This window comes from Notothenia rossii (assembly GCF_949606895.1).
Source record: "Notothenia rossii genome assembly, chromosome: 5".
In the NCBI taxonomy this organism is placed as follows: Eukaryota; Metazoa; Chordata; class Actinopteri; order Perciformes; family Nototheniidae; genus Notothenia; species Notothenia rossii.
This window is the reverse complement of record NC_136903.1, coordinates 23,984,710-24,118,239: the sequence shown is the minus strand read 5'-3', so window position 1 is coordinate 24,118,239 and position 133,530 is coordinate 23,984,710. Positions and strand designations below refer to the sequence as shown.

The 133,530-nt window shown below is 42.2% G+C and overlaps 5 protein-coding genes and 2 long non-coding RNA genes across 14 annotated transcripts; 2 read left to right on the top strand and 5 right to left on the bottom strand.

The window, feature by feature from the left end:
* Positions 1 to 29,611: 29,611 nt before the first annotated feature.
* Positions 29,612 to 31,532, bottom strand: LOC307041470. Its single transcript, XR_013808769.1, has 2 exons — positions 30,934 to 31,532; positions 29,612 to 30,652 (listed from the first exon to the last, which is right to left on the bottom strand). It is a non-coding gene; the product is annotated as an uncharacterized lncRNA (long non-coding RNA).
* A 1,057-nt stretch (positions 31,533 to 32,589) lies between these two features.
* On the top strand, positions 32,590 to 73,558 carry LOC307040599 (general transcription factor II-I repeat domain-containing protein 2A-like). 6 transcript variants are annotated; one of them, XM_079683602.1, is made up of 12 exons: positions 32,590 to 33,084; positions 33,333 to 33,488; positions 33,777 to 33,984; positions 34,073 to 34,199; positions 34,393 to 34,611; positions 35,029 to 35,145; positions 35,272 to 35,347; positions 35,440 to 35,486; positions 59,980 to 65,639; positions 69,602 to 69,670; positions 69,877 to 69,948; positions 70,034 to 73,558. In XM_079683602.1, the coding sequence occupies exons 3-7, from the start codon at positions 33,797 to 33,799 to the stop codon at positions 35,281 to 35,283; spliced, it is 663 nt and encodes a 220-aa protein (XP_079539728.1). In that variant the 5' UTR covers positions 32,590 to 33,084; positions 33,333 to 33,488; positions 33,777 to 33,796; the 3' UTR covers positions 35,284 to 35,347; positions 35,440 to 35,486; positions 59,980 to 65,639; positions 69,602 to 69,670; positions 69,877 to 69,948; positions 70,034 to 73,558. The 6 variants fall into 6 exon arrangements, with proteins under 6 accessions (XP_079539728.1, XP_079539724.1, XP_079539725.1 ...); XM_079683598.1 differs by lacking the exons at positions 69,602 to 69,670; positions 69,877 to 69,948; positions 70,034 to 73,558 and adding an exon at positions 34,848 to 34,938 and having other exon boundaries at positions 34,393 to 34,691; positions 59,980 to 60,889; positions 61,018 to 65,825; XM_079683599.1 differs by lacking the exons at positions 69,602 to 69,670; positions 69,877 to 69,948; positions 70,034 to 73,558 and adding an exon at positions 34,848 to 34,938 and having other exon boundaries at positions 34,086 to 34,199; positions 34,393 to 34,691; positions 59,980 to 65,825.
* On the bottom strand, positions 35,448 to 39,450 carry LOC307040600 (E3 SUMO-protein ligase ZBED1-like). The gene is made up of 2 exons (XM_079683603.1): positions 37,726 to 39,450; positions 35,448 to 37,158 (listed from the first exon to the last, which is right to left on the bottom strand). Exons 1-2 carry the CDS (start codon positions 38,573 to 38,575, stop codon positions 36,206 to 36,208), a joined length of 1,803 nt encoding a protein of 600 aa, XP_079539729.1. The 5' UTR covers positions 38,576 to 39,450; the 3' UTR covers positions 35,448 to 36,205.
* A 3,849-nt stretch (positions 73,559 to 77,407) lies between the features above and the next one.
* Positions 77,408 to 80,068, bottom strand: LOC307040607. Its single transcript, XR_013808535.1, has 2 exons — positions 79,352 to 80,068; positions 77,408 to 78,749 (listed from the first exon to the last, which is right to left on the bottom strand). It is a non-coding gene; the product is annotated as an uncharacterized lncRNA (long non-coding RNA).
* Positions 80,069 to 91,373: 11,305 nt separating this feature from the next.
* slc41a2a (solute carrier family 41 member 2a) lies at positions 91,374 to 101,502 on the bottom strand. Of its 2 annotated transcripts, XM_079683604.1 has the most exons (12): positions 101,376 to 101,502; positions 99,665 to 100,113; positions 99,319 to 99,426; positions 97,836 to 97,907; positions 97,534 to 97,678; positions 96,732 to 96,878; positions 96,524 to 96,602; positions 96,346 to 96,432; positions 96,087 to 96,166; positions 95,082 to 95,213; positions 94,656 to 94,804; positions 91,374 to 94,571 (listed from the first exon to the last, which is right to left on the bottom strand). In XM_079683604.1, the coding sequence occupies exons 2-12, from the start codon at positions 100,028 to 100,030 to the stop codon at positions 94,395 to 94,397; spliced, it is 1,542 nt and encodes a 513-aa protein (XP_079539730.1). In that variant the 5' UTR covers positions 100,031 to 100,113; positions 101,376 to 101,502; the 3' UTR covers positions 91,374 to 94,394. The 2 variants fall into 2 exon arrangements, with proteins under 2 accessions (XP_079539730.1, XP_079539731.1); XM_079683605.1 differs by lacking the exon at positions 96,524 to 96,602 and having other exon boundaries at positions 96,346 to 96,493.
* Positions 101,503 to 101,815: 313 nt separating this feature from the next.
* washc4 (WASH complex subunit 4) lies at positions 101,816 to 117,008 on the top strand. The gene is made up of 33 exons (XM_079683592.1): positions 101,816 to 101,974; positions 102,624 to 102,763; positions 102,870 to 102,923; positions 103,020 to 103,085; positions 104,443 to 104,488; positions 104,596 to 104,663; positions 104,748 to 104,830; positions 105,031 to 105,073; positions 105,164 to 105,267; positions 105,600 to 105,720; positions 105,917 to 106,040; positions 106,127 to 106,254; positions 106,560 to 106,720; positions 106,806 to 106,932; positions 107,197 to 107,322; positions 107,406 to 107,513; positions 107,639 to 107,785; positions 107,866 to 107,945; positions 108,391 to 108,496; positions 108,766 to 108,882; positions 109,885 to 110,053; positions 110,638 to 110,792; positions 110,875 to 110,949; positions 112,192 to 112,296; positions 112,385 to 112,519; positions 112,910 to 113,018; positions 113,118 to 113,184; positions 113,402 to 113,488; positions 113,845 to 113,992; positions 114,427 to 114,523; positions 114,625 to 114,821; positions 115,813 to 115,909; positions 115,981 to 117,008. The coding sequence occupies exons 1-33, from the start codon at positions 101,914 to 101,916 to the stop codon at positions 116,043 to 116,045; spliced, it is 3,516 nt and encodes a 1,171-aa protein (XP_079539718.1). The 5' UTR covers positions 101,816 to 101,913; the 3' UTR covers positions 116,046 to 117,008.
* A 1,015-nt stretch (positions 117,009 to 118,023) lies between these two features.
* On the bottom strand, positions 118,024 to 130,565 carry cnot2 (CCR4-NOT transcription complex, subunit 2). Of its 2 annotated transcripts, none has more exons than XR_013808534.1 (4): positions 120,218 to 130,565; positions 120,024 to 120,124; positions 118,668 to 118,812; positions 118,024 to 118,582 (listed from the first exon to the last, which is right to left on the bottom strand). XR_013808534.1 is itself a non-coding variant. In XM_079683609.1 (4 exons), the coding sequence occupies exons 2-4, from the start codon at positions 120,065 to 120,067 to the stop codon at positions 118,496 to 118,498; spliced, it is 276 nt and encodes a 91-aa protein (XP_079539735.1). In that variant the 5' UTR covers positions 120,068 to 120,124; positions 120,218 to 120,376; the 3' UTR covers positions 118,024 to 118,495. The 2 variants fall into 2 exon arrangements, 1 of the variants encoding a protein (XP_079539735.1); XM_079683609.1 differs by having other exon boundaries at positions 120,218 to 120,376.
* Positions 130,566 to 133,530: the final 2,965 nt, after the last annotated feature.

Genomic DNA, 133,530 nt, shown 5'->3' with positions numbered 1-133,530 from the left:
AAGAGAGTAGGCCTGTTATTCTGAGTGATATTATACACACTGCTCTGCTTTCTGCACGGACCTCACAGCTGTTCCCTCTGGAAATATCGCGACCTATGATCGCGACGCGATGAAAGCAGTTTCTAAAATAATATCCAGGGAATGCATGCAGAGCTGTCATTGGCTGAGATAAGTCCGGCTGTAAGTCACGCCTCCACCGTTCCCGGAAATGCATCCGCGGAGGAGCCGTGGAGGAACCATCAGTGTATCCTCGGTTTATCCTCTCCTCCAGAGAGCCTCCTCGACGCTCGACGCTCGACGCTCGATCCTCGGTCCTCGGTGTGCATTTAGAGAAATGAGATGTCCTTCAAAATGGCGCGCTGAAATTAATTTCCGGGTCACTACCGCAGGACCGAGGAGTCGAGGATTCGAGGAGGGGAAATTTGAGTATCGAGAAACCTCTAATATTCAATCTATACGGCGCTGGGCGGGCCTAATGGAAGTGATTAGGCTTGTTTGAAATGAGCTGCGGCTAGCCTCGAAAGTAGACGAGAATAGCCGATTGCAGCCGGCCGGGGGAGGTCTCAAAAAGCTTGCCTGAAGTCGGACAGCTCAGAGTCGGCTTGACTCAGTTTGCAATGGCGGAAATTGCGTTGGCGTTCTTCGTTGCAGATGAAGTGGACGCAATCAGGGCCGGCCCTAGACATTTTGTTGCCCTAGGCGAGATTATGATGTGGTGCCCCCCCCCCCCCCCCCCCAAGCAATACACAATAGAATATATAAAGAATAAATGAAAAATCTCTGCAAAAAGACCAATACACTACAACAAACTGAAACTTATTGATGTTTTTTTTAACATTTTAAAGTAAAATGCTTCAATCTGGTGCACTTTGAGCAGAATTACTAGAGACTAGATCTAGGGGGTACAACTCTGAAACACCCATATGAAAAAGATCGGTTTACATTTTAATAATCAAATAAGTGAACATAACCAATAACCCATAGCCAATAACAAATAAATGTAATGTATTTTATTTTTGTTGTTCATTCATATCTTATTTTACATAGTTAACATTTATTTATTCATGCATTTCTTTTAATATCTCCAGTTTTAAACGATATTTTTGGTTTACTGTCCTATAGTATACATTGGAATGATTTCAAACCTGTTGTTATTTATACTAATAATTATAAAGGAGTGCTTTGAAAATATTTGTTTACATACATTTTTGGACTTTGGTCCTTTACCTCACTGAGCTGTAGTTATCAGCCTCAATCCAACAACAATCAGCACCAATGCATGCCCTCTCTCTCTCTCTCTCTCTCTCTCTCTCGCTTGCTGTGGGCGCCTGATAATTCAACATCCCCCACTTTCCTTACTTACAGCACCCATCGCACAGGGCAAATTAAACGTGTAACCGGGGTGAAAAGGGTGTTACATTTACTTAATTATGAATGTTGTTACATAGGTCGAAAATTAGGATGAGCACCAACGGTCAAAAATTTTTTTTTCCCTCCCAGAACAGGTAGGTAGGTATAGCCTACAACATTATTTTAGGTTATTGTAGTCAAGAAAGGAACACCCTGGGCTTCCTGCTGCAGCAGATGCAGGTTTGAATCCAGCCTGTGGGTACTGGGTGACACCGGGCCAAAAAAAATCCACACCTATACCAAGTACACAGATCAATAAGTGAGAGCTGCCGGTGACTGTGTTTGGCTTTAGGGCTATTCATATGTATATGTTTAAAAGTCCCCTATTATACTGTCTCAGATACACAAAACATGTCTCTGAAGTGTTTTGCTTGAAATACCAAACACATCATGCATTGTAGCATCCCATAAACCCCTCTGTTTCAGCCCTGTTTCAAAAATGCTGATTCTGTGTCTGTTACTTAGATGAAAATAAGGTGCCACTCCCCACGCCCCTCTGTGAGATATTTGGTTTAAAAATAACACAATGGTGCTCTAGGAGGAGATTCAGGTGATAAGGTGGGAGATGTTACCTTGATTGGTTATTCACTAATGGTTATACAAGCCAAAACATCGTTATGACATCATAAAGTGTCCAAAATCGGATGAGCTCATTTTCAGACAGGTTTTTATATAAACGGATCAGGACAAAAAGTGAGTAAATATTTTTTCCTGAAACTTTCTGAATCTTCACTGGTGGATTTTGGATAATTGTTCCAAGTGGATTTTGCTCAATAGGTCCCCTTTAAATGTATTGAAATATCTTACAACACTGGTGTGGTACTTCTTTTATTTAGTGGAAATGCTGTTAACAGCATTCCAACTAACTGTTCTTCTACGCACGAAAAGTTGATTATTCCGCGGACTTATTTTGCCGCGCTTCTTCTCCCGCATTGAACATCGCAGAAACTCCATTCAAACATCAAAACGTTCAGCTCGGTCGGCAATCGATGGCTATTACTTTTCTCATTCATAACTTTAATAATTCCAGAGATACATCCCATAATTCATCACCTTTTTAACATTTGAACTTTAACATTGCGCAGCTCGTTAAGGCAGAGTGCGTGATGTCAGAGTTAGAGTGGAGGACAGTTTGAAATTTGCCTTCATATTTTTTTTAAAACTGCCATAATTCCCAAACCCTACATTCCTGAGACATAAGTTTTCATGACAAACGTAGGAAAACATCCCATAGCTTGAAAAATGACAAATAATTAAGCAAAAATAATTAAACAAAGTGCCTCTTGAGGGTATGAAGTGACAAAAACGTTCAACATGTCTCCATTAAAGCCCATTGTAATTTCAGGCAGATATATTTCCTCACAGCAGCAGCCGCACACCTTTAGCTAAACTGCCAAAAAGGCCACATTATTAACCAGAAAGTACACAAAAATTACACTTCAGATAGTCAACTTCCTTGACATGCTTCACGTTTTGAAATTTCACAGATATCTGTTACGGTTCTTCCACAAAAAGTTCACGTGTAAGAGGTTTATCTCTCATCCAGAACAATGGAAACCTTTGATCTCTGGACGCCTCATTAGCTCAAATACAAACACCTGTGTAATGGAACACGATGATGTCATCACTCCAACTGACATGGTTCAAAGCTCTTTCTGCATGTCAGTCTTTATGCATGACGTTGTTTTTGATAATGGATCCTGACCACTCACATTTGTACACTGTGAACAAATTATATTATTAAACAAATATATAACATAAATTCAAAAGATATTCTAATTTAGTCTCTTTTCCAGCGCTCTTCATCGGTAACTTTAGCATTTCTGAGTGTCCTTGAACGCATCAATATTAGCAGATGCGTCACACCAAGCCCGGGAGATTTATTCTGCTCTGACTACTGCTAGGTAAGTTCATGTATCCATAAACACCTGAAGTTGAAAGTGTCAAATGAACTCTTTTTAAAAGTACAACACACCGTTTGAGTTTGTTCATAGACTGTTTATTGGCGTGAGAACTGATATTAATTTACACATTAAAGGAAACAGCTTCTTAGCAGCGTATCCAGTCTTAGCCCGTTAGCATTGCGCTAACGGGCTAACAGCTAGCAGCGTTGCGTTAGCCCGTTAGCATTGCGCTAACGCTGCTAGGCTGCTAGCTAAGTTAATCTCTCCCTAAACAGTTGAACTTTAAAGTGTCAAATTAACTCTTTTTCAAAGTATAACACACCGTTTGAGTTTGTTCAGAGACTGTTTACTGGCGTGACAATTGATATTAATTTACACATTAAAGGAAACGGCTTCTTAGCAGCGTATCCAGTCTTAGCCCGTTAGCATTGCACTAACGGGCTAACAGCTAGCAGCGTTGCGTTAGCCCGTTAGCATTGCGCTAACGGGCTAACGCTGCTAGGCTGCTAGCTAACTTAATCTCTCCCTAAACAGTTGAACTTTAAAGTGTCAAATGAACAATAGTTTCTGTATATAGTTGTTTTATCACTTGTTCTTTCACAAAAATTACTTTATATTTGTTCACCTTTTCACTTTGTGGTTTTACAGAATATATTTGTTAGTAATTGATTCAAACAGTTTTATATAGTTTTTTTCATGTAATGATTGACAGATTTTCACTTGTGTTTTTACTGAATATAATTTGTTAGTAATTGATTTGAAACGTTTTATATAGTTTTTTTCCCCCATTTGTTTCTGGTTTTTGAAAATAAAATTTGCCAAATGTTACTATTTCACCAGTTATTTTTGCATTTTCAACTTTTCCTACGAATAACATTCTACATTCAAAGCCTTACATCTTTAACATTATTTATACATTTGGAGTTTCATGCTACTTTTTAACTTAATATTCATTCATATGGAAACCATTCAGTCATCCAAATATTCCTGATTATTCAGTTTCTTCTTACACATTATATTTCAGCATAAAGCATTCCCACTAGCAATTTCTTCAGGAATTGCATTCTCTAGTTGCAGTATGTGATCTTTTTTATCCAGTCGTTGGCAACGATTATGCAGTGTGAAAAGCCCAGAGGAGCCAAACCTCAGCCTGTAGATAGGTTGATGAGGCTCTCGTGGCTCTTCCTCAGGAACTAACACTGGTGGCTTAAGTGTGAGGACTCTTTCGAGTAAATGCATTGATATTTAAATCAACTACATCTAAAGGCCCGGACACACCAAGCCGATTTCGGTCTACTGCTGTTCATTGTTCAAGATTGAAATGTAAATGTGCAAGACGGTTTCTGCCCCTCTAGTCACATGCAGCCTTTCACACGTGATGGTTTCTTGATTCTCGAACTGTTGTGGAGCAGAAGTATAAAGTTGCGGGATTTGTCTGAAGTACCTCAAGATTGTAGTTAAGTACAGTGCTTAAGTAAATGAGCTACAGTTTACCGCTGTTCATTGTTCATTTACCTATTGTGAGTCGCCTCGGATAAAAGCATCCCGAAGTGGAATGTTTGCAAGAAGTAGCCATTATTCAAATAGGTGTTTCTGCCCCTCTATTCACATGTAACCTTTCATACGTGAGGTTGGCTTCATTCTCCCAATATCCTCCATCAGCCTAGAAGTATTTTAATGTTGTAGCTGTTCAAGATGGTCATTTAAAAATGTTTTTAACTAATTGGTTTAACTATAGTTAAACCATTTTTAAAATGTTGACAGACGGGCCGGGCCAGTAGCAGTTCGGTGAACAAATATTTAGCTCTCCACTAGGGATCTAACGATACCAAAGACTCAAAGTACGATAATATCGCGATACAAAATCCACGGAACGATATTTATCGCGATATTGAAAAATGATTTTTTTTTCTTCTTTTTTTTACTTGAATTTGTTTTTCTTTATTAAATAATAAATCTGATTTGTACAGCATTTTAGTAGGATAGTAATATTTTAAAGGGTCAACAATATAATAATCAGACCCTGCAATAGAATAAATCAAGTTTCACTTTAGTTTTTCAAGTAACTCAAATCTTAACTCACTAACTCACTCACTCAGCATCATCAAGGTTATCTTTTAGGAATATGAGCATGTCCACCTTTCCAGGTAGAAGCTGGGATGTTTGGGCATTTACAATATCCCCTGCTGTGGAAAAAACTCTCTTGCTTGGTACTGATGTTGCTGGGACAGAGAGATATGCTTTGGCCATGGGTGACAGCAGTTGGTCAAACTGTGCATTGTCTCTCCACCACTTCAAAAACAATACAGTTTTTGCCAAGAAGGTGAGGCTTATTGACAGGGCGAGATATAAATATACTGTTGGTACTTGTCAATGTCTCTAGGTATGTACATGTAGCCCTGTAAATACAATGTCCTTTTGTGTTATCTGTTCTTTTATGTTCATGTTGTAACCTACAGATGTAGCGATTCATTTCAGAAAGTTTGAAACGTGAGGGCCGTGATTGGTACGTGATCTGCCCTCGCTCATCTGCATGACGGGTGCTATTTTCCCCATAAGGAACAAGTCGCTGCAAATTATCCCGCTTATTACATGGCCACATTCTCAACAAAGTAACGACATGACTCCCAGTATTAATTGAAATGCTTTTATGGATTTAGAAAATGTTTTTATTTTGTTTTAAAAAATAGTTGTATGTATTGATTTAAATTGACATGCATCCGCTAAGAAAAATAGTCCGTTGTTACCGTTTTTTAAACAGTCTGAATGAAACGGCAGCTCTCAGCTGTGTATTTACACAACTAATGGCCCATCAACCACAGCTCTCTCCCCCGCCCCTCCCCCCCTGATCTTCCTTCTCCAGCAGCTAAATTAACTGTAGGTTACTCTGAGACTGAGTGACCATAGACTGTATGTGACTAGCTTACAGTTATTGACGAAACAACACCATAAAAGCTGGTGGGTTGAAAGCAATACGGGAGGTAAAAATAACTAGAATAATTGTGATTCATTTATTGTGGCTTTTATGTTTTTAGGTATAAAATGTTATGTAATTCAGGCTTATAGTTCACCCTTCTCTAAAAGCCTTCAAAAATGACAATATTCATAGTAATTTAATAAATCCTTCCAACACACATTGTAAAAAATAGCCTACTGTAAGTTAAGAAATCATTCCAATATTTACATCTTCTGATGTAACAACAATAACATTATAAATAGTAACATAGCTGAACATGGTATTGCAAATTAAGCTTGGAGTGTTACTCACCTGAGATGTTTTTATTACATGAATTAAGGTGACTGAGGCTTTTTAACATACAGGGATGCAAACTCATCAGGTATGAAAAAGGTGACAAGGATCCGAGCCCCCGGCTCCCCCACCCCACGGAATAACAGAGGATTTTAGCAGTCAGAACAACTAAAGCAGCAGTGTTAATAATAACAGAAACGCCAAAGAGTCACATCTAATAGAAATATATAAAAGCATTTGTTTTAAATTGTGTAGCGGTCAGTTTATAATTTTGACAGCACTGTTGAGCATTTTGAAAATGTATTTTCATGCCTCTGTGCAAGGCTTAAGTCTTTCTATCTTTATAGCCACATGGTGTAAAGTAACTACGTTCATAAACTCAACAAGTACTATACTTGGGCACAATTTTGAGATACTTGTACTTTATTTAAGTATTTCAATGTTTTGCTACTTTGTTCTTCTACTCCACTACAGTTCAGAGGTACATGCTGTACTTTTCCTCCACTCCATGTATGTAATACCTTTAGTTACTTTACAGATCTGGATGAATGATGTGAAATATAATCAAGTGTTAATTCCGACTTTAGTTCCACCTGGAGCAAATCCACAAGCTACCCTGCAGTATACAAAGTCATTCAAACTAGCTGCACCTTTACCAGCTTTGAGAACACTTTCATGATCAATCATTATAAAACATATCATATCTATTATTCTGAAATGGACCAATCTGCACAATGACTACTTCTACTGTTGCTACTTTCACTATATTTTGATGGGAATACTTTTCTACTTTTACTTGAGGAACATTTTGAATGCAGGACTTTTACTGTAACAGAGTATTCCTACACTCTGGTACTTCTACTTTTACTCAAGTACAAGATCTGAGTACATTTACTTTTACTCTAGTAAAAGATCTGAGTACTTCTACTTTTACTCAAGTACAAGATCTGAGTACTTCTCCTTTTACTCAAGTACAAGACCTGACTGCTTCTACTTTTACTCAAGTACAAGACCTGACTGCTTCTACTTTTACTCAAGTACAAGATCTATGTGCTTCTACTTTTACTCAAGTACAAGATCTGAGTACTTCTACTTTTACTCAAGTACAATATATTGTTAGAAATTAAAATCAATGTTTTAATGGGGAAATGTAGTTTAAACATGCCGTCAGTTTTAATGCTCTTTTATACTGAAAAAACAGAAATTCTTGTGCACAAGCAGTTAAGCTTTTATTCTGAAAATCCTTCATCTACGGTTAGCATTTAGCATGTGGCTAATATACGATTTCCTAAAGAGGTGAATTTAGTAGCGAAATGATATGGAGTGGTGCAAACCGAAGCCTACTGATTTAACACTACAACTATAGATGTCGAGATACTAGCATGCTGAATATTAAATGAAGGTACAGTTTATTTGAATACATTATTGTTTACAGACGAGAGTAGCATGTGACAACAACCGGAATGACCGGAAACCAAACGAGCCGAGAAGTATTTTTTAGAGTATTGATTACAGCGTTTAGAATGTGTTAAATGAAAAGTGATGAAAGAGAATATGAGGAGAAAAGGCGTGTTAAGCATATATTGAATGTGAAAAGAACCAATCCTCTGTTTAAATGCAACAACGGACATTGGAGACGAGGCGAGCCGGCAGGCGGGGAGGAACCAGTAGAGGATATCAGCACCGGAGGAGAGATCCACCTCTTCTCTTCCCTAACGAGGAGCGGATCACAGCTGTTTTTCTGACTGAACAATATCAAGCTTGTGACCAACCCGCGCCTTTTTTAATTAAAGTACCCAATTGAACTTTCACAGAGACTCCATTTAGTCTCCTTTTAAAGCTTCTCTCCTGGACGGAGAATAACGAACACAGTTTACAATATATATATATATACTTATACCACCCCTGTTTATAGCCTATGAAAAAAACTATTAGAAATAGAAGGCTAAAGCTAACGTTAGCAGATAGTGACAATGTATGCTAGCTAGCTAGCTCAACGATTCCTTAAATAATATTGCCACAGAAAAACTTTTCAGTTCACATCACGCTCTGCCGCTCCGACAGGGAGCTCTGCTCTGAACACCTGAACAGCCCGTTCTAACAGCTGTTCACCAGCGGTCCAGTCTGTGCCACAGTGACTCCGGACGCACAGTTAATATTAACGAACGCACCCGTAGGTAATGTAGCTGCTGAAGCTAGACCATCATGTCGGAGCAGCAGAGCCTTATTATACATCCACCATGAGCAGAGCCGACAGGCAGGAAGACTCGAGCACACAGCTCGCACTTCATTATAATATATATAAAAAAGAACACCATGATGGCACATAACAGCTCACGGCCGCAGATTACTCCGGGTCCCAGCCCCCCCCATACCCCAAAAATATTTTTATTGCAGATCTACATGAATCACAAAAGCGACCTATTTTGGATTCAAAACGGCGAATTTCGCCGAAAGTTGACAAGTTTGCATCACTGAACATAGACAGAGCACAACTGAAACATAACATCTGAGATGTAACAACATAATACACTTGTGGGGATGCAGCTTGGGATGTGAGGAGTGAGGGACACGGCTTAGAACGGGCGTGTCGCCTGGCAGGACAGGAGAGTGTGTGCACCAGTCTGCCTTGATCTATGAATTCATGTCCGTGACACTCACTGCTGCCCACAGCTGTTTTATAGAAGGAAAACCTCCTTCACTTCATGAAAGTGTTTTAACCACACACACCTCTACACACACATGACGGGTGTTATTTTCCCCATAAGGAACAAGTCGCTGCAAATTATCCCGCTTATTACATGGCCACATTCTCAACAAAGTAACGACATGACTCCCAATATTAATTTAAATGCTTTTATGGATTTAGAAAATGTTTTTATTGATTTAAAAAATAGTTGTATTGATTTAAAAAATAGTTGTATGTATTGATTTAAGTTGACATGCATCCGCTAAGAAAAATCGTCCGTTGTTACTGTTTTTTAAACAGTCTGAATGAAACGGCAGCTCTCAGCTGTGTATTTACACAACTAATGGCCCATCAACCACAGCTCTCTCCCCCCCTCTCCCCCTGATCTTTCTTCTCCAGCAGCTAAATTAACTGTAGGTTACTCTGAGTGACAAGCTTACAGTTAGACACAACACTGTCATTGCAAGTGACCCTCAGTTAGTTGACTTTTATGTTCAACTGCTAAATTAGTTACTGATAAAAAAGGGCTTCTACTGTACCTAATTACCTTAACACTAGAACCGCCAGAGGTTTTTGTATAGTCCTACCTAAACCTGTCAAATCCCGCTATTAGAATGCAATCTTTAACAACATAGGGTGCTACATAACACACTTTCAGGAAAAGTCACGGACTGGGAGACTTTAATATTTTAATGAAAAAAAGTTACATTGCACACACACAACACACATCACACAAATTGACCCGATTGGCGGTTCTAGTGTTAAATAAACTCACTTATCAATGAAACCAGTTCAATACGCATTATTCTTATTCTTATCATTCTTTATGAGCGCTGAAGTAGTCTTAAAATCAGATCTGTTTTTTAAATGAAATCTGACGGCAGGCAGTTAGCTCTGATCACCTATGATAAATGCGCCACACCTAATCTGGCCATTCAGCCACAGAGGTCCCTCTCATAGAGGAATACAGGTACAGGTACAGGTACAGGTACAGCTCGGGGTTTCCACCTTACACAACTATAACTCCCACACACACCTATATATACCAGTGTCTACGTCACAACCTCCTCGCCCTCCCCCGTCCGCTCCCCCAACCACAGGCCCGCACCTAGACCAGCATCCTGTGCAGCTCTGTGATTGGCCAAGAGACGGGGGATGCCTGAGTGACACCCTCGGCCTCCTATACAGGGTCGCTACACTAGGTTTATTGATATATTTTTTATCGATAGTCATTAACTTTTTCTTGGGACAAAATAGACTCTCCATTAGCAAACGTTTACTCTGTGTTAACGTTATTTTGGTGTGTAAAAGTGAGATTACATGTGTAGATGATTAAATCAATCATTTATTCGTCCCACAACGGAGACATTTACAGTGGCTATAGATATGTTTTTGCCATCGATTATTGTATCATACTGTTCTGTAGGCTGTCATAGATTTATTTATACGTGTGCCTGTGATTATTTTACCGTCCTGTACAAATGAGACTTTGTAATCAGACGTAGCCTATGTATATGTGTGTCTGTGATTTTATACTGAATGTAAAGTAACTGGAAATACCTGTGTGTGTGTGTGTGAGAGAGAGAGACTCCTGTCCAACCTCCCAAACTTTCTTTTTATGTGTGCATTGTTATTTGTGCTTGAGCAACATTTTACTTTCAATGCAGTAATTATTGTCCTACATTTTAATTTGTTTTACAGGGAGGTTTCACAGCTGCCCGGGCCTAGTGGCCCACAGACGGCGTTCATCCAGGAGCCAGAACATCCATCTGTGCCGGCCCCCAGGTCAAGATCTACCGTGGCTCAAGGGCCTTCACCAGAGCCATCACCACCAAGGACCAGCAGACTAGCATCACTACAGCTGCCTCCACCTCCATCTGCGGCTGCCACCAGGTCAAGATACACCTCAGCACAAAGGCTCCACCACAGCCATCACCTTCAACCCAGCCAGCAAGGAGGTCTCGTGGAGGTCTCGTATAGCACATGTACACCCCACCTACACAGCAGCCCATGCACCATCACCCCCATCTTCACAGCAGCCAGACCCACTGTCTTGGAAGACATACAAAGAACTTGACACTGTCTTGACATTTAAAATGAAGAGTTGGTTGAAAGTTCTGATGTTCAATATTGTAAATAGTGAGATTTTCCAGTTTCTTATATTTATATAAATAGTTGGTAGAAAAAAACATATTTATAATAAATTGTTGGTTGAAAAAAAAGGCTTGAATGCAATAGAAAGGCAATGAAATCGGGAGTCTCCCGCGAAAATCGGGAGGGTTGACAAGTATGGGCCCCACCACCAGGCACAGGCCACTCAAACCAAGCACAATTGCTGTAACCACACCTCCAGAACCCAACCGACTCATTTATGCTTTAAATAACTCTACCTGTAGGCTTGCATCTATCTTGTAGGCCAATACTAACCGCACAATATTTACTGACATTGAGCTGTGAACATATAACACTGTGCAGACTGCAAATTCTGCTGCAACATTCTGCTGCAGTATAATTCACTATTTGATATAACACTAACATTCCTGACAATAGACCTCAATATCCATCTTTTATGGTGTACATGCCTTTTTAATAACATTTTTGAATGGAACATTCATAAATCAAAATAAATATAACTTAAATATACATGACCACTTAAATTAAAATAAAGTAAACATTAACACCAATATTATCATTTATAAAATGCTATCACACAAAAAACAACATAAGCAGCAGATTTTCTAATTAAATATACATACCAACTACAAAATAAGCGGGTATTAAAGTGTAAATGGACAACAAAACGGAAATGGAAATGAAAAGGCCTGATGGTGGTGCTAAATCAGAGCAAAACTGGGTGACATACTGTCGCTCTCTTGTCTTTCTCTCCTTTTTTTATTTTTCGAAAGCCTGACTTTGTTAGTCGTTGAGCCATCGTACACACGTAAGTAATCACATCCCTGCCTCACATGCTCTCACTCTGCGGCAAACTCTGGGGAAGAGCCGGGACGCTAATACGGAAGTGCCTCAAACTGCAGTTCATCTAGTGGCCAGTAGGAGCAGTCTGCAGACCCCCATGTTAAAATGCCCAACTTTACAGCAGAAATAAACATGGTAACATCGTGGTTCAAAAAAACCTATTCTCTGTATAGTTAGATCCCCCCTTCATGAATATGGATTGGGGGGGTGCATTTTTTCTCAACTCATCTGTTTAATTAATATTAAGCCTTAAAGCTTTTGCATAAATTAGGGCGTGGTCACTTTGATGGACATGTACATGCCTTACTGTCAGCTAACAGCAACTTGTCCACTCTGCTAGGCTACAACCATAGAGGCTACAACGTTAGTTAGTTGTAGTTACTGTACTTGACCCTTTAGCTTTAGCCGTTGAAGGATTATTTGAATTATTTGAAGGATTAAAGTAACGTGTTATGGCAGGAAAGTTAAATCTGGTATATTCATTTTAATGTCACCTTATATATATTCATGTGTGTTAAATTTGAAGGGACAAAGTATATTTTCCCTCCCCAATATATTGAGGTGAAGTCTTTGTGTTTAGAGAAGGATGGGAGCAGGGGACATCCTAATTTGGGGATAGCTCCAAGACTCTGGAATGTTTCCCTCGTAAAAGAAGGGGGTGCGTTACACATGTTTGGGGCAAATATGTGTGTTTTCATTGCAGTAAATATATGTGCTACATGATTACTGTTCAACTATACCTCTGTTCTTATTCTTTCATGTGTGGGTACTAAATGGCTACAAACATTGTGGAGAAATTAGCTTAAACATGTTTTATTACTCTATATGAAATGGAAGCAGTTTTTTATGATAGGGACGAGAGAGCATTTTCAGCATGTCAATTATCAGGGAAATCTACTTGTTTTCAATAGACGTGTGTGGTTAATTACTTTGTATTAATAATAACAGTATGTGTAAAGGAAGCTGGAAATATACAATGTGAAACCTTTTATTTGAAGTAAAGATGTGAACGATAGCTCAAACAAATGGAAAGGCTGTAGGACAAATGAGTGTGTTCTCTATATTAGGCCTGTGTGAAGTTTGACTATTTGAAAAGCATCTCTAATACTGCTTAAGAGCATAGGTAATGTGTTCCTCGTTATTATTGATATGAAAGTGATTTACATGTATTACGTATATTTAGCCAACTATAACAACTATATCTTAAAACATACTTTTAACTTGTGTGTGGTAACCTGAAGGGGGGAAGATGGACTCAGGGACAAAGGGCCATAAAGGGGATGTGTGTGTGCTGGCTACAAGATGTGAAATAAGATAAGGAAACTTGTTGTTGAGAGCAAGTTCGTACCAGACACCAAAAGGTGTCTGGTCTTCGTCAAACTGAAAGAGACTTTTTGTTTCCGGGTTTCTTCTGCTGTGTCGCACTGATTGGGTGCGACAGGCCATGTGTTGGTCTCTGCCAATAAGATGACCTCTGGGGGAAAGCACGCACACACCTCCTCCTGTGTTTTAGTATGAAAGTCTGTGTTTTCCTTTGGTTCGCGCTCTTGTTTTTGACCGGCCGTTCCTGAGACCTGTCTCACACGTGGTAGAACCTGAGCCCGGAGTACTCTGCAGAGTGCTTCGTGATTCCTTTGTATTTGTATTGTTACCTTGTATCATTAAAACAAGATTATTGTTTCACTTGCATTCTGGTGTTTCTTAATCCCTTCCTTTTTACGAATTTACCCAGCTTATCAAACGACACGCGGAGACGAGGTTGGTTTTAAACATCCTCCAAATCTCCAACACCGTGTTCGTGGTGATTGTGCCTTTTAGGGAATATTTTTACAAATACCAGACAATTAAAATGTTGTGCTGTGCGCTTGAATGTACTAACAGAACTTCCAAGAAGTCTAAAATGATAATATTATACATGTCCCGTTCACAGGTGTTTGTGTGCTTGGTAGCTTAGCTTGTTACTTATTAGCCAGCTAAGGACGTAACCCTTTATACATACATATACATTTTAGTTTATGATTCAGCCTTGGGTAAGACTTTTATAGTCTATGGCTATGACGACCATAATGCTAAACGGGAGCAAATGTTAATAGGGGACCCAATTATCCCAGTGGTGGCCGCCGGAGCTAAGGGAGCCGCAGGGGGCTAGTTCCAGCCGGCATCCCGGAGCTAGCCCACTGTGGCTCCGTTAGGTCCGGGCGGTGGAGTCCGTGTTTTCTTAACGTGTGTATGACAAGCATTAAGAATAACAAAATATAGCTAATTCTCTTGCAGATTGTCTCATTTGATTATGAATGTAACGTTTATATAGGGGAACTACACTGTTAGCAGTAACTTGGTATGCATGTATTTCATGTTAGCTTAGCTTCTTAGCCTGAGCTAGCTCTGTTTACTTCCCGTTCGGAGGCAGCAGGTCCCACCTCTTTGCCCTTATTTGGAGCAGGCGGGATTAGACTCTGACGTCGCTGTCAAGCCGTTAGTGGCCGACTCCGCCTACTAAAGGCTTCTCGGCAACTCTGCAGAATCCTATAGGTGACGTCACGGACACTACGTCCATTTATATATACAGTCTATGGGTGCCGCACAGCGTTTGGAGACAGGACCAAACCATTACATGTAAATAGAAGGGGGATTACAGAGGCTTTGGATAATTAACTTTTCGAACAAATAAAGTGAAATGAATCGTAAGTTTAGTGAGTACATTATCAATATAATGTTATATTAATGTTAATTATTGATGATTGATGAAAGGTTACTTAAAGATTTTTCCTTAATGTTCTACCATTTTTGGGGCCCCTGTCAGTCACGGGCCCTTAAAATCGTCCTAACTTTTCACCCCCTTACGGCGCTGCTCAGATATAATACAGTTAAAGTCTTGTTAGTTAATGATTCATATCCTGCAAGACTCCTAGAGAGGCCAGGAGATGATTGAGTCACACACAGTTAAAGAGACAATGGTCCTTCTGATTTATCAATAGATGTATTCATGTGGTTGTGAGCGGACTTCGGGGTGGAAGGAAGTTCAGATAAGGCCTTAGGGGATAAGAACAGTTAACCTTTGTTAGTTAAATAATTCTATGGATGTCATGAGACAAGGACATTTAAACATTTACAAATATAGCTTTCAGAGAGGAAAACATGTGACCTTTGTGTGATAAGCTACAGGGATGGGCAACTTTGATGGTGGTGGGGGCCACATCATTGATGTACTGGCCACCAGGGGGCCGCAGATTCACTTGGAACCCACACACACAAAAATTCCATGTGTTGTATGTCATTATTAACAAATATACTAAGTCTGACATCTTCATTGACATTTTACAATCAAAGGGAACATCCCCCAAAAATGGGAACATCCTCTAATAAGCTCACTAAACAAATATCAGTTCACAGAAATGTTATTTCATTTTTACAAATGACATGTTTGTATTGAACAGGTTATTAAACAGTGGAATAAAACTATTTTTAAACTATTGGAAAGCATGAAAAATGTGTGTGGATTGAGATTAACCATTAAGATGACATACACATGAAGTCATAAACACTAACCCAGACATTAGTTTTCTAACTTGAACCTAAAACACTTGTAGCCTGTCTCTGCATTCCCCTTATTCCACAATAAGGGGAATGTCCACACAGACACCTGTCAGCCCGCACTCTGCTGTTCCTCAGCACCACTCCCCCTCCCTCCTGCTGAAATTATAAATGAAAAGCGTAGTAATCATAGATAACAAGGCAGGGTCTGTGGCAGTTTGTTTTCATCTGATTTCAAATAAACAAAGTATTGGTTTTAAGAATATTAAACTTGTTTCGCCAAATTCAGATGATAAAAACAACTTTTAAGCTTGTAAAGGCATAATTACAAGAGGTGTTTCTTGTGAGGGTTTCCCCGGGAAACAAACACAATACACACAAATACGTCACAGATTATTTCGCGGTATTTGAAATCATGTACGCAGCTCGCGACGTAACTAGGAGTCTAGTGGACGGTATCAGTACTACAAGTAAAACACTTTTTTTTTTTTTTTTTAATTAAGTTGTTTATAAATTAACCTGAGGGCCGCAAAAAGAGGAGGTGGGTGCCGCATGCGGCCCGCGGGCCGCCATTTGCCCATCCTTGAGCTACATGATAAGATGTGTGTTTATTCTGTTAAAGAGTCCTCTGTCTGTAAGATTATACTACTCCAAATCATTGTTGGGGGACTGCCTGAGGGCAGAGGGACACACACACACGCACAGGAGATGGAGCAACAGATGGAATCAACAACTGCTAACTCATTGCCTGGGGTTCCGCCCAGAAGTGAAACCAGCCAATGGAGAACTGCCAACTTACTGGCTAGCTCGCCCAGAAGTGAAATCGCCAATAACAAATAGCTAGGGAGGAGCAACCGACACAACTCCTCCCCACCTGTGTATAAATATCATGATATTCTTATGCTTGATGCCCTTCTGACTGACCGTCTCCGATATCTGTATCGCACGGTAGCATAATTAATCCCAGAGTACTCTGTATTTTGTATTGTTGTCTTTTACCATTAAAGCAGATTATTGTTTAACTTTTATCCTGGTGCTTTGAATTCCTTCTTTTTATGATTTAACCAGCTCATCAAAGGACACCACTCGGTACTCCAACAGTTGCCAAGAGACTCTATCTGAGTATGCGCACCAACCAAAGAGAACCAAGTCCAAACCATGGTATCTCTTCAGCTAGTCCTGACCAATCATAAATGTACGGGCACGAGTACACGAGGTTCGAGGCTCTTTATGGATTTAGTGGTTACAGATTACAGCTTTGCTGCCTGTGATTTCCAATCAATCAATCAATCAATCAATGTTTATTTATATAGCCCAATATCACAAATGTTACATTTGTCTCAGTGGACTTCACAGTTTGTACAGAATATCAGTATGACAATACGACACCCTCTGTCCTTAGACCCTCACATCGTACAAGGAAAAACTTCCAGAGAAAACCCACAGTTTAAAGGGAAAAATGGGAGAAACCTCAGGGAGAGCAACAGAGGAGGGATCCCTCTCCCAGGACGGACAGACGTGCAATAGATGCCGTGTGTAAATTGAAAAGATAATACATTTGCAACATAGGTAGTCCAAATGTTTGGAAATGCTTGTGTGTATAATAGGAAGATGAATCCACGAGTATATCCATCCAGGACTTATGATCCAGGACCACAGCCACGACTCAAGATCCAGGACTCGCAATCCATGACACAAGACCGCAGGATCATCCATGACTCCGGATCCCGGCGTATATAGACACCAAAAAGAAAGAAATTTGGGGAAGCTGGGTTAATCGGAACATGAGAGTACACAGGTATAGACAGAGAGAAGGAAGAAGTAAGATGTCCCCCGACAAACTAAGCCTATATCAGCAAAACTAGGGGCTGAATCTAATCAGCCCTAACTATAAGCTTTATCAAAAAGGAAGGTCTTAAGCGCACTCTTAAAAACGGATAGGGTGTCTGCCGTCCGAACACAAACTGGAAGCTGATTCCACAAAAGTGGAGCTTGATAAGAAAAGGCTCTGGCTCCCATTGTACTTTTAGAGACTCTAGGAACAACCAACAACCCTGCATTCTTGGAACGCAATGCCCTAGTAGGACAATAGGGTATAATGAGTTCTTTAAGGTAAGATGGCGCCTGCCCATTAAGGGCTTTGTAGGCGAGAAGAAGAATTTTAAATTCTATCCTGTGTTCTATAGGGAGCCAGTGTAAGGCAGACAGAACAGGAGTAATGTGGTCCCTTTTCCTAACTCTGGTTAGTACACGAGCTGCAGCATTTTGAATCAGCTGAAGCGACTTGACTGACTTCTTGGTACACCCTGATAATAAGGAGTTACAATAATCCAGTCTTGAAGTAACAAATGCATGGACTAGTTTCTCTGCATCGTTTTGAGGCAAGATATGCCTGATTTTTGCAATGTTACGTAGATGGAAGTAGGTGGTCCTTGAAATTTATTTTATGTGGGTGTTAAAGGATAAATCCTGATCAAATATAACACCAAGATTCCTTACAGTCTCACTGGAGGCCAAATTAATGCCATCCATAGTTAGTATATCTTTAAATAATTTGTTTCGTAGATTCTTCGGGCCAAGTACAATAACTTCAGTTTTGGTCGTGTTTAACATCAAAAAATGTAAGGTCATCCACGTTTTTAAGTCCTTGAGGCAGTCTTGAATTTTATTTAGATTATTAATTTCATCAGGCTTGATTGATAAATATAGTTGAGTATCATCCGCATAACAATGAAAGTTTACAGAATGATTCCTTATAATATTGCCTAACGGAAGCATATATAGGGTGAACAAAATAGGTCCAAAGACGTGATGAGTCCTTGGCCAAGTGATATATATTGTTTGCTCTCTTTACAATAAATAGTTAAACTTAGAAGTTGTCTGTCTTTTCTGGAATTCTGAACCCAACACACTCTTAGCAGGTTTTATGAGGGAAACTGTCAAGAGGCTGAGCAGGGTTGACACAAATGCAGGATGAACACAGTTTGAACAACAAAATACATTTCGTTGTTCAAACTGTGTTCATCCTGCATTTGTGTCAACCCTGTCAAGGTCACGCCCCCCACCTCTGTAAACCAGTTGATCGGGAAACGAGTTAATCCGGAACACCGGTCACTCACCAAGACAGCTGCCCCGTTCTCCACTGGTTCTCCTCACTCCACAGCTCAATTTCTCGCCGATGGCCGTTATTTCTTCTAATCCTTGGCTGCTCCTGGTCTCTTGGACGCCTAGCAGGCTCATAATTATAATCATATGCAGGGTTCGAGTTATAAACTGAGCTCTGTGGGGGTCTTTAAAACTAACGCATGCGTGCGTGCGTGCAATCGCACGTGCAGGCGCGCACGCACACAGTCACAGGCATAGATTTCGCAATAATGTATTGCGCAACTTGGAGGTGCAGACTCCAACTGATGGTATATATTGCACACCCTTGCGAGTATACAATTAGTGTCTGATGTGTTAGGGCTTCAAAGATAATTACAAAATCACAAAAACTCAGGAACTCTGTACTTGTGGAGCGTCACAAACAGCGCCTCCGTTTATTACGTTTTACTCTCTCTACACAACTTCAGGACAGACTGCGCATGCTCAAACACACTCGTATATAATCAATAACAACGTTAGAGCTATACAAATTAAAGAAAATACAAAAATTAGCTCTCACAGATAAAACGAGAGAGAGAGAGACTGACTTTACTGCTAATTATTTGGTCCAACAAACACACGCATACACAAACACACACACACACACACACACACACACACACACACACACACACACACACACACACACACACACACACACACACACACACACACACACATACACACACACACACGCATACCTTACCAAAGACAGCATCCTCCGTAGCAGTAAGGTTAGTTTCACGCTAGCAGGTGTATTTTGGTTGTCAAAAGCTGTTTTTTGTTTCGTTGTGAGAAAACCAAAACTAGCCAGGCTTGTAGACCCCGTCGGCGGCAGTGGCCTTTTTTTGGGCGGCATGGTAATCGTCTGCTAGCCTACGGTACTCGTAGTATGTATGTGTGTATCTTGTCAATATATTTGAATGTCTGTTGATATAAGGGTTCATTCTTCAGGCGCGCGCAGCACGTTCACAGCCTGACAGGCATAGATTGCGCAATATTTTATTGCGCACCTTAGAGGTGAAGTGCAGGCATATTGTCATTCAAGAGAGCATACGATGCGTAGTTCTTTTGGAAAACATTGTTTTGTTTGCCTATTTACCTCGTTAACGTAAATAATACTCATTACATTGAAAAATGCATTATTTGTGATCAAAATAATGTTTGTTGGTAATGTATATTAGCGACCCCCACAGATGTTTGATTTCACTGGGTCCGTGGGAGCTCAGGCCCCTCCTTATGGGAGCTCAGCTCCCATTGGCTCCCATTGGCTCCCACGTAACTCGAACCCTGATCATATGCATTCGAATATATATTTTCAACCTCTTCTGTGTCAAAACTAGCATTGTGATCCAGGTTTATTCATACGTTAGACCGGCTGCTCTCCCCCATGTTACGTCACACGCCGCAGGTCACGTGGGGAGGATTTTTTTATGCGGAAGTAAAAATATCTTACGAAAATGATGCCAGATTTTACTGTAGTTTATATTTCTGTATATTTTTGGGGAAATCTAGTGTATACATCATTTTCCTACACATTTATTCACTGGTGTGTCTAACCTGCAAGTTACTCTTTAATAGGCTACACTAGAAAACAAATTAAAGATGTGCAACAACTGTATCAGTAATTAAAATGATATAACTTAGGTACAGGGTTGGGAGGGCTACTTGCCAACAACGCAAGTAACTTAACGTGAGTATCAAGATATAAAAGAAATGTAACCTGATAACTTTATCTTTCTTTTGGATTTCCTCAATATCAAATGCAATGCAAATTTACAAGAATCAAAAATAACAAAGACACAAGGTAAAAATACAAAAGAAACAGGTTCACAAGTCAAGTGTCCTAAAGGAGTCTAATACCCCTTTCACACCAACGCGGTTCCAGGGCCGGTTCGGAGCTGGAGCTTGAAAAGCACTGTTTTTTCCTGTTCACACCACAAGCTCCGGAATCCGGTTCGTTTCGAGCACCAAAAAGTTGTCCGTCTAGAAAGCAAGCACCGCATACGTCATGCTTACTTCGGAGGGGGGCGAGATTAACCTGAGCTAACAGCTAAAGGTGAGTATGGCAAATAAAAGTTGTAACAAGCAGTAGTTCTGAGCAAAGTGACTAGAACACAACCACACACTTGTAAAAAAAAAAACACACTTTATAAAATCAGGCAACACTAACCAGGCTTCTTGTGATTCTGTTTATTTGTGCCTTACTTTGAACATCCGTTCGCTGTTATTGATCATTGTGGAGAGCAGGCAGACGTTTTGTTTTGTATTATAGCAGCTATTATGGAATCAATACATGGGCTGCACAGGTTGTCATGTCCGACTATTACAAGTAGAATCATAATGAAAAATACGCCGGTAAAATGTGCCTGTAGAAAACGGCTTATGCCACAATAGGATAGCAACAAGTAGTGAAGTTATAGTCAGTTTAGCTTCGATTGCTATGCTAACATCACCCATTGTATACCAGAGAAACTTTCATAACAGCGTTATGATGCCAAACAGCATCAATTCAGACTGACACACATTCAGTTATGGGGAATTGGGGATATGTATCAGCAGGGCCGTGGGAAGTAGGGGTGCTGAGGGTGCTGCAGCACCCCCTGGTGGAGGACAGGGGATCTGCACTTCAACAAGATATAATAAAAAAAATAACTTTTCAGCCTTGATGTAACAACATTCATAATTAAGTAAATGTAACACCCTTTTCACCCCGGTTACACTTTCCATTTGCCCTGTACGATGGGCGCTGTAGTGATGAAAGTGGGGGATGTTGGCTTAGCAGGCGCCCGCAGCTCACAGACAAAGTGAGAGAGATAGAGAGAGGGGATACCACGGGGATACCGTGGTACCGGCGGGGATTGTTGTTAGCTTCTGCTGCGCTAACGGATATAAGAAGCTGTTTCTACAATAATGTGGAGGGAGAGTTCTGTCCTGTCAGACTGAGAGGCTCAGTGAGGTAAAGGACTCTGAGGGTTTGGATAGTTCACTTTAGTCTAAGTTATCTCAGTGAGTCTCAAACGTTTTGATCACAATTTATGTAAACAAATATTTCCAAGGTACACCTTTTATAATTATTAGGATAAATAAAAACAGGTTTGAAATCATTCCAATGTATAGGCTACTATAGGACAGTAAACCAAAAATATCGTTTAAAACTGGAGAGATTTAAAAATATAAAAAAATATAAACACAAATAAAATAAGTTACATTTATTTGTTATTGGCTATGGTAAGTTATTGGAAATGTTCACATACTTATTTGATTAATAAAATGCAAACCGATCTGTTGTACCCTCTAGATCAGTCTAGTAATTGGGCGCTCAAAGTGCACCAGATTGAAGCATTTGACTTTAAAATGTTAAAAAAATCTTCCCGGGGGGGCACCCCCGGACCCACCTAGAGGTTGTGAAGTCCACCCCTCCAATTAAAACATGTTATAATACTAAATACATTTGAAGCCTTGTTATATAAGCTGTCCACCATGTCAATATGTTTCTCTTTTTGTAGTGTATTGGTCTTTTGCAGAGGTTTTTCATTGCCAGCTAAAATCTTGCCTAGGGCAGCACATTGGTCAGAACCAGCCCTGGTGTCATCCCCACAGCACCCCCCATTTGAAACATGTTCCCACGGCTATGTGTATCAGCTGCTTGCGTGACAGTCGGACAGTGAATACTTTACAGCGGCCGCTGCTGTGAGTTAACGGGAGAATAAACTCCTGTGGAAGAGCAGCCAGCACTGCAGCAGTCGGTAAATGCCGCTGTGACACTGTCAGGGTTGGGGAAAAATAGGACCCAAATGCAGATTGAGGAGGGAAGCAGGTTTCAAAATGAAACAAAAGGCGAGCTTTATTTACAATTGGCATCACTAGGGCCAAAAGGGTGGATGGAGGGGGTCTGGAGGACGGATTTGGGCTGAAAGCCCAGGGGCACGGCAGAGGACCAGGAAGGGGTCTCGGGCGGACGGCCTGGGGGCAAGGCAGAGGCCAAACGCAGCACTGAGATCTAATAATACTAACACTGAAGTTCTGCCACTGTCTGTGTTTAAGTGGATGTAATTGAAGACCTTTACAAGAGCAGTCTCAGTGATGTGGTTTGGACGAAATCCTGACTGCAACACATCCAAACAGTTATTTAAATGCAAGAAATTACTCAACTTTTGAAAAACAACTTTTTATAGGATTTTACCTAGAAATGGCAGGTTTGATACAGGCCTGTAATTGTTAATTACTGAAGCGTCTAGATTATGCTTTTTTAAGAGTGGTTTAATGACTGCAGTTTTCAGGGCCTGTGGAAAAACACCTGAGTGAAGAGACTTGTTTACTATATGAAGTAGATCTGAAGCCATGCAAGGAAAAACATTTTTTAAAAACCCTGTTGGAATAATATCAAGGCATAAAGAGGAGGATTTCAGAAGTTGTATAATGTCCTCTCGGTTTTTATCATTAATCTGATGGAATTGTGTCATGGTGTTTGAATTCATTTTAAGTGGACACAGAGACAAAACATTTGCTGTACCTGATGCAGAGGCACTGACTGCTTGTCTGATTTTCTGAATTTTGTCAGTGAAGGAGGCAAATTCATTGTATGTTGTAATAGTTGTATTTTGATAAAAATCTCTGTGTAGATTTTCAAAATATAATGAACGAAGTCATAGAGGGAAAAAAATAGCACAGTATGTGGAAAATATGAAAACAGCACGTTGAAAAAAGTAATGTTATTTTAGAATAATATGGAATAATTCACAGTAAAGCATCTAAAAAAACATTTAAAAAAAGTCAGGTTATTAAAGTCAAAACTGTATTGTTTCACCGAAACAGTGTTAAAATCACAAACTTTCCATTTAGAGTTTGATTCTTTAAGAAACTCAATTCATTACAAATTAATTAATATTTTACCAAGTTGTAAAGTTTTGTATCCATTAAAGCGTATATATAAGAATATCTTTGTAGGAGAAAAAAAGCATAAATCTGCTCATAGTCTTAGTATAGTATTTCATATATATAATTTAAAAAGAGTCACAGTGTAGAATGTTTATTTTAAAAGTACTAAAATAGTATGTCAAAAGTATCTTGAAAAAAGTCCAATTATAGTAATTAGTTAAGAATTATATTATTTAGTTTGTCTGCAATGTCAGTATAGGATTTCTAAAAATATTAAAGAAAGTCATAGTATAGTTTGTCTAAAAGATCTTGAAAAAAAGTCATGACATTGTGTGTTGAAATGGTTTTGAATAAACACATCACGTCAAATTGTATCAAGTGCAACAGACAACTCCAATTACTCCATTTGAACCATATTATAAATAAGAAAATAATGGTCATAGTATATAGCAGGGCTATTTAATAGTGAAGTTAGAAATCACAAACTAGCCTTTTAGAGTCACAGTCTTTAAGAAAATACATATGTTACAAAGTAATTGACAATCTACCAGTTGTACAATGTTCCTACATAAAAGTGTAACAAAAAAAGTATCTTGGTAGCAGAAAAAAATAACTAAAATATGTAAGGTTATCTGAAATAAAACTACATTGTTTAACTGAACAAGTGTTAAAATAAAAAACAGCCATTAAAAGAAACCCAATTCCTTACAAAGTACTTCATATTCTACCAGTTGTTAAGTGTTGCATACATCAAAGTGTATCGTAACCCAAGAAAAGAGAAAAAAACATTGATGTTAACACTGGATTGTTCCACTGAAATAGCATTAAAATCAAAGTGCCTTTAAAGAAAATCTATTCAGACAAAGTATTTTATTTTCTAGTTTTTAAGGTTTTGCATACTTAAAAGTGTATCTTACTGTTCCTCTGTGAGAGAATTACACATAAATCTGCCGTGTTTAATAAAGTGTTAAAAATCACAAACTTGCCTTTTAGAGAAACAGTCTTTATGAAAATCTATTCAGACATTGTACTTCATTTTCTAGTTTTAAGGTTTTGCATACATAAAAGTGTATCTAAAAGTATCTTGGCGAGAGAAAAAAGCCAAAATCCGCCTAGTGTCAGTAAATAAGTGTTAAAATCACAAACTTGCCTTTTACAGTCACAGTCTTTAAGAAAATAAATGTATTACAAAATGATTGACATTCTATCAGTTGTAAAGTTGTACAAACTGTATCTAAAAGTATCTTGGTAGCAGAAAAATCAGTAAAGTCATCAAAAACTACATGGTTTAACTGGATTGTCATACTTAAATCAAAAACTGCCAATAAGAGTCACATTCTTAAATAACATCTATTTAGACAAAGTATTTCATTTTTCTAGTTTGAACTTTTTGCATACATAAACGTATATCTTACATTTCCTTTGTGAGAGAATTACGCAAACATCTGTCATCTCAAAACATTCTATTGCAGTATTTTATCTGTTTTATGTATATATGTTGCACTGTTGGAGTAGCCTGTGACCTACGTTTTTCATTGACATATCTACACTGTAGCTAATGGGCAGATTACGATAAAGCCTTGAAACTTGAAATTATCAAAACTGCATTGTCTCACTGAAGCAGCCCTAAAAATCACAAACTGCCTTTAAAGAAACCCAATTCCTTAAAAAGTACTTAATATTCTATCAAGAAACTGAATTCCTTACAAAGGACACTTCAAAGTGTATCTAAAAATATCTTAGTAACACAATCAAAAGCAAAAAAAGCATTAATGTTAACGAAGCCTCAAATGGCTGACTCCTGAACTCCTTCATTTCCCCCTAACACAGTGGTTCTCAAAGTGGGGGGCAGAGGCATGACAGGGGGGGCGCGAGAGACAAGGAGGAAAAATGGTTAAAATGTTTTTTAAAAAGATTAAAAAATAAATAAATCATAATTTGAACAACAAAGTGGAGGAGAGTCCTCTCCTGTCAGACTGAGAGACTCAGTGAATTAAAGGACTCTCTCAGTGTTATCTCAGTGGGTCTTAAACGTTTTGGTCACCATTAATGTAAACGATTATTTCCGAGGCACACGTTTATATGATCATTATAGTTATAAAAAAATAAGAGAATAAATGAAAAACAGGTATGAATACTATATGACAGTAAAACAAGAATAACAAGAATAAGTTTAAAAGGGTGATTTGTAAAATATCCATAAAGAAAAAGTAAATCTGTTTACAGTTCTGTTTCAAATGGGTGCTGAGAGATGTATCCATAGATCTCTTCATTTTGCTCTCAAAGTTCACCAGATTGATGCATTTAACTTCAATATTTAAAAATAAATCTTCCCGGTGGAGCTTGCCCCAGGACCCCCCTATGTGAGGTCCACACACCACCTATACAAATATCACTTTACCCCTGCTTACACCTATATTCCGTGAGCTGATTATCCAGCCTTCATTGTAACAGTCGCGGGTACGTGGTGCATATGCGTGGGGATTGTTGCAGTAGAAAATTCCACTGTAGCGACCGGTACATTAATGGGAAACCCTAAATGTTTGAGCACCCTCTATGAAACGTCAAGCTACCCCACAGCACCCCCAAAAGAAATCTCTGGCGCCGCCACTGAGCCTGACTATATAGCCGCGTTCACACCGCGTACTTTGCAGTACTTAGTACCGGCACTAATGGCGCATTTCCACCGCAGGCCTCGCTCTGCCTCGCTCGGTTTGGTTATGCCTTATTAGGCCCGGCTCACTTTAATGCTGCGCTTCCATTACAGTTTAGGAGCTGGGGCAGTAACTATAGTAACGCAGTGTAGGCGTAGCCGTGACATCATCTTCAATGAGCACCCGTGAGCACCCCAGTAAAAAACAACATCAGCCGTTATCTGTTTGCACTCAAGCTCCTCATATCTGTTCAGAAACTAGACAAAAGTTAAACAAGTACAAACCACTGACTGTCTGTGTCATGGCGAATACAGTCGCTGGTTTATTTATGTCTGTATAGGCCGTTGTTGTGAGTGTGGACGGTCGGAGCATATATAACGTGAGCTTAGCCAAGCTCCATTTAGAAAACACGTCTGCAGACTTGTCAAAGCATTAATTCATGGTTTTTACTAAACGGTATCATTATGTTGTTACTTCGGCATCATTTTGAAACGTGTATTAAAATTAAATCACGGTAAAATATGTTCATCTTGTTGTAGTTGTAGCCTCCTTGATAGCGATTCTCTCTCTAGTTTAGCAAACTCAGCCCGACTCAGCCCTGTTTGTTGGCCTCGATAGAACCACGATTTAGTCGGGCCAGAAAAAAGGTGAAAAACTAGCCCCGGGCCGGAACTAGGCCAAGTGTAAGCGCAACCAAAAACAGGCCCCGCATGGCTCGGCACGCTTAAAGCGAGCTCCGCGCTGTAGTGTGAATGCGCCATTACACTCTTTATGTCACAAACAAAGATGGTGGATGAGAATAGATCTATAAAACGATAAGCAATGCACCAGAATCAAGGTGAGACTATCCTTTAAAACTCTACGCACATTCGTTTCACCGAAATAAGTAAACGACTGTATTTGAGTGAGTTAAGGCATTAGTTTGCTTCATTAAAGGGTGTTAATTAATAAGTGTTCTACAGTGCCTTTTGTCCGCTTTAAGGTATTATTAAGGTAGGGTTAATGTTGCTCTCAAAGTGCACCAGATTGATGCTTTTAACTTCAATATTTAAAAAGAAATCTTCCCGGGGGAGCATGCCCCCGGACCCCCCTAGAGGGTTCGGTCGACCCCCCACTTGTAAAAAATAGCACTTTACCCCTGCAACCTCCCACCCCCAACAACTCCTGGGCTAAGCCCCGGATCTCCTACAATCCTAAATCTGCCACTGTTAAATATCTTAGGAGTAAGGGAGAATTATTCTCTAACATCATCATGTCAGGTTTTTGGTGGATTTAATCAAGTCTTAGACTGCAGATTATGAATGTCCTCTTGCTATTTTCAGTTGATAAATACTTGTGTAAAATTTGTGAAGACAGGAGGAAAGCTTTCGCGATCACCGCCTCCTCTCCGTTCCTCCAAACCCCGCCCCCTCCCTGAAAATAATGAGTGACAGGCTGATAGTTACCCGGTAGAAACTTTATTATTCACTTAATCACTGATTGAGATATGATAAAGCTAAATTAATCTCATACATTCATGGAATTTATGTAACAATAAGACAGAGAATGTAAGTGTGCACCCACATGCACTATTTTTGTTTTTATAATGCTGTTGTAAATACGTTGTCTGCTGTGTTCAGACTTAAGCAGGGCTGCCAACATTTGAGTTCAGCTTGGAGTGAGATTTTGTGATGCGTTCATGTGTACAGTGTTACAAATGTATTGAACATGTACAAAAGTAGGGTTTCCCATTAATGTACCGGGCACTACAGTGGAATGCGCAAATACACAGACTCTTACAATGAAGGCTCGATAATCAGCTCACAGCATATAAAATGGCATATAGGTGTGAGCAGAGGTAAAGTGCTATTTTACAAGTGGGGGGGTCCTCACCTCCTCTAGGGTGGTCCGGGGGCATGCTCCCCCGGGAAGATTTTTTTTTTTAAATATTGAAGTTAAATGCATCAACCTGGTGCATTTTGAGAGCAAAATGAATTTGGTAGAAATATACTGTATAATAGTAAAGTTATTTAAGATGATGCCATATTTATTGAAGATTTTACATTATAAATATTCCCCAAAATTATTTAAAAGCATATTCTTCCAAACTCTCTGCTGTAGTATGACCACCAGGAGACTATTGATTTGTGTGGTGAGTTTTGTAGTAATAAGCTGTATACTAGTGATTGAATATTATTGTATTCTCTTTTTTGGGAGTTGCACTTTGCAGACGGTCCCTGAGCACTCGTTTCTTCTCCGGCTGCAGATAGAGACCAATGTAATGTGTCCAGCTCGTAGGACGGCGCGTATTGGCTTTTTTTTTAATCAAAATGTGACTGTAGTTCGTTGTCAACCTTATTACGGTACTTAGGAGACGTCATTTGTGTCTGAATAACCTTTTTTTCATGAGTTATTGATCCGTGAAATCAGAATCTCCCAATATCGTTCCAACTTTACTGAACTAAGCCAGAAGACCGTCTCATTTCGTAGACCGCCCGGTTTGCTGTTCCTTCACTTTATTTTTATATTTATATACATTTCTTTTGGACGAAAACTTAGCGTGAGGAAAGGCGAGTGTGGCGTGAGATATGGGTTAATTGCGTGACTCTCACGCTCAATGCGTGAGTGTTGGCAGCCCTGCTTAAGTCATGTGTGTGATGCCACATTCAAGACATTCAGTGTCTTTTTTTAACAGAAGACCGTAGCTAGAAGCTGCAGCTAGACTGCAGAAGCATTAGTTTTTATTTTTTGAGGATCGAACTATTTCACACACAGATATAGGGAGGCTAGACCTATACAATTGATTTATTATGGTTTATAATTTAATGTCAAGACGAAGAAGAAGAAAAAGATGGCTGAACAACTGCTCAGTGTCAATCCTGTTGAGATCTCCAACATAATGTTCAGCTTAAGTCTCAGCAAAACTCACAACATTTCTGGAGCCAGAAAACTATAAGAACATTCACCAAGCAGCACTGAAAATGTCTGCTTTACTTGGTTCTGTTCTACATACCTTTGTGAAGCAGCTTTTTCTGACATGAATGAAATCTAAATACAGAACAAGACTGAGTGATGAACATTTAAATGACTCTATTAGAGTGAACCTAAGTGGGTACACTCCAGCATATGTTGTACCCTTAAAAAGGGAAATAATGAATGAGAAAAGTGAAGAAATACAACTACACAGCTCCCGCCTTCACTCGTCTGAATCGAGCCATCTTTATAATGAAGCTTGTACATTTATAATGAATACACTTAAGTTTCAGGACTAATAATAATCACTAAATTCTCCTTTATCCTTAGCTCTTTAACAGTGATAACACAACATCTGTATGGGAATGTGATCTTAACAGTGCCTAGCTTAGCTGCTAACAACATGACAAACGGTCAGATTCAGCGGCACCACGAAGTATACAGCAGCTAGCTTCAATGCCCACAAAGTTAGCCAGAATTAGCAAGAACCTTCAAACAATACAACAAATTAAAAAATACACACTTTCCTCTCACAACGAACCACGGTGTCGAATACAGATTATATATAACATGGGTTGATACATTTATAGTGCTTTGTTTACTGTAATTACCTTAAAAAGGGAAATAATGAATGAGAAAAGTGAAGAAATACAATTACGCAGCTCCCGCCTTCACTGTCTGAAATAATCGAGCGAGGAAGAGCGCAGTGATCCCTCCCACTGGAACCCCAAGGCATTAGCAACAGATTAACGCACAATCAACCCATACAGCAGGATACATCTATCTCTCAGAATTGACTATTCTTGTCTGTCACACATACACCTCTATGGTGGACTCCATGCAGCGCCATTCAGCTCACTAACTGTACAAAAGAGTGAGATGCTTGTAAGGTGGTGATTAAGGACATTTATGTGAATTTTCAGTGATGTACTTACTATGAAGGCCATAAAGATGAGACATTTTCGTTTTCTTGGACCTTGATGTGAAGTTAAGATCTTTGATTAGCTTTATTGCAATTTCGCACATGTACAAAAGTATAGCTTAATTCAACTGATGAGGGCTATGTGAAAAAATGTAAGCGATGTGATGCAAGTAGTTCTTGGCCACTTTCATTTTTATAGGGTCGAGTTTGACAGCTCCACACCGAGGGAGAGGCCTGCCGATGCGGAGCATGAAGAGGCTTCAACAACGGCCACAGCCGCCGGCGCCACCTGCGCTAGCGAACCTTTCCTGATGATGCCCATGACCTGCCTTTTAACTGGACACAGAAAATATGGAGTGAGTGGAATGAAAGTTAACCATGGCTTTTAAAAAAAAAAAAAAAGTGTGGATGTGAGATTTGCAAAGAGGCAAAAACTATATTGATCTTCCTGCCGCTCGCAAAAAAATCCACCTTTGTGCACCTTTCACAAGAATGGATTCAGGGAAAAGTCAGCTGTGACCAACAGAATAACCTGCGGAAAAAGATTTATAAGCACTAAGGGCCAGGCACAAGAAAAAGCGATCGAGATTTCGGAGATGAGAAAAAATATGTCCTACCAAACAAGGTAGGCCTATTGGCAATTGTTGGAGCGCTGAGGACGGTGGTCTGAAGCCCAACTCGGCTCCGCGCGTCCCTTGATGAGCTGGTTAAATTATGAAAGAAGGAATTCGAAGCACCAGGATAAAGGATAAACAATAATCTGTTTTAATGGTAAAAAAACAACAATACAATTTAAAGGAGTACCCCTGCTCTGGTCCTATTGCTGGTAGATATTAATATCTTGGCAGCACGAGAACAAAGAGACCGGACAAAGGACACAACAGGGATACATGTAATTACAACGGGAGGAGTTGTGTCGGATGCTCCTCCCAGAGGGGTCATCTATTGGGAGATACAAAAACGATGGCCTGTCGCAGCGAATCAGCACGAGCCAGCCGAGACGACCCGGAAACAAGAGTCTCTTAAGTTTGAGGCAAAGCAGACACATTTGGTGTCTGGTACGAACTGCTCCAAATAACAAGTTTGTTATCTTGCATCTTGCAGCCTGCACACACACACACATTTTGCATAGACTTCCTTCTCTCCGGCCCCCTCCCCCACCAGTTTAATACACACACAGTTTCACATACTTTTGGCATTTTTAAGATATGTTTAAGATATAGTTGTTTATAGTTGGCTAATAAAAGTAATACATGTAAGTTACTTTACAATCAATATTGATCTAATGCAGGAAACATATACATCTTTCAGGTCTGCCTATATGATTGCCAAAAAATAAATAAATAGGACTCCCCCGAAAGCAAATGGGTAATTCGAACACTGGGTATACAATATACAACAATACGCATAGTGCAATTAGCAGTAGGCGTACCATTAATAAAATAACTGAATAAATAACTAAGCTGAATAAAATGACATGTGAAAAGTAAATTACAGTGAAATGAAATGAAAGTGTGTTCCTCACCACTGCTATCTGTTTCCTCTGTCCTAGTGTCTTGTGGGTCTGATTCCTCACAACTGACGTCTGCCTCTCTGCATGGGCCCTCTCTCCTTATTTCTTCTGCCTCAAGCTGGCTCCTCTGTCCTCTTGACTTGTGGTTCTGCATGCTTAGTTCGACCTAGAAATGTCAACAATGCTCCTGTAAAATATATAATTATAGTATTATGTGTCAACATTAAAATAACATACATTGTAGAGCAAAATGTTAAATTCCATTGACTGTAGGCTACATATTATACACACAATTGTCAGCAGGGGCAATAACACATACCTGCCAACCCTACCGATTGTCAGCAGGTGCCGTAGCAGGATGTGATGCATATTTTAGTTGACCTAATTAAAACCGTTTCGTTTTTTATTTATGTGTCACAGTATCACCTCAAAATACAAGATACGAAACATTTTCAACCGTGCAACAAAATATAAATACTCCTACAAATACTTTTATTTAATTTCATTCTTATTTTTGTCTAAACTTAAGGGAGCCAGAGCAGAGGGCTTAAAGAGCATCTTGCAGGTTTTTATTTTTTCTACATTTATGCTTAAACTTGCTTGAAAATTACAATTAAATGTGAATGCAGGATTTGATATGTTTTACGAGACATAAGGGCAGGAATTCAGAGGGAAAGGAGCAATTTTGAGCTCTGCTCTTAAAAACGGTTTTTTTTAAGGTCATACGTTAAAACGCGTCATATTACATCACACAGGGGACACATCTCCGCTCTCTGACCGCGGGTATAGTAGAGTTGCGTTGAGTAGAGCGGTTGTGTTTTAAGGGGCTGGTATTTTTCGGTAGTTTTACATTGTATTTCACCATTTGTAATCATGGTGCAGTATTGTGTTTGTGCAGGTTGCACAAATACCAGCCTGTCAGGACATCGAGTCCACTATTTCCCTAACAGGAAAAGAAAGCTAGCTAGCTTTCGGTCCTGGGTTCGTTTTGTGCAGACAAAGAGACGGGACTTCAATGCTGCGTCTGTGACGAAAAACGCGGTCGTTTGTGGCGCTCATTTTCGACCCTGAGGATTATGAGTCAAGTGATGTGATGGTGTGCAGTATGGGATATCGAAGCCAGGACCGTGTGAGGCTGATAGCTAGGGCAGTTCCGTCAATACACACAGCTCCGGCAGCAGCAGCAGCAGGCTGGAGTGAGAGCGCGGGAGCGTCGGTCTGAGATTCAGCAAAACGAAAACGTGAACTGTGCACCGTAAGTATTGTTTTTCTAACGTTTGCTAACTTCCAAATTAGTCAGTATAATGATTTCAATAATGACAAGCAACGTGTGTTTAGTATTTATTGTTGTAGGTTAATGTTGCTAGCTTGTTAAACCCACTTGCTAAGTCATAATGGATAATGTTAGCTAGAATTGGCGTGGGGACTTTATTTGCATATCTAATGGCGCAGTTGCTATTTATTTTCATGTGTAATCATGTGTTTCATGTGTGTGTTTTCAAGACTTTGGGAGACAACAGTACTGCAGATTCACCTACAGCCAGTGATGCTGGGCTTATAAACCCAGAGCAAAAGGTCGTCTGTCCACTGGTTCCTCAGCCAACATCTGTGCTTCACTTCGGCTCACAGTGTAACGCAGACCTTTCCATCGTTCATCAGGTAAATGTAAAACAGAAGTAGCGCGCCCATTTTACGTCAAAACGCGGTAAAGACTCTGCATAGTTTTTTTTACATGTTAAAAACATATTAGAAAAACATCTGAGTATGATGCAGGCTGTTACAACTCCAAGACTTGCTATGACCTCAATAATTAACATATAAATGAATTAAAACATCTCAGCCCGAATGTCAACAAAACCTGAACATAAGCTTTGTAAAGGTAGATTGTATGGCAGGGCTGTTGTTTATGGCAGGCACAATTATATAATATATATCTTTTTATCCTAGCTGTCCAGGTACAGCCCAGGATGGTCAGTGTGGGGTGTCAGACAGAATCTCCACTGCCCAGTCCTGCACACAGCAATGATGAGTCATCTTCTGTAACCATGGACCACCCTGGGGATATTCCATGGAGCCCAGAGGAGGAAATGATGAGCGAGTCGTCTGACGTGGAACCATCAAAAGAGCCACTGCAGCGAACTAATGTTGATCTCAAGTAAGGCTTCTTTTAATTTTAGATGATGTGTACTGTATTACCAAATTGTGTCAGTCAGAAATAACAAGTGTTTGTTTGTTTTTTTCAGTGCTGCTGACAAGTTCATTGTGTGCCAAACCCAGCTGATGTCCTTGTTCACCATTTGCCCTTCCTGTTGTGGGGAAACCCAGGGTAATGTGGAGCAGCAAGAGGGAACGTATATAAAGATAAAACAAGTAAGAGGATATGTGTGAATTCCACTGATGTAAAAATAAAGGTTGTATCATAACCTGTATGTAAATGTTTGTTTTATTTTATTTTTATGTTTTATCAATTCACTGTGTCTATACTTCATTAGTTTTATGGTATAATTGATTTTTGACTGACTAAGACTTGTACTGGCAATGTTCTGCTTTTCACATCTCTTAGGTATGTGCAGCATGTGGGTATGAGCGTTTTTGGGAGAACCAGCCAATGCTGTACAGAAACATGCCAGCCTGCAACCTGTTACTGAGTGGGGCCATCCACTTTTCAGGTTGCATGGCTACCCAGACAATACGGATGTTGAAACTGTTAGGGCTTCAGTGCATCAGTGTCGGCACCTTCTTCCGCCATCAACGCCTGTACACAATCCCTACTATCGTGCAGGCCTGGCAAACTGAGCAGGCTGGGATCATCCGAGAACTGAAGGAGATGGGGGGTGGGCTAATCCTCTCTGGTGACTGCAGGTAGAACACTTCAGCTTGTATTATTGATATCAAAAAGAGGTCAAAACAATATTTAAATTACATTCATTTAGCTTTATCCAAAGCAACTTACAATAACTGCATTGCATTGTTTTTTGGGCTTTAACGTCTGAATTAAACTGTTTTTGACACTCATAGGTCAGACTCTCCTGGCCATTGTGCCAAATATGGCACCTACTCCTTGATCGAGGACAGAATAAACAAGGTTTTGGATCTTCAACTTGTCTAGGTAAGTTAACGTTATCAGTCACACAAATCAGATGTGCCTTCGTCTGATGTAACACGGTTAGTGATATGACTGCATAATGTTGTTTTACAGAGCTCAGAGGTCCCAAGCAGCACCTGGTGTGAACTAGAGGGTCTGAAACGCAGCATTGACTTCCTTAAGGAGCAACACATGCAAGTTTCAGCCCTTATTACGAACCGAAGTCGCCAGGTAAAGACACACAAGAACGAACAGACATATGTACACACAAAGATTCTTGGCGCACCATATTAACAGCAAGAAATGCATTTTCTTACTAGTTAGTAAGTAATTAAGGTGTTGTGTTTCACTCTTTAGGTTGCCAAGTGAGTGCGGGAGGAGTTGTGTCCAGGAGGAACGACTCATTTCTTTGATATCTGGCATATTGGTAAAAGTATGTATCTTGATGTTGGTAGGTTTGATTAGGCTGAAATTTGTTTATAATTACATTTTCTTTTTTAACATTTTGTTTCTGTTGTGAAACAGGTCTAGGGAAAGATTTGGATGCTGCTGCAAAGGAGAGGGAGTGTGAGGTAGGGCTGGGCGATATGGTCTCTAAATGATATCGCAATATTTACCGACTATATCGCGATATACGATATATATCGCGATATTCTGAAATGTCCTTTTTATTTAACCCCTTGATGATTGTTTACAGTTTACATTATGATTCTAGCAGTCCCTGCAACATATGTCTGCATTAAACCATTGTTATTTATTCTGCCTTCATTAGTGGTTTCTATTAAAACAATTTTAACCAACACACAAAAAAAAAATACTTCGAAAAAAGGGAATGTAAAATAATGAGACAAATGTGCGGTAGATCATAAAGTTGAGTTGAACAGTATTTATTTAATACATATTAAAATAAATGTAGGCCTACCCTACATACATACTGTTGCCTATTTCTATGGGCAAAAACAGCTCAATGAAAAAGCGCAGAAACCCTTATCCATATCAAAACATATTGAAAGTGCAATAATAAAATAATAAAGTAAAGTCACTGTCACTGGACATTTTTATGTAACATAAATAAAAGGACTTTTTAGACATTTTAAATCAAAGTGCATCTTTTCTTTTAAATCAACAAACCAGTGCATGATGTCAAACTGGTTTGGTCAAAAACTATATACAAAAAAATAGCTGCATTTTGTGCAAGATTGTGCCATGTCTGAAGTCAGTACTAACTGCTTATCTACAGGTTTTGTGCCAAAAACACAAGTCTATCAACTGTGTCGGGTTTGAGAGATGCTCAATGGCATGTAACTATATTCCCACATGTACTGAATAATCGTTCCGATGGAGAACTGGTGGCGGGCATACACAGATACTTTTTTGCCACTTTTTTCAAGTTTGGGAACATTTCCTCATGGGTCTTCCACCACTGCAGGGGATCTGATTCACTGTCAGCATCGGCAGATTGCAAGTAGGCAGACAACTCTGTTTCAATCCGCTCTCTATGTGATGATGTGGCAGAGGATGTTGTTGCCCTTTTGAAGAAGCTTCCAAGGGTTTTCTTTTTTGGTGGCTCTGATACTGCTGGTGCTTGATGTTGTGAAGCAGATGACTCAGCTGTACCCTGGTCAGACTCAGACAGCATTGCCTCCATCTCTGATATGGCCCTGCACTTGGTTTCCTCTAGCTTGTCTTCCGCTATGTATCTTGTTTTGAACCTGGGATCCACTAAGCCAGCCATGTCCAGCAGGTCGTTGGTGGCAGGGTCATCAAATTTCTCCCTCAGATAATCCAGGATGGAGACTTTGATGGACTGAGTAAGTGCAGTGTCATCATCCTGAATTGCCAAGATGCTGGAGTGGAAGAGATGAAGCACAGGCTTTACACAAGACGCTGTAACATAGTCTTCCCCTGATAATGCGTCGGTGAATTCCAGGAGGGGTTTTAGGGCCTTGAGCACTGACTCAAGGACTTCCAGGTCTTGCCAGGTCAGAACCAGATGCCTTGTTTTTTTGTCTGCGGCCAAGACTTGTGAGATAGCTCGCTCCTGCTCCAGCACTCGCTCAATCATTTTGGCTCGGGAGCCCCATCTGGTAGGAGACTCACTGATCAGCTGGTGTGCAGGTAAGTTTTGCTCTTGCTGTGCTGTTCCAAGATCTCTCCTCTTTTTCCAGCTGAATGAGAAACTGCTCACTACCTTCTTACAAACACCAACAGCACGATCGATGCGGGAGTCTTTCATGCTTCTCTCTGACAATATAGACAAAGAAACAGAAATCCAACAATTCAGTCAATCAGCGTGGAGTTGGCACCCATAATATTTTTGGCAAGTATTTTTTAAATACAGCACAGTGCAAAAGTCATAGGTACATGCATGTAATAACAAAAAAGTTAACTGAGAAAGCATAACAAAATTATTAACAAATGGTTACAAAATATCACAAATAATTACCTTGAATGAGTAGGTTTATCTACTGACACTAATACAGAAAGAAAAAACCTTTGCAGAGTAATGTTTTTACTAATCAGTCCTAAATCTCAGTCCGATTACAAAATATCACAAATAATTACCTTGACTGAGTAGGTTTATCTACTGACACTAATACAGAAAGAAAAAACCTTTGCAGAGTAATGTTTTTACTAATCAGTCCTAAATCTCAGTCCGATTTTTAATCAATTTAGGCCAAATAGTGTGTGGTTGCATCATGTATATGAATTGCACAAAACGTTATGAAGTGTTCTTTGTGTTTACTAGCAGGCTGTTGTAACATCGCTGATATTAAAAAAATAAAAGAGGCAGACAGATAGCCTACTCACCAATTGCGAGGTGCAGCCGGTGGCCAAAACATTGAAGTCTTTTCCACTTATTGAGGCTCACAGCTTTGGCGATGTTACTCCCGTTATCTGTGGTGATACACACCTGACGAGCCTCTGCTAAATTCCATGACAGGAGAGCCTCTTTTAAACCTTGCGCTATTATCTCGCCTGTGTGATCCTCCGGAAAAAAGGACGTTTGGAGGCATGCACTCTTCAACTCCCAGTTGTCAACGTAATGAACGGTCAAGCTGAGATATGGCTCACAGGTTCTACTGGACCACAAATCTGTAGTCGTAGAGATGTGGGTCACATTTGTAAGCTGGTTTGTCACTTTTTCTCTCACTTCAACGTACAAGGCTGGCAGAGCTTTCTCCGCAAAATATTTTCGACCAGGCAAGTTATACTTTGGGTCAAGTGTCTTCACGAGTTTTTGAAAACCCGTCTTTTCTACCACACTGACTGGGGCCATGTCTTTGGCAATGTATTGAGTCACTGCAGCCGTGATTTCTATCCATTTTGAACTTTTTTTGTCATACGGGACTGATTTCGAAAAAGAAGAAGCCAGAGTCATTTGTATCCTGGCTGGTTGCTTAGGCGTTTGTGTGAAACCAGATATTGACATTCTGAGTTTAACACACTCTTCATTTTGTAGTGGATGATGGATTTTTAGATGTTGGAACAAATTTGAGGTACTACTATCTTTGGCGGCAACGGATTTGCTGCATATTTTACAGATTACCGTTGTTTGAGAAACGTCATCCTTATGGTAACCAAACCACCGCCAAATTACGGACCAAGTGCTGTTCTTTTTTTGAACAAGTTCGTCAGCCTCGGCACCTCTATCTTCCATAGTCGTTCCGTTTTTGAATTAACATGTTGTGCTAATGTTTAAACCATTTAAACTAGCTAACCTTCGCTCTCCTCAAAACAAATGCCTCTCACTGTGCCTGTGTTTGCAAGTTGGGCGGGGCCTGCTTGTGTGCCTGCGTGTGTGACTGTGTCTATGAGGGAGAAAGGAAAGCTCACTTTCGCTGCGGCGGGAAACTGATTTGACAACGTAATACTCGATGTTCACGATGTGGTCATTTACGACATCGCATGTAGTGCAATCCACGATGTATCGTGTAAATTCGATATATCGCCCAGCCCTAGTTTGAGGACTGTTGGAGATTTGGAGGATGTTTAAAACCAACCTCGTCTCCGCGTGTCGTTTGGTAAGCTGGGTAAATTCGTAAAAAGGAAGGGATTAAGAAACACCAGAATGCAAGTTAAACAATAATCTTGTTTTAATGACACAAAGTAATAATACAAATACAAAGGAAGTACTTCCTGCTCTTTCTCCTGTCTTACTCTCTGGTCAGTCTGAAGAAAAAGAGAGCGAACCAAAGGAAAACACAGGCTTTCATACTAAAAACACAGGAGGAGGTGTGTGCGTGCTTTCCCCCAGTGGTCATCTTATTGGGAGAGACCAACACATGGCCTGTCGCACCCAATCAGTGCGACACAGCAGAAGAAACCCGGAAACAAAAAGTCTCTTTCAGTTTGAGGAAAACCAGACACCTTTTGGTGTCTGTTACAAACCAGCTCTAAACAACAAGTTTCCTTATCTTATTTCACATCTTGCAGCCAGCACACACACATCCCCTTTATGGCCCTTTGTCCCTGTGTCCATCTTCCCCCCCTCAGGTTACCACACACAAGTTAAAAGTATATTTTAAGATATAGTTATTATAGTTGGCTAAATATACGTAATACATGTAAATTACTTTCATATCAATAATAACGAGGAACACATTACCTATGCTCTTAAGCAGTATTAGAGATGCTTTTCAAATAGTCAAACTTCACACAGGCCCAATATAGAGAACACACTCATTTGTCCTACAGCCTTTCCAGCCATTTGAGCTATTGTTCACATCTTTACTTCAAATAAAAGGTTTCACATTGCATATTTCCAGCTTCCTTTACACATACTGTTATTATTAATACAAAGTAATTAACCACACACATCTATTTAAAACAAGTAGATTTCCCTGATAATTGACATGCTGAAAATCTTAAGAAGAATGTCCCCTCCCCCAGCTCTCTCGTCCCTGTCATAAAAGCTGCTTCCATTTCATATAGAGTAATAAAACATGTTTAAGCTAATTTCTCCACAATGTTTGTAGCCATTTAGTACCCACACATGAAAGAATAAAAATAGAGATATAGTTGAACAGTAATCACGCAGCACATATAAGTAGTAAGATTCATCCCGCTTTCGTCTCATTAGTATGCATAAAAAAGTGACAGGTCACACCTCCCCCCATTATGCAAATGAGCTAAGTCCCGCCTCCCCTTTGATCGAGGTGTGAGATCTCAAGTAGGTGTGATATCCTAAGTAGGTGTGAGATCCGTCGATAGGAGGGGGTTGATGTGTATTCACAGGTGTGAAAAGCCCCCACTGTTGCGCCTTATGGTGTATCATAAAAAATTTTCAATCACATTAGTATGCATAAAAAGTGACAGGTGGGCCCGCCCCCAAGTCTATTAAAACAAAATGCCGCTTCCATCACATTAGTATGCATAAAAGTGACAGAAGGGCCCGCCCCAATTATGTGATGTCAGAAGACCGAGGGGGTGGAGTGAGATAAAAAAAAAAGAACCCCGTGCAGATAAAAAGCCAGTCATTTCCAATCATCAAGTCATCTTTCCAAAAAGAAAAAATGGCCAAGAGACGCCTCGATATGGGTTTAATCAGCGAGACGCCTGTGACAACTTACCGCCATCCGTCCGGAGCGCCAATCTAGAAATGGATGCAGTATCTGTGCCGGGTTCAAACACCTCCGGTCGAAGATCTTGAAGAGAAATGGCTTCTGGAAAATGAACATGTTTGGGGATACGTATTCAACTATATGGCGAATGAACTGCATTTCTACAATCTGAAGAATGGAGAAATGTATGGACCCCACAGTGTTAAAGCGACGTTGACCTCAACAGATTGGGCTGTGTTAACTCTGGTGTCTTCCAGAGATCTCCACGCAACCATTGTATCGGAAGAAGTAGTGCATCAAGAAAATACTGTGAAACCATCGGTGTACAAGATATTTGCAACAAAAAGCAAAGAAACGCAAACAAAAAGCGAGATCAAAGAAGAGTTTTCACCATTACCCCCCAATGTGGAGGAAGAAGAAGGAAATATCCCCCCGCCGCCAGAAGTGAAAAGAGTCCTGACAAGCACCGTCTGGGAAACTAAAAGCGGACCATCTGGGCGATGGTATTACCGCGCAAGCCGTTTGCTGACGCAGGGGGGAGGGGCTCTCTCTAAAACACAGTGTCCTGCCATCTCTCTCTGTTTCTGCTGATGTGTAAAATATACAAAATAACGTTTTATATACTTACTCTCTTGTTAAAAGGTGATGAAGTTTGTAGCGTAAGCCAGCCATCAGTATTCTAGTTTTAAGGATCGAAGGATCCAATGTATTTTTAAATGGAGCAGAAATAGAACTAGTCTCCCAGTGCAAGTATCTTGAACAGAGAGTGTCATATTGGACTCGCACTTGACTTTTTAAGAAACATATCCAGAAAGTGACCAATACCATTAAATTCAACTTGCAACATTTTAAACAAATTAGACCTTTTTCTTAACTGTCAATGCTGGAAAGTCATACCTCCACTGTATGATTCTATCCCACATTGAATACTGTTTTACAAACTGGTCGTTTGCTTGTGCCACACACCTGAAACCCATAGAACAGCTGTTCAAGAGAGCTATCCAGGTGTTTGACAGAAAGCCACAGTCATACCACCACTGTACTATCCTTGAATATGCTGCTCATGCTCTTTCTGCATATCGTGTATTTATTTTTGCTGTATGTATAAATGTCATGTTCTTATGTGCTGTATGTGACGGGACTACAGACGGAAATTAGCTCAGAGCTAAAATCCGGCTCATTTACACTTGTAAGCATTATATTTGTTTTAAAGTGTTCATCAATGTGCACTACGGTAGCCCTGAAGAAAATTAAACATTAAAATATGTTATCGATGTCTCCATTCCTAGTTTGTTTGGGAATAATTGCGATGTTTACTATGTTTTTGGTAGCTCTTACCAAAACAGAATTTTTGTAAAAGACTGCGACTCTAAAAGGCAAGTTTGTGATTTTAACACTGTTTCGAAGAAACAATACATTATACAATATTACGACTTTTTTTGCCATATTTTTAACACAATCTTTTTTTTGTGGTTGTAGGGCTTCAAGATATTTTGCATGTCATGCATAAACACGGTGTCATCTTTTCCTTGAAACTGACGTGCTGCCCGTTTTACAAAACAAGTTATTTTTCTGCTTCTTCATCCTCTGAATTTTCTTCCCCTGTCCCTCTTCCTTCAGCCAGCACAACAAGAATCAAGGTGGATCTGTGAAATGAAACACCTCTTCCCAAAGCGTGACTTCCCTATTGAGAGCATGCGTCTAGGGCAGTAGGGTCTAAACCAATTGGCCAGATATACTAACATGCAGAACGTACGGTATGTTTGAAGACTAACCATTTATCCAGTTCAAGCTGTCTTTAAGATGTGACATTGCGCTCTGACTATTTCTCGTAAAATGGTGACAAACTATTACTTATTCTTAAATTTGACCTCTTGCTGCTTGGTTGAAAATGATAGTTGAAAAATAACTTTAAAAAAAAAAGACTCAAACAGCGAGGGACATTATACTGGTGAAAAAAAACTCTCAATTCTACAGATGACTCCCCCCACTCAACGCAATAAGTCCCTCCCTCCACTCAGCAAAGCATCTAAAACTAAGGACCCCACTAAGACGACAGTTTGAAAACTAGCTATGGATCTGAGAAAAACCAAGTCTCCCCCCGCGAGTTGCAGCCAGGAACAAACTCCTGGACTACCATCATCACCAACATTCTGGACACCCGAATCTTGCAGTACTACTGCTGCTTATTTTGCTCCTTGGGCCAAGACTTCTCTGTTTATGGACACAGTGAAATCAGTGTTGGTTGATATTGTGGAGGGGGTGATACATCGGTACAGAGAAGAAATATGCAACGGATGCCGAGTCAGTCACCCCGGCCAGAGGCAACACGATTGTCTGAATGACATGCCCGATTTTTATTCTTCAGAAACAATTACAACGTGTTAATAAAAAGGCTCTGGCTCAGCGACTTCATTACTGAGATCGACCAGACTCTTATTGATAAAGACATTTTCACGGATGATTGGAGGATCCAAGGCGCTTCGGAGGCTTTTCTGCACAATCTCAAAAATTGTAGACGCCTCAAGGAGAGACTTGAAAAGATCCATGCCGAGTTGGATGGAGAAGAAGAAGACTAATAACCTATGGTTGGTTGAAGCCAGGGATTTTTTCTTTTTCGATACATTGACTTTTTCTTTAAAATAAAAATAGGGAACTACTATGCAAAACGCTCGGTATATATTGATCAGAATGTAGTCAATACCCTTTTAATAAGTGTGGTGATGAGGACGATTGAAAACAGAGTGAATAGTGATCCCCGTGTAAACAGAATGGCTGAAGTTTGTAAACTAGAAGACATTTTGGATATCGTTCGTTCTGGCAGTACTATTCCTGGTCATTGGGAAACGATTGTAAACGAAACATTTAAAGTGGTCCTGGAATCTTCCTTTTCCGAAACATTCTGTAACATTACCGAAGAAATGAAACAAACATCAAAAGTGTATCATGTGCTCTCATTGTATGCTCTGTTTGTAGATGTAATGCATCTTTGTGTCAAAAACAGCATACACATGAATATTTTGACTGAAGTGAAAAAACTCCATCATGATATTTCCATTAATCTGGGGAATTCTAAGCTGAAGACGGTCCTGGGGATGTTACAATCAGTATAACTATTGATTTTGTGTGTGAAAATGTTTAAATGTAAATAGGACATTTTTTTTTTTAAATAAAAAAAAGTGTTTTTTACATTTTAAAAACTGTTGTCTTCATTATAGCAAGGGGAGCGTGTCTGATACATGTGTATTACAGTCCTTCACATGCACTGTTGTCTTCATTATAACAAGGGGAGGGTAACAGTGAAGATGTATGATACATGTGTATTGAAACGTGCGTATTATACCCCCACAGAAACACAGAAACATGGAAACACAGAAACACAGAAAACACTGAAACCACTGAAACACTGAAAAAACACAGAAACACTGAAACACCGACACACAGAAACACCGAAACACTTCTCATTTCGCCAATCCTGATTGGCTGGTGATCTTGACGTCAGCGTCAGGGAATCTACCCCCTATAAGTAGCTTGCGCTACGCCGCATGCATCATTCAAAAATAAGCACCTCTTCTCGCTTCACCATAGCAAGGAGGGCCGTCTGGTGAGACATCTCACTTCATGTTACTCTGAAAACTGGGGTTACATAAGTAACCTATAGTTCTCATTCGTAAGACTCCGTTCGATGTCTCACTATGGGATATTGTAGCTCCCGTATTGCCAGACGAGCTTATCTCGAAAATCACCAAACCCAACCAGAATTTAACAGTTAGAGCTCTAACTCAGCAGGGGGCCCAGCACTGCATGGGCCACACTGGGAGCAGAGACGTCTAATCTGTAAAAGCGGACAAAAGTGAGCGGCGAGGACCAGCTCGCTGCTGCACAAATGTCTTGGATGGAAACACCCTTGACCAAAGCCCAGGATGTAGCCGGACCACGAGTCGAATGAGCACGCAAACCCGAAGGTGCCTGCAGACCCTGACTCGTGTAAACCAAAGCAATTGCCTCCACATTCCAGTGAGAGCCGTTGCTTAGTAACAGGCTTGCCCTTCTGAGGGTTAGCCCAGGACACAAAGAGTTGGTCATTATGACGAAACTCTTTTGATCTGTCCATATAAGTGCGTAGAGCACGGACTGGACATAGCAAATTCGGCTGCTGTTCCCCGGAGGGACACAGCGGCGGAGGAAATGCCTCAATGTCAATGGGGGTACATGAACCAACCACCTTAGGTATAAAGGCAGGGTTGGGCTTCAGCAACACTCTCGTTAACCCTCGGGCGAACTGAGTGCATGAAGGATGTACAGATAGCGCATGAATGTCACTGACTCGCTTGGCGGATGCCAGGGCCAGTAACAGCACTGTATTGAGTGACAGGTGCTTCATGTCAGCTTCTTCCAGGGGTTCAAATGGGGCTCGAGTGAGCCCATCTAAAACCACTGTCAAGTCCCATAAGGGCACCAGTGACCTGGAAACAGGAGCGAGCTCCCTTCATAAAACGGCAGACCAGAGGATGCTGGCCGGCCGTCTTACCCTCAAAACCCACATGGCATGCAGCAATAGCAGCCAGGTAGACTTTGATCGTGGAGAAAGCTCTGTGTTTATCAATTAGGTCCTGTAGAAATGATAAAATCACTCCCACAGAGCATTGAAAAGAGGTGTGCCCTTTTTGAAGGCACCAGTCCTCAAACACCGTCCACTTACAGTCATAAAGAGACCTAGTGGAGGAAGCTCTCGCACTCTGAATAGTGTTTATCACCTTCTGCGGCAGACCCACTGCATTCAGATTATACCACTCACGGGCCAGGCCCATAGGGCCATGCGCTCCGGGTGTGGGTGAAAGATCGTCCCCCCCGCCCCCCAGCTGATATATCTCTGCCAGCCAGTACATTGCAGGCCAGTGCGGAGCTATTAGGATCATTGTGTGTTGCCGTTCCCTCACTCTGGCCAGAGTTGGGGGTATCAGCGCCAGGGGTGGAAATGCGTACAGGAGGACTGGAGGCCAAATGTGCGCGAGCGCGTCCACGCCTAATGGTGCGTTTTGATCGCGCATTGAAAAGAAAAGCTGACAGTGAGCATTTTCTTTTGATGCGAACAGATCTACCGCGGCTCGGCCGTAACGCACCCACAGCTGGCTCACAACCATTGGATGTAGAGTCCAGTCTGCATATAGTGGTGCACCTCTGGACAGCAGGTCTGCCCCGAGGTTCATCACACCCGGTACGTGCGTCGCTCTCAGAGAGAGGAGACGGCCGCAGCTCCACAAGATCAGTTTGCGTGCCAGCATGTGTAGCTGGAGAGAGCGCAAACCCCCTTGTTGGTTTATATACGATATTGTGGTCGTATTGTTCGTCCTCACGAGGACATGGTGTCCTCTGAGAAAAGACAGAAAGCGTTTTAGGGTGAGGAACACCGCTAAAAGCTCCAGGTAATTTATGTGCGACCGCTGGAGGTCTCTGCTCCAGAGACCCTTCACCGGACGACCTTCGTAAATACCTCCCCAGCCTGTCAGACATGCGTCTGTGGTGACCACCTTCCGTGAAAGGACAGCACCCATAGGCACGCCCCGTACCAGAAAAGTCGGATGCAGCCAATGGCACAGTGCCATTACGCATTTCACAGTAACCATCACTCTCCGCGCGCCATGACGCGCGGGGTTTAGTTTTAGAGCGGCTACCCAGCGCTGAAACTCCCTCATGTGTAACCGTCCCAGTTGTACGACCAGGATGGCTTACGCCATGAGCCCCAGTAACCGCAGGCATGATCTGAAAAGAACATGTTTGCGCAGCTGGAAATGAGCGAGGCAAGCTCTGAAAGCTTTCACTCTTTCCGCTGACAGGCGGGCTGTAAAGGGCACCGAGTTCAGGTGTAAACCCAGGAAGAGTACAGTCTGTGATACAACATGCTCTTTTCTGTGTTTATTATGAAACCCAGGTTGAGCAGGTGCTTTACGAGGACATTTGTCTGCGTAATAGCCTCCTGTTCCGACTGTGCGAGAAGCAGCCAGTCGTCTAGGTAGGTTGCCAGGCGAATACCCTGTTGTCTTAACGGGGCTATCGCGGCTTCCGTACATCGTACAAACACTCTTGGACTGAGAGACAGACCGAAGGGAAGTACTCTGTATTCGTAACAGATCCCCTGAAATGCGAACCTTAGATATTTCCTGTGTGGGTAATATACTGGGATGTGGAAATACGCATCTTTCAGGTCGACATCGTTTTGTCGCACGAGACGCAGCAGAGATGTGTGAGTAAGCATTCTGAATTTGTATCTTTTTAGATATTTGTTCAGAGCCCTCAAATCTAGTATTGGCCGAATTCCGTTCCCTCCCCGTTTGGGAACGAGGAAATACTTGGAATAAAAGCCGCTCTGACTCTGCCCGGCGGGTATTATAGATATAGCCTTCTTTTCTAGAAGTGCGAGAATCTCTCTCTCCAGAATATGGGCTGACTCTCCTCGGGCTTGTGAATACAGAACGCCCGAGAAGCGAGGGGGGGTGACAGCGAATTGGAGTCTGTAGCCCCGTGTTACTGTCTTGAAAACCCAAGCAGACGTTGTGAGCATCTCCCACTGTTTGCTCCTTAGAGCCAGCGGAGATGTCATGGCTCTTACCCTCTGAGTCTCTATTTGTTGTGTTATGGGGCCCTCTAGTGTCTGAACACGATGGTACCCCATTTCGACAATCCCCACCGAGACTGCGCATGCGCGTGACGGTGGTGCCTTCACAACCCCAGCCGGCACTGCGCATGCGCGTGACGGTAACGGCTCTATAACCCCAGTCGTCACTGCGCATGCGCATGGCGGTGGTGCCTTCACAGACCCGTCTATTATCCGGAAAGGAGGCTGTCAGGCCGCCCGCTTCTTCTTCCTCTACTGGTGACCAAAAATCTGAGTCGGCTGTGCCTGAACAGCAGCTGGCGAAACCTGGAGATTTCCTCGGCCAGCTCGTCCTCGTCTCCTGCCTGGGCCGGGGACTCGGGGCGGGCTGTGGCATCTGCTGCCTCGGTACCTTGAACCGGGCAGGACGTGAGGCAACTTGGGCGAAGGACTGTCGCGAGACCGTCGCAGGTAGCGGCTGGACCCTTCGGGGGAGACAGAGGTCGAGGGCCCCGTCTTCCTTCTTTTTCGACTCACATCTCCGTTGCATCGAGACTAAAGCGGAGCCGAAAATACCCTCGGGACAGATAGGCATGTCAAGAACATCGTCCTTTTCCCGGTCTGGGAGGTTGGTCAGGTTGAGCCACCTGGCTCTCTCCTGTACCACCATTATGCCCATGACTTTGCCCGTGGCCTGGACTGCACAGCGCTGCACACGGAGGCAAATGTCCGTGATCGCTGCGATCTCGTCCCATACGGCCGGCCCAGGTTTGCTCGATAGGTCCTCGCAGAGCTCCGCCTGGTAGGCGGTCAGCAGTGAGGAGACATTGAGTGCCCTGGCGGACAACGCTGCGGCTTTATAGGCCCATTCCGTCATCGCTGACTGGAACCAGTCTGCCTTCACCGGTAGCGTGGGGTTCCTGCTTGGTGTCAGAGCCAGCCTCGGTTGGAGGTGGGCTGCCACCAGCGGTTCCATGGGCGGCATGCGGAGCAGGCCGAGCCTCTCCATATTGTCACAGTCCAGGGAGGAGGCACCCCTGGATTGGGGCCTTATTACTGAAGGGGCGGTCTCTCCACGAGACCGACACCTCGTCCAGCATCTCCGGGAAGACTGGAAGGAGCTGCCTCTTTGTCCTCGCTGCTTGGGGCAAAGTCTTCCCCTCGTAGCGAGACCTGGTGGTCTCCTTGGCCATTTCAGGCCATGGGATGTTCAGCCTGGACGCGGCACGTTGACACACGGCCTGCAGGTCCATGCTCAGACAGGGCGAAGCTGGTGCGCTATCGCCCGGGAGAGCAGCCATTGCTCCCGGCTTTGCAGCCTGAGCTGATGACACGAAGACATCATCGTCTTGCTCATCCGAGTCGGACAGGAGGAACTCAGAGGTATCCTCTTCGTCCTCCATGTAGTCCAACTCCAGGACATCATCCGCGGGCGAGACCATGGTGAGGTCCAGTTGGGAGCCCCAGCTTGACACAGCGCGGGGCTCCGCTCTCGCGGCTGTTGCCGCCACCGGGCCCCAGCCTGATACGGCGCGGGGCTCCGGTTCAGCAGCTGCCGCTGTTATTGAGCCCCAGCCTAACACAGCGCGGGGCTCAATCTCCGCGGCGGACGCCCCCATGTCTTGATTGCCGGCCGGCGAAACAGCGGACATGAGGGGTTCCTGTCCCGACAAGCTAGCTTGGCGTGCTAGCCGTCGGCGGAGGCTCTTGATGGTGAAGCGGGCACAATGCCCGCACGAGCCGGGGTTGTCGATAGCCTCCTGGGCGTGTTCCAGCCCGAGGCAGGACGAGCAGACCTGGTGTGAGTCTGTGCCTGATATCTTGAACCCGCAGCCGCAGAGCCGAGCCTCCGAGTCCCTGATTCCTCTGGTGTGAGGGAGAGAAGCGTCCATCTCGTTCGCCGTGGAGAGGACCCGCTCGTAACAGGTACGTTGCTGAGAAAAAATCCTTCCCCACCTGTCGTTAATCCGGAGAAAAAACGACGGTGTAGAATTTTATTCTCAAAGAATATTAACTGGTGTGTTAATACCCTTTTTATCTTCCCCTCCTCTGGTGTGAGAGAGAAAAAGAAAAAACCGTCCCCGCTACCTTGGTGTCGGTAGTGAGGAAAGGCAAGCTAGTAACAGGTGTGTTACCAGCTTGAAAAATAAAAACCTTACCTTTAATTCCGAAGAAAGAAGCGGCGAGGTAGATTGCAACACTAACTGGTGTGTTAGTATTAACAGTCTTCTTGCAGAAGTATATATAGAAGTAGCCGGCGAGCGCCCGTCGACCTAAGTTAGCTTGGATAGCTTGGTTCCGTCTGTGGACTCTGTGAGCTAGCCCGGCTACCAATAGAGATGTGCTCTGAAGCGAGAAGAGGTGTTTGAATGATGCATGCGGCGTAGCGCAAGCTACTTATAGGGGAGAGATTCCCTGACGCTGACGTCAAGATCACCAGCCAATCAGGATTGGCGTAATGAGATTGATGCTTCTGTTTGCTCCGCGATGAGGCGCATCCCATAGTGAGACATCGAACGGAGTGTTACGAATGAGAACTATTTTAGTCAAGATTTAGTCGACTAAAAGTCTGAGAATTTTTGTCATATTTTAATCAAAGAAAACTAATTATTTTATACTTTTTGTCAATGAAAACGGTTGAGTCTTTTTTAGTCATCAGATTATATAGAACATTTCAGTCAAACTAGTCTAGCCAACACCAATAATTTGTCATTTTAGTATATAAATAAATAAGATTATATCTTGTCCTTATTTGATGAAAAACACAGATTGAATGATTAAGAATGCAGCTTTGCAGAGAGTATCTGGTCAGGTTTGTGGTGTTTTTATGGCCACATTGCTTCCCTCCTGATTAAACAATGCATTCGCTTTTTTTTCTCCGCCTCATTGTTGCGAAAATGGGCCCAAATATAACATTGTTTCTTTCTCCCAAGCAGTGGTGGCTTTAGACTTTTTCGTTGTCAGTCATTTTGACGGACAGGATTGTAACATTTCCGTCATAATCCATTATTACCCGTCGAGTGCACAATTTATCACTCACTCGCGCTGACGGGGGGGTATTCGGTTAGCGCGAGTGCGACCACTGCTCCCAAGCCTTGTTGTTGCCATTTTATTTTCTGTTAAATAAGGTTAGTTAGACCATGAGTTAGTCCCGAGTCTTCCTGACAGTTCACATTGTGCCGCTGCCAAGGGCGCCGGAAGCAGGGGGGCCAGGGGGCCATTGGCCCCCCCACTTTTCAGCCCTGCCCCACATTTTCGCAGCAGCAGATGCCGCGGAAAACTGTACAAATCCCGTTTCAATAATTCCCCTCTACTCTAAAGTCGCATCTAAAACGTGATCTGATCTAGCTGTGTACATTTTGTTATTTTTGATTGTTATATTCAGTCTCACTAGCTTCAGGCATGTTTGAAGCTTGTAAAGGGAAGATGACAGCTCTCACTCGCCACTCTGCTGTTCCTCAGCGCCGCTCCCCCTCCCTCCCGCTGAAATTATGAATGTAAGGTGTATAGTAATCATAGATAACACGGCAGGGTCCGTTACAGTTTGTTTTTATCTGATTTCAAATAAGCAAAGTCTTGGCTTTCAGTACATTAAACTTGTTTCGGCAAATTCAGATGATAAATAGGCCTACAACTTTGAAGCTTGTAACGGAATAATTACAAGCGGAGAACGGAGTAATTTAACGTCACTGCAGGCATAACAACAGCCGGTGTTTCTCGTGAGTCTTTTCCCCGGGAAACAAACACAATACACACAAACGCAAAAATACACAAACACACACGTATATACACGCGGCGCGGAACACTGTACAAATCCCGTTTCAATAATTCCCCTCTACTCTAAAGTCGCATCTAAAACGCGATCTGATCTAGCTGTGTATATTTTGTTATTTTGTATTGTTATATATATTCAATCTCATTAGCTACACGCATTTTTTAAGCTTGTAAAGGGAAGACCACAGCTCGCCTCTCACTGGCCACTCTGCTCTTCCGCAGCGCCGCTCCCCCTCCCTCCCGCTGAAATTATGAATGTAAGGCATAGTAATCATAGATAACACGGCAGGGTCCGTTACAGTTCGTTTTCATCTGATTTCAAATAAACAAAGTCTTGGCTTTCAGAATATTAAACTTGTTTCGGCAAATGCAGATGATAAATACAGGTTTGAAGTTTGTAATGGCATAATTACAAGCGGAGAACTGAGTAATTTAACGTCACAACAGGCATAACAACAGCCGGTGTTTCCCGTGAGTACAGTAATCCAAACGAAAATATCTTCCCTCCGTAGTATTTTTGATCATTTGCTCCGCTAATAATCAATCAGATCGATGGATTCCAGAGAAGAGAAACACTTTAAAGGCCTTTTTCTCAAAACGATGACTCTGTAACAGTCATTATATAATGTGACATATTTTGCTTAATATTTGGAGTACAAAAACAATCCTGATCTCATTAGAAAGCTAGGAATCAAAATGTGTCTTCGGGTCAATGCGAACGATTTCGATGGAGCAGGTCACTTTGCATTAGGTAAAATAAAGCAGGCAGACATAACAGGAATAATATGTACATTTTAACCCAATCAAATAGGACATTGTCACACCATTCAAATGTATCCATGTAAATTACAACCAATAAAAAAGCTTAGATTTGTTTATTTGTTACGTTGTTTACTTTATTTGTTACGTTGTTCTGCTGTGTGTGTCAGCCGTTAACCTAGAGATATAAAGAATATATACACTTGCAAACATGTCAGAAGAACCAGCGCAGAAGAAAACTAAATACGGTCAATCTAAACTTAAATTTAACAACTGGAAGGTCACATCCCTGACTACCACATCTCCGGAGGCTGGACCTTCTTCAAACAGCGAAGCCAGATGAACCCAAAAGCAGCAGCTCTAGTCTGCGGCCGCAGAAACTGTCAAAACCGCCGCCGACCCCACCGCCGCCGTTGTTGAACCGAAACAGGCTGGTTCCAACTGCATGGAGGTTTGCTGTCGGGACATTGAGGCGGTTAAAGCTGTACAGCTAACTATCAGAAAAAAGGAGACCGCTAGTAGATTATTTGGGCAAAGAGAAGGTACTTCAACGCAGAATGGTACAAAAACAGAGTGGTTAATTCTTTGCAAAACCACTAAACGATAGTGATAAATTGCGATGTTAACAACCTCATGATAACCTCATTTTTTTTTTTACTTAGGATCATACCTGTGTTTAGTCTAGAAAAAGGTGAATGTGTGCATTTTATTATAAAATTGTGTATATTTACAGACTGTTGCAAACACTAAGAAGCTTATAAACATCAGGTTTAAAACTTAAAACTTTTAAACACAATTAAAGATGTTTGGAGTTTTATTTGAGTTATTCATTTACATTTTTTGTCAAAGAGATGCTGATTTGAAACCGTTGTAGCCGTTACGGCATTTCCTGTTTCTGCCGGAGAGAGGGGAGTTTGTCCCAAAGCTTGCCGCTGTATTTACTCCCTCCATCTGACAGGAGGGAGCCTCATGTGTCACTCCACGGAGTTCACTCCGTCACGGAGGGGGAGTGTCTAGGGCGTAGTTTGGGATTGGGCCATACACACGCACTTTTTTTGCCCCCCCCCCAATTCTAAAATGAATCCGGCGCGCCTGGCCGCTGCCCGGTGTAATTCAAATGTACCGCAGCGCGCAGCACAGAGACACACAGCTGCTGCCCTGCCGCAGCACCGGAAATGGAACTGCTGGGAGAAAAACTGACTATCAGAGATAACGTTTATTTTTCGTCTCCTCATTTTTCGTCAACGAAAGTAAAGAGAGATTTTGGCATAGTTTTTATTTAGTAAACTACATTTTCGTCTCGTCACTTTTAGTCAACGATATTGCATGATGATTTCGTTGCAGTTATTGTTTACTGCCGTCGGTGCCGTCTCGTCATCGTCTCGTTTTCGTCATGGAAAAAAAGGTCGTTGACGAACATATTTCGTCATAGTTTTGGTCAACAAAATTAACTCTACTGCAGCAGAAACCTATCTGTTAGTGCTATAGTCAAATTTAAGGAAGAGATTCCACCAATACTTAACTCGATAGCATGTCTGCATGTAAGGGAGGAAACTTATACAAAATGTACACCACCTCAAATTGATCATGTTGTTGATAGTGCTACAGATGCGCTGCGAATAAAATTAGACTCTGTTGCTCCTTTGAAAAAGTAGAAAATAAAACAACATAGATTAGCTCCATGGCATAATGCAGAAACCCGCAAAATAAAGCAAAAGTCGAGACAACTTGAAAGGATATGGCGTTCCACTAAACTTGAAGAATCTCGTTTAATTTGGCATATTACTCTCAATGAATATAAGAAAGCACTGCGTAAAGCGAGAGCAGCCTACTACTCTTCATTAATAGATGAGAATAAGAATAATGCAATATTTCTTTTCAGCACTGTAGCCAGGCTGACAGAGAGTCACAGCTCGTTTGAGCCTTCTATTCCCATAGCACTCAGTAGTAATGATTTGATGTGCTTTTTTAACGATAAAATGGTTACTCTTAGAAACAAAATTAATGACCTCTTGCCTTTGACCAGTATAGTATTATCAACAGCTTGAACAATTAAATTCAATTATTCTGTCTTCTAAACCATCAACGTGTATCTTAGACCCGATTCCAACTAAGCTGTTAAAAGACGTTTTTCCATTAATTAGCACTTCTTTATTAAATATTATGAATATGTCTTTATTACCAGGCTATGTTCCACAATCATTCAAAGTAGCAGTGATAAAACCGCTTCTTAAAAAGCACAACCTCGATCCAGAGGTTTTAGCCAACTATAGACCTATTTCTAATCTTCCGTTCCTCTCAAAAAATCTTGAGAAAGCAGTCGCAAAACAGCTGTGTGATTACTTAAAAAACTATGATTTATTTGAAGATTTTCAGTCTGGCTTTAGAACACATCATAGCACAGAGACAGCTCTGGTTAAAGTCACAAATGACATTCTAATAGCCTCAGACAAGGGACTTGTCTCTATTCTTGTTTTGCTCGATCTCAGTGCTGCATTATATACTATCGACCATGATATCCTATTGCAAAGACTAGAGCACTTATGCCTGTTGGCATACAGGGAACTGCTTTAGGCTGGTTTAGGTCCTATCTATCTGAACGCTCTCAGTTTGTACGTGTCAACGATGAATCCTCCACGCAAACCAAAGTTAGCCATGGAGTGCCACAGGGCTCAGTGCTCGGACCTATTTTGTTCACATTATATATGCTTCCGTTAGGCAATATTATAAGGAATAATTCTGTAAACTTTCATTGTTATGCGGATGATACTCAACTATATTTATCAATCAAGCCTGATGAAATTAATCATCTAAATAAAATTCAAGACTGCCTCAAGGACTTAAAAACGTGGATGACCTTACATTTTTTTATGTTAAACACGACCAAAACTGAAGTTATTGTACTTAGCCTGAAGAATCTACGAAAATAATTATCTAAAGATATATTAACTATGGATGGCATTAATTTGGCCTCCAGTGAGACTGTAAGGAATCTTGGTGTTATATTTGATCTGGATTTATCCTTTAACACCCACATAAAATCTATTTCAAGGACCACCTACTTCCATCTACGTAACATTGCAAAAATCAGGCATATCTTGCCCCAAACGATGCAGAGAAACTAGTCCATGCATTCGTTACTTCAAGGCTGGATTATTGTAACTCCTTATTATCAGGGTGTACCAAGAAGTCAGTCAAGTCGCTTCAGCTGATTCAAAATGCTGCAGCTCATGTACTAACCAGAGTTAGGAAAAGGGACCACATTATTCCTGTTCTGGCTGCCTTACGGCCCGTCCACACTACAGCTTCAAAAAAAGCTTGCCGGCTGGCGTGTCTGAAGCTCGACCAACAACCAATCACATGAATCTCCCGCCCCAGACACACAAGCAGCAGTTTGATTGGCTAGGGTTTGTACTGGCATATGATTTGATTGGCTGACGCTTGCACCGAAAGCTTCAGAAGCTTCAAAAGTTGAACATTGCTCAACTTTTGCAGCCTGAAACGCCAGGAAAGCTCCGCTCTGCTACCCACAATTCAGTTCGGCGAAAAGCGAGGCAACGTGACGTCACCCCATTCAAAGTGAATGGGCAGACGCGTTGGAAACCGTTTTTGAAGCTGTCGAAGCTGTAGTGTGGACGGGCCGTTACACTGGCTCCCTATAGAACACGGGATAGAATTTAAAATTCTTCTTCTCGCCTACAAAGCCCTTAATGGGCAGGCGCCATCTTACCTTAAAGAACTCATTATACCCTATTGTCCTACTAGGGCATTGCGTTCCAAGAATGCAGGGTTGTTGGTTGTTCCTAGAGTCTCTAAATGTACAACGGGAGCCAGAGCCTTTTATTATCAAGCTCCACTTTTGTGGAATCAGCTTCCAGTTTGTGTTCGGGCGGCAGACACCCTATCTGTTTTTAAGAGTGCGCTTAAGACCTTCCTTTTTGATAAAGCTTATAGTTATGGCTGATTAGATTCAGCCCCTAGTTTTACTGATATAGGCTTAGTTTGTCGGGGGACATCTTACTTCTTCCTTCTCTCTGTCTATACCTGTGTACTCTCATGTTCCGATTAACCCAGCTTCCCCAAATGTCTTTCTTTTTGGTGTCTATATACGCCGGGATCCGGAGTCATGGATGATCCTGCGGTCCTGTGTCATGGATCGCGAGTCCTGGATCTTGAGTCGTGGCTGTGGTCCTGGATCATAAGTCCTGGATGGATATCCTCGTGGATTCATCTTCCTATTATACACACATGCATTTCCAAACATTTGGACTACCTATGTTGCAAATGTATTATCTTTTCAATTTACACACGGCATCTATTGCACGTCTGTCCGTCCTGGGAGAGGGATCCCTCCTCTGTTGCTCTCCCTGAGGTTTCTCCCATTTTTACCTTTAAACTGTGGGTTTTCTCCTGAAGTTTTTCCTTGTACGATGTGAGGGTCTAAGGACAGAGGGTGTCGTATTTTCATTCTGATATTCTGTACAAACTGTGAAGTCCACTGAGACAAATGTAACATTTGTGATATTGGGCTATATAAATAAACATTGATTGATTGATTGATTGATTGATTGATTGATATATATATATGTTAGGGCTGTCAAGTTAACGCGTTAATAACGCATTAACGCAAAAAAAAATTACCGCCACTAATTATTTTAACGCAAGTACTGCATGTGTATTTTTTTTCCTCGACCGCCACGTAGTTTCAGAGCGCATCGAGTTTAAAATACCATCTAAAAGCTGATGCTGACAGCCTCGCTCCTGCCGTCCGCTTGTGGCAGAACACACTTCCACGCTCACCGGCAGGCACCGACTGGCTATTGGGAGGACCGGGAGGGTGTGTGTATGTGTGGCGCGAGAGAGAAACCTTACGTGTATTGTTGTTGTTGTTAGCATCTGGTGCTAGCTAGCTACGCTAACGGATATAAGGAGCTGTTTAAATGAAAACAGAGGAGCGACATTTCGCCACAACTGCGCCGAGCACTTGACTTTATGCAGGTAGCCAGACAGTGGGACATCGTACGAAAAGTCAGCACACTCAGCACGGATAGTGTATACACGGATTGTGTATTGTTATTTATTTATTATATTATATATACAGTGGGGCAAAAAAGTATCTAGTCGGCCACCAATTGTGCAAGTTCTCCCACTTAAAAAGATGAGAGAGGCCTGTAATTCTCATCCTAGGTACACTTCAACTATGAGAGACAGAATGGGGAGAAAGAATCCAGGAAATCACATTGTAGGATTTTTTTAATGAATTAATTGGTAAATTCCTCGGTAAAATAAGTATTTGGTCACCTACAAACAAGATTTCTGGCTCTCACAGACCTGTAACTTCTTCTTTAAGAGCCTCCTCTGTCCTCCACTTGTTAACTGTATTAATGGCACCTGTTTTAACTCGTTATCAGTATAAAAGACACCTGTCCACAACCTCAAACAGTCACACTCCAAACTCCACTATGGCCAAAGCCAAAGAGCTGTCAAAGGACACCAGAAACAAAATTGTAGACCTGCACCAGGCTGGGAAGACTGAACCTGCAATAGGTAAGCAGCTTGGTGTGAAGAAATCAACTGTGTGAGCAATTATTAGAAAATGGAAGACATACCAGACTACTGATAATCTCCCTCGATCTTGGGCTCCACGCAAGATCTCACCCCGTGGGGTCAAAATGATCACAAGAACGGTGAGCAAAAATCCCAGAACCACACGGGGGGACCTAGTCAATGACCTGCAGAGAGCTGGGACCAAAGTAACAAAGGCTACCATCAGTAACACACTATGCCGCCAGGGACTCAAATCCTGCAGTGCCAGACGTGTCCCCCTGCTTAAGCCAGTACATGTCCAGGCCCGTCTGAAGTTTGCTAGAGAGCATTTACATGATCCAGAAGAGAATTGGGAGAATGTCATATGGTCAGATGAAACCAAAATAGAACTTTTTGGTAAAAACTCAACTAGAAGTGTTTGGAGGAGAAAGAATGCTGAGTTTCATCCAAAGAACACCATACCTACTGTGAAACATGGGGGTGGAAACATCATGCTTTGGGGCTGTTTTTCTGCAAAGGGACCAGGACGACTGATCCGTGTAAAGGAAAGAATGAATGGGGCCATGTATCGTGAGATTTTGAGTGACAACCTCCTTCCATCAGCAAGGGCATTGAAGATGAAACGTGGCTGGGTCTTTCAGCATGACAATGATCCCAAACACACCGCCCGGGCAACGAAGGAGTGGCTTCTTAAGAAGCATTTCAAGGTCCTGGAGTGGCCTAGCCAGTCTCAAGATCTCAACCCCATAGAAAATCTTTGGAGGGTGTTGAAAGTCTGTGTTGCCCAGCGACAGCCCCAAAACATCACTGCTCTAGAGGAGATCTGCATGGAGGAATGGGCCAAAATACCGGCAACAGTGTGGGAAAACCTTGTGAAGACTTACAGAAAACGTTTGACCTCTGTCATTGCCAACAAAGGGTATATAACAAAGTATTGAGATGAACTTTTGTTCTTGACCAAATACTTATTTTCCACCATAATTTGCAAATAAAGTCTTTAAAAATCAAACAATGTGATTTTCTGGATTTTTTTTTTCTCATTTTGTCTCATAGTTGAGGTATACCTAGGATGAAAATTACAGGCCTCTCTCATCTTTTTAAGTGGGACTTGCACAATTGGTGGCTGACTAAATACTTTTTTGCCCCACTGTATATATATATATATATATATATATATATATATATTTATTATGTGTATTGTCTATTGTGTATATATGTCTATGTCTATATATCAGGGTTTCCGTTAGCCGGTAATTACCGGTTTTTAGCTGGTAAAATGTAATAAAAACCGGTAAATTCAAAACCTGCCGGTCAAAATGTCCGATGCTCCGATCGATTGGCCGCCGATCATTATCGGCCGTTATTCACTCTTAATAGTTTGATCTGTGCTCTCTATAAAGGCCGATTAGGAGAGCTGGATCTGATCGATATGGAGATAAACGCCAGTGAAGTGTAACCGGACGCGAGACAGAGATCAGATCAGCTGCTGGATAATCACCTGCAGCCCCGCCCACTGTTTAGCGCGTTGCATGAGAAACTGACGGGCTGTCAGGAGAGAGAGAGAGAAAAATCCTAGCGGAGATGGTGTGCAATAATAAAAGGATTTAAGAAATATTCATGTATGTAGGCCTCTCGTGCATCTTTCTTGTTGCATTATCAGCCCTGCACATTTTATTGGAGGTGTGTGACTACTTTCTCACTGAGTTATAAGCCGTCACGTGTACATGATGTCTTGCATGTCTTAATAAAATTATCATTACAGTATGCCTGGTATTTTGCCATGGAGGCCAGCTTTGACTTCAGCATTGTAAGTATTAAGGAAAGAAGTCACATTAACATGCTCTAACAAACTTAATGAAAATTGATGCTCTTTCTTTAGCATGACATGTCTCTCCTGAGAAGGTGGTGGTGTGTTATCCTGGTGGAAAACTTTGGACTGGAAGGGTATGCTGCAGTGCTACAAACATTATTTAATTTGTAATTGTATTATCAAGAAGATTTGGGGGGAACACCTGGCTCTAAAATGCAACCTTCTGGTGAAGAAAATGTGTCTTAATTGCAGTTATGGAAAGAAGTTTGCTCACTATACTGAGGAAGGCAGGGCGACCCTTAGCGACAATGTCCCACCTACATTCAGGATCAGTCGTAAAAGGACGCATGCAAGCAGCACCATGGTCAGTGTATCGCTCAACGTATCTATGATGCTGTGTGCCTGTTTCAGAATGGGTTACTACTCCTAAAACACATGCTACATAGAACTTATGGTAGGGGAGACCGGGTACAGTTGAAACACGGGTTGGTTGTAACACCCTCAATATCTCCAATCATAAACAAGCTAGAGTGATGACACTCACTCTGCACATGCGCAGTTAGATGGTAAGATCGCCGAAATAAAAAGGAGCCACGTTTGAATATCTCACGTAAGTTATCAGCAAAAGTGTGTTTCTAAGGTCAAATATTAACTAAAATGATATGATGTATTTTTGGGATACTGTCTTGAGTTCAAAATGTCTAGGAATCCAAACTAGTATTATTAGAATCACTGTTTTGTAAGCTACAAATATAGCTAGCTAAATATGGGTCAAGCTAGCAATCAGGCAGGTTCACAGGGGGGGAAGCAAGACTGGTGGTTTTGGGACGGTTGTTACGAGACGGTTGTAACATGGCACATTTACAATGATGGCTCATTTGCTTGAATGATCAATTGTTCATTCAAGCATTGATTGGTGTGCATTGTCCCTGTAAAAATAAACAGAATTAAATACTGTACAGTAGGCATAAAGTGTGTGTGTGTGTGTGTGTGTGTGTGTGTGTGTGTGTTTACAGTATGCCAAGTACCAGACAGAGGAAGACCGACAGGGGAGTGCCACTTGCTCTGCTGCAGGTGGCCTCAGGTGAAGTTCAGGAGGGCAAATCATTCAGGGAAGTGGCAAAGTCCCTGGATATATGCCATGTCACCCTGTACCGGTTCCATAACGGCCCGTCTACACTACAGGCATCAAATAATGCTTTCAACGCTTCGCCCATTCACTTGAATGGGGTGACGTAGAAGATTTGTAATCTTCGCCGAACTGCATTGTGGGGAGCATGGCATGGCTTTGCAAGCATCACGAGCATCTATCGACATCAAAAGTTGAACAATGTTCAACTTTTGAGGCTCGATGCTTGGCATCAGCCAATCAAGTCCCGTTTATGCAAATCCCGCCAGTGCAAGCGCAGCCAATCAAACCGCGTGCAAGCTGGGAGAGCCAGACCGCTGTTCATTTCCTCCTATTCCAAATGAGATATTATGGTAGCAAATCACCCGGTTCTTTACGACCAGAACTATTTACCGGGATAAAAACCGGAGGAACTAGGCATGGAGGGAGGTGGCAGAGACAGCTGGTTATAGTGGTAGGTTTTTCGCCTGTTTGGAGAGTTTATATCCAGTTTACTTCGTTTTAACATTGCTATTGCTTTGTATGTCGGGGGCGGGAGATTCATGTGATTGGTTGTTGGTCGCGTTGCTTGCAAAAAATCGGCAAGCTTCAGACACGCCCAGCTTCAAGATTTTTTGATGCCTGTAGTGTAGACGGGCCGTAAGAAGAGGCTGAGGTTGGAGAGTCAGGGATCACACACACCCCCAAGAGTAGGCTACTGGACTCCAAAGAAGGTGTTCTCAACAGAGCAGGAGATGCTATTGAGAGACTACCTGATGGAGGCAGCTGATCTATATTATGGTCTCAGCTCAAAGGAGGTAGGTCATAATTAAGGTAGAATAGGCTATCTATAGGCTACTGAACAAAAGAAAAGTAAGTGATCAAATATATTGAGGCCTATAGTGAACAGACAAGTGAAATATTTTCCAATGTATATTCATTTTAGGTGATGAAGTTTGCCTATGAATTGGCAAAGAACTACAACTGCAACTTCCCTCAAACCTGGGCAGAGAAAGAGATGGCCGGAGCTGACTGGCTCACAACGTTTTTGAAGCGGCACCCTACCCTCTCCATACGCAGACCTCAGGCTACCAGTCTCTCACGGGCTACAAGCTTCAACCGAACAAATGTGAAAAAGTTTTTTGACAACCTGTCTGCAGTCCTGACAAAGCATGAGTTTGTCACAAAGGACATTTGGAATATGGACGAAACCGGAGTCACAACTGTCCAAAACCCTGGGAAGGTTGTTGCCAGAAAAGGAACGAAACAAGTCGGCAGTGTGACATCTGCAGAGCGGGGCACCCTGTCACACTTGCATGTGCTGTAAATGCATTGGGGAATTCCATCCCTCCAATGATGATATTCCCCCGGAAGAAGTTTCATCCCTTCTTCACCAGCAATGGCCCTCCTGGCTGTATTGGCACAGCAAATGGGTCTGGGTGGATGCAAGAGGAAGACTTTTTGGTCTTCCTCAAGCACTTCCAGAGCCATAACAAGAGCTCACAGGAGTCAAAGGTGCTGCTGATTCTGGACAATCATTCCTCCCACCTTTCTGTGGAGGGGATTAATTTTTGCAGGAGCCATGGGATCATCCTCCTATCTTTTCCTCCCCACTTTTCTCACAAACTACAGCCCTTAGATCGCACTGTATATGGGCCACTGAAGAGGCACATCAACAGCCGCTGTGACAATTGGATGAAGACTCATCCAGGAACCACAATGACCATTTACGATCTGCCGAGCATTGTGAAGAGTGCCCTTCCTCTGGCTGCAACGCCATCAAATATCCAGGCCGGGTTCGCGTGCACTGGAATTTGGCCTTTTAATAGAGACATTTTCAATGACATCGACTTTGCTCCATCCCAAGTCACAGACCGCCCACCACCAGAACCTTCTACCAGTGCAGCTCCAACACCAACTGTGGCATCCTCTCCTCCACTCGCAGCCTCCTCTCCTACACTCGCAGCCTCCTCTCCTCCACTCACAGCCTCCTCTCCTCTACTCGCAGCCTCCTCCCCTGTCAGGCAATGTGTGAAGCCTGGGACATCATCCTCTGCAACGCCTTTCTCACCCTTGTCCATCCGTCCACATCCAAAAGCTGGACCAAGGAAGCAGACCACAAAGGGGAGAAAAAGAAGAGAAACCGCTGTCCTCACAGACACTCCAATGAAAGATCAACTCGAGGCTGAAAAAAAAAGATCTAACGCAAAGAAGTCTAAAGCGAAGACAAAAATCAATTTCGGCCAAAAAAACAAACCCAACAAGAAGCAGGAGATGCAGGCCTCATCTGATGAAGATGAGGCCCAATACTGCATTGTGTGCCTGGAGAGCTACTCCAGGTCCAAGGAGATCTGGCTGCAGTGTTGCTCCTGTAAAGCCTGGGCACACAAGGACTGCACAGATGGAAGTGCCTTTTACACCTGCCACAACTGTGAATCTGATTAATTCTGGTGTTCTGTTTTAAGTTCTGTTCAAGTTCTGTTCATTGTTCATTGTTTGTTGGAGGATGTGTGAAATCCCATTAAAATCTTGTTGCCTTAGAATTTGACAGCTTTCCCTATTTTTTGTCATATAGTGTGAAAAAGGGTAACCGTTATTAAGATGTTACAACTGTACCTGCATGGGTTACAACTGTCCCTGTACACAAGGACAGTTGTAACAGTTGAGCTTTAAAAAAATAAATACATTTTCCAACCTGTACTTATTCCATAAAAACATCTTAAATACATTGTTTCAGTAGCTGACATATTGATAATGCATAATATAGCAAAATGGCTATCCAATTGTAAATGTTTTTTTACTTATTGGGGAAAAGCCCCAAAAAGTGTTGCAACTATCCCTGGTCTCCCCTACACGCAACATTTTTTTTGTTTGGTACTTGTCACAATCTGTCTGTGTTGTGTTTTGTCTTGTCTAGATCTGTCTTTGGTTTTCTGTCTGCGTTGTGTTTTGTCTTGTTTAGATCTGTCTTTGGTTTCCTGTCTGTGTGTGTTCCCTCCTACCTGTTCCCTCCTACCTGTTTTCTTGATTGTGTTCACCTGGTGCCCCTGTGTTTTCTCCTCCCTCCTCACCTGTCTCTTGTTTCCTTGATTAGTCCTGTGTGTATTTAAGTTCTGTTTTTTCTGTCTGTCATTGTTGGTTCGTCGTTTGTCTGTGACTGTGTTCACCGGGGGGTGTTCTGTTTGTCCGTGTTATCCTTGAAATAAAAGTATTTTCAGTGTTATCTGCATTTGGGTGCTGCTTGCTTCGCTCACCCGTAACAGAACGAACCAACCAAAAGATGGACCCAACAATTTGACATGCTTTAAAAACGACTGTCGATATGCCTCCAGTAGTGAAGAGAGACAGTCTATTATCTCAACGGTACGCCAAGAAGTAATCTCAAGGCTCTGGTTAAAGGAGTTACTCCCTAGACCAGAGGTGCCCAGTACGTCGACCGCGGTCGACCAGTCGACCGCAGGGGCAATGCTGGTAGATCGCGAGTCATTCATAAAAACAAAAATCCAGCTCCGTTAAAATAGACAAAACAGGTTTTGATCCCTCCTCCCTTGGCCTCCCTGCCACTTAATTCAGGAGTTTACTTGATTGACAGAAAAAGCGACCTATCACTTTCCAGTCTGTTAACCCAGAATGCAAAGCGATACAAAATCAGTCAAGTGCCGGGAAAACTCAAATTAAGTTAAAGAGATAAACAAGATAAAAACAACAAAATGAGTGCGGGACCGAGGAAAAAGCTAAAAACATACCACTTCCATCCAGAATGGGAGGAAGAATATTTTTTTGTGATGTCACATTCAAAGGTTATTTGCCTTATTTGTAAAGCAAGTGTCACTCTGCCAAAGAAAGCTAACGTGGAGAGGCATTATCGGAGTGTTCACAAGGCATATGACAGCGACTTCCCTCCGAGTAGCGAGTTAAGAAAGAGAAAGGTGAGGGAACTTAAATCACAATTAGCTGGACAGCAGTCACTTTTCTTAAAGCCGACATCCACTGCAAAGGCAGCCAATGAAGCATCTCTACGAGTGAGTCACGTTATAATAAAACACAAAAAATCCTTTCAAGATGGAGAGATGGTGAAAGAAGCCTTCGTAGAAGCAGCAGACGCCTTGTTTCGGGATTACACAAACAAAACAGAAATAGTAAACGCTATCAAGGCCGTCCAATTATCACGGAGCACAGTCACACGTCGCTGTGAAGTCATGGCTAAGGATTTGACCCAGCAACTCAGGAAGGACATAGAAGACTGCGAGTGTTTCTCACTCCAACTAGACGAGTCCACTGACGTGAGCGATACAGCGCAATTGTGCGTTTTTATCCGGATGGTGTTCACAGACATGACGGCGAAAGAGGAATTGCTGACAATTCTGCCAATGAAGGAACACACTCGGGGCGAGGACATTTTTCGGACATTTAAAAACTTTGTTGACAACACTAAACTCCCCATGTCTAAGTTGAGTTCCATCACAACGGATGGTGCGCCTGCGATGGTGGGCCGTTGTAATGGCTTCATCGCAAAATGCAGAGAGGATGACACATTCCCTGACTTTCTGAATTATCACTGCATCATACACCAGCACGCACTTTGTGCAAAAATGCTGAACATGAAAGAGGTCATGGATGTGTCACTTAAAGTGGCCTGTTCTATTCGGGCAAGACCTCTTCAAAGACGGCTGTTTCGTGCATATCTGGAGGATGCCGACTGTGTTCACACTGACCTCTTACTACACACCGACGTAAGATGGCTGAGCAGGGGCAATTTTCTCCAGAGATTTCGAGTGCTTCTACCGGAGATAAAGGAATTTCTCCATGGCACCAAGCTCGCGGAGTACGCACGTCTAGATGACGAGGAGTGGCTGTTAGATCTGGCGTTTTTAACAGACATTACACACATGTTAAATGAGCTGAACTTGGAGCTACAAGGGAAAGACAGAACTGTGGTTGACATGATCAGCTCAGTTAATGCCTTCAAACGAAGACTGCATCTGCTGTGTTCAAAGCTGCAGCGCAAAGATTTGGCCAACTTCAAAAACATCGCCTCTGAGCTGGAGAAGCAAGGGAAGGACAGCGCGCTCCTTGACAGTGTGCGCTACACAGAGCAAGTCAATAACATTACATCTGACTTCGAGAAACGCTTCCGAGACTTCGCTTTGCTCGAGCCAATCGCCACATTCATGTGCTATCCGTTTAGTGAAGACCATGATATTGATTCGCTGGCCCAAAACATCGGAGCAGTGTTTCATCTGAACCCATCTGCGCTGGAGGATGAGATGTTGTCGCTGCAGGCCGACATTCAGTTAAAGGCGCGTGCCCATGCCGGACAGTTTTGGAACTTATTCAGGGTTGAAAAGTATCCAAACGTCAGAAAATGTGCCACCTCACTGACCTCACTCTTCGGCTCAACTTATTTATGCGAGTCAGCCTTCTCCCAAATGAAGATAGTGAAGTCGAAATACCGTTCCCAATTAACTGATGAACATTTGGAGGCCTGTCTGAGACTAGCCATCAGCAGTTACTGTCCTGATTATGCAACATTGACGGACTCCATTCAGTGCAAGTCATCAGAATATGGTAGGGACCCACCTAAATATATTGAATTGTGTTTTGCAGCATTATATCAGGACCATGGAGAGAGGTTTCTTACCCTGCTTGTTTTTATGTGTTTCTTAACAGGGAAATGAAGGGACAGTCAGCAAGAGAAGGAGAGAGAGAGAGAGAGGGAGAGAGAGATAGAGAAATAGAGAGAGGAGAGAGAGAAATAGAGAGAGAGATAGAGAAATAGAGAGAGAGAGATAGAAAAATAGAGAGAGAGAGACACATAGAGAGAGAGATAGAGAAATAGAGAGAGAGAGAGAGGTTAACATGCCTTTTTGTTTTATGTATTCATGTATTTGTTTCTGTTCAAGAACCCAAATAGAGTCGTTGTAGTTATCCCAAGTATAAATAAAACGTGTTATTCAGCCCCTTGCAATTTGGGATTTTATTTTTGGTTGGTAGACCTCCGTGAGCTGGTCATTTCAAAAGTAGCTCACCGGCCAAAAAAGTGTGGGCACCCCTGCCCTAGACCCTCCAGAAAAACGCGGGCAAAAATCCTTGATTATGCGGGCTAAAATCCTTGATTATGCGATTTAAACATGCAGGGTTTTTATGTGATTTTATGCGGTGAAATTGCGAAATATGCGGAAAGTTGCGAACAAGAATAGATTTTTTTTTAAATATTGGGCTGTCTTATTTATTCCCTCTCACACAAAACCTGCCACTAACGTTAAACCCCTTTCCTATTCAATTAAACACATTCAATGTTTATTTATTGTAAAAGCAATTGGACAATTTTAATCACTCTCTCACACACACACACACACACACACACACACACTTCTCCGCCTCCTTCTGTTTTCATTTACTCGTTCGTTATCTGACCAGCTTCAATCTTGTAGGCTACTCACTTCGTTTCTTGTAGCCGTTGAAAGGGTTTTGGAGATTGATGCCTCGGTGAACGTGAATTGTTTGGCTTTCTTGTCCGCAGCAGCAGAAAGCATTTTCGAATGTTTGAATGAATCAAAGTGGGTCGTCACCGTCGATTTTCTCTAAGACTTATGCTCCAACACACAGTTGCACGGGGTGCAGAATATTTTCCCCCCACTTTTGTGAAAGACATCGGGGTACTGCTTTGCCCGGTCTTTAGCAGAAATGTTTGTCGGTAAATGAGATGGATCAGATTTTTTCATCTTGGTGTTTTCTCTCTCGTGTGAGTTCCACACGTTCACTCTACGGTGTTGTTTACCTTCTGTGATGCGCGAGCTGATGACGTCACGTAGTCATCATCACTACTTCACGAGTTAACTTTTTTTTTCTCAACTTTGTGTGGAAAAATGCGGGGATTATGCGGCCTTTTGATAAATATGCGGCCTTTTCAAAATCTGCGCCATGTTGCTGATTATGAGGTAAATTCTGCGATCGCAAGATCGCGTTTTTCTGGAGGGTCTAACTACCCGAGTGGGTGGAGGACTTTTTTGGTAGCTTTGAGGTCAAACCTGTTTCCCGGCCTGCTAGCCCCTGGCATGCTAGCCCCCTGCCGGCCAAAGTTCCCGACAAGGTTCCTTTCAAGGACCCTTTCGCTGGGTCTCGTCTGGCCTTTGGAGGACCTCTGAGGCCCCACAAGGCCTCAAAGCAGCATGGAAGGAAACGCAAGGCCAGGATTCCAGCCCCGGCAGCCATGGATCCGGCCCCAGTTCTGGCCCCAGCAGCCATGGTTCCGGCCCCAGCAGCCATGGTTGCGGCCCCAGCAGCCATGGTTCCGGCCCCAGCAGCCATGGTTCCGGCCCCAGTTCTGGCCCCAGTAGCCATGGTTCCAGCCCCGGTTCTGGCCCCAGCAGCCATGGTTCCAGCCCCGGTTCTGGTCCCAGCAGCCATGGTTCCAGCCCCGGTTCTGGCCCCAGCAGCCATGGTTCCAGCCCCAGTTCTGGCCCAGCAGCCATGGTTCCAGCCCCGGTTCTGGTCCCAGCAGCCATGGTTCCGGCCCCAGTTCTGGCCCCAGCGGCCATGGTTCCGGCCCCAGCAGCCATGGTCCCTCCTCTAGTCCCTTCCCAAGTCCCTTCCCAAGTCCCTTCTTTAGTCCCTTCTCTAGTCCCTTCTCTAGTCCGTTCTCTAGTCCCTTCTCAAGACCCTCTCTAGTCCCTCCTCTAGTCCCTTCTCTAGTCCCTTCACTAGTCCCTTCACTAGTCCCATCTCGAGTCCCCTCTCTAGTCCCCTCTCCAGTTTCCTCTCGAGTCCCCACTCAAGTTCCCTCTCGAGTCCCCTCTCAAGCCCCCTCTCGAGTCACCTCTCCAGTTTCCTCTCAAGTCCCCTTTCAAGTCTCCTCTCGAGTCCCCTCTCAAGTCATCTCTCGAGTTCCCTCTCAAGTCACCTCTCAAGTCTTGTCTCGAGTCCTCTTTCAAGTCACCTCTCGAGTCCCCTCTCAACTCCCTACTCCATGTCCTGTGCCGTTGGAGGCCCCGCCGACTACTCTTCTGCCGGGGGTCCTGCCAATTCTATGTTCTGTGCAGTTGGAGAGCCCGCCGACTACTCTTCTGCCGGGGGTCCTGCCAACCCTATGTCCTGTGCCGCAGGAGGTTCCGCTGGGGGTCCTGTCAGCTCCATGTCCTGTATCGTTGGGGGTCCCGCCGCCTGCTCTTCTGCTGGGGGTCCTGCCAACTCCATGTCCTCTTCCGTTGGGGGTCCCGCCGACTACTCTTCTGCCGGGGGTCCTGCCAACCCTATGTCCTGTCCCGTTGGGGTCCCGCCGACTACTCTTTTGCCGGGGGTCCTGCCAACTCCATGTCCTTTGTCATTGGGGGTTCCGCTGAGAGTCCTGCCAACCCCATGTCCTGTTCCGTTGGAGGTCCCGCTGAGAGTCCTGCCAATCCCATGTCTTGGTCCGTTGGAGGTCCCGCCTTCACCTGTCTTGCCGGGGGTCCTGCCAACTCCTGGTCCTCTTCCGTAGGGGATCCTGCCGAAGCCTGTCCCACCGGCTCCAGTTCCTGTCCGGCCGACACCGGGTCCTGGAGTTGTCCCGTCGCCAACTTCTTCGCCCTTGGGCCCGGCCCCTTGAGAGCCGCGGTCTTCGCCCTCGAGCCCGGCCCCCTGAGTGCCGCGGTCTTCGCCCTCGAGCCCGGCCCCCTGACTTTCTTGGCCGCAGCCCTCGGGCCCGGCCCCCTGACTCTTCCAGCCGCTGTCTTCGCCCTCATGCTTGGCCCCATGAGTTCGCCCGCTGTGGCCTTTGCCCCTCCATGGACTCTGCCTTGCCCCCGGGCCGTCCACCCGAGACCCCCTCCATGGTCTCTGCCTTGCCCCCGGGCCGTCCGCCCGAGATCCCTTCCAGGCCCTCTACTGTGCTTCTGGGCTGTCAGCCCAAACCCGTCCTCCTGACCCCCTCCACCCACCCTGGAGGCCCTAGTTTTGTGTCCCTCCTCCGGTCCCCCTCCACCTACCCTGCTGGACGTTGTTTTTTTTGGACGTGTATTGGACTGTTTTGGTGTTTTCGGACGTCTGGGATCCGTCCCTTGAGGGGGGGGTAATGTCACGATCTGTCTGTGTTGTGTTTTATCTTGTCTAGATCTGTCTTTGGTTTTCTGTCTGCGTTGTGTTTTGTCTTGTTTAGATCTGTCTTTGGTTTCCTGTCTGTGTGTGTTCCCTCCTACCTGTTCCCTCCTACCTGTTTTCTTGATTGTGTTCACCTGGTGCCCCTGTGTTTTCTCCTCCCTCCTCACCTGTCTCTTGTTTCCTTGATTAGTCCTGTGTGTATTTAAGTTCTGTTTTTTCTGTCTGTCATTGTTGGTTTGTCGTTTGTCTGTGACTGTGTTCACCGGGGAGTGTTCTATTTGTCCGTTTTATCTTTGAAATAAAGGTATTTTCAGTGTTATCTGCATTTGGGTCCTGCTTGCTTCGCTCAACCGTAACAGTACTGTGTCATTCTGAATCGAGCCTGGATCATTTTTGGAGGAGTTAAACCGTGCATGTAAAGCAATGTCAAAATAATGGTTGACTGTCTACAGATGCCCCTGGACACTGACGAGGACCACTCCTATAACAAGAGGCCTTACAGCTTCCTTCCTAAAGAGCCGGTTAGTGTGAATTGAGTTTATTGCATACAAACATACTATCCGCCATTCATATGGAAATTGAGGATTTTGAATCTTCTTTTTAGCGTCGCATGTACACAGCACAGCAGACACAGTGAAATATAGACTCTGCATTCAACCCATCCTAGTATCAGGAGTATCTAATATTCAGAGCATTCCACTCAATAATATTTGGTGTACCCATTAAGGAAAGTCATGTTACCATGGACAAAGAAGACGGAAGCCTGGATGGCGAAAATGCATCTTTCAAGATGCTTGAGGTCAGTAAGGAAGTGCAAATGTTGATGGAAATTACTTATTCAGAGTTGAATTAAACATGTTTAAGCATTGTCAATTACATTTTAGGAAAGGGCTCAACAAGCTCAGCACCATTGAAGACTGACCAATGGCTTGTTAATAGATTGTATCACTCAGGACAAAGGCTTACTGCAACATCTTGAAGTGAGTTTGCAATTGAAATGTCTAAGTAAAGGGATTCATTTTAAGCACAATATAAATAATTAAAGTGAAACATACATGTATATTTATTTTCATTCTCCCAGTAAAATATAGCATTTGCAGGCAATCATCACTGGACAAGTCAAGTCTCCTTGGGCAAAGAAGGAGGAAAGGGTCATCATCTTCTTTGAAGGTGGACCGAGTGTTGTCATTCCTCTCACAAGCGGTTGAGAAAACACAGACAGAGACACGGTTCCCAGATGAGGGTGGCATTCGTCATGGATGTGCTTCTGCCAGAGGTTAGATTTCACTGATTTTTTTATTTGTATTTGTGGACTACACATTATATAAAATTACATATGTTGCCCTCAAACTCATGGTCAATGTCCAGTAGAACGTTGATGCCAATTGGTCTGGCATGATTGTCACCTGCAGAATGGCACAACCTTAATTGGATGTCAACATTTTACTCTAACTGTTAAACGTGTGGCTTTAATCCCTTCATGACACAGGCGACAGTCCACGCCCTAAAGTAACCTGTATAACCTGGATTAAAGTAACCTGTATAACCTGGATTAAAGTAACCTGTATAACCTGTATTAAAGTAACCTGTATAACCTGTTTCTGTATAAAACTGCTTCAACAACCATAACCTCGGCCCGACAGGAGCCAATAGTCTTGGGAAAAAGAGGGAGTAGCGCCAGGTGCAAAGATAAAGATTGTTATGACCTCTAAAGACCTCTTGCCTTTGACCAGTATAGTGTTATCAACAGCTCCCGGAAACGTAAGTTCTAATAATATTACACTAGATAGTAAACTAGAATGCTTTTCAGCCATAAACCTTGAACAATTAAATTCAATGATTCTCTCTTCTAAACCATCAACGTGTATCTTAGACCCGATTCCAACTAAGCTGTTAAAAGAAGTTTTTCCATTAATTAGCACTTCTTTATTAAATATTATGAATATGTCTTTATTATCAGGCTATGTTCCAAAATCATTCAAAGTAGCAGTGATAAAACCGCTTCTTAAAAAGCACAACCTCGATCCAGAGGTTTTAGCCAACTATAGACCTATTTCTAATCTTCCGTTCCTCTCAAAAATTCTTGAGAAAGCAGTCGCAAAACAGCTGTGTGATTACTTAAGAAACTATGATTTATTTGAAGATTTTCAGTCTGGCTTTAGAACACAACATAGCACAGAGACAGCTCTGGTTAAAGTCACAAATGACATTCTAATAGCCTCTGACAAGGGACTTGTCTCTATTCTTGTCTTACTCGATCTTAGTGCTGCATTTGATACTATCGACCATGATATCCTATTGCAAAGACTAGAGCACTTAGTTGGCATACAGGGAACTGCTTTAGGCTGGTTTAGGTCTTATCTATCTGAACGGTCTCAGTTTGTACGTGTCAACGATGAATCTTCCATGCAAACCAAAGTTAGCCATGGAGTGCCACAGGGCTCAGTGCTTGGACCTATTTTGTTCACCCTATATATGCTTCCGTTAGGCAATATTATAAGGAATCATTCTGTAAACTTTCATTGTTATGCGGATGATACTCAACTATATTTATCAATCAAGCCTGATGAAATTAATCATCTAAATAAAATTCAAGACTGCCTCAAGGACTTAAAAACGTGGATGACCTTACATTTTTTGATGTTAAACACGACCAAAACTGAAGTTATTGTACTTGGCCCGAAGAATCTACGAAACAAATTATCTAAAGATATATTAACTATGGATGGCATTAATTTGGCCTCCAGTGAGACTCTAAGGAATCTTGGTGTTATATTTGATCAGGATTTATCCTTTAACGCCCACATAAAATCAATTTCAAGGACCGCCTACTTCCATCTACGTAACATTGCAAAAATCAGGCATATCTTGCCTCAAAACGATGCAGAGAAACTAGTCCATGCATTTGTTACTTCAAGGCTGGATTATTGTAACTCCTTATTATCAGGGTGTACCAAGAAGTCAGTCAAGTCGCTTCAGCTGATTCAAAATGCTGCAGCTCGTGTACTAACCAGAGTTAGGAAAAGGGACCACATTACTCCTGTTCTGGCTGCCTTACACTGGCTCCCTATAGAACACAGGATAGAATTTAAAATTCTTCTTCTCGCCTACAAAGCCCTTAATGGGCAGGCGCCATCTTACCTTAAAGAACTCATTATACCCTATTGTCCTACTAGGGCATTGCGTTCCAAGAATGCAGGGTTGTTGGTTGTTCCTAGAGTCTCTAAAAGTACAATGGGAGCCAGAGCCTTTTCTTATCAAGCTCCACTTTTGTGGAATCAGCTTCCAGTTTGTGTTCGGACGGCAGACACCCTATCCGTTTTTAAGAGTGCGCTTAAGACTTTCCTTTTTGATAAAGCTTATAGTTAGGGCTGATTAGATTCAGCCCCTAGTTTTGCTGATATAGGCTTAGTTTGTCGGGGGACATCTTACTTCTTCCTTCTCTCTGTCTATACCTGTGTACTCTCATGTTCCGATTAACCCAGCTTCCCCAAATTTCTTTCTTTTTGGTGTCTATATACGCCGGGATCCGGAGTCATGGATGATCCTGCGGTCCTGTGTCATGGATTGCGAGTCCTGGATCTTGAGTCGTGGCTGCGGTCCTGGATCATAAGTCCTGGATGGATATCCTCGTGGATTCATCTTCTTATTATACACACATGCATTTCAAAACATTTGGACTACCTATGTTGCAAATGTATTATCTTTTCAATTTACACACGGCATCTATTGCACGTCTGTCCGTCCTGGGAGAGGGATCCCTCCTCTGTTGCTCTCCCTGAGGTTTCTCCCATTTTTCCCTTTAAACTGTGGGGTTTTCTCTGGAAGTTTTTCCTTGTACGATGTGAGGGTCTAAGGACAGAGGGTGTCGTATTGTCATACTGATATTCTGTACAAACTGTGAAGTCCACTGAGACAAATGTAACATTTGTGATATTGGGCTATATAAATAAACATTGATTGATTGATTGATTATGTTCACCCAACGGTGACTCCATGAAAAAACGGCCATGAAAACGGCCTTGGGCTTATCAGCGCCAGACTCCGAATTTCTCACGCTCTGTTCAGGAGTGGAAGACTCTGTTCCCGGGCAGCAATGGCTGACTCACTCTGATTCGCTGCCTAGGGCTCGCCCAGAAGTGAAACCGGCCAATGGAGAACTACCAACTCACTGTCTAGGGGCCCGCCCAGGAGTGAAACAACCAATTAGAAATATGAAGGGAGGAGCAACCGACACAACTCCTCCCCCAGAAACTGTATATAAGCTGTCCAATATTCATGCTCGGGACTCTTGTTCATACTGGCTGTCGTGGTACGTATATATCACGGTGGTAGGACTTGAGTCCAGAGTACTCTGTATTTTGTATTGTTGCTTTTACCATTAAAACAGATTATTGTTTTATCCTTTATCCCATTGTTTGAATCCTTCTTCCTTTAACTGACCACTCATCAACGGATGGCGCGGAGCAGAGGTGAACCTTCCACCACCACCATTGGGTGGCGCTCCAACAGCCCTCGCAGTTGTACTCTCGGTTTCCCTTGAAAAAGCCAAGGAAACGTATAAATGTGGACCCGAGTATGACTGGAGGTAAGCTGCAAACATGAGGAGAATGCTAATACAATTTCCATTCAAGTGTACAACCCCTGACGCATGTGAATTTATAATATTACATATATGACTTATTTATACCATCTTGTCTTATCAATGAGATAGAACTTTGTTCTCATGACCTCACCAAGAACATGAGCGAGGAAGCGCACCAAAGGCTGAAGGACTTCAGTGAAAGATTTGGAAGAGCTTTGGATTCCAAGGAGTTTTTAAATAGGCTTTAACCTCCTGCAGGTCAATCCTGGCTGCTTACATTTGTATTTAAAATCATGTTGATTTTACTGTTGGGATCAATTTAAAAGGTTTTTTCTTTTTTTTTTTTTTTTTTTAAGCATTCCAGCTTGAATGGTGCCCCTCTGATTTTCCACATGATGTTCTGTTCAATAAATGTTCATTGATGAAAACAGTATCTGTGTCTTATTTTATATTCATCACAGTGAATGCAGAGAATGCTAAACTTGCCGGACCATATACTGTAGTTGAAAGTACACAATGAAACACTGGCTTGCTTGTATCAAATCAATACAATTCCCAAATGCCCTACACCGGAACCTGCGGTCTTCAGACTCTGGCCCCCCGCACCAACCTGCGATCCTTCGGGGACACAGCCTTCAGTATGGCAGCCCCCACTCTCTGGAACGCTCTCCCTGTGGAGATCTGCAACATCCCCACGCTTGACGCCTTCAAAAGGCCCTCAAGTCCCATCTCTCTGCCAAGGCCTTTTGCTCCAAATCTATTTGTTGTTTTGTCTGTCTAACTGTTTGTCTGAATGCCTTTTGTTATATTTGTTTCTACTCCTGTTCTTCTTTTTAAAGCAACCTTGGGTCTCATGAAAGGCGCTATATAAATCCAAGTTATTATTATTAATACATCCCATACATCATTGGAACGGTAAGAAAATCAGCTACAACACTGACTAAAGCCTTTCCATCTGCAGAGAACCGCAGTGACGCGTCCAAAAACCCGGAAGTAAGTTAGCATTTTTAGCACTTCCGCTTCCTTCGTCAAAAAGCAATGCATTTTTTCCATAGGGTTTTGGAAAATAGCTCGAAATAAGGTCTGTGTTTGACACAAATTTAAGAGATAAATCATGGTTTGTTCTACGACATTAAATACATCAGCAGTGACCCCACTGGCGATTTTTGAAGAGTTTACGTGTCTGAAAAACGATGGTTGTTACCTAGTGGCTGAATAGGACTACAGAAATTGTCGAGGCCGTTGTACGTCATTACGCCTAACACGTAAACACTCCCGCTAAGTTTGTTTTCCCCTGTGTTCTGCTTGAAAGCAAGTACATGCCTATCTTTAGTATCTGACCATTAGAATCTGTATTTTTGAAATTGTCGTTTTTAACACCGTAGTTTTACAAATTATAGAATAATTAATTACCAGTGTTTTCCAATTTTACTCGGCAGTTCGTTTCGTTAGCTAACGTTAGCTAAAGCTAGCGCTACTAGCGCTACGCGATGGTTTGTTGCTTTGCTCCGGGTTGCAGCCACAGGTCTTCGCATGAAACATGCTTGTTCTATCGTTTCCCGGCCAATGTTTTCCAAAGGAGAGTGGATTCGTGCCATGAGGTAAGCTGACGTTATATTTTTGTCCATGTCACGGTGAAATGTAAATGATGGGTAGTGACTGTTTCGCCGTTTTAGAGATGGCGCTGCTGAAAAGACCGCAACATAAGTAAAGATAATGAATACATCCTATTAAAACCTGAGTGGCTTATATAATAAGTCTAATTAGTACAAACAGCATAACGTTTCACCATGTAACTAAAGATTGTAGTCAGGGAAATCAGTTTAACATATTGAACTAATTACAAATCACCTCTGGCTGGCAGAAAACTCTCTGCTCCATAGCTTCTCTTGGACTTAAAATCACATGTACATTTTACATTATTCAATTTAATATCCCATCCCTCACATACTTTTGTATATATAATAACTTATATATTTTTTTTCTTGTTATGCTGCTGCAACACAAACATTTCCCAAATTGGGATCAATACAGTAATATCTTATCTTAATTAATTAAGAAATATAACTATTATAATTAGTGTAGTAGCTGACACCTATTTTCAACATGGATTAATCTACCATTTATTTCTTTAGTTCAATTTTCATCTATAAAAATGTCAAAATAGTGAAAATGTTCACGAGACTTATCAAAGTGCAAGGTTATATCTTTAGATGTTTTGTTTTAGCCTATGTACTGTATGTCTTAATGCTCTTATATGTGACGGGGTGACTTCCATGAAACTAATATTTTATATCTTCCCAACAGACGAGCTGACAGGAAACCTAACACTCTAACAACCACAACATTGCAAAGGCGAGTAAATGTAAATTAAAAACGATTCACAATTTTTTTATTTCTTCTTCTTTCTTGTAGTGAGGTGAAGCTGACCTTGCACTTGGTGCCAGTAAGGATGTTCCTCACGCAGGCTGAATGTTTCTCCTTCCTTACTGACACAGAAGCCCTTGATTTGCAATGCTTCACTAATTGTAATTTCCCTGGCTCCGTAGGGACACTTTACCTCCAGCACAGCGGAAGACCCTACCAGACCATCTGGAGATGCCCCCAACAATTCTGATTGGGAGAGCCACAAATCTGACTCATGGACCTGCATCTGGGTTGCAGTGGTGAATGCCCTGACGCCCTCACATTCATTCATAGTCCCCCACTGTACAGACAAAATACCATCAAGGGCCTGTTGTTGCCCTAGCACCCTGGCAATAAAGGAAGCAGTCACACGCTTTGACCTCAGGACAGCTCCAAAGTTGCTGGCAGTCAACCTTCCTTTCCTGAACAAATGCCAGTTTGGGTTGGTTCGCTGACCAGTGGTAGCCACCTGAATTGCCCTCTGTTGCTCTTCAGACAATGCCATGCTTGCCACAATTGCCTCAGGTCCCTGATGCCCAACATATTTGATGATTTCAGGAACAGTAAGTGTTTCCAAGCGGCAGTGTTCCTCTTCTGGCTCGGGGGAGAGAAGACAAGAAATTCCTGAGAACCTGCCCCTGAGTCTGTCCCTCAGCCAGTCACGATCTTCGGAGGTGGGCTCTCTTGTCAGCGGGTTAAATTAGTTATTGGTTGGAGGAAATAGCTCCTCCACTGAATGCATACGTTTAGCTGCCTTTGGCTTCTTCCACTGACAGGGGGTGTCAGTGCAGCTGAAATTGTGGATGGCAAAGATGGCTCATGCAGCCGCATGACTGCATTTCCATTCTCCAAATGGGCATTCACATTTTGTGGAGAGAATTCCCTCTTCTCCTGTAGTTACCTGTGGTGGTGGGATTGTTTTATTATTTTAAAATATATTTACATTTGTAATGCCTTCCCAATTATCCCTTTAATTGTTTATAGCCTACTGTATGTTTATTTCATGGATATTTCTGTGTTTTCTGGTTTGTAATATTTGTAATCTTGGGGCCTCTTCTCTTTAACGTCTACATGCTACCACTGGCTCAGATACTGAAGAACAACAAAATAAGTTACCATTGCTATGCGGATGACACACACATTTACGTAACCATTTCACCAGGAGACTATGTTCCAATTCAAACACTGAGTAAGTGCATTGAACAAATCAATGACTGCATGTGTCAGAACTTTCTCCAATTAAACAAAGATAAAACTGAGGTAATGGTTTTTGGAGCAGGACGTTTAAAAGTTAGCGCTGAGCTTCAGTCTGCAATGTTCAAAACAACAGATAAAGCCAGAAATCTAGGTGTAGTCATGGACTCTGACCTGAGTTTCAACAGTCACATTAAAACAGTTACTAAATCAGCTTACTATCACCTAAAGAACATATCTAGGATTAAAATACTAATTTCACAGCAGGATTTGGAAAAACTCGTCCATGCTTTTATCTTCAGTAGACTGGACTACTGTAATGGTGTCTTCACAGGTCTCACTAAAAAATCTATTAGAAAGCTTCAGCTGATTAAGAATGCCGCTGCTCGAGTCCTCACTAACACTAAGAAAGTGGATCACATCACTCCTGTTCTGAAGTCTTTACACTTGCTTCCTGTGTGTCAAAGAATATATTTCAAAAATACTGCTGCTGGTTATAAAGCACTGAATGGTTTAGGCCCAAAATGCATTTCTGACCTCCTGCTAAATTATGAACCATCCAAATCTCTCAGGTCTTCAGGTACTGGTCAGCTTTCTGTCCCCAGAGTCAGAACTAAACATGGTAAAATGTCTTTCATTTATTGTAAAGCACTTTGAATTGCCTTTTGTTGAAAAGTGCTATATAAATAAACTTGCCTTGCCTTGCATAATAAAGATTTCATGTGACCCATAAAATGGATTTCTTGATGGGAATTAATGTGAATAAATTAACTCTAGGTTAACGGTACTCTTGCTATCACTACTCACCGAAACTATAAACCTTGTCCCTCATGCTATCCCTGACAACACCGGTAAGCACACTCAGTGAAGCTTTCCTTGGATGGACACTTAATTTCTAAAAGCCCATAGCTTGGACTTTCACTCTCTCCTATTTCTAAGACCTTACGGTCAGGTGATGTACCGAGGTGTGTTGCCTGCGGATTCACAACAAAACCACATGGATACACTTGGTTTCCTGTTAGCTTTGTGTATTGTGTTGCTGCTATGGGCTCTAGTTCTGTACCCCTTTTCATGGCCTTGGTTTGTACTGATCCTTTATACTTGAGGCTTACAGCAAGTGTGTCATGGTCTGCTCTCCTGGAGCAGATTCTTTTAAAGGTGCTTGATGTTAAGCGATCAGATCTTGCATTAAACCACAGGTTGTTTGTGTTTTGTTGTCTGGTGTCACATTCTAGGGCAATAGATTCGGGTAGGGAAATGGTCACTCTGTTGTAACTACGCGTGCCATTTTCATCCAGGACTGTGCATAAACTTGTCGGTTGGGATGGTAGAGGAAAGCTGGGGAAGTCATCTGGTTGACATACAGGCGGCGCTTCAGCATCAGCAGAAGGGGCTCCCTTGTTTAATAGGGGAAGCTGTAAAAAAGAAAAGATGGGATCAAAATGCTATCATTAACATGTAAATTGCATCTATTGAACAAAGCTACAGATAGATGTTATCAAATGTTTGGCTTGGTGACATTTGTGTTTAGTGGGACATGTTTAATATGAAAGTCATTAATATGCTGTAAGTGTAATCCAGTTTTTTTTTTATAGTACTTCTATTCTGTTTTTAATTTGTTTACTACCAAAATGTAATAAAGTACTTCTATTCTGTATTCAACTAATGTCAAACTGTCTAATTTGCATCATCAATATAACCAATAGGGCATACAGACCCTCACACTTATTTACACTGTTGATTTCTCTCATATTGTTAGATTCAAATGCCTATATTTATATATTTCTACTATTACCCTCTTACTAGTTATGCTATAGTACTTTAATTTGTTTTATTAATTTGTATATTTGTACCCAGTTTAACCACCTGTACATTGTATTTATATACAATGTACAGGTGGTTAAACTGGGTACAAAATATACAAATTAATAGTGTAGTGTTAATCAGGTGTATGTGTACAGAGCTGTATTATATAGGGGGGGTCTTATCATATTCCATAATTATATACGTTTCTCACCTGGTGGCTTAGGCATTATGTCCTGCCGCAAACTTCTACCTCAGGGGTGTCTTCTGCTGCAAGGTAGCTTATAGGCGCATCTGTCATCTCTTTCATGAGCTTGTATGTATTTGTTCCTAGTGTTTGCCTAGACACAGAAATAGCATTATTAGCAAGAGCATGACTGATGGTAAATATGGTAAGTATGGTAATATGCAGTACACAGAATGGAATAACTTACTTGTTGTGGGTATAGTTGGATGTTATAGGCTTCCGCTTACGGTTGACTTTGGCCTTGGCTACCACCACATTGAAAATAGCTTGGTCAGTTATTTTTTTCCCTCTGGCTTTGTGCCATTGTTGAGGTTGGCTTGTGGAGGAGATCTGTTCTGTTTTTGCACGCCAAATGTCCAGTGTGTGCATCAAGCCCACAATATGTGAACAGTAACCTGGCATACTGTAAATTATTTTAAAAGATCAGCTTGGTAGCATGTTTATTTCATGTTTCACTCGACTCATTTATTGTACAGCTACACTTGCAAACATTAGCTAGCTTGATAGGATGATCAACATCGACGTTAACGTTAGCCCTAAAAAATAACTAGATGTACGATTTCAATAGCAATGATAACTCGATATTACAAAAGCAGAATATACCAAGCAGTACACGAACAAGCCTGGTCCACAATATTGTGCTCGTCGAATTTGACATCCACTCATGTGGTTTTTCACTCTTGCACTGCGACCTGTATGCAAGTGCCTCTATTGATGTTGTGCCTCCTTCTTTTCTAATGTTTATACTGTGGATATAACCCTCCATAGCGTATTGTAGCCCCTTTTGTCGGGACCTGGAGGATATTGCTGCGTTATTGCTCCAAAATGAGTCTGTTAAGGCGACTCCGACGTTACGGAGACCCTCCATTATGGCTTTGTTTAACGCATCTGGCTCTCAGCTTGTCGGACTAGCAACAGTAACCAAGGGGGGGCGTGGCTTTGCGAAAGGTCAATTTACGTTAGAATAAATAGAATGGTTTTGAATAATTGATGAGAGTCAAATCTACGTCACTTTACAGCCCCGCCCACTTTGGGGGAAACCAGCGCTGTCATTTGAACGGCGATCAAGCCTGAAGCCACAGAGATCTTCTGTTACTGTCACGTAACTCTGGATTTGTTTTAATGTTTGATGCGCAATAAACGACACAGCAGCTTTTTGGCATGTTAAAACTATTATTTTCTGCCTCGCTCATGAGAGTAACAGCTGGCGAAATTACAGCCAACCATATATCTGTGGTGTTATTGTGCTGTGTGTGTTTGTTAGCCAATAGTAGTGAATCCCTACGGACACGGTTCAGTGACGTCATAGGCAGGGGACAAGTGATGGTACCAGCATGTGAGCTAGGGTTGTACGAGCATGTGAGCTACCAATAAAAGGACACGTAATTGTGACAGTTGAACTCACGTGTATTATTGAATAACACGACATGGTGTCAGAAGTCCTGTCGACATTACGTGGAGTGAGACCGAAAAAAAAAGTATTGTTTGGAGCCAATAGATGCTGAAAAGGAAGAAAAGGGACATGGCAGACGAAAATGCTAACGGCGATGCAGCACAACCCGCGGCGGGACCGAGTGCTACGTTTAGCATCCAGCCACCGGAGCCTTTAGACTTTTCAAGACCGCAGGAATGGGCCAAATGGATACGGCGGTTCGAGAGATTTCGCCTGGCAAGTAATCTGAACAGTAGCTCAGAAGAGAATCAAGTCAATACATTAATATACTGCATGGGAGATGAAGCAGATGATATTTTACGTGGATTGACTCTCACAGCGGCTCAGAGAGACACTTACCAAGGTGTCAGGGAGGGCTTACAAGGCTTCTTCGTTGTCAAGAAAAATGTCATATATGAGCAAGCAAAGTTTAATATGCGCAGCCAGGGAGAAGGTGAACCAGTGGACTCGTTCGTCTCAGCTCTATACGCACTAGCGGAGCATTGTAGCTACGGCGTGCTACATGATGAACTCACTCGAGACAGGCTTGTTGTCGGATTGATGGATAAGCGGCTCTCTGAACGGATGCAACTGGACTCAGACCTTACCTTGGGAAAAGCCATTACCATGGCTCGGCAGAGTGAAGAGGTGAAACGGCAACAATCTTCTCTGCGAGGTGACAATAGAACTGAGGCAAGTGACGCTAAATTAGTGGACAGAGTGTTTAAGAGCAGCAGCAAATATGCTAAAAACAAAGGTCAATCTGCTAACAGCTATCAAGCCAAGCCACAATACAGCCAGGGCGATGATGCAAAGTGTAATAACTGTGGTTGTTCTCCTTCACATACAAAGACTGAGTGTCCAGCCAAGGATGTAAAATGCCATGCATGTGGGAAAATGGGACATTATATGCGTGTGTGGAAAGCAGCTAAAAGAGTGCATGAGATTAATGAAGAATAGGAAAGCTTGCTCTTAGGCAGCATTGAGGCCGACAATGATCCGTGGATGGCAGACATTGACATTAACAACAAAAGCGTGCAGTTCAAAATTGACACTGGGGCTGATGTTACAGTCATTCCTCACTCCGTGTTTAAAGAGGTCTATCAGCACACAGATCCACCAGCACTTAAAAAGCCAAGGAAGCCACGTTGGGGTCCAGGGAAAAATCCTTTAGACGTAGTGGGCTTTGCTAGTATGCGGCTGAAGAAAGGAGAGAGAGAACTTAGGGAGGACGTGTATGTCATTCGACGCTTGCAAACAGCATTGCTCTGCCAGTGTAGCGCTGAAGCTAGTGGCACGACTGGACAGCGTCACTATGGACACGCTAAAGACTAATTACCCAACAGTATGCAGCGGTCTTGGAGAGGTGCGGCAGCCATATGCCATTAAGCTGAAACCAGGGGCCCAACCGTTTTCTCTGAAGACGCCTAGAAGGATTCCAATGCCACTGATGGACAAAGTCAAAGAGGAACTGTCCCGCATGGAAGACCTGGGGGTGATCAGCAGAGTGGAGGAGCCTACAGATTGGTGCGCTGGCATGGTGGTGGCGCCTAAAAAGACAGGGGCTGTTCGTATATGTGTGGATCTAACAAAACTGAACGAGTCTGTGTGTCGAGAAAAGTACATTCTACCTTCAGTGGAAGAAACACTGGGAAAGCTGGCTGGAGCCAAAAATATTCAGCAAGTTGGATGCAAACATGGGGTTTTGGCAAATACCTCTAACAAAAGGCTCAGCCAAATACACAACGTTCATCACACCCTTTGGCCGATACCACTTCAATCGGCTACCTTTCGGCATAGCCTCAGCCCCTGAGCATTTCCAAAACAGGATGACAACTGAGGTAACTGAGGGACTAGAGGGGGTTGTCTGTCACATGGACGATGTACTGGTGTAGGGCCAAACACAGGAGGAGCACGACGCTCGTCTGTATGCTGTGCTGGAGAAGATCCAAAAGGCAGGAATCACCCTGAATGTGGAAAAGTGCGACATATCCAAACAGGAAGTGACATACTTGAGCCATGTGATCACTGCTAGCGGCATTAGCCCAGACCCGAGCAAGACAGAGGCTGTAAGGAAAATGGAAGAGCCGAAAAATGTGAGTGAGCTGAGGAGCTTCCTAGGCATGGTCAACCAGCTGGGGAAGTTCATACCGCAGCTAGCGGAGCGAGACAAGCCACTTCGAGACCTGCTCTCCAAAAAGAACTGCTGGCTGTGGGACATCGATCAGGCCAGAGCCTTCCAAGATCTGAAGGACTCTTTGATATCTCCACCAGTGCTAGCCATGTATGACACAAACAGAGAAACCAAAGTCTCAGCAGACGCATCATCATACGGCTTGGGGAGTGTGCTTCTGCAGAAATGGGAAGAGTATTGGAGACCGGTAGCCTATTGTGGGATATTTTCATTTAGGGACTGGAAGAAACCTGCCGCCCCAACTCAGATGTTCAATCTGACCATTGATTGACAGTTTTAGATTTAACCTGCTCCATATCTGGGGATAAGATAATGTTTGATTAATGTTGACATGTTTCTAATATTGATTGAGTTATAACAGGTAACACAGATGCAGAATCAGTGGCCAAGGGGCTACTGAGAGAGGTAATTCCAGAATGAGAATGAGAAGGTGAACTGTGGTAATGAACACATTTTGTAATATTTCAACAGGTATTAAAGTAACTGAGGTTTGAAATGTAGAAAGAACATATTACAGTTAAGTTAAAACATAGTAATGTAATGAGATAGAATTTAATTTAGACAACATCTTGTAACTAGCCTGGTAAAGAAGTAAAAGCCATAGACTGTTTACATCATTATGGGGATGTACATTTAATTTAAAGTCATAATAGAAAGACATTTGATGACAGTATGTTGGATTTCTGTATTCATTTTTCAGCTTGATAATATCCAAGCAGTGACAGGTAGAAGCAGTCTCGCCTGGAAATTATTCACTTTGTCAGTATCATGATTTTAGTTGTTTTTAATCCATAACATTAGTGTGTTCCATTACCAGAGACATTAGCAGTTCATATTATATTTAGATTTTAAATGGGATCTCAAGGATTTCATTTATAATAACACAGATGCTTGTCAGGAATTCAGAGCTATTGAGATATGTTATTTAGTTCACCTGAAGATGTTGGGGTTTATTTTGTTGACACAGGCCAAGTATTAGAATTCTGAAGCGGCCTACCAGCGGTGGGTCAAACACCCCAGAAGCACTGAGCGTAGACTTGAGGGGTGGGTATCAGATTTCTCCACACAGGTTGCTGACGCCAAAAGGGGGACCCGAGGAGCAGGAGGCCGACACAGCGGAGTTCGTCTGGCTGAAGGTCGTCAGGCCTACGTGACTCAACCCCAGGTTCTCCGGCCTCTACAGAGTGACCCAGAGGACATCTCATGCAGTCCGCCGAGGAGCAAAGGGGGACATCTGGTACTACTGGAGCCAGTGTGCGGCGAGGAACACTCCGGCTAGGACCTTGGAGGACATCAGGATGGACCTGGCTATCGTCAACGCGGACATCCCTACAGCAGACGACTTGGAAGCAGGCATCAGCGGACTGGAGGAGAAGGACCTCGCGGACATCCCTACAGCAGACGACTTGGAAGGAGGCGTCAGCGGGCTGGGGGACTTCTCGAGGCAGCAGAGGAGTCTACTTCTCTCTGATCAGATTCATCAGTTCCACCTTTGAAGGAAAGGCCGCATCTCCCCCTCCCTATCAGCTGCCCTTGTTGGCGTATTCCGCTGAGGGGGGGGGGGGCCCTGATGATTCAACAACACGCAAGGATGCTGCTTTCTGGCACTCAGGCTCTCACTCTGATGGTTTCTTCACTGTCATTGGAGGTTGTTTTCTGTTCCCAAAGGTTTAATGAAGGGGGACAGACACAGTATCAAAGAATGACAGTACTTTTGTTTCAAATGTCTTATGTGTGTTGGTCTCGTGAAGGGAGACCAAAAGGGGGAATTGAAGTATTATTTGAGTTATTTGAAGGATTAAAGTAACGTGTTATGGCAGGAAAGTTCAATCTGGTATATTCATTTTTATGTCACCTTATATAGAATATGTGTTAAACTTGTGATTTCTGCATTGAGTGACTTCTGCCTAGCAGATACCAAGAAGAGGCCCCTAGGGTCTCTCTGTTAATTATCAATAGTGCTTGCCATTAACAGGGGAAGTCCCAGATACATTTTCAGATAATGTAGTTAAAGTCTTGTAGAATTAATGTTTATCTCCTACACATCCTGCAGGCCTGGAGACTTGGGTCACCCAGCAGTAACCAAGATAAACGTCCTTTTGAGCTTATCAATAAAATGTATTCATTCCTAGTAAGCTGACTTTGGGGTGAAGGGAAGTTCAGGGAAGCCATTAAGCCACAAGAACAATTAAACTTCTGTTAATCAACCAAAACTCATGACTTTCAGGGGACAGGACATTCGGACCTATAACAAGGGTCACTTCCTAGAGAATATGTGTGTGTATTTCTTACTGTGATCAGATGTCCTGTATAATCATTTATCAACTATTCCTGTATTGGTGTTTTATTTGATTCCTCTGCTTTTATTCTTTCATATGTGGGTACTGGAGGGCTACAAACAGTGTGGAGAAATTAGCTTTAACATGTTTTATTACTCTATGGGAAATGGAAGCAGCATGTCAAATGATCAGGGAAATCTACTTGTTTTAAATAGATGTGTGTGGTTGATTACTTTGTATTAATAATAACAGTATGTGTAAAGGAAGCTGGAAATATGCAATGTGAAACCTTTTATTTGAAATAAAGATTCTGCAGGGAATATTCTTAAAGAACAATAGCTCAAGTGTCTGGAAGAGCTGCAGGCTAAATGAGTGTGTTCTCTATATGGGGCCTTTGTGAAGTTTGACTATTTGAAAAGCATCTCTAATACTGCTTAAAAGCATAGGTAATGTGTTCCTCGTTATTATTGATATGAAAGTAATTAACATGTATTACGTATATTTAGCCAACTATAACAACTATATCTTAAAACATACTTTTAACTTGTGTGTGGCAGCCTGAGGCGGGAAGATGGACACAGGGACAAAGGGCCATAAACGGGATGTGTGTGTGCTGGCTACAAGCTGCTGTGTCGCACTGATTGGGTGCGACAGGCCATGTGTTGGTCTCTGCCAATAAGATGACCTCTGGGGGAAAGCACGTACACACTTCCTCCTGTGTTTTAGTATGAAAGCCTGTGTTTTCCTTTGGTTCGCGCTCTTGTTTTTCACCGGCCGTTCCTGAGACCTGTCTCACACGGGGGTAGAACCTGAGCCCGGAGTACTCTGCAGAGTGCTTCGTGATTTCTTTGTATTTGTATTTTGTGTCGTTACTGTTTATCATTAAAGCAAGATTATTGTTTAACTTGTATTCTGGTGTTTCTAAATCCCTTCCTTTTCCCGAATTCACCCAGCTTATCAAACGACACGCGGAGACGAGGTTGGTTTTCAACATCCTCCAAATCTCCAACACTATATGTCACGTTCTCTCACACAGACGGAGCAGAGATACGCACAGGTAGAAAAGGAAGCTTTAGGCTTAACCTGGGCGTGTGAAACTTTTCGCAACTTTCTCATCGGAAGACACTTTGAGCTGGAAACAGATCATAAACCTCTTCTGAGTCTCCTGGGCCCAGGAGTTCAAAAACTTTTCATCTCAATCAGATCCGATCCGATTTTGAAATCCCATTTTTTGTGATCCAGGATCAGACAAGTCGGCCAAATGTTGTCCCTGGAGTTCAAAGCAATTCAGGATAGGATCAGCCTGATCCAGATTACGATTTTTCAAGATGACTAGATCCTGAATATCGGCGCTTTAATCCTACCGATCGCCATCTATTGGATATGAAAAATAATACAAGGAAGACAAGAGACCACATTGCAGAGACATCTATAATGTCTAATTATGTGATGACAGATGATTAACTTTTTTTTTGTTGAAGATATTTTTACTTTAATCTAAATTACATTTTTGATTGACAATCTTTGCTGTTACACTTTTATGAGCATCAACATTTATGTCATCAACATTTGGTTGAAAAAAAAATAGGCCACCACAAACGTGAGCAAAAATGGGAAAAATAAAATGTATTTCCCATGAAGGCTAAAAAGTGTGCATTATTTCAGTTAACAAACTTTGCCATCTTATTTAAATTGAAACATATTTTAAAATAAATTGTACAGTACATTTTGCTCTGGTAATCCACTGGAAATCCACCCCTCTGGTGGGATCAGGGTAATCCAGTTTTTTGGGATCAAACTGATCCCAATCCTGTGTTGTCGGTTTGAACTACCCGTTTTGAAGATTTGATCCAGATTAAGCTTTGATTGGATTTCCTGATCTGATCGGATATCAAAGTCATCCTAATCCTGTTTTTTGGTTTTGAACTCCCCAAAATCCAAATCTGATTTGATCAGATAGGGATTAAAAGTTTTGAACTCCTGGGCCCTGGGGTCTCAGGCATTGGATGCGCTTCCCCCTAGGATTCAACGTTTCCGGATGCGCCTGATGCGTTATTCCTACTCAATCACACATGTGCCAGGAAAAAGCCTGTGGACGGCCGATACACTGTCACGTGCACCTGTGAAAAGAGACTCCACACCAGATGAAAAAGAGTTCCTCGAGAGCACGAAAATATCTATGTGGACATGATTATCGACAGTTTGCCAGCAAGCACGGCTTACCTGGAAGAGCTAAAAGAACAGTTGGCAAAGGACAGTGTGTGCGGAAGAGTGATGCAGCTGTGTGAAGAGAAATGGCCAGCAAACAGCAACAGTGAACCAGCCATAAAGTTATACTGGGCGGAACAAGCGTTCATAACTGTAAAAGACGGACTACTGTTAAAGGGGGACAGACTCGTCATCCCCGCAACAAGGAGAAACGATGTGCTCGCCACACTACATGAAGGTCACCAAGGTGTGGTGAAGTGTAGGGAGCGTGCCTGACTTTCTGTATGGTGGCCAGGGCTAAGTCAGCAGCTAAATGAGTTGGTTCTCAACCGCAGAACATGCAGCAAGGAGAGACAAAACCCCAAAGAGCCGCTGATGCCAACACAATACCCAGGCCGACCATGGCAGAAACTGGGTGCCGACTTGTTTATGCTGGGAAGCAGGTCATATCTGCTGGTAGTGGATTATGCATCAAGGTATGTGGAAATGGCTTTGCTGGCACACATAAGATCAACAGATGTAATCCACCATCTCAAATCCATCTTCGCACGACATGGTATACCTGAGACGCTGGTGTCAGACAACGGGCCAAAGTTCTCAGGGAGGGCATTTGAAGAGTTTGCAGAGTCGTATGGATTTAAACACGTCACCAGCAGCCCTAAATATCCACAGAGCAACGGTGAGGCAGAACGGGCTGTAAAGACTGTGAAGAGTCTCCTTAAGAAAGCAGCAGACCCATATCTGGCTCTGCTGGCTTACAGAACCAACCCACTACAGAACGGTTATAGCCCTGCGCAACTTCTCATGGGATGGAGGCTTCGCACGACGGTGCCAACATTACCAGCGATGCTGGATCCTGCTCTTCCCGACACCGAGGCTGTAGTTCTGAGAGAAAGAGAGAGGAGAATAAAGGATGCACAGCGGTACAACCTGCGTCATTGAGTGAGAGGTCTTGAGAGACTTGCACCGGGAAAATAGGTTTGGGTCACGGATCAGAAAGCGAGTGGAACGGTTATTGGCAGTCACAACACGCCGCGCTCCTACATTGTTGAGGGACCTCATGGGACAGTCCGGCGAAATCGCCATCATCTCATTCCCATATAACCTCCGGAGCCTAGTGCGCAAGATCTGCCACCTACCCCTAGAACCATGTCTGGGAGAGCCGTGGTGAGACCGGCTAGGTTGGACTTGTAAACAAACCAGCGACCTAAGGGATATATATATAGAGTCGTACGAGGGAGAAAAAAAACTGGTTATTAATAATGTTTTGCATTAATGTTGTGTATACACAAAATATTATAGGGTTACAGATAGTTCAGGAAGGTCTAGAGTTAACTGTTATTTTATATCTCTGGTTCAGATAGGAACAGACCTTCCACCCTACAGAGGCAGAATAATCCTCTAAGGTCTGTGGAGTCAATGGCAGTCTACCCATTGATTCATAAAAAGGGAGATGTGGTGTTATTGTGCTGTGTGTGTTTGTTAGCCAATTGTAGTGAAGCCCTACAGACACGGTTCAGTGACGTCATAGGCAGGGGACAAGTGATGGTAACAGCATGTGAGCTAGGGTTGTACGAGCATGTGAGCTACCAATAAAAGGACACGTAATTGTGACAGTTGAACTCACGTGTATTATTGAATAACACGACAATATCGAGCCCGATTCTCGATTTCAAATGTGTGCTCTAAAATGATATTTATAAATGACTATTATCATTATTATAAGCAAGACAATAAATGGCAAAGATATGTGGAAAATCAACGTATTTAAGATACATTCATAACAAACATAACGTGGGAGAAAATACGTTTCTTGCTAAACGTAATTGAGAATGCAGTTTAGTTCTGTGGGAACGTGATTTTTAGGAGACAGGGTTGGATTTTTTTTTGTATGAATTTATGTTTCATCCAATCACAGAGCTTATTGACTTATCACGAGGTTTGTCGCAAAGCGGACAGGCGTCGTCACAACAATAGCTGGGGATTGTGGGTAGTGTAATGTCTTTGGCGCTCCATATTTCAGAGAAAACAAATTGTTTCTCAGAATTGAAGGGGGAAAACACAAAAGCATTGTACACAATTTAAACCTATCAATGTCGTTTAATTAACAAAGATAATCTGGTGTTTTTGAGTTTATTAGTAGTGGAGATATAACTGTCAAATCAATCGACAGTAAGGAGAATACTTACTTCCGGGTGTACAATTCTCCGTTATCCAATGGGAATGGACGCTCACATTGCCTTTAAGAGCTGCCGACATAAACGGGTGCGGTGCTTCCATGAAATAGAAAATACCGCCGCCAATGGGAATACATTGCAATCAGTTGAAAGCACTTTGCATCCATTTATGAAGCTGAAGGAGCCTCGGCGCGTCCCAACTGCATGCCACGGGACCCTGACCAAGCGTCGCTCCTGGACGTTTAGGGACTGAGAGTGTGTTGACTACCACAACCCCCAACCTCCAGGCTAGACTCTCTAATATACCTGCTGCAGAGAAATTCGAGTTGGATGCTGTTGGTGCAGAATCTCTGCTCCGCGCCGTTCCTATATGAGCGGGTTCTCAAAAGAAGGACAAATTAGAAGCAGCCAGGATAAGGGTTAAACAATAATCTGCTTTAATGGTAAAACATACAAATACATCACCGAATCACGAAGCACTCTGCAGAGTAGTCCGGGCTCAGGTTCTACCACCGTGTGAGACATGTCTCAGGAACGGCCAGTCCGAAACAAGAGCGCCGATCTTCAAAATGATCACAACATTTATACACAGAATTCACTTCTGAGCGAGCTAGAAAGTGAGTTGGCAGTGTTCCATTGGTCGGTTTCCCTTCTGGGCGGGATCCCAGGTAGTAAGTCAGTTTGTTGATTCCATGTTGCTTCTGTGTGTGTGTGTGTGTGTGTGTGTGTGTGTGTGTGTGTGTGTGTGTGTGTGTGTGTGTGTGTGTGTGTGTGTGTGTGTGTGTGTGTGTGTGTGTGTGTGTGTGTGTGTGTGTGTGTGTGTGTGTGTGTGTGTGTGTGTGTGTGTGTGTGTGTGTGTGTCCCTCTGCCCTCAGGCAGATCCCCCAATCAATGATTTGGAGTCATGACAGAGGACTCTTTGACAGGACACATACTCATTCCCCCTAAACATCTTCAACACACACATCCTATCATGTATCTTTAACAGAAGTCAATTGTTCTTATCGCTTAATGGCTTCCCTGAACTTCCCTTCACCCCAAAGTCAGCTTACTAGGAATGAATACATTTGATTGATAAGCTCAAAAGGACCTTTATCTCATTTACTGCTGGGTGACCCAAGTCTCAAGGCCTCTTTTGGGGTCTGTAGGAGATAAACATTAATTCTACAAGACTTCAACTGTCTTGTATCTGAGGCACATCTTCCTTTGGGCTAATCAATACGGGTTTTAGCAATTAGCAGAGGAAGCTAGAGACTCAGGGCCCCTTCCTTGCTGGGAACTGCAAAGCAGATGTCAAAGGTCATAAAACCACCCTTTTGACTACACATGAAAAGTGGAAGAAAATACTATTGCTTTAATTTATTATTACTAAGTAGTGGGACATTGTTTCAGGAATATATGAAAAGCCTCTATTATTTAAACAGAAAAAATGTACTTTCAAATTTAACACCCACGAATATATAAGGTGACATTAAAATGAATATACCAGATTGAACTTTCCTGCCATAACACGTTACTTTAATACTTCAAATAATTCAAATAATACTTCAATGCCCACAAGTCTTATATGTTGAGGATTACCTGACAGGGACACCACAGTATGTGAGAATGCAGAGCTGTGTGTCAGCATGTGTGTTATCTCCCTTCCTGTACACAGTCTACAAAACGAAAGGAAGTGGATATTAATCAGACCACAAGATGATTCTCAAAAGTCGGTTTATTTATACACATGGATGTAGTCAGACCAAGAGTCTTTACGGACATGGCTTATATCGTAAGGATTTATGTAACTACAGTTTATCAAAGAAATATAAAACTTTAAATCAAATTATAATAAGAATACAAAAGCATAATAAATATAGTTATCAAATAAAATCAAGTTTTATTTATAAAGCACATTTAAAGTGCTGTAAATGTAATAAAAGCACACTACAATAACATATGAAAGAAAGGACAAGAAATGTACAACATTAATATAAAGACTAAACACAGGGAAATGTCAGGTATCATGCTGAGCTCTGACTAGAAGGCCAGAGAGAAGAAGTGTGTCTTCAGTGAGGATTTAAAAACCCCTAGGGTCTGGGCTAACCTCACATGGAGGGGCAGACTGTTCCAGAGCCTAGGGCCAGCTGCTGCGAATAGTCAGCAGACCTAAAAGCTCTGGCTGGGGTGTGGCGATGGAGGAGTTTGGCTATATAAACTGGAGCCAGTCCATTTAGGCCTTTGAAAACTAATAAAAGGATTTTAAAATAAATTCGGAACCGAATTGGAAGCCAGTGTAGTGAGGCCCGAATTGGGGTGATGTGGTCACGCTTTTTGTGGCCAGTGAGAGGACGCGTAGCTGCAGGCGTCTAATTGAGGCCTGGTCCATACCCACATACAGAGCGTTGCAGTAGTCCAGTCTCGAGGTAACGAAGGCATTAATAACTCTTTCTAGGTCGTTAAAAGATGAAAATGACTTGGTCTTGGCAAATAGTGTTATTTAAAAAAAGCAGGTTTTGACTACGGAGCTGACCTGCTTGTCGGATTTAAAAGTGTTATCGAAGGTCACTCCAAGGTTCATAACAGAGGGGAGGGCGTTTTTGTGGAAAGAGCCCAGAATATCAACCGGAGAGGCTGACAATGTGATGTATCAAATCAGCATACAAAACATTAATAATGGAATGTGGAGACAAGAATTATGAAACCTCCACAAATCAATATCAGCTGAATAAAAAGTTCCTAGACAAACAAACAAACAGATAAGAGCAGATGGTCTGCATTTGCAATTGTGAAGATGATGCATAGATTTAAAAGCAACTTAAATTAACTTATTGATTTTACCTTTTTCTTCTCACTCAGATGATTTGTAAATATTTTAATTGTAACAAAAAGACATTAGTGAAAGTAAAAACATTAATGAAAAAGAAAAATGCCATTTGCACCCAGTATTTAAAGATGTAAAAGCTACAAAGTCTATCGATAAAATGGAAATATCTATAGAGCCTTGCATAACATTTAAAACAAGAATAAAAAGAAAACCAATCTCTGTACCAACATGTAAACATGTGTTGGGAAAATACTGAATGTACTCTTCCAATATCAGAGTAGCACATGATAACAAGGCCCAACTGTAGCTGTGTACATGAAAGGATGTATGATTACAGAGAAGAGCGTCAGGACACTGTTGTAGGCATATGATAGCTACTGTATGTGATTAACATGATGATTCAGTCTCTATGGAGATAGACATATGACAAGCATGATCATTTCTGACGTGGCTCTTAGCTAATCTAAACTAAACATTGAATACTGCTTTGAACCGGTATGCCTGCATCTTGTGACTGTGTAACACCCTCTCTTAAGCATGTGAAGGACACTGTTCTGGGAACTAGTTGTACCAAATGCTCTGTATGTGATAACGACTTCCATTTTCTTGAGAGGATAATAAATACATGTATCCTGATATTGAAGCTCAAGCCGGTGACGAATGATATTTTTCTAACAATATGTAATTATTCAGTTCTTCTTTCATTTTGTAAAACATTTTTTATGAAGCGAAAGTTTTTGCATTGTGTCATTGGTGATAAAGGGGACTCACATTATGCCAAGCTCCACATCCAAATGAAACAAAATTCAAATGGAAGAACCCAAAGCAAACAGATGAAATACAAATTCAGAAGACCAAGTAGTGTTACACTTCCTGTTATCCAAAATGATATACATTGTCAGGGAATAATTTTCCCTGCATGTCCTCCTTCGTCCTCTGACGCAGATGCCCAACCTTGGGCAGCTGCTATCTCCCTTAAGGAGGGGCTGCCCTAGCATTTTGTTGTTGTTACCAGTTTATGACCGGGCAACTCTCGGTCAGAGATAGTTATTGTTGTGGGACACCTGGAACACATCCTTCTCGGGGTGTAGATGACCCCGAGCCATAAGCGACAACAAATGTGATTCAGTTTCATCAGCTGTTTAGTCTATCTATTGAAGAATGTTGATTACCCTCAGCGAACTATAATTAAAACCTCCTACCAGAGAGGAGATCCCTCAGAATTGATTTGGCATCTCAATCGTGTGATCAGATCATGGCCCATGACATGTCTTGTGAATTCTCCGGCCGAAGCTCCAAATAAACCATCAGCGTTTGCCCTCAAAGCACCAGCTCTCCTCGTGTCTCTCTGAGTCCTGTCTCCAATTGCTTCAGAAGTTTCCCCCAAAAAAATTCCAAGTTTTTACCAAACTTTTGTATTAAGTTAGGAACATTCTATTTGTTTCATATATAATAACAATTGGTGTAATGAGAAAAAGGTCACAAAAGCGTGTTTCTTAATAAGTGTTGCTACAATGAAGTGCCCCTTACTGTGCTATATGAGCCTTAAGCTTATTGTGAGCATCCATATATTTGGCAAGTTGCTGTGAAACACAGAAAGTGCTTTAATAAACATCCTGTAAGGCCCCAAACTGAATAGCAAGCAAAGTTGTTCATCGGGGGACATACAGTAAGGTCAACAAAGACTGGCAATGTTGTCAGGAAACCGGCAGATTGAGGATTATAAATTGACGTGAAAAAATACCACATTTGTTAAATCTGTTAGTTGGATACTTATGACAAAGTGAAACAAAATGTAAAGAATAAATAGATGACTGTCTTTGTTGAAAATGTTCAGTTACTTTTACATTTATATTTGTTATCTCTTTGAAATAAGTGAGTTTTTGTTGCAAAATGTTCCTTTCTTTGAACCTATACAATGCCTGAGTCACCAACGTACCACAGCAGGACAAAGGCTAGAGAGAGGAGAACTGTGCCTAGTAAGTCTCCAAGGGCTGTGAGGTAGGGTATTGAGTAACTGTCGGGGTCTTTACCCTGACGCCACAGGAAGTGGACCATACAGTCTGCTATGCAAAGCAGGCAGAAGACCTGAGAGATGGACAAAAGTGGTGTTGTGAGACAGTAATTAAGTGTGCAGAGGAAAAATGACGACATGTGTTACTTGTGACTCACCTGAATCAGGGAAGCAGACACGAAGGCACCAGTAAAGAGAGCACTGGGCAAAGTGTGGCCTCCTTTTAAAAGGTGGATAGCGTGTAAGAAGACAATCTGACCGGGGATCACCAGAAGAAGAAGAACCTGAGCACATCGATGGTTTGCTCCTGCCATGACAAAGATAAACATCAGAGAGTGTGTAAGTGTGTGCTCCCTTCACTGTCTCCCTTTAAGGTGTGTGTGTGTGTGTGTGTGTGTGTGTGTGTGTGTGTGTGTGTGTGTGTGTGTGTGTGTGTGTGTGTGTGTGTGTGTGTGTGTGTGTGTGTGTGTGTGTGTGTGTGTGTGTGTGTGTGTGTGTGTGTGTGTGTGTGTGTGTGTGTGTGTGTGTGTGTGTGTGTGTGTGTGTGTGTGTGTGTGTGTGTGTGATAAAAAATCGATCTTTACCTGAACCAAAGAAAGTATGGCAAGGGCTAAAACAGCCTTTACGGTCTTCAGGTACCTCTTTATGTGAGTAATTCAAATGCAGATTAGTGGAAATACGACTGGCCTGAATGGAGACGAGGTTCCCTCCAATACCTGAAAAGAAAGACAATGTAGAGAGCACTCATCTGACTTCACACAGCAACTACAATAAAGGGATCTATTTTACATTTTACATTAGTACTTCCTGTAGACTGACTTTGTAAAGTGACATAGTTCCCAGCGACTTCACCTCAAAATTCTAATTTGCACATTAAGAACATTTCTTGATAGATTCAAGGTAATGGTGTGTTTGGCAGCTGCAAATCTTGATGAAAACCCTCATTTCCATAACTCATGCATCGGCAGAAGGAATTTCATAATTAAAATACAAATAGTCACATTGATCTGGGGTGGAAAAATGTGTCTAGAGGCAGTTCTCCAGAGGGGGGTTGGGGCATCAACATCCGCCGCAGAGAATGAAAATACCAGACAGGGGGAGGGGCAGACCAACAGATCTCACAGAAACAGCTGGATTCAATACTTTTTTTCAAATCTATTTAACAGATGGAGCTGATCATGGCACTTTTGTATTAAAATAAGTTTGCTTTTACCTTTAGTGCTATTTATCAATCTAGCAATTTAAGTTAAAGTTGCACAGTGTTATGCTCTCCTGAGATCAATAATACTGCTTGTGGCACTTTGAGCCCCACAAGCAGTTTTTTACACAATGCACATCTCATACATATTCTCCACCTTTCCAGGTAATAATTAAATGGCTTATAATGTTGAGTATTGATACTTGGTTAGCCTGTTTCGCCGAGACTGGTAAAGGTTAGACCTTGCTATTTTGGTTGGATCCGTGTCTTAAATCAACTCAGCAGTCGCAGACAGGTCAAAAAGTGACCTCGGGGAGAAAATGAAAGAGATCCATACTTCTCACATACTCGAGTTCAAGCCAATATGCCCTTCCAAAAGATGGTGACTCACCATTTATGACTGGTGCATAAACTATGATTCCTGCCAGGTCTGGATCGGATACAGCCTTGTCCAGAATAAGTCCTCCAATACTAAAAGAAAGACAGACAAAAACATGCATTCCTCCTTATAAAGTTCTACATTTTGACAAACTAACTAATCATTTACTGAATGTATAACTTTGGGAATCCACAACTAAACAAAGGTAGTTAACTAGTCTTCAATATAATAGCATGCTTTCTGAAAGGTCAGTAAAGACTAGGGTCAGTACCTGCTGATGACCATAGCTGTTATGATTGGTTCCCAGCCTGTGCGGAGCAGGAGCTGACTGGCTGGATGTTTGGAGGAGATGACCACCCAAAGAGGAATCAGGCATATAAATAACATATCCACCAGGTACAACACGTAGGGATACAGCTCTGTCAAGACAAAAACTCATTATCTATACCTGTATTTGCAACAAGGATTCAGTTTTTGTTAGGTTCATGATCCTTATGGATGAGTTGGTTCCAGGATCATGAGTACCATCTGTTGGCCAACAGTAAAATTACATGACCGCTGATCCATGGGTGTCCAATGTATAGCATTATTCCATAATGTTCTGGTGTATGTTAAACCGATTTAAATAGACCACCTTGTTGTCCTTGTTGTTTTTACCTATGAGGGAGAAAAACCACTGACTGAAGCAGGCCAGCAAGGCAAGAGTGATGAGATCTCCAAAACTGGCAGCCATCGGTGTGGCCACGTTATCAGGGTTGATTCCCATCCGCATGGAGCCAAGGATCACTCCCACCATAATAATACCTAAAGCCGGATAAAAACAATGTAAAATCGTAGTTTATTAGGTGACATGGGATCGGTAAGGAAGGCATTCATTCTGTGGGAAAAATGTTTTAATTTCAACCTGAATGGAACTAAAAGGGCCCTAAAAATTTAATTTTAGTATTATTTATTTTCAATGTTAATTGTTAAGAAAATAAAAGTGATGTAGGGGCAGCAGAGGAAAGAATGAGTACCTTGTGTGAATGCAGGCCCCAATTTATAGCTAAACACCTTCATATGTGGCACTGAGCTTGTGAAAATTAGCATGTGCTACAATTCAAATTGTTGTTTAATAAAAGGACATTGTGTCCCCAAAAGTTGCACAACTTTTCTAGAATTGTTTTAAATTTCTTAGATGCGACTCTCCACACTCCCTCTGTTTATTCTCACATTCTTAGCATAATGTCCATCATGAAAAGCAGCTCTTTTCAAGAAAGATAGTCAATTTCCTGAGATGGTGCAGTTTTTTCAAGCCGCTGGACCAAAACACAGGACACAATGGATATAGGTCAGCACCTGTCATTGTATAATGTATGAATCATTGAGCTGAATTGATTGAGGTCAAGGGTGAAGCAGAGACTATTTGAACAGATGGATTGTGATGGTGTTTCAATGGTACAGCAGATTGTGTTGTTACCTTGCAGCAATGAAGCAAAGAAGGTGGTAGAAACACTGGCAGAACACAGGAGCATTATGTGATGTAGAGGCATCTGTCCTTCTGCCATCCAACCCAACACAGTAGCCATCAAAGAGGCTAACAGCCCGAGCACTGTGGCCTGAAGCTGTCAAATGAAGGAGCACGTTAGAAATACCCACAACACTTGTTAGATTGCAATAACATGAGGGAAATAATGAAGTAATGATACAAGGACGTTTTTTGACAGACAAAATAGATACAGTTTATCACAAAGCGGCTGTAGCCGAAAGAAAATAAGGTACCTGCTTCAGCGCCAAGTTCCCCATGATCAACATCCACTTTTCTCTGGTGGACTCCATTTTTCCTGCATTCACCTGAAAACATAAGATGTGGCTGATACATTAAAAACTTGATAGACTCGATTTGCTTATGAAGATCATGGGATATAAATAAAAGCTTCATAAGAGCTACTTAATGGATGGATTTGATTTCTTTGTCAACTGGTTTTTCCAAAGTCAAGAATGAATGGATGAATATTGTTTATAATGTTACAACATCAGCTAAAACAACAGAATCAACAACAACTGTGAATAACTTCTACTCCAGTAATATCCAACTTAAACATCCAATTATAAATAGAAATACTATAAACAAATACATTGTTAGATTCCTTGTGAACAATGAAAAAGAACGCTTTTGGACTTTGCTTAATCGACTATATCTATTACGAGTACCGTACATATGGCCCGTATTCAACAAAAGCATAAAAACGGATAAAAGACTGAGAAAATAAATATATAATTAAATTGCACAAGCATACATACATTTCAACAGAAAATCAAACTATATAGGGATTATTTGTTAACATACATTGAGAATAACTTCAATGACACACGAAGGCCAACCTGTTACTATTCTGTCATTACTTTTCAACATCCCTCCGCTTAGTGGTTCCTACTAAAGATGGACATGTTTAAAAGCTGCTGTTTTTATAAAATGAAACAGCAACCAGAGTAAAAAGTGTCTTTCTTGAGACTATTTTCACCTACAAAGGTTTCCAAATTTAAGGCACTTAAAAGCATCAACGTCACAAGAACGGAATTGAATAAAAAACATCCTATTTTTATCCCAATGAATGAAAGTCTTATCCTGTGCAACAGTGTTGTTCATCAATGTGTTTAATTTTTTTCGAAAGTAATGGAGCCATATTACACAGCTGTTAAAAACAAACATTATTTGATCATCATATTCTTTCCCTTCCAAGAAAACCTATTTTCAGTTTATGTTTAGGTTGGACTATTGTTATTATCAACTTGTCCTGCGGGACATTGTGCGAGTTGATGTGCTGCCGTGGTCTTCACAGAGGAGAGAAAATCCATGTTGCAAGAGGCAAAAATATAATTCTGAGAAAGAGGTCTAACTTACCCTGTTCTCCATTTATGTTTGTTTACCTCCAACCTAATTTCTTTACATTTCTTATTTTTTATTGCATTGGTTTTTGGTATTTAATTGTGTATGTAATGTTCTAAATCTGGCTGTTTATTAGTAATTATATATCAAATAAAGAATATAGACACAAAAAAGTTCCTTTTTGTGTACATCATGGTAAAGCATAGGAATGGATTAAATGACAGTGTGTGTGTGTGTGTGTGTGTGTGTGTGTGTGTGTGTGTGTGTGTGTGTGTGTGTGTGTGTGTGTGTGTGTGTGTGTGTGTGTGTGTGTGTGTGTGTGTGTGTGTGTGTGTGTGTGTGTGTGTGTGTGTGTGTGTTAAAATGCACACTTACAGCAGTGGAGAGTCTCGAGGCTAAAGTCATTTCCAGGTTACCCTTCATGCCTAACACTGCAGGGACCAGGATAAAAAGTTCTGTGATTTCCTGGAACACGTCCCAGCTCTGCCATGGAAACAAACGTAATATGGATGAACCAATAACAACACCACAAACACAGAATAAATCATCTTCATTTTCACCTAGGATAATAAAAGACGTAACAATTATATTAAAACGTTCTGGCAAAATTAGAATGTGTTCTTTATACAATCTCTACAATTTAGCTTCCACATTTTGTAAAGCCAAGAAATTATGACCTCTTTTAACTGTAAACCACATCTCCTTTACTTTGTTTACCCACCTGCACCACTTCAAGCAGCATCCCAGCACAGATAGTCCCGAGCCCGGCCAACAGAAAAGGCACCAGGATCTGAAGCAGCATGGAGCGGAGGGACTCAGCAGGTGGAACTGAGCCACCCGCATCCTTTGCACTTGTGGATCTACTGAGCGTTGATCTACCGTAGAGTTGACTCGGGAGCAGAAAGTCTGTCTCAGTGTACTCTGGATCATGATGGATACTTGGGCTTATTGTTGAAATACTCCCATTAGAGATAAAACGTTGTGGACTTCCAGAGTGTTGAGATGCAGATGGGTACTGTGGGATGGTGCCTCTGCCCACAGAGCCATTTGGGGACAGTTTGTCATTGCGTGCCTCGGGACCAACCATGGTGTAAAGCTGGCAGGATGCTTGCTACTCCTGAGGCTTCTGCAAACTGAGAAACAGTTGCACCAACACTGGTTAGAGCGGTCCTAAAAGGATAAGAGAAACACCAAAAGTAAGAAGAAATAAAACAGCAAGAAAAAACTGGTTCAAAAGCTGTATAAATTGATTCAGAAGCTCAGCATTTAGTTATAAAGTTGTGTACCACACATTTAATTTCCATGAAAAATCAAGTGTGCAACTTTGGCATGTGGAAAGCTTGGCTGTGTCAGGGTCATCTGATGGCACAGATTGCTGCATTATCATTCTTCATGCCTGTTCTCATCGGCAACACTGAGGCAGCATTGTTTGGGAGGACAAAGCTCTAGATTTGGAATTCCTAAGAGATGACCAGGTACTAAGCAACTGAGGTTATCGAATTGAGAGCGAGAAAATATCCAAAATATGTAACTGTCAATCATTTTCCTATCAACAAACCTGCTTCAACTGTTTATCACAATGCATCAACATTACCCTGAACAAAACGTTTTATCCTAAAAAAAAACATTACAACCTTTTTAGATAAATCTTATTAAAAATGACTGCTAAAGAAGTAAAGAAACCAACATTATGATTGAGAAACATCATTGCGTCATATATTCATGGTCAACTTGACCATCAACAATTGCTAGAAAAGGTAACAAGAACCTAACTATTATGAACCAAGACCGTATTTCATCCTTTGAGGCTAAGATATAATACGCCGGTGAAAGATGGGCGCATTGTCTTTTGGCTCCTCTCCAACTTTGCCCTTTTTCGTATTTTGTTTGTGTTTATTTACTTTTTACCGTTTGCATGGTTCACTATATTTTTCTGTTTATCTGTGTTATTGTGTTGCACTGTTGGAGAAGCCTGTGACCTAAGATTTTCATAGGCATAACTACACTATGTTCGTATGACAAAATAAAGAACCTTGAACCTTGAATCTTAAGCAGCCTAAGTTATCTAAAAGGAATATTGTGCTCACAAATCTGCAGATTCACGAGGGAATCTCAATGAATGGTGCATCAAACAAACTGTATGAAAGGATTTCTACAGTCGAGCTAATCATCTTCAAGATCACAATCAAAGGTTTAAGTACAAAATAAGTACTAGGAATAAAAAAAAAGTTTCAATTTGTATACCAAATCAATTTTTAATGCTGAGTTTAAATGTTGGTGTATGTGCTCCTTTAGCATATCTGCTAATCCCACATACTTCTACAATCAATGTGTCAATATGTGTTTTTATATATTTCAATTCGATAGAATGAACAACATGTAGAAAATAGTTAGATAAATAAACAAATAAATGAAACAAAAAAGGGCCTTACCCTTATTTTTGAACCATACGAGGAGAAGAGTTCTCTCCCTGCACTGCTAACCGTGACTCTTCCTTGTTGACTCTTTCGTCCACTAAATAGTAGCTGAGTCTTCAGTGTGACTTTAGCCCAACTCCCCCTTCTCAATCACACATACACACACTGCATATCTCTTTGTAACCCCCATCTAACATTTTCAGTAGGCATATTCAAATACGTTGGCGGTGGACAGGCAGCAGGATACAAACATATTTAACAGTTATTTGTTAGGAGCTTTCCAATATTGGCCTGCTGTGACATTGTCATTGTTATGTTGTTTTATCACATGGAGTGTTTATTTGACCCTTGACATACAGGGTCTATCTATCTATCTATCTATCTATCTATCTATCTATCTATCTGTCTATCTGTCTGTCTGTCTAGTGACATGTCTACTGGACTCCATTTCCCATGAGCACTAGCAACCATTCACGAAAATCATGAGACCCATCATGGGATCGTGTAGCAACACTCTTTAACAGCAGCGTTTTGGGTCACCGAGTCTTGCATTATGGCTGTAGAAACAATCGCCAGTGACTGGGAATTTGACCGTTTTGACGACGGTTCACAAAGTAAGTAAAGTCCTGTATAAATAGCGACGTGCTAAACTTAACTAGCCTCCAGTGCTAGCTTACGCTGCTAGCTATACGCTTAGCCACTGGGCTCCGTCTATTTGCTGCCACAGAACAACTCCTACTGTCAATTGCAAACTAATGCTCGTAAAATGGAAAGCTTCTGAAATTATTTCACTATATCTGCTATACTTGAACGCGTAGTGTGCTGGTTGCAGTTGATATGTAAAAGTAAATGTGTAAAATGAAGTAAAAGCAAAGTTATTTAACGTTATTCACGGCTATCAGTCACATAGCTAACAGCTGATCAGCCTGACAGCCTAATGACACTTGGGTAATTTTGACAGTGGTTTATAGTAAACACTGCAAAAATAGTGGACACTAACTTCCTCCTAGAAAACAAAATGGACAATGGTAGGGTTTTATGTATTTGTGTGTAAGGTGTCCTGCGGTTATTATGCAGTGCCCCCCACAGATAGGAAATTGTTTTGGATAGGATTGTGCATCTATTTCTCGAATGAGACTATTACGTTCACATTTGAGCAAGCATTAATGGACATTTACCCTAATCTAGCTGTAACAACATTGGTGTTTAAATCACAGTGAATAGCCTGCTGCAGTGTACTTGATCAAACCCTCCACCCTACAGAAATACACACAGAGGTTCAACTCAAGAACTACAGCAAGTTTCTGGAGGACTACACCTCCCAGCTGAGGGGTATTGAGGAAGCTCTGGATGACTCCATAGGAGATGTGTGGGATTTCACTCTGGACCCCATCGCCCTGAAGGTAAAACATCAAACACTAGTACTTGTACATCAACCTGAAAACACTGACATTGTGCTTTCTCAATTCACACACATCTTCCTTCCCTATATGTTCTACTCTCTTTCAGCTTCTCCCGTACGAGCAATCATCTTTATTGGAGTTAATTAAAACAGACAACAAGGTAAATAGAAACACACAAAATCTTTAGTTTTCAAGACACTTATCTACACAATTTTACTTGTTTAGATATGGCTAATATTGCTTCCATTGTGTGCAGGTTCTGAACAAAGTCATCACAGTATATGCTGCTCTCTGTAGTGAAGTAAAGAAGCTCAAGTATGAGGTAAGCCTGCTCAGAACACTTCACTCTGAGCTAATGTGAAATTAGTTTGGTTTGTGTCTGTCTGCTATTGGTTGAAGGTCCCATTATGTAAACAATGAACGCTTATGTCTTTTGATTTCAAAGCAGGCCCAGGTGCTACATTCATATTGTGAAAGTAACAAGTTTTACACTTCTCATATTAAGAAACAGTTTTTTAAATGAGAAGTTTTGATCTCACAACTATACAATACATGGGTAAAAAGTGGCAATGCAGATGGTGTGTGCACAGATACACAGACACTCTGACCAATTAGAGCAGATTGGAACGTTGTTGCAACTTCAAATCAGTTGCTTTCTAAAAGCAATATTGAAGCTGTTGAGTGAACCCCCTTCAGTGAGAAACAGACGGCATTTTAAAGAGTTACAAGAGAGCAAGAATACCATTACTACATTCCATACTCAGGATACCATTTGTTAAAAGTAACATTTCAAAGTTAATGATTACTTTATTAAAACAGTAATACCACAATCTCCATATCAGAATACAGCTACATTCAGACACAAAGTATGAGAAACCTAATTTAAATGTAATTAGTTTCTTGAACATTAACGCGTAATGTAAACATGTGATTGGAGAAACCCAAAACGCATGTGTTTACTTGAAAATGAGTACTATACCTATTTTGAAAGTCTATCATAAATAAAGAATCATAGCATTGTTTGCATCCATGTTTACTAGCTTGCAGTCATCTTGCGTTTTACTGTATATCTTGGCATGTGAACGCTACTTGCTGATTAGTGGAATAGTGTGACACCAATAGTAGGATTGTGTATCACATCACTGCTTGTGTATGTCATAAACAAAACAGTGACCCAGTCATAGAGGTCTAAATAAATCTCTTCAAACTGTTGTTGAAATCCCTTGTCTGTGCTGTGAGATACAAATTCTGATTCTGTGGGCTTAATGGTGGGGTAAGTAAGTTTGAGAAACCGGCTCGAGATACACTTTTTGTTATATTCCATGGAATGCTCTTAACATCCCGATAGCAATGAATATCTGAAGTGCTTTGACAAAAAATCCATTAAAAAATGTCATCTGTGGAAGCCGTAGCACTGTTAAAAGCACGACCAATCATCTGAGCCGGCCCGGCTAAAATAAATGGATGGCCTACCTGCCTGTCAGCCTTCCATCTTTGCACAAACTTATCTCGTGCCCTCATTGGTCATGTGCGCGTTCGTGTGTGTTGGAGGAGGGGCTCTGTAAGGAAGTCTGAAGGAAGAGGCAGATTTTCTCCGGTCGTGTATTTTCAAATTCTAGCGCACTCGAGCTGGTTTCTCAAACTTACCTACCCTACCTTTAATTTATTTCCCCCTGCAGGCAGAAACCAAGTTCTACAATGGCTTATTGTACTATGGAGAGGGAGGTAATGTCAGCAATTAATATCTACTTTTACACTAGATGTAATCTAAGTGTTACTCAGTAATTGTTGATTAAATTATTATAAAACGTATAAATTATTTTGTGTTACAGTGTCTGATACCAGCGTTGTCGAAGGAGAGTCCCAGATACAGATGGGCAGATTTATCTCATTCCTTCAGGTAGATAATGGATCATTTATGTCGTCACTTGTATTTGATTGAAATCCAGAAACACTGATAGTTGTTCACTTTGTCCATTGGTAGGAACTTTCCTGTTTTGTGACAAGATGTTATGAAGTGGTGGTCAACATTGTTCATCAGCTGGCTGCCCTCTACAACAGCAACAAGTAAGATCCTTCAACTGTAGCAAGTATTCACAGTCAACGTACTGTGCTTGTTGAAATGGCTCGAGAACCCACGTCGTCAAAAGAGCCTTTGTGCACTTCACATGAAGCAGAGAAACAAACAACAAACAGAATGCGTTGTTGTGCTTATTGCATCTTTGACTCTGTTAAAATGTCAATACAAAGCATCTCTCATATTTCAGGGGCGCAACAAAAGTCATTGAGTCGTCAGGTGTCCATTTTCAGGTGGGTTTAAGATTTTTGAAACAAATTCTCCATCTCTGTATCTCAATCTCTAAATATTTGTACCATGTCTGTTTGATGTTCCCTCTGCAGACAGTGTACGAACACCTCGGGGAGTTATTAGTGGTTCTGCTCACACTCGATGAGATCATGGAGAATCACGGCACACTAAAAGATCACTGGAAGATGTATAAAAGGTAAACACACACAGTTATGGGAACCAATAAGAAAGGCCCTGACATTCCCAATATTCCATGTCAACATTTGAATGTATCTGGATGACTTTTAAGGACAGCTCTCAGTGGCTTTAGTTAAGTTGTTGTTTTCAATTTCACTGAAATATACGTGCATTGATTTGATCTAAGACACATTTATATTTATGATACCTTACATTTTCTGCATTTTAAACCTACTTTCATGTCTTTAAACCAGAAATGAGTGTATGTGTATGATAAACGTTTACATACTTGTGTTTAATGTATGATTTAGGATGAAGCCCTCTGTAATTACATCCTCCTGTTGGTTGTAGGTTGTTGAAATCTGTGCACCATAACCCTGGGAAATTTTCCATTCCTGAAGAGAAACTGAAACCATTCGAGAAGCTGCTGCTCAAGCTCGAGGGACAGATGCTGGATGGCATGATACTGCAGGTGACTCCACTGTTTCAGGCCTTGATTATGATGTAGGATTCATTGTCTTGGTTTGAGGACTTTGCTGAAAAGTTGGTGGTTCCAAGTTTGTGCTTATATGCAAATTCCATTGTGAGCATAGATCATTTTAAGTCTAATATTGTGTTGAGGTCCTCTGAGGGGCATTGAAAACATGGTTTTTGCTGCTGTCTGACAGGCCTGTGTGGAGCAGAGATTCGACGATCCGGGGGAAGGAGTATCTGTTGCCAAAAACAGTGCCTTTGCAGAGGAGTTTGCCCTCAATATCCGCACCATATTCACCAATATTGAGTCCAAAATTGGTCAGTTTCTCTTCTCAGGATTAACTGGTTTGCGCTTTCCTGCAGCTTCCAGTGTTTTATGTCTGTGTGCCTTTTGTTGTTCTCAGGGGAACCTTCGGAGATTGACCAGAGGGATAAGTATGCAGGTGTCTGTGGCCTCTTTGTGCTTCACTTTCACATCTTCAGGAGTGTCGACAAAAAGTTCTACAAGGCGCTGCTGGATGTTTGTAAAAAGGTAGTTATGGGTTCTTGCCTTTGTTCTCTATCCGACTGCCTCATCTTCTTCTGTTTATTTATCGTGTGTGTGTGTGTGTGTGTGTGTGTGTGTGTGTGTGTGTGTGTGTGTGTGTGTGTGTGTGTGTGTGTGTGTGTGTGTGTGTGTGTGTGTGTGTGTGTGTGTGTGTGTGTGTGTGTGTGTGTGTGTGTGTGTGTGTGTGTGTGTGTGTGTGTGTGTGTGTGTGTGTGTGTGTGTGTGTGTGTGTGTGTGTGTGTGTGTGTGTGTGTGTGTGTGTGTGTCCCTTCCTTCCTTCCTCCCTCTAGGTTCCAGCTGTCACTCTTACTGCTAACATCATCTGGTTTCCCGACACTTTCCTCATCGCTAAAGTCCCAGCTGCAGCTAAGCTGATGGATAAGAAGAGTCTACAGGCCATCAGAGCGCAGAGAGACGCCTACCTGCAGCAAAGAGCTGTGACACTGACAAAGTTAGTTGCAACAAAAAAAAAGTGTTTCTTTTTTTTTCTTTTTATATTTGAGAATCTGATTGTTACTGTTGTCTCTTCTCTTCAGGGATGTTCAGTCCTACTACGTGTTTGTAACTTCCTGGATGATGAAGATGGAGTCCATCATATCCAAGGAGCATAAAAGTGAGAAGTTGGCAGAAGACCTGAACAGCAGGTGCAATGTGTTTGTACAGGTAAGAGCTGACAGTATTAACAAGGCCCAGCTGGACCACAGAGGGTAACATGGCATTCACAATTTACACTTTGAAATTCTGCTGCAAATGCTCAGAATACACATGTATTCTCCTCAAAGACCAACCAAATACCTGTCTCTAAGTTTCAGTGATATAAGTACTTGTCTATAATATGATAAACTGACCACATATTATTATGTAAAAACAACACTTTTTTTGTACTACTTAACTAACAGTTCCCTCTGCGCTTCCTGTTCTTCACAGGGCATTCTGTATGCGTACAGCATCGGCACCATCATCAAAACCACCATGAACATGTACATGTCGATGCAGCGGCCCATGACCAAGACTTCTGTCAAAGCTCTGTGTCGAATGGTGGAGTTGCTCAAGGTGAGTGTTTTCCTGTTTTCCCACCAGTGTCTTGTCAGTTTGATTAAAACTAATACGCTCATGTGATGTGTGGCTCCTCTCAGGCTGTGGAGCACACGTTTCACAGGCGCTCCATGGTTGTAGCAGACTCTGTTTCTCACATCACTCAGCAGCTGCAGTCGCAGGCCCTCAACTCCATCGGCAACGCCAAGGTAATGACAAACACACTCAATTATTTGCTTGTTATTGACAGGAGGAGTTTATGCAGTTGTAACGTGAGTGGAATGTTTATATTTTTCTAACTCGAGAACTAACTCTGTGTATTTATTCCCTGAAGAAAAGGGTGATCTCAGATAAGAAGTACAGTGAGCAGCGGCTGGATGTGCTGTCCTCTCTGGTGATGGCAGAAAATGCTCTGAGTGGACCCAGCACGAAGGAGCGGCGCCTCGTGGTGTCTCTGGCACTGTGTGTCGGCACGCAGCTGGTATGTTGGGATAAGTTGGTGCTTAATTGGATACAAAACGTTCCTTTGCTTAATATCGAATAACATCTGCTTTCTTTTAGAAAACGTTCAAAGACGAGGAGCTGCTTCCACTGCAGCTCGTGTTGAAGAAGCTGGATCTGATCAGCGAGCTGAGTGAGAGGTGGGCTTTTTCTTCTTTCAGAATGAGTTGAACAACATTTCAATCTGTTTTTGCTCCTTGTGCCAAGAGCTGGACAATTGTTTAACCCTCAAGGCAGAAAGACAACTTTTAAAGTTTAGATGCTGCTGCTTTGTGTGACAGCTTTACAACATCTCATTTCATAGTCAGCAGTTTGGTGTTTTGTGATGCCTCGTAGGAAATGAGCTAAACCACCTCGTAGTTCTGAGAAAAGGCTCAAGGCAAGCTCTTTGTAAAACCAAATCATGAAGATGCTGACACCTCACCCATTAATCGCTTTGGCAGCTGACTGTCATCGATTATCTAGTGAAAAAGTCTTGCAGTCATCTGATACTTGGTGGATGCTAATTTTGGACTTGTCAGCCAATTGATATTTTCTTTGACCTACTTTAGGCGTACTTAGGGACTGTTTTTGTTTCTTCCTCAGGGTGAAGCTGCAGTGTGACTGTAGTTTCCTTTACTGGCACCGAGCTGTGTTCCCTATCTACCTCGATGATGTGTACGACAACGCCGTGGACGCAGCACGAATACACGTAAGCAGACAGACAAGAGCGAGACTTCTAATCATGTCTGCAAGATCCCAAAAGATCCTTTTTTAAATCAATTATGGCGAAACCTAACTTTCTCCTTGAGTTTTGAAAGTTGGATTTACTGGTTTAGCAGATACAAAGACCATTAATGATATACAAAGGTATATCAAATGTTATCTCTATGTTTATGCTTTTAAATGTTAGTTTCTGTGTTTGATTGGTTGCTCTGTTTTTCTCACTTCCTGGATGCTGTCTTTGATTGGCTGGAGCAGTACATGTTCAGCGCTCTGAGAGACAGTGTGCCCTCCATGCTGCACGCCAAACACATGGAATCATGTGACCAGCTCCTGGAGAGTTACGACAAGGAGATCATGGACGTGTTCAACGAGGTGAGAGGTCGAAATAGAGGAACCAGATGGTAGAGGCAGGAAGAGGAAGTGTACACACCACCAGCATTGCAGCAGTCATTAACCTTCATTTGTAAATCTTTTTGTTGTCGTGGATCCAATGTAACACTCACAACATTAAAGAATAAGACAAAGAGGAATCGATAAAACAAAGACACAGAGATGGTTGACGTTAATTATTATATTGCTGTACAGCTCTATGATGAGACGCATACACTTGAAACAGCGTACGTGGCAGAGATGTTCTATTCTTATAAAGTCATATGCTGCATCCTTATGCGTGGCAGACATGCTCTAGCCTTATACAGTCATATATGTTACATCCTCTGTCTCCTCAGAGTTGACTTGATCCTAGATTTCATGACCTTATTAAGCAGTTAGCACACATGCTAATGTGTACAACTGCTGGTGAAGACATAGATGGGCCTCTTTTAAGTACACTAAATGAATAACTCACGAGCATGGCTGTTGGAGAAATACTGTTTTCTCCACTCTTTGGGTTGTTTTAATGCACTGATATCATGTGTGGCTCTGAACTGTGTATGACCTTGCAGCTGCCTCTTCTTGGAGGAGGCAGGGCATTTCAGGTTGTTGAGAAGACAGACTTGCTGTCTCCTAAATATCTCATTTCTATGAAGCGTGAAGGAAGTACGTGACTCTTTCCAGAAGACGTCACAGATGACCCAACTTTCCGACACCCGCGGCTGATATTAGCGCCACCTCGATTTAAGACTTTGTTGTTATCTCCTTTGTTTTGGACTATATAAGCCTGATGTATTTTGCTGCTCCGTTGAGCAACATACCTCATGTGTGTGAGTTAACCCATATCCTTTGTATGTGATTTAACTCTGCTCCTTCTTGCAAGAATAAATTAGAACCTGATCATTGATTCTCAACCTGGTGTCGAGTGACATTTTTCTAACAATGGCTTAAAACACATGATCATATACAGTAATATAGATCATTTCAACATTGTCCTTGCAGCACCTGCTGGACAAGCTGTGTAAGGAGATAGAGAAGGACCTGCGTCTCTCTGTCCACACACACCTGAAGCTGGACGACAGGAACCCTTTCAAAGTCGGCATGAAGGACATGGCACACTTCTTCTCCATCAAACCTATCCGATTCTTCAACCGCTTCATCCTCATCAAAGGTGAAGAGAAACTGTTTCCATACATGTACCCTCATATCATATTTCAGTCCTGTTCTCTTTGGCATTTCCTAAGAGCTTCTACTGCACTTATTTGAATGAGTTTTCATTTAATGTCTAATTCAGATGCATTCAATGTTTTATTATTATTATTGAATGTTGGCTGAGGTGGGCAGCTTGATAGTGCTGTTTCTGTTTCAGTGCAGCAACGTCAGTTTTACAAAAGCACTTCTTTTTTAGTTGGATGAAAGAGTATCTTTAGAAAAGTGTTCTTTAAAAAGTGTAATTCTTTTTTTTTATGGTGCCATTTGTGTTCATTTCAATTTGTTAAAGAAGGGTATGTTTGCATTTAGGCGGTATACTGACACCAGCAGACATAACTTAGTTAACTTTTTCATAAGCAATATCATAATCGCAATATTCAACACTGTTATCCACATTTTATAGCCATACTTTAAAAAATATATATAATTCAGCACAAATACACTTGAATATGTTCAAGAAAATTGTATGTCACGTCTGAAGTTGACACCTGCTAATTGAGAAAGTGACTTATTATGAAAAATCTTATTTGAACGTCTGTACAGCCTATGTGACCCACTACCTGGATAAAACCTTCTACAACCTAACCACTGTGGCTCTGCACGACTGGGCCACCTACAGTGAGATGAGAAACCTCGCCACGCAGCGCTATGGACTCACGATGACGGAGGCCTACCTGCCCAGCCAGACTCTGGAGCAGGTCGGTGTGGCTGCAGCCTGAACATCATGACAGGTGGAGTTTATATCCAAAGTATTAACCGATCCCCTGTGTTTTCTATTAGGGTTTGGACGTTCTGGAAATCATGAGGAACATTCACGTTTTTGTGTCACGCTACCTCTATAACCTCAACAACCAGGTATGGATTTATAGAATATAATACGTTTATTATACGGTTACATGCCGCATTACAGAAGCACCTTGCCCATAAACTACATGTCCCACAATGCATCTCACTTTGTGACCCGCACTGAAGAGGCTGGCAATTATTTGCCCTAGACTTCTGCTTTCAGACGTAGTTCATTCTGAAGTTATTACCCTATCCCTGGGGTCTGCAACCTTTTTGACCAAAAGAGCCATTTTGCCCCCTTTTCCAGAAATTGTTTTTGTCTGAAGCCGCAAAACATATTTGATAGCTTATAAAGTTGCATATTGTTATGTCATAGACAATAACTACAGTTGTTTTGCATTTATTATTTATTACATTATAGAAAACTGTTTATCTCTAATAATAAACAAAGAACTCTTATAAGGAGAATAAAAAAAAGATACACAGGCCTACTTTAAAATAAATTAAACACAGCACTTGGGGAGTCCTCTGCACATTTGAAGAAAAATGAATATAATTAAAATGGGCCCACTTTGAAATAAATAAAACCTATAGCTGCACCCTAAAACGAGTTAACTGATTGAATTATGACTGAAGATCGTCAGCTGTCTTCCTCTCCCGTGTTGTTCCTCGATACGTAAAGGCTGCAGCACCGTTGACAACTTCTCTCTACATATCAAACATACCGGTAAACCAGCATCGTTTGCTGTGAAAGCATATAACTCTAACCAAGCAGAATTAAACCCTCTGTGTTCCTCCGGTACTTTTATTTTCTTTGATTTATCCATAGTTCGCTCATCGAGCTGGGGGTCAGGTTATTCGCCTGCAAGAAAAGGCGCTAGCAGACCGTAGCAGGATGTGACGCATATTTTAGTTTAACTAATTAAAACCGTTTAGTTTTTTATTTATGTGTCACAGTATCACCTCAAAATACAAGATATGAAACATTTTCAACCATGCAACAAAAATATAAATAGTCCTACAAATACTTTTATTTTATTTCCTTCTTATTTTTGTCTAAGCTCAAGGGAGCCAGAGCAGAGGGCTTAAAGACCCGCATGCGGCTCGAGAGCCGCGGGTTGCCGACCCCTGCCCTATCCGATAATAACCCAAAGCAGAGGCAATAATGTAATATCATACATTATTTTATATACGTATATTTATATAGTCTTAAAATTACACCCGGCCCTTTGAGTGCAACCATAATGCTAATGTGGCCCGCGATGAAATTGAGTTGGACACCCCTGGTTTACAGTGTTTTCATCCCAACAGATCTTCATAGAGAAAGCCAGTAACAACAAGCACTTGAACACCATCAACATCCGTCACATCGCCAACTCCATCCGGACCCACGGCACAGGCATCATGAACACCACGGTGAGTTAAGAGGGAAGGCAGGAGTGTGTGTCTTAGTCCGTCTGTGTGTCCCTCAGATCATCACCTGTTGCCTCTCTTCTTCCATCAGGTCAACTTCACCTACCAGTTCCTGCGGAAGAAGTTCTACATCTTCAGTCAGTTTATGTACGACGAGCACATCAAATCCAGACTCATTAAGGACATCCGCTTCTTCAGAGAAACGAAGGACCAGTCGGATCAGAAGGTGAGGAAGGGGCTCAGCGCCTCTTCACCACATCAGTCACTCAAACAAAGCACAATGGACAGATGGTGAATTTTGCACGGTGGAACTCTTGTGAAAATGTTGTGTTTTTGTTTGGTCGGATGGTTGTAAAGCCCCAGCCCGGAAGTCCAGAGGCTCAGATGAAATGAAGCTGCCGAATGAGCTTATTAAGTTTTCATATAAACAGACACGGACTTTCGGAAAAAGCCAGCCTCAGGAACAGGGGCCTTTCTAGATTGTCTGTTCTTGGAAGCAATTGGCCCTCTAATCCTCTTCAAGTTTTTAAAAAGTGATTTCTTTATGACATTGCCAGAAACAATAACGTTGCTCCCTTCCACCAGCTCTTGTTTCATCTATAGTTTTCCATTGCAGTATCCATTTGAGCGAGCGGAGAAGTTTAACCGCGGGATCAGGAAGCTGGGCATCACTCCGGACGGGCAGAGCTACCTGGACCAGTTCAGACAGCTCATCAGCCAGATTGGTGAGACATACATTTTGATCTGTCCTTGGTAGATAATCAAATGCAGGTACAGATCAATGTAAACCAACACCAATTTACTTATACTCTGTTTTTCTTTAGGTAACGCTATGGGCTATGTGCGAATGATCCGCTCTGGAGGCCTTCACTGTTGCAGCAGTGCCATCAGGTAAAAAAAGAGCTGTCTCAAGTGCTGCTTCTACATATTTGTGCTCTCTGGCAAAGTTAATATGAAGGTCCATGGTTAACTATGTTTCGGGAAAGTCTCTGAAATAAATGTGATTAACTCTGTACATTAATGTTTGCATAAATACTAGGTATATCTGATTTAAACTCATGTAAGGGTTTTCCGTCATATCTCACTAGCATGTTTGGTGTCTCCCCAGGTTTGTCCCTGACCTGGAGGACATAGTGAACTTTGAGGAGCTGGTGAAGGAGGAGGGGCTGTCAGAGGAGACCCAGAAAGCTGCTAGGTACGACATTTGAAAACTTGCGCTTAAATGCACATTATAATTAAAATGTCATTCGTCTAGCATTACCCTATTTCTATTTTATGAAGATAATGAGAATCAAAAAATGTTGGGCTGTTTTAAGGTCCAGTGTCAGCTCCAATGAGCGTTCAATAGTGTAATTCATTTTTTGGTTAAATATTTCTGTCAAGCACACATTTGGCTGTGCTTTAGATGTGTCAAAACATTGTCTAGATATTTTCAGTGCATTTCCACTCCTCTGCCTGCAGAGGGCGCCACAGCTATAACACAAATGTAAAGGTATGCCTCACACACAAGGGGTAGGCACAGGTACATATTATGTCTTCTTCTTCTTCTAGTGTCCTAGATTCAGTTTTGGGAGATCTGACCAGCAACTCTGCAGAGGGGACGGAGTACTTCAAGATGCTGGTGGCGGTGTTTGCACCTGAGTTTCGCAGCGCCAAGAATATGCACCTGAGAAACTTCTACATGATCGTGCCGCCTCTGGTCAGTGACAAGACTTTCTAATGTGTTTGCAGCCTTTATTTAGCGTTCCTCCTCCTCTTGTCTTAATTCAAGTTTAGTTATTGATAACTGATATATATCAAAAATAAATACATATTTAAAAACAAGCGGAACTTCCGTCAGAATTTATTATAATTTAAATCTATCCACATTAGGTAATTTGGACAATCTTGCAGTGGAAGCAATGTTACCGATTTGTGGCTAATCGCTAATGTTGCTTTTTGTGCTAATGTGGTTAATTGCGAACATGACACTTTGCTAATTTGGCTAATTGCTAATATGACTCTTTCCTAATATGGCTTAATGGTAATGAAGCTCTTTGCTACAACATGCCACGCAACTTTTGTTGAATACTCTATTCAGTGTTTTAACTATAATGCACTTTTAGTAAATGAAACAACAACTCCCTCCCATAGACGGTGAATTTTGTGGAGCACTCCATCAGCTGCAAAGAGAAACTCAACAAGAAGAACAAAACTGGAGCTGCTTTCACAGACGATGGCTTTGCTATGGGTGAGTGGGCTTAAGGGATGAGCGTGTGCTATGCAACATGCCTTGTGCTGCGTTGTGGCTGCTCACTTCCTCTCTTTAATCACTTTATTTCTCGCTCTCAGGCGTGGCGTACATCCTGAAGCTGCTGGACCAGTACCTGGAGTTTGACTCTCTGCACTGGTTCCAGGCGGTCAGAGATAAGTACAAGAAAGAGATGAACGCTGTGGTGAAGGAGCAGAGCGTCCAGTCTGCCAGCCAGGACGAGAAGCTGCTGCAGACTATGAACCTCACTCAGAAGAGGCTGGACGTCTACCTTCAGGTACAGCCCCTGTGTCATGTCAACCAGGAGACACAATAACCCCATCTAACTCAGGTTTCAAACAGGAAGTATAATGTTGCCATGGACTCAGGCTTTTTGCCTACATTTTTTACAAATTGGATTAGATGTTGGCAGTTTGTAGTTTACCCATGGATGTGCAGATTGCTGTCACAAGGTGGCTTTGATGCTGAAGAAAACTTAAAAAATGTAAGGATTCCCAGGCAGCTTCCGACAATTTCAGGAGGGTATTTTCTATGATTTGAAGCTGATTTATGGAACCTTATTCATAAAAGACAACGGAGATAATTATACCCTCTGGAAAAGTCAGTCAAACTACATTTAAAAAGGTTGAATTGTGTCTGAATTCATATCTTAATAAGTTTTGTTAACTGACAAAAAGTATATTCATTTTTCAAAACAAGCCGAACTTCCATCAGGATTTATTATAATTTAAATCAATCCACATTACGTCATTTGGACAATCTTGCAGTGGAAGCAATGTTACCGATTTGTGGCTAATCGCTAATGTTCGTTTATGCTAATGTAGTTAATTGCGAACTTGAGTCTTTGCTAATTTGGCTAATTGCTAATATGACTCTTTCTAATATGGCTTACTGGTAATGAAGCTCTTTGCTACATGTATATCCTCTGGAAGAGTCAGTTTACATTTAAAAAGGTTAAATTGTGTCTGAATGTATATCTTACTAAGTTATGGCTCAGAGTAGGAATACTAACTTTGATGCAATTTACAGGTACGGGTTGTGAAGTACGTTAATTACGTTCAAGAGCTACATGTCACACACTGGTGCTGCTCCAGCTGCTGACCATTGTCCATAAAACAAATCAGCAGGGAATACGACAATCACTAACTTCCTGCTTGTTTAGAACACCTGTCCCTTTAACCTCACTCCATTTGCTTACGTCTATACCTGACAACCTCCGGTGTAGAGCCATGGTTCCCTCTCACCTCTTCGTCTTCCTGTCCCTTCAGGAGTTCGAGTTGCTCCACTTCTCGTTGAGCAGTGCTCGGATCTTCTTCAGAGCGGACAAGACCGCCGCCGAGGAGATTCAGGAGAGGAAAGATAAAGGTTAGGTGCTGTAGAGATGATTAATGGAGTCTTTTAATAATGCAATGACTCACTTGTCATTCTTTTAACAGAAGTAGCTTCCAAAGCAGGAGCTCTTTCAGATGGATCGACCCCCGCTGACCCTGCATCAAAGTGACCCCCCCCCCCTTAACAGCAGACTCATAACCTGAGTACTGTGACATGGCTAGAAGAGGAAGTGGGAAGAGAAGATCTACAGTAGCGGACTGCACTGAAACGTGTGTGTAGTTCAGGGACAAACAGACAATTGAAAGACATTGGTAACGTCCCATGATAAAACAATCATCTTCATTTGAGAATGTGCGATTTTGTTTCCATTGTACAGAAACATCAATGTAAAACCCCAACAGCTTCGAAATGTCTTCTTGAATTTGTAGCATTTACACAAACGACTGCAATTTGAAAAAACGGCGGTGCAACAAGTGCAAGGTAAAAGTGAAGGCTTTCTTTTGCCCACCTTTTGATACATCCAGTCAGGACTAACTGGATTATTTTTCTACAGTAGAAGCCTCATCTGTATGTGTGTCCTCTGCTGATCAGAGACGAAATCTATCAATGACTAATTTGAATCTGTTTTGATTTCAAAGCTTTGCTACAACTCTTTGTGTCCAATGTACTGAATGTGATTGAATGTCCATGGCTTTTAATGGCAGCTGTGTTCTTGATGCCTCTGTGGATTATAGCACAGTGACGAGGACTCTTCAGAATGTTTTCAATGTATAATCTTCTCACGTTTGGGTGCCATGTTTGTCTACTGCTAGTTTTTGTTTTGTCCATTTTATACATTGTCTGAACTATAGTATATGTGCCTTTCTAAACTGTGGATACTCGTTTTGATAATTAGTTTTAAAATAATCTTAATGCACAAGATGCTTGATCTGTGAGTGTAGCATAGTTACAAGTTTAGTTAATTCTCTGCAGCACTGGAAGTTTATCATTTCCCAATTTTGTATCTATCATTTGGTACATGGGAAAATGAGGCCACAATTTAGTTAAAAGGGCATTCCATGAATTTACTTGCTTGAAGAGAAAATGTATTTTAGTCTTTGAAGACTAAATAAAACTTGCACTTTCAATCGAATGTCTCAATGAGTTTGCGATGAAAGTTAAGATGTGTAAAAGCACAGATAACATTCTCAACTAATGTTTCCCAGTTTAACCTGTGTAGTATATACAACGTAATAGACAATTTTTACGAATTACCTAAGAGAGCAAAAATACACGCACACGCAGCATTTAATGAAAGCCTTTTCTGCTTTAATACAAAGAAAAGAAGCTTTGACTTCAGAAAATACAAGATTGGTCTGGGTTATTTTTTTCTCCTCAATTACTAATTTTTCCATTTCATATGAAATGCTGCCGTTCAGCAGCTCGGATTGAAATACCTCCGTGATGATCTCCATGTTTGTTTTTTGGGTGAGAATCAGGCCTTTCCTTAAATTACATTTTTAATGTTGTATTATTATTTTTGATGTGCCCGCAGTGTCATGTGACACCCTGTCCAGCAGATCCGGAAATTACCTGTTGCGTCCACATATTGCATCCATGCTCACCTCATAAAAACGAGGTTAAAGGCAGGGCAACATTTTTTTCAAAATAGATGTCCTATATATATATATATATATATATATATATATATATACACACACACATATATATATATATCTATATATATACATATACACATACATATATATAGCAATCATATATACACATTCGTACATACATATACTAAGTTATGTGATGCAAAGAAACAAATGTACACATTTCTTACAAAATTGTAACAAAGACTGGAAAGTGTTTTGTTTGCCCCGGAGCAAAGTCGTGTAGCGGTTTAGCCTCTGTGAGGATGTGTAAACCAAAGCAGTCTCCCAGAGTTGTGTCCATGTTCAACAGAAGTCACAGCGAGAGACGGAGGGAGAAAGGGAGTATGAGACAGAAATCTGTTGGATGGTGCGAATACAGAGGTTGGAATCAATGGAAGGAAGAAAAATGAAAAGGGTGAGATGAAGAGAGATGCCTTTTGAACGTTGCTTGAAGCCCTGTCCCACAACATGGATAATGATCTGGGAGTGTTCACATAAAAAAATCACAAACAAATTTTGTGTTCTTTTATTACTAAATATAGTGCAACAATAAACATTGCATTTCTTTTTCCACCCTTTCACTTTCGTCTGAGGATGTTAACTTCCTCGCCTTTTTCTGTTCTTAACACTTGGCGAGGCGTAAACCTTGATCTGTCACTGTCCTGTACCAAAATGGTCCGTCCTCCTTTTCTAAAAGAAAACAGGCTTCAGATTCAGAGACGTAAACATAACACAGACCCTGCTGGAAACAAGACAAAAAAACAGGAGGAACATAAAGAATAAAAACAGAACAAGTGTTGGTGTTTTGGGCAGCATGTAATTTTGGAAAGGCAGGGCAGTTTTAATGGTGGCGACGACCCCCGCAGTCAAGATAGTCAAATCCTCGAGGAATAAAAACCGAGCTCTGTGAACCACAGCGCCCTCTCCTGGACCAACAGTGTTGTGTGCAGGAACCGCTGCAGCCTTTTGGACTGGTCGGGCCTTAGAAGGCCTGCTGGGCTGGGTTGTAGTTGAATGTTGTCGGCACGTGAGGCCTCTCTTCCAGCTTGTCATACTCCAGATGAAATTCCTTAGAAACGCACAAAAAGAGTCAGTAAGAGATAATGCCATTTATCGCCAGGTGGTGAAAGTGCAACAGAAAGACAATTTCTTACCTTGGCAACTTTCCTCCAGTTAAGACAATCAAAGAAGTAGTAGGTTCCCCTCTCGTATGCGTTGGTCTTCAGTGTGGGCTCCATGCCCGGCGCCCTCGTTATCCAAACCCGCTCCTCTTTGTGGTACCTCCAGTCCCGGTTAAAGCTGGGGGGGGGGGAGTTATGAACAAGCAATAAGAGGAAAATAGTGAAGAAACGCAGAGTTCCAGAAAGTTTTGATCCCAAAGAGTGACGAGTCGCTGACAGCCTGACACACAACTTTACATTTACTTCAAATAGGGCTGGTTAATATAAGTGGCTAGATGTTGTCTTTCATGAAAGTAATGCAATTTTCAGAATGTTCAGTGTTATTATTTGCCTCCCCCCGTTAGTTAATATTTCCACATTGGTGATGCCTGAATATGTTGTGAAGCACCAATGGTCCAACCAAGAATATGGTCATAATGTTTATATCAAGGTATTTTTCAAAGATATAGTGGTATATGATTTTCTTCACTTCAAAAGATCTGTAAATAGGGATAGGTACCGAGCCCCGGTATTAAAGGGGCCCTTAAGCTGAATTATTAAATACCGGGTTCCCGTTAAGCTCCGACGTTATCGGTCTTTTTATCGGTACTTGAAACATTTAAACAATATGTCATTATGTATTATGCTACACAAACATTTTAGTGTCGCCAATTCCGTTTCTAATACGCAAACACACACACACAACTTCGGAGATGGCGGAGAGAACTAAGCGCTCCAAGGTGTGGTTACATTTTACCCGTTTCCATGTGGACAATGCTCGTTGCCAAAAGTTCAATAAGAGTTTAGCATTTTAGGGGCGGTAACACGAGCAATTTTTCTAAACATTTAGCAAAAGTGCACCACATTCAGACTGAGAAATGCACCCTTTGACTGTCTGTTAAAGTTTCAGCTACAATGAAACAACCCTGGTGCTGTTTCTTTTGATGTGAAATATTATTTATATATTTTAAATAAAAAGCAATGTTAATTTTGTTCACAATTTATTAAGTTAATTTACCTTTTTCAAAAGAACCGATAAGAGTACCGTTAAAGGACTGGATCGATAAGCGGTATCGATAAAAGTAGTAGTACCGTTAAAACCTGAACGATACCCATCCCTATCTGTCAATAGTTCAAAAATATTAAAACAGACTGCACATGTTCAAAAGTTGAGTTATTTGCCGTTAAATAAGTAATATTGGTGACATTGGTAAGACAGAAACTAATTGTGTTTCTACCAGAGAAGAAACAACATTATCAAATTTGGACAGGAACTATTTCCAGTATGAACTAAAGAGAAATTATAGACAACGTTTCTGCAGGTGTCACCACTCAAACGTTAGTACTCACAGCTCTACTGCTGCCAGGAGCTGCAGCAGGTCTCCTCCATTCATGTAGTACAGGTAGAACAACAGGTCCTCGCCATACCGTGCCAGTTTAATTGCTGCCAACTGGAGGCAAGACAGCAGAGAGTAAGGAGAGTTAGTTTAGTGGCCACACATACAGGAGCTGAAGACTGAAACTGATCTGAAGCTCATAGTTACCTTGTCTCTTATGTGGATATTGGTTAAGTATTCAGATGGAACGTGGAAGTCTGAAAAGACAAGAACAGGTAAGAGTGACTCGTGTCATTTTATTTGAAAAATATAAGGAACATTTACAATTATGCAACGTTAAAACTTCCCCATGAGAGGGTTTTTTAATAAATGCATCATCTTGGCCTGCCAGTTGTTTTACACTAATAAAACATACAGATTCTGTGATAAGCAGTTGAAACACACCTCGTTTTAAAGTTGAAATGTTAAAATATAGTATATTTGAGTAGATCATAGCCAATGATATATAAAAAATGTGTAGTAATTGTGATATTTGTATACTGCCAAGCCAGGGATGTGTGAGATGATGAGGCGGCTTTATCTTGTTCCTAACAACCTGTCTGGGATCATAAAGATGACTTCAGACAGGCTCTGACTGCCACATCTTAAAGAGTACCTATTGTGCTATTTTTAGGCAATAGCATAGGTCTCAGATATATATAAAAAACATGTCTATGAAGTTTTTTGCTCAAAATACCAAACAGATCACCCATTCTAGACCCATGTCTCACATCCCTCTATTTCACTTCCTGTTTCAAAAGTGCTGATTTTGGAAATAAAGCTTTAAAAAAAAAAAAAAGATTATTAAAAAAAAGGAGGGGGCTGAGCTCATGCAGGAGATTCTACCGGCAGATCAGAATCAGAAACAGGTTTATTGCCAGGTAGGTTCGCACATACTAGGAATTTGACTTGATGTCATGGTGCATACATAAAATATAAAAAACAAGAAATCTAATATAAAACAAAAAATATTTTACACAGTAATAAAATACAGTTAAATAGCAATACAAATTAAATAAAGCAGTGATTTACATGGGAATATAATGCTATGAATGAATTTTAGAATATAAACTATGAAATAAAAATATGTGCAGAAAGGAGTCTGAACATTGTGTGCATTAATGTAATGCATAGTCTATGATGTGGCAGAGGTAAAGTGTTGAAACGCCATATCAAGGATTATTTCTGAAACAGTATGGAGCTCAAAGGCTTTGGTTGCGGTCGAATAGTCCAAAAATCAGCTCCTAACTTCTAACCCAGGGGTTCCCAAAGTGTGAGGCGCGCCTCCCCTGGGGGGCGCCAGAGAACTTCAAGGGAGGGGCAGCCGCCAGAAAAAAATAAAGAGAAACAGTGAAATCTAGCTAGTTAACTTCAGCTAAATATATGCGAGCGGCAAAATATGGATAGATTTTTAGTGAAGTTACCTAAAGTGAGAGAGGAGACAGCGTCTGTCAGAAAACGGAGGAAGTATGACAATGATTATTTGAAGCTAGGATTTTCATGGACCGGTCCTGACAGGGGCGCCGTAAGGGGGTGAAAAGTTAGGACGATTCTAAGGGCCCGTGACTGGCAGGGGCCCAAAATATTTTTAGAACATTAAGGAAACATGTTTAAGTAACCTTTCATCAATCATCAACAATTACAATTAATATAACGTTAAATTGATAATGTACTCACTCAACTTACGATTCATTTCATTTTTTTTCTTCCAAAAGTTAATTATCCAAAGCCTCTGTACACCCCCCCTCTATTTACATGTAATGGTTTGGTCCTGCCTCCAAACGCTGTGCGGCACCGCACTTTCTGGCAGAGGGTGAGAGCATGTGAGGAGGGATGCTAGTACTTACGTGTGTGCCATGCTCAGTGTTGGGACTAATGCGTTACAAAGTCACGCAACTACTTTTTGCGGTAACTAATAGAGTTACTAGTTAACTATTCCCATTAAGTAACGCTGTTATAGTTACTGTGATTTAAATGGGTGCGTTACTGCGTTACATTATGTGATGGAACTGAATCTCCCTGCAGATGTAACTTACAGGCGAATACAGCGATGTCCTCTCACAGCACCATTGAAAAGTGAAAGTAACTATAGGTTACTTACGTAACCCCAGTTCTCAGAGTAACATGAAGTGAGATGTTTCACTATGGGATGCGCCTCATCTCATTACGCCAATCCTGATTGGTTGGTGATCTTGACATTTACGTCAGGGAATCCACCCACCCTTTAAGTAGCTTGCGCTACGTCGCAGCGTCATTCAAAATAAGCACCTCTTCTCGCTTCGCCTTAGCAAGAAGGGCCGTCTGGTGAGACATCTCACTTCATGTTACTCGGAGAACTGGGGTTACGTAAGTAACCAATAGTTCTCATTCATAACACTCCGTTTGATGTCTCACTATGGGATATTGAAACTCCCGTATTGCTAGACATGCTTATCTCGAAAATCACCAAAACAACCAGAACTTAACAGGTAGAACCCTGTCTCAACACAGGGCCCAGCACTGCGCGGGCCACACTTGGAGCAGAGACATCTAGCCTGTAAAAGCGGACCAAAGTGAGTGGTGAGGACCAGCTTGCTGCTGCACAAATGTCTTGGATGGAAACACCCTTGAACAAAGCCCAGGATGTAGCCAGTCCACGAGTAGAATGAGCATGCAGGCCCGTTTGTGCCTGCAAACACTGACTCGTATAAACCAAAGCAATTGCCTCCACAATCCAGTGAGAGAGCCGTTGCTTAGTAACAGGCTTGCCCTTCTGAGGGTTAGCCCAGGATACAAAGAGTTGGTCATTGCATCGCAACTCTTTTGACCTGTCCATATAGGTGCGTAAAGCACGAACTGGGCACAGCAAATTCGGCCGCTGTTCCTCAGAGGAACACAGTGGCGGAGGAAATGTCTCAATGTCAATGGGGGTACATGAGCCAACCACCTTAGGTTCAAAGGCAGGGTTGGGCTTCAGCAACACTCTCGTTTGCCCCGAGTGCATGAAGGATGTACAGAGAGCGCATGAATGTCACTGACTCGCTCGGCAGATGGCAGAGCCAGTAACAACACTTTCTTCAGTGACAGGTGTTTCATGTCAGCTTCTTCCAGGGGTTCAAATGGAGGTCGAGTGAGCCCATCTAAAACCACTGCCAAGTCCCATAAGGGCACCAGTGACCTGGAAACAGGGAGGAGCCTGCGAGCCCCTTTCATAAAACGGCAGACCAAGGGATGGTGGCTAGCCGTCTTTCCCTCAAAGCCCACATGGCATGCAGCAATAGCAGCCAGGTACACTTTGATCGTAGAGAAAGCTCTGTGTTTATCAATCAGGTCCTGTAGAAATGATAGAATCACCCCGACAGGACATTGAAAAGAGATGTGTCCCTTTTGAAGGCACCACTCCTCAAACACCCTCCACTTACAGTCATAGAGGGACCTGGTGGAGGAAGCTCTTGCACTCTGAATAGTGTTTATCACCTTCTGAGGGAGTCCCACTGTATTCAGGTTATACCACTAACGGGCCAGGCCCATAGTGCCAAGCGCTCTGGGTGTGGGTGAAAAATCGTCCCCCCCCCGCCTGAGACAGTATGTCCCTGCGTAGCGGGAGCTCCCACGGCTGCCCGCACAGCAGCTGATATATCTCCGCCAGCCAGTACATTGCAGGCCAGTGTGGAGCTATTAGGATCGTTGTGGCGTTGTTCTCTCACTCTGGCCAGAGTTGGGGGTATCAGAGCCAGGGGTGGGACCGCGTACAGAAGGACTGGAGGCCAAACGTGCGCGAGCGTCCACGCCTAACGGTGCGCTTAAATCGTGCATTGAAAAGAACAGCTGACATTGAGCGTTTTCTTTTGATGCGAACAGATCCACCGCGGCCCGGCCGTAACGCACCCACAGCTGACTCACAATTATTGGATGTAGAGTCCAGTCTGCATATAGTGGTGCACCTCTGGACAGCAGATCTGCCCCGAGGTCCATCACTCCTGGTACGTGCGTCGCTCTCAGAGAGAGGAGACGTCCGCAGCTCCATAAGATCAGTTTGCGTGTCAGCATGTGTAACTGGAGAGAACGCAAAACCCCTTGGAGGTTTATATACGATATTGTGGTCGTGTTGTCTGTCCTCACGAGGACATGATGTCCTCTGAGAAAAGGCAGAAAGCGTTTCAGGGTGAGGAACACCACTAAAAGCTCCAGATAATTTATGTGTGACCGTTGGAGGTCTCTGCTTCAGAGACCCCTCACAGGTCGACCTTCGTATATACCGCCCCAGCCCGTCAGACATGCGTCTGTGGTGACCACCTTCCGCGATAGGACAGCACCCATAAGCACGCCCCGTACTAGAAAAGTTGGGTGCAGCCAGTGGCGGAGTGCCATTACGTATTTCATAGTGACCATCACTCTGCGCGCGCCATGACGCACGGGGTCCAGTCTGAGGGCAGCTACCCAGCGCTGAAACTCCCTCATGTGTAAGCGTCCCAGTTGTACCACCAGGATGGCTGACGCCATGAGACCCAGTAACCGCAGACAAAATCTGAAGAGAACATATTTGCGTGGCTGGAAATGAGCGAGGCAAGCCCTGAAGGCTTTCACTCTCTCTGCTGACAGGCGTGCTGTAAAGGGCACCGAATTCAGGCGTAGGCCCAGGAAGAGTACAGTCTGGGCTGGGGACAACATGCTCTTTTGTGTGTTTATTACGAAACCCAGGTCGAGCAGGGGTTTTACGAGGACATTTGTCTGCGTAATAGCCTCTTGCTCCAACTGTGCGAGAAGGAGCGTATTGTGCAGATAAGTTGCCAGGCGGATACCTTGTTGTCTTAATGGGGCTATCGTGGCTTCCGTACACCGTACAAACACTCGTGGGCTGAGACACAGACCGAAGGGAAGTACTCTGTACTCGTAACAGACACCCTGAAAGGCGAACCTCAGACTGTTTATTGTTTTTATTGTTTTTCTTTTCATTTTTATTGACTGCGCCCTTGGCTTTAAGCCTGGAAACGACAGTGGAAAATGATTTATTAAGAAACAATAGTGATTACATGTGTTTGTGTGACTTAAACGAGCAGCGGAGCTTGCTGTCTTTGATGTTAAGTTTATTTCCCTCATGGCGCGAACTTGAGGATGACGTTCTGACATCACTCGAGGCGGCGGGAAGATGGGGGCATGGTTGCACCCCGGAAACACATGAGCATCTAACACTGGAACGTGTTCTGGAGCTGGAGAACAGGGAACTCCCAGCTCCTTTATCGAGAAGAGGAGAGGAGGCTGTCAGGCCGCCCTTTTCTTCTTCCTCGTCTGGTGGCTGAAAGTCTGGACCGGCTGTGCCTGAGCGGCTGCTGCCGGAACCGGAGACTTTCTTGGCCAGCTCGTCCTCGCCTCGTGTCTGGGCTGGACACCCGGGGCGGGCTGTGGTCTCTGCTGTTTCGGGTTCTTGAAACGGGCAGGACGTGAGGCAGCCTGAGCGAAGGACTGCCGCAGGGCCGTTGAAGGCGGCGGCTGGACCCTTCGGGGAAGACAAAGCTGGAGAGCCTCCTTCTCCTTTTGTATTCACACCGCTGCTGCATCGAAGCTCGAGCGGAGCCAAATATGCCCTCGGGAACAATAGGCATGTCCAAGACTTCCTATTTTTCACGGTCTGGAAGGTTCGTCAGGTTAAGCCACATGGCTCTATCCTGTACCACCATTATCCCCAGTGCTTTGCCCGTGGCTTGGACTGCACAGCGCTGCACACGGAGGCAAATGTCCGTGATCGCTTAGATTTCGTCCCACACGGCAGGCTCAGGTTTGTTTGTCATGTCCTCGCAGGGCTCCGCCTGGTAGGCGGTCAGCAGCGAGGAGACGTTGAGCGCCCTGGCGAACAAAGCTGCGGCTTTATAGGCTCGTTCGGTCATTGCTGACTGGAAGCGGTCTGACCTTGCCGGTAGCGTGGGGTTCCTGCTCTGTGCCGAAGCCGGCCGCGGTTGGAGGTGGGCTGCCACCAGCGGCTCCATGGGCGGCATGCGGAGCAGGCCGAGCTTCTCCATGCTGTCACAGTCCAAAGAGGAGGCACCCTGGATTGGGGCCTTTGCTGAAAAGGCGGTCTCTCCACGAGACCGACACCTCGTCCAGCATCTCTGGAAAGACTGGGAGAAGCTGCCTCTTCATCCTCGCTGCTTGGGGCAAGTTATTCCCCTCATAGCGAGATTTGGAGGTCTCCTTGGCCACTTCAGGCCAGGGGATGTCCAGCCTGGACGCAGCGCGTTGGCACACGGCCTGCAAGTCCATACTGAGGCAGGGCGAAGCTGGTGTGCTTTCGCCCGGGGGAGCGGACATCGCCTCCGGCTTGGCAGCCTGGGCAGATGAAACGAAGATGTCATCTTCGTGCTCATCCGAGTCGGATAAGAGGAACTCAGAGGCATCCTCTTCATCCTCCTCCATATAGTCCAGCTCTAGGACATCCTCCGCGGGCGGAACCACGGTGAGGTCCAGTTGGGAGCCCCAGCTTGACACATCGCGGGGCTCCGCTCTCGCGGCTCTTGCCGCCAGCGGGCCCGACTCCTCTGGTGTGAGGGAGAGAAGAGTCCGTCCTCGCTCGCCGTGGTGTCGGCGCGGAGGGATAAACTAGCAACAGGTATGTTACTGTTTGAAGAAAAAAATCGAACCTTACCGCTATTTCGAAAGAAAAAACGGCGGGGCAGATTACAATATTAACTGGTGTGTTAATTATTTTTTCAATTCATCTGCAAAGCAAAAAAGTAACCGGCAAGCGCACGTCGACCGAATGTTAGCTTGGGTTCAGTCTGTGGACCGTTAAGCTAGCCCGGCTACTGATATTCGAGATGTGCTCTGAAGCAAGAAGAGGTTTTTGAATGGCGCTGCGACGTAGCGCAAGCTACTTAAAGGGTGGGTGGATTCCCTGACGTAGACGTCAAGATCACCAGCCAATCAGGATTGGCGTAATGAGATTGATGCTTTTGTTTGCATACGCGTTGAGGCGCATCCCATAGTGAGACATCGAACGGAGTGTTATGAATGAGAACCCGAGAGGAGTGATGATTGGTTAACGCAGGGTAACATTTCAGGGTAAGCCAATCAGAGACAGAGTTGGGCGGGTCTTGCCTTATGGGGAACATACACAGACACACAAACACTTGCTAATGCTAACACACACACGGCAACGCTCACCACCAGCACACACACACACGCAATGGCAGATGCAAGTATCAGCGAGAGCAGCAGCGCATTTACAATTTGGAGATATAACCACTATTTTCAATTTGTGGGGATAAAGGACGCACAAAATATTGCGGTAAACTGTGTGCAGGACAGAAAGCATTGTCCACATCGAATAACAGCAATGCCAATCTCCTGAAGCACCTAACTAATGTACATGGGGCTATAAAACTAGTCGCCAAAGACCCCACCATCTCAACCACCGGCAGTGACCCAGATGGAGCAACACCATTTAAACAGACAAAAAACGATTCTTTCAAATCGCCACATGTCACCCAGAGTCAACTAAATAGATTGCCAGTTATGTTGTTGAGGACATGCTGCCCATCGCAATGGTCGAGTCTGTTGCCTTCAGAGAACTAGTCAGCAAAAAACAACACAAAAACTTGTATTTTTATTGTTATTATTTTTAAAGTAAAGTAACTTGTTACTTTTATAATTTAGTAACTCATAAAGTAACTATTTACTTTTTTGAGAGAAGTAACTATAACTATTACTAGTTACTTTTTAAAAGTAACTTGCCCAACACTGGCCATGCTACATCCATGGTGCCATGTCTCAACGACTAACAAAGTCAGGCTTTCAAAAAGAAAAGAAAGGAGAGAAAGAAAATAGAGAGGGACTAAAGGGCGACAGTATGTCACCCAGCTTTTCAATAGAAAAGTAGGGTGTGGTACATGAGTAGTGGAAATTAGTCTGTTAGCTAAGCTTAGTCCATTGTAAATTGTAATTGTAATGTTTTGCTGACATTAAGTACTGTTAATATCTTCACAGAAAAAGCAGAGGTTTTTCATTTCACTCCTCTTTCAGCTGACAGTTAATAAATGCAGGTACATTTTTAGCAGCTATTCATACTAAATCAGTTGTCCCTCCCCCTGGTGCCAGGACCAACAGACCCATCTTTAGGCTCAGCACCCCTGTCCCCCCATAAGGCTTTTGCAGTCTTGCCATGCTGTCCATTGAAAGCCAGTTGGCTAGAAAGCTGGACTTCAAGGACTTGATCAGTGACTTTGCCTGTAAGAAGGCTAGGCGCTGGGCTCTTGGTGAGTAAGGCTGAGCAAGGGCTCGTAATAACTGTTAAAGGGCAAGGCTATGGTAACGATATTGGATCACTACACACAAGATGCATGATGAGAAAAAGACTGAGAACAGGTAATAGGCTCTGATTTAGTACCACCATCAGGCTTTTTCACTTCCATTTCCGTGTTGTTGTCCGTTTACACTTTAATACCCGCTTATTTTGTAGTTGGTATGTATATTTAATAAAAAAATCTGCTGCTTATGTTTTTTTTTTTGTTATAGCATTTTATAAATGATAATATTGGTGTTAATGTTTACTTTATTTTTATTTAAGAGGTCATGTACAATATATTTAAGTTATATTTATTTATGAATGTTCCATTCAAAAATGTTATTAAAAAGGCATGTACACCATAAAAGATGAATATTGAGATCTATTGTCAGGAATATTAGTGTTATATTATATGTTCCACGTCTGCACAGTGTTATATGTTCACAGCTCACTGTCAGTAAATATTGTGCAGTTAGTATTGGACTACAAGATAGATGCAAGCCTGTACAGGTAGAGTTATTTAAAGCATAAATGAGTCGGTTGGGTTCTGGAGGTGTGGTTACAGCATTGTGCTTGGTTGGCGTGGCCTGAGCCTGGTTGTGGGGCCCAATGTGATATCTTTTCATGGGGCCCAAAATCCCTGGCGGCGCCCCTGGGTCCTGATGACACTCCACTGCCAGTGTGTTGTCTGCAACAAGGTGCTAGCTAATGACAGTATGAGACCATGTAAAGTCTGGCGTCATATTGAGACAAAACACCCATGTTTGGTGACCAAGCCACAGAATTTTTTTGACCGGAAGCTCAAGGAATTGCAGTCACAGAAAAATGTCATTGACACATTTAGCACTGTGAATACAAAGGCAACCGAAGCATCATACCGAGTGGCGTTACGGATAGTTAAGGCAGGTACAGGTAAACCTCACAACATTGGTGAAACGTTACTCCTCCCTGCAGCTGCAGACACGTTTGCCAAATGGACAAATGAAAACATTGAGGAGAGGGAGGAAGGAACAGACATTGAAGTGGCGGTTGCACTACCTCAGAAAAGAACAAAGAAAAGAAGCAGGGCTGAAGAGATGTCTCCAGAGGAAGCACTAAGCGATGCAGAGAGAGCATATGAAGTAAATGTACACAACGCTATTCTGGACACAGCAATTGAGACAATCCACAGGAGGTTTATGACACATGGAACTCTCTTTGATGACTTAGCATGGCTGGACCCTAGAAACTTCAGTCAGATCAGAACCAAGCCGCTCCCAAATACTGCACTCAAAGACCTCAGTAATTGTCTTATCAGATTTGACAGCAGGGCTACAGTGGAGAATCTACAGTCAGAGCTGATACGTTTAGCTGGACAGTGAGACAGGCTTAAAGCATCTCATGTGGAAGAATATAAGACCAGAACGGTGGAAGATGGATCAGAAGGAAAGGAAGAGGAGACTGAAATTGTGCATAAAAGCTGCTCCTCCAGCAAAAATTGCCCACTGTGCTGCTATGAGATACTCAGGCGGTTCAACATGTTGTCATATGCTTATCATGTCCTTGGGCCTGCATATAAGTTCCTGCTGACCCTTTCCCTAACTCAGGTGGCCTGTGAAAGAACATTTTCAACGCTCAGGTTCATAAAGAGCCGACTCAGAAGCAGTTTGTCAGAGAACAAGCTGGAGACTTTTTTGTTGATGGTCACTGAGAAAGAAATCCTCATGGCATTGGACTCCGACGCGGTCATTGATAGGGTTGCTGAGAAGATTGACTTATTGAGAAAGATGTTTTTGTAGCTTAAGGCGAGACACTACAGGTGAATAGGGTAATTTTTTTAACTTAAAGATATCAGCTAGAGATTTCTCCAGTTAATTACTTACAATAAGGCAATTGTTTTTTGTATTACAAGTTTTCAGAAATAGCATGTTTAAATATGCAAATTAGCCATAATCTCATTAAATATGCGCATATTTTAACACATTTCAGGAAACGAATTTTTTTTATTGGATAAAGCCAGGTTCAAAATTCTTGTTTCATTTTGTTGTCATATTAGAATTGAAGGCTTTTACAGAAGGGATTTTTTATATCTCTTTTTATCACTAAATAAATCAGAAAATACTGTCAACAGCCCTAAAATATCAATTTTCGCCATGTTTTTAGGTATAAAATGTTATATAATTCAGGCTATGAATGATAAATGAACAAACCCTTCAGTAAAAGCCTTCAGAATATGGATAGGAATATAACTGGAAGGTTTGGTGTGTCTACGTGCTACTGAAGTGGAAATGTTGTGCTCAGAGTAGGAGAAAAAACTCATTTTGAGAAAACGACCTTTAAAGATATGTATTGTAAAATTCCATATTTTTTTTATTGGAAGATACTATTTTCAGACACAATATCTAATCTAATACTTACAACAACAACAACAATATAGAACATATAAAACACAATACAACTGAAAACTGAGTAACACAGTATGTACCTGATGAACAAAACCACAGTAACACACACACACTACGACCACAGTAACACACGCACTGCAGAACTGCCACCCTAGTCCATGCCTGCTCCATAAGTAGGCCCCTCCTGCATCTCCTGCTGATGTCTTTTCACCTTTTTTGCTGTGCTTAGACTCTTGCGCCTATATTTCAAACTAGCAGATGTAATGGCCTCAGCTTTTGAAATTCTCAGCAAATCACTTTGTCTCATTGCGCTGACAGTAACAGCTGTGCTCTGGAGCCACAACTTCTCCATAACAGCCAGCATGGCAGAGGCACCTTCATTAAAGGTGGAGATGGCCATACTTGCAGCTGCCTCAACCCTGCTTTTCCCCACAAAGACCGTTTTTGGACACCGCGCCCATATCACAGAGTTGAGGCACTCATTGGCATTTTGAGTACCTCCATGCTGCATTCTCTGGAGCAGGCTGTCACTTGACATGCGGTGGTACACAGGGATAAGCTTCTCCCCCACCTCTCGCTTTAAAAAGTTTCCAGCATGTTCTTTGTGGCTACCAGGTGTTTCCCCATTATCCTCTGCTTTCCTATACCAACACCAGGAGGGATTGCACCTGGTGTGTAAGGGGCTGTCATCAGTAGACATGCCGTGGAGGAGACCTGCCCATATTTCTCCCTTCATTTTATCGATTGAACCCTGGTTGTTGAGAATTGCCCCCCTGTAATCATTTTGCAAAGTTTTGCATTTCTTTGCAGTCAGCTTCCCTACACCCTTCCCTCCTAACTTTTTCTGTGAACTCATTTTTCTGAGTGCTGTACCCATTCGCTTGTGGGCATGATTAATGCACTCTAATTTCACCACTTCATGCCCAGGGTATGGGTTCAGTGCAACCACCTCCCTAAATGCTGCGCTATCCCCATCTGACAACATCTCTGTGTACCGCACCTGGTGGCGATTCACAGACCTGGCCCACATCCTCTTGGCTGACTCCTGCTCCATTGCCTTGCTTGACCCTGCAAAGTTTCTTGCACAATCACTATGTATCTGTCGCCAACTGTCATACTCCTCTTCTGTAATCTTTTGCTCTTGCTTGGCATTTCCCTTTAGAGCACAAGCATGGCAATAGGATGATAGGATTTCATAGTCTATCACCAATCCAGTAAGGATGTCAATGCACACACCGATCCCATAATGGGATGTGAAGCCTCGCTTTTGCCATGTGCCATCAAATGACACGCTGATGTTTATAACTGCCTCTGCATCCTCCCTCAGCAACTCTGCAACATCTGGGTCCACATCTGCATAAGCCTGCCTGACCTGCTCCCTTGTCCTGTGAAGTGACTCCAGGCCTCTCTCTATTTCTGCCACTAATAAGAGAAAAAAATAAGTCAACTGAATGTCCTGATAAGTTATACTCTGAATTCAATAGTTCAAGTTTTCTTGGTCTCAATCCTGTTTCTATACCTGTCACTCTCTTGTCATGTCTCTGATAGGTTTTGAGATGAAGTGCAGGAATCCCCAACACTTTGCTTATTTTCTTCAGAGCTGCATAGCCCAAGCCTAACTCGTACGCTAAGAGCACCATTCTCACATTCACATCAAAAGCAACATCCTTCCTGGTTTCGTCTTGAAGACGTGTAGATGTGTACACACTTTTGCGGTACCCACCATCACACAGACTGCACTCTAAAATTAAGCTGCTACAGAAACCATGGTTTTGCGGATCGATGTTAACTTTGAGCCGTGTCCCTGCGCAATTTGGGCAAATCAACCCACTGAGCAGTTCATTCAGCCGCGCTACATGTATTATCAGCCACTGCTGTGTGGCGCTATCTAAACCCTCCTGCTCTTTGGGTGACAGCTTGCGCATTGACGCACTAAGTGAAGGTTTTTCAGGTTCGGGGTCATTTGTTTTGTCTTCTACCTTGCTACGTGCAAGTGACAATTGTTGTCCTCTTCTCTTTGAACGATTTTTTCGCGGATGTTTCGGCATTTTGAGATTTAAATTTTCAGCGCAAATATAAACAAGGAAGTGTCATGGCGCACCACGTGACGCATCTGAACGAATCACGTTGTCAGAAATTGACACCAGCCAATAAGATTCCGTTCTTTGGTCAGATGACCCCTTTGTACTTTCACGATTGGTTGCTGATACAAAGGAAATGACCATATTTGGATCCGATGAGATTGTGCAGGAGAACCTGAGCTTTCCAACGGTACCTCTCATGACATGGAGCAAACAGCGGTCACGGCACTTTATGTTACGTTAGATTGCTAACTTTTGGTGAATTTAGGAGAAATCTACCGACGGAAATAGACAAACTATAGTAAAATAAACACCTAAATGTGTATTTTGTACGTTTTCCTTCCAAAAGCCTGAAAGAAAACATCTTATTGAATCAAAATAGCACAAAATCTCAAAATTGACATGGGCATGAAAAACGATGTTTTTGCCTGCCGTGTCTCGCCTTAATAAGGTGAGATTAAGTAAATAAAATGATTAAGAAAATTCTCATTGTAATTACCCAGCTCTGTTTTCTTAAATCCTGAACTTCACCCTCTCTTTGACAGGATGCCATCACTTGCCTTTTAAAAGGATTCATCCAAAGAGGTCACCTGCATCCTTTTTGACTCTCCCAAAGCCCCCCAACTACAGACAGACAGACAGAAAAACTCCCCAAAACAGACCCCACAATTAACAGTGGAAAGTAGGAAGAAACCTCTGTGAAAGCAACAGAAGAGGGATCCCTCTCCCAGGACGGACAGACGTGCAATAGGTGTTGTG

Excerpts from the sequence above, each read along its gene's own strand:
- LOC307040600 (XM_079683603.1), bottom strand. The coding sequence starts at position 38,575 with ATGGAAGATAGAGGTGCCGAGGCTGACGAACTTGTTCAAAAAAAGAAC. Across the intron at positions 37,159-37,725 it reads CCGGCTGCACCTCGCAATTG|AGAGAAGCATGAAAGACTCC; the intron begins GTGAGTAGGCTA and ends CTATATTGTCAG.
- LOC307040599 (XM_079683599.1), top strand. The coding sequence starts at position 63,782 with ATGAGTGCGGGACCGAGGAAAAAGCTAAAAACATACCACTTCCATCCA.
- slc41a2a (XM_079683604.1), bottom strand. The coding sequence starts at position 100,030 with ATGGTTGGTCCCGAGGCACGCAATGACAAACTGTCCCCAAATGGCTCT. Across the intron at positions 96,433-96,523 it reads GAATCCTTGTTGCAAATACA|GGTGGTCATCTCCTCCAAAC; the intron begins GGTATAGATAAT and ends GATTCCTCTTTG. Across the intron at positions 96,167-96,345 it reads ACAGCTATGGTCATCAGCAG|TATTGGAGGACTTATTCTGG; the intron begins GTACTGACCCTA and ends TCTTTCTTTTAG.
- washc4 (XM_079683592.1), top strand. The coding sequence starts at position 101,914 with ATGGCTGTAGAAACAATCGCCAGTGACTGGGAATTTGACCGTTTTGAC. Across the intron at positions 106,721-106,805 it reads AGAGCTGTGACACTGACAAA|GGATGTTCAGTCCTACTACG; the intron begins GTTAGTTGCAAC and ends TCTTCTCTTCAG. Across the intron at positions 110,793-110,874 it reads CCAGCCAGACTCTGGAGCAG|GGTTTGGACGTTCTGGAAAT; the intron begins GTCGGTGTGGCT and ends GTTTTCTATTAG.
- cnot2 (XM_079683609.1), bottom strand. The coding sequence starts at position 120,067 with ATGAATGGAGGAGACCTGCTGCAGCTCCTGGCAGCAGTAGAGCT. Across the intron at positions 118,813-120,023 it reads CTCCTGGCAGCAGTAGAGCT|CTTTAACCGGGACTGGAGGT; the intron begins GTGAGTACTAAC and ends CCCCCCCCCCAG. Across the intron at positions 118,583-118,667 it reads ACTGGAGGAAAGTTGCCAAG|GAATTTCATCTGGAGTATGA; the intron begins GTAAGAAATTGT and ends TGCGTTTCTAAG.